At 41.2% G+C, this 142202-nt stretch overlaps 14 protein-coding genes and 1 long non-coding RNA gene across 25 annotated transcripts; all 15 read left to right on the top strand.

Annotated features, from left to right (window-relative positions):
• Nucleotides 1-11339: 11339 nt before the first annotated feature.
• Nucleotides 11340-13086, top strand: LOC147307788 (tripartite motif-containing protein 16-like). The gene has a single exon (XM_086272988.1). It carries the CDS (start codon nucleotides 11410-11412, stop codon nucleotides 13084-13086), a length of 1677 nt encoding a protein of 558 aa, XP_086129114.1. The 5' UTR covers nucleotides 11340-11409.
• Nucleotides 13087-18181: 5095 nt separating this feature from the next.
• Nucleotides 18182-22786, top strand: LOC147307789 (uncharacterized). Its single transcript, XM_086273176.1, has 2 exons — nucleotides 18182-18523; nucleotides 19010-22786. The coding sequence occupies exons 1-2, from the start codon at nucleotides 18277-18279 to the stop codon at nucleotides 19552-19554; spliced, it is 792 nt and encodes a 263-aa protein (XP_086129302.1). The 5' UTR covers nucleotides 18182-18276; the 3' UTR covers nucleotides 19555-22786.
• A 2676-nt stretch (nucleotides 22787-25462) lies between these two features.
• Nucleotides 25463-27181, top strand: LOC147307790 (tripartite motif-containing protein 16-like). 2 transcript variants are annotated; one of them, XM_086273049.1, is made up of 2 exons: nucleotides 25502-25611; nucleotides 25675-27181. In XM_086273049.1, exons 1-2 carry the CDS (start codon nucleotides 25502-25504, stop codon nucleotides 27173-27175), a joined length of 1611 nt encoding a protein of 536 aa, XP_086129175.1. In that variant the 3' UTR covers nucleotides 27176-27181. The 2 variants fall into 2 exon arrangements, with proteins under 2 accessions (XP_086129176.1, XP_086129175.1); XM_086273050.1 differs by having other exon boundaries at nucleotides 25463-27181.
• A 3054-nt stretch (nucleotides 27182-30235) lies between these two features.
• On the top strand, nucleotides 30236-38170 carry LOC147307791 (uncharacterized). The gene is made up of 2 exons (XM_086273134.1): nucleotides 30236-31383; nucleotides 36664-38170. Exon 2 carries the CDS (start codon nucleotides 36840-36842, stop codon nucleotides 37590-37592), a length of 753 nt encoding a protein of 250 aa, XP_086129260.1. The 5' UTR covers nucleotides 30236-31383; nucleotides 36664-36839; the 3' UTR covers nucleotides 37593-38170.
• Nucleotides 38171-43432: 5262 nt separating this feature from the next.
• LOC147307792 (tripartite motif-containing protein 16-like) lies at nucleotides 43433-45259 on the top strand. 4 transcript variants are annotated; one of them, XM_086272995.1, is made up of 2 exons: nucleotides 43433-43904; nucleotides 44175-45259. In XM_086272995.1, the coding sequence occupies exons 1-2, from the start codon at nucleotides 43572-43574 to the stop codon at nucleotides 45243-45245; spliced, it is 1404 nt and encodes a 467-aa protein (XP_086129121.1). In that variant the 5' UTR covers nucleotides 43433-43571; the 3' UTR covers nucleotides 45246-45259. The 4 variants fall into 4 exon arrangements, with proteins under 4 accessions (XP_086129121.1, XP_086129120.1, XP_086129119.1 ...); XM_086272994.1 differs by having other exon boundaries at nucleotides 43433-43868; nucleotides 43947-45259; XM_086272993.1 differs by having other exon boundaries at nucleotides 43433-43681; nucleotides 43745-45259.
• A 6468-nt stretch (nucleotides 45260-51727) lies between these two features.
• Nucleotides 51728-54557, top strand: LOC147307793 (uncharacterized). The gene is made up of 2 exons (XM_086273175.1): nucleotides 51728-51996; nucleotides 52483-54557. The coding sequence occupies exons 1-2, from the start codon at nucleotides 51750-51752 to the stop codon at nucleotides 53025-53027; spliced, it is 792 nt and encodes a 263-aa protein (XP_086129301.1). The 5' UTR covers nucleotides 51728-51749; the 3' UTR covers nucleotides 53028-54557.
• An 8909-nt stretch (nucleotides 54558-63466) lies between these two features.
• On the top strand, nucleotides 63467-65181 carry LOC147307794 (tripartite motif-containing protein 16-like). 4 transcript variants are annotated; one of them, XM_086273056.1, is made up of 2 exons: nucleotides 63506-63846; nucleotides 64018-65181. In XM_086273056.1, exons 1-2 carry the CDS (start codon nucleotides 63506-63508, stop codon nucleotides 65174-65176), a joined length of 1500 nt encoding a protein of 499 aa, XP_086129182.1. In that variant the 3' UTR covers nucleotides 65177-65181. The 4 variants fall into 4 exon arrangements, with proteins under 4 accessions (XP_086129184.1, XP_086129182.1, XP_086129183.1 ...); XM_086273057.1 differs by having other exon boundaries at nucleotides 63506-63802; nucleotides 64016-65181; XM_086273055.1 differs by having other exon boundaries at nucleotides 63506-63615; nucleotides 63679-65181.
• A 2790-nt stretch (nucleotides 65182-67971) lies between these two features.
• LOC147307795 (uncharacterized) lies at nucleotides 67972-70347 on the top strand. The gene is made up of 2 exons (XM_086273122.1): nucleotides 67972-68221; nucleotides 68924-70347. Exons 1-2 carry the CDS (start codon nucleotides 67972-67974, stop codon nucleotides 69766-69768), a joined length of 1095 nt encoding a protein of 364 aa, XP_086129248.1. The 3' UTR covers nucleotides 69769-70347.
• An 11718-nt stretch (nucleotides 70348-82065) lies between these two features.
• Nucleotides 82066-83812, top strand: LOC147307796 (tripartite motif-containing protein 16-like). Its single transcript, XM_086272987.1, has one exon. The coding sequence runs from the start codon at nucleotides 82136-82138 to the stop codon at nucleotides 83810-83812; it is 1677 nt and encodes a 558-aa protein (XP_086129113.1). The 5' UTR covers nucleotides 82066-82135.
• A 2781-nt stretch (nucleotides 83813-86593) lies between these two features.
• Nucleotides 86594-88884, top strand: LOC147307797 (uncharacterized). The gene is made up of 2 exons (XM_086273156.1): nucleotides 86594-86858; nucleotides 87561-88884. The coding sequence occupies exons 1-2, from the start codon at nucleotides 86609-86611 to the stop codon at nucleotides 88403-88405; spliced, it is 1095 nt and encodes a 364-aa protein (XP_086129282.1). The 5' UTR covers nucleotides 86594-86608; the 3' UTR covers nucleotides 88406-88884.
• An 8585-nt stretch (nucleotides 88885-97469) lies between these two features.
• On the top strand, nucleotides 97470-99158 carry LOC147307798 (tripartite motif-containing protein 16-like). Its single transcript, XM_086272969.1, has one exon. It carries the CDS (start codon nucleotides 97485-97487, stop codon nucleotides 99150-99152), a length of 1668 nt encoding a protein of 555 aa, XP_086129095.1. The 5' UTR covers nucleotides 97470-97484; the 3' UTR covers nucleotides 99153-99158.
• A 6065-nt stretch (nucleotides 99159-105223) lies between these two features.
• Nucleotides 105224-108105, top strand: LOC147307799 (uncharacterized). The gene is made up of 2 exons (XM_086273184.1): nucleotides 105224-105544; nucleotides 106031-108105. Exons 1-2 carry the CDS (start codon nucleotides 105298-105300, stop codon nucleotides 106573-106575), a joined length of 792 nt encoding a protein of 263 aa, XP_086129310.1. The 5' UTR covers nucleotides 105224-105297; the 3' UTR covers nucleotides 106576-108105.
• An 8741-nt stretch (nucleotides 108106-116846) lies between these two features.
• LOC147307800 (uncharacterized) lies at nucleotides 116847-117705 on the top strand. Its single transcript, XR_015126211.1, has 3 exons — nucleotides 116847-117246; nucleotides 117332-117443; nucleotides 117524-117705. It is a non-coding gene; the product is annotated as an uncharacterized LOC147307800 (long non-coding RNA).
• A 9948-nt stretch (nucleotides 117706-127653) lies between these two features.
• LOC147307801 (tripartite motif-containing protein 16-like) lies at nucleotides 127654-129345 on the top strand. Of its 4 annotated transcripts, none has more exons than XM_086273047.1 (2): nucleotides 127669-128009; nucleotides 128181-129345. In XM_086273047.1, exons 1-2 carry the CDS (start codon nucleotides 127669-127671, stop codon nucleotides 129343-129345), a joined length of 1506 nt encoding a protein of 501 aa, XP_086129173.1. The 4 variants fall into 4 exon arrangements, with proteins under 4 accessions (XP_086129174.1, XP_086129173.1, XP_086129171.1 ...); XM_086273045.1 differs by having other exon boundaries at nucleotides 127669-127907; nucleotides 128043-129345; XM_086273044.1 differs by having other exon boundaries at nucleotides 127669-127778; nucleotides 127842-129345.
• Nucleotides 129346-133701: 4356 nt separating this feature from the next.
• Nucleotides 133702-135084, top strand: LOC147307802 (uncharacterized). Its single transcript, XM_086273160.1, has one exon. It carries the CDS (start codon nucleotides 133882-133884, stop codon nucleotides 134632-134634), a length of 753 nt encoding a protein of 250 aa, XP_086129286.1. The 5' UTR covers nucleotides 133702-133881; the 3' UTR covers nucleotides 134635-135084.
• Nucleotides 135085-142202: the final 7118 nt, after the last annotated feature.

A 142202-nucleotide genomic window follows, 5' to 3' on the forward strand; every position in this document is an offset into this window, starting at 1 on the left:
ACCTGCTGGACATGAACCAGCTGACTGACACTTGTTTTCATTTTCTCATTCATAAAGTTGCTACCAGTTCAATTCATTTATATTTATATATAGTGCCAAAAAAACAACAGTTGCCTCAAGGTGCTTTATATTGTAAGGTAAAGAATGTAAAAACCTCCACAATTGAACAAGCTGAAAAGAGCAAATGCTTGGCAGCAGTGGCAGAAACAGGCTTTCTGTCGTAATCACTGTAAAACACTAATCACTGGTCAGTCATTTGTTGTGTTGCAATCGGTTACACTGAGGGAAAAAATTTCACAACTGGATCTCGGAGATAATGTGAATATTTGTGAAAATATGTGAAGATGAGGCTGAAATAACTCTGAGACTCTAAAACATGATGAAATGCTTACATATTGAAATGTGTGTAGTAACATGACCTACAGCTTGTTTAAGAACTCGTGATTTTTTTCCCCTGTTGGCATAAGGTGAAATCCTGCATAAAGGAGGTGACCTTTGCTCCCTGACTCAGACGTGATAAACATGACCCAAATCATTCACGTTGGTGCCAAATAATGTTTTGTTAAAGTTTAACAAGCTTTCCCAGCCTGAAACTGCCAGACAAACAAATCACCTGTTGGAGATGCTGGTTTAGCTCCCTGGGTAAAGTGGGTGACCCAGATGCTAAAGCCCAGCTATGACTCCTGCCTGAGGACTTTTAGTCTTGGTTTGCATCCAACTTTTCTGCCACAATAGTTCAATTTTCTTAATAAAACACCAAATTACAACAAGTTACCTCGAGGCAGTTTATATTGAAGGCACTTTATTTGAAGGTAAAGATCCGACAATAATACAGAGAAACAACAGGTAGAAGCAATGGAAGATTGAAAATAACGGTTGTCATTACTTTTCATTCAGTCATATATTAAGATACAGAAACACCATCTGTTGTGTGTAAAGATGAACAGTAGGGGTAGGGTGATTTTCACCAGATCAAAGCCATGGATTCACAATTATGGTTTGGTGCTGTTGAGTACCTGGATAGAAAATGCACATGTGGAATGGTAGAAAGTGTTCAGCATGCTTTGATGATCTGCTTCAACTATGCTGGGGTGAGCATTACAGACTGCTTCTTAAATTTAATAACCAAATTGCATCAATGGGGAACTATAAATTCTACATTTGGATTTCTGATTATTATTTCTGGCTGATTTTCATTAGATCGACCTGAGTAGGGCAGCGACAGATGTGTGCGGTCCAGAAGTAGAAGAAGAAGAAAGAGGAGAGCAGAAATGATGACATTCTAGGCTCGCTTTTCACCTTTGATGTACTCTTAGCTGGAAGACTTTGGTTTGGTGATGTGTTAGAGATAATTTAGTGGTTGAAGCTACTGTGGACTGACCAGATCTGCCATCAGCTCAGAGTGCTGGATATCACCGCAAACCTGAGACAAAGTCATACAGAACAGGTGTGTAAAACTGTGATGGTCACTGTGATGGGTGCATGCAACCACACAACTGAGACACTTAGTAATATTCATTTGGTCTTTTGTCTTATGTTTACGTTATGCTTTAAAGTTTCTGTGATCATAAGTTAACTAATTTGACGTTTTGAGGTTACCTGTAGTGATGTGACGTTCTGTATCGAGGCTTCGGAGCGTGTGTCGGGTAATTGAGGGGGCGTTTCCGCGATGCGCGTATCGAGGCTTGCTTCATTTATGGGAGGAGCTGAAAATGATGACGTCCGAAGCCTCGCTGCCCGGCTGTACCACGTGACTGGTTCATGAAGTGGTTCGAACTTTGCCGCGAGATATGACAGCGATATAAACCCCTCAGACTTCATTCAAAATGTGGGTGTTTGATGGAGAGTTGCGGTTAGTGAGAGTTTGGAGACAGTTTGGAGGTTTATGAGAGTGAGGAGAGAAAGTCAGGAGAGAATGGAGCCAGCTAAGAAGAGGAGGATGTCCTCCCCTGTGTGGGAACATTGTGATTTTATTCCTCCCAACAAGGTATGTAAATTTCTACAGAAGATGTATTTTCATAATCCTGATGGTGCAATACAATTTATGTTGAGCTGTCTTGACTTTTGTACAAGGTGAAGTGTTTGCTATGTGCCAGGGAGCTGGGCTATAACAACAACACCTCATCCATGCTTAGGCACTACAGAGCTTTGCATGACAATAAGGGGAACACCGATTGTGGAGCAAGACCAGGTGAGCCATCAAATGCAATGATAATATAGCATGCAGTAATGTTACTAAATGATATAACAATATTATACAATTGTAATAAGTTACGTGTGTGATATTTATATTTGTGCTTTGTCTTTATTGTCTTTCCTCAGGAGAACAATCTCAAATAGATGAAGACCTGGTCAGCATGGTGATTGAGGACTCCCAGCCATTTAGCATTGTGGAGGACAAAGGATTCAAAAGATGTGTTAAATCATTAAATCCTAGCTATGTTCTCCCCACTAAAAAGGTCATAAAAGCAGTGAAAATTTAGTTTTTACAGAATAAAATGTGAACAGGCAGGACTGTGTAGCTGTCCATACCTCAACGTTACAACCGCACAACCACTGTCCACACCCCAACCACACCTCACCTCACAGTAAATGATCATTTGCATTTTAAGCATTTCCAAATAATCATTTTCCATACTGCCAGTATAAATATACACAGTATACTGCCATCACTACAATATACATGTTTTACACACTCCTTTTGTTGTTGACATTTACAGGCTGTGTGCAAAAGGCCACACTCTTCAAATTCATGCCAGCTATTATTTTTACGTCCAGTAGGTGTCCTACTAGAGCAAATGAAGCTTCAAGAAGCTTTGCGCTGGGGTGAACCAATTGGATGAAAAGCTTCAGTGCTTCACGAAGCTTCATCTGCCCATCACTAGCATAGACTTTGCTTTGCATTGTTTGTTATTTTATATAGGTATGTTATATTGATTATATTTCTGCTCTTTCTCAGTTACCTGACCTCCGCTCCAGTCCTTCCTGGTTTGGCTGAAAGAGGAGGCTGAGGGTGGAGCTGGTTTAAATGCAGAAGCCAATAAAGTGGACTGGACCATCTATTGTGATCATGCAGGGGGAATGGGGTTCTTCTTGAATGATGGTTATCTGTTATCCCTTTAGTTTTCACCTTTGGTTTATATAATGGTTTATTCATTTGCTATATAACTGGAGCTGTTTCTCATTTGGGCAGGTCAGTTTGAGTTATGTTTTTGTTAAGTGATTTTTGAGTAGCGGTCTGTTAAGGTAACCTCTTTTATGGGCCCACTTGGTTCTTACAAACTTTATTTTTTGTTATTTTGAATTTTTGTAATCATTTTGTCCTTTTTGGGGTATAATAAAACCCATTTTTTTGAAGATTACATTTGTGCCTGTGTGTTCCTGGCGGCTTGGATCATGACAATTGGTGGCAGCAGTGGGATTCAGCCAGTGTAAAAGAAAAAATACACACACAAAAAAGGCACAGGTTTTTTTTGTTTTTTTTTCTCTTTCCCCCCCACTCCTTATCAAACCATGCAGAGGAGCACGGAGTGCGAGAGCAGTCCGAGGAGATGTACCAAGCCAGCAAATGGGCTCAGAAGGACAAGTCGATGGAGAACAGGAGGAGAATGGAACTTCTGGAGGGGTAGACAGCACTGAGGGCCGAGGTAGGGAACCAACGATATCGGATCTGATCTCTCTTCTCCGTTCACATATGGGGCAGCAGGAGGCCAGAGAGGTTAAACAGAAGGAGGAAAGTGCAAAGCAAGAAGAACATTTTAAAGCACTTCAACACCAGTTTCAGTTGTTACAGGTAGAAGTACAAGCCCGCACTTCTCCAGTGCCTGAAGGTCAGGCAGCTGAATCACCTGATCCAGAATCTCTAGATGACGACATTGTTCCTCAAGCTGGTCCTAGTATATCAGCTACTGGTTTATCAGGTCAGTCCCATTTTCTGGAGCCTAAGTTGCAAAAACTTACCAACGAGGATGATATTGAACATTTTTTGATTACCTTCGAACGCATTGCACTGGCCTGTCGGTGGCGGAGACATGATTGGGTTTTTCACCTTGTACCGCTGCTTACGGGCAAAGCAAGAGGTGCATATGTACATATGGATGTTGATGATTCTTTGGATTATGATAAGGTTAAGGCAGCTATTCTTTATAAACATGATATCAATCCTGAGACCTATAGGCAGAGATTTCGATCTCTTGATGTAAACCCTGCAGAAAGCCCTAAAGAGTTGTATGCACGGCTGAAGGAGCTTTATGTAAAATGGGTCCACCCTGAAGATAAAACCGTTCAGGACATTGGGGAAATCATCATTCTTGAGCAATATTTACGAATGCTATCTCCTGAGTTGCAGGTGTGGATAAAAGAGCATAATCCACCCTCTGCTGCAGAGGCTGCAAAGCTGGCTGATGTTTTTGTGGCGGCACGGAAAAAGGGACAGCCTTGGAGCTTTATGACTTGGAAAACGAAGGACAGCCGGAAATCACTCCCGCAGAGACGAGCTGCCAATGTGAGTAGGGCTTCATATAGCCATTCACCCGATGGGTCTTTGAAGTCCCCGGCCAAAACCTTGGTATGCTATCTTTGTGGTATGGAAGGTCATACAAAGCCCATGTGCCCTGAAAACTCAGCTAAATTAACCCAAATGTGCTTTGTGCCCCGAAGCCATGATAACTCTGAGATAAAATTAGACAGAGGGTTAAAGATGACATCAGTTGAGATTAATGGTGATACATTAAAGGCACTAATTGATACAGGTAGTACACAGACTCTTGTACACAGACAGTTTGTCCCCTTAAATAGTATTAATATGACTGAAACGATTCCTGTTTGTTGTGTTCATGGAGATGAAAAGCCTTATCCAACAGCGGATCTATACATCAAGGTGCAAGGACAGGTTTATCTCCTGAATATTGGGGTTGCGGATAATTTGCCATTCCCTGTTATATTAGGCCGAGATCTACCTGTGCTGTTTGACCTTTTGGATTATAGCCACACATGCAATGTTGCAGTAACTAGGGCTCAAGCTAGGAAGCCAGCAGATGCCACTCAGACCCTTAGTGCTCTGCCATTTTATGAGGCAGAATTAGAGACGGCACCCGGGAAATTGCGCAAGTCCCGCAGGGAGAGGAGGCGAGAGAAGTTTCATCATACTATTGTGAAAGCATCTCCCGTCTGTGAACCTGAGATGCCTTTGGACTTTAAAGTCCCAGCTAATATCACTGAGATGCAACACAATGATCCAGTATTAGCACCCTTTTTTCAGAAAGCCAAAAAACAAGGACATGAGATGGAACCAGATATTAACAGCAGTGAGGAATTTTTTCTGAAAGATGGCATTCTTTATCGCCGGCAAAGATCACAGGTACAGCTGATGGTTCCTAGTGGAGTCAGGGAGGTGGTACTGAATTTGGGGCACTCTGTGCCGTGGGCAGGACATTTAGGGAAGCATAAAACCATGGCTCACATTAGGAAGTATTTCCACTGGCCGGGCCTGTGTGCTGACGTGGCCCAATTTTGTAAAAGCTGCCCTCAGTGCCAAAAGACTTCCATCAAAACCCCCTCCAGGGCTCCACTTCAGCCTTTGCAAGTTATTAGCACCCCATTTGAACGGTTGGGGATGGATGTTGTCGGACCTGTTGAGAAAAGCAGGGCAGGGAACCGTTACATGCTGGTAATAACTGATTATGCCACAAAGTACCCTGAAGTTTTTCCTCTGAAATCTGTAAAGGCCAAGTCTGTGGCTTTTTGTCTGGTGCAATTTTTCTCAAGGGTGGGATTCCCTCGTGAGATCCTGACAGACCGTGGGACTAATTTTATGTCAACTTTATTAAAGCAGGTCCACCAGCTTCTTGGCATCAAAGGGCTAAGGACTACTCCATACCATCCTCAAACGGATGGCCTGACGGAGCGCTTTAACCAGACCCTGAAGCAGATGTTGCGCAAGTTTGTGAATGACACTGGTACTGACTGGGATCAGTGGCTGCCTTATCTGCTCTTTGCGTATAGAGAAGTACCCCAAGCTTCTACTGGCTTCTCACCTTTTGAACTGTTATATGGTCACGAAGTAAGGGGGCCCCTCTCTTTGCTGAAAGAAATGTGGGAGGGTGACCGAAGTGGGGCAGGGGCTACTAATGTCATCTCATATGTTATACAGATGAGGGAGCGACTTGAGAAGATGACTGAGCTAGCCCAAGCTCATATGGGAGCTGCCCAGCAACATCAGAAGGTCTGGTATGATCGGTCAGCTCGGGAGAGGTCATTTGAACCTGGACAAAAGGTACTTGTACTCCTTCCGAGTGATGACCGTAAGCTGTTAGCTAAATGGCAGGGACCTTTTCAGATTCAGCAGAAACCACCTATCGGCTGGCAACTCCGGGTCACTCTCGCTCCAGTAGAGTTTTGCATGTAAATCTCCTGAAGGAGTGGGTGGAGAGGCCAAAGAGAGCAGAAGTTCTTTTGATAAGGGAGATTCATGAGGAGGAAGAGGTAGAGGAGCAGTATCTTCCTTCAGGGGTGCTCCAGCAGGTGGACCTTAATCACCTTTCAGAAGAAAAACAGCTTCAGGTGAAAGAGTTATGCAGCTCTGGGGTGTTTCAGGAGAATCCTGGGGGGACGGATGTTATTGAACATGACATTATATTAAAGGATGGAGCGTCTGTGAGACGTATGAGTTATAGGATTCCAGAGCGGCTGTTAACATCTTTGAGGAAGGAGGTGGATTTAATGTTGTCTCTAGGGATCATTGAACCATCTAAGAGCGAGTGGTGCAACCCAGTGGTTTTGGTCCCAAAGAAGGATAGTAGCCTGCGGTTTTGTATTGATTTCAAGTACTTGAATGCCATCTCAAAGTTCGATTCATACCCTACACCTAGGGTTGATGATCTGATTGAGCGACTTGGGAAAGCCCAGTACCTGACGACTCTAGATCTCTGCAAAGGCTATTGGCAGGTGCCACTTACTCAGCGCTCAAGGGAACTGACTGCCTTCCGGACACCATGGGGGCTATTCCAATTCACAGTCCTGCCTTTTGGTTTGCATGGAGCCCCTGCAACCTTTCAGAGGCTGATGGATCGGGTACTGTGTGGTTTGTCAGAGTTCGCGGCAGCATATCTGGACGATATTGTGATTTACAGCCAAACCTGGGAGGAGCACCTCAAACATCTAGAAAAGGTACTAGAGCGTCTCAGAGAAGCTGGGCTGACTGCTAATTCGGCAAAATGTGTTTTTGCCAAGGCTGAAACTGAATACCTGGGATTTGTCATAGGTAATGGGGTGATAAAACCACAAGTGAGCAAAATCAGCGCCATTGAATCCTGCAGTTTGCCACAGACAAGGAAACAACTTAGATCATTTCTTGGCATGGCAGGGTTCTACCACAGATTTATCCCTCATTTCTCTGCCAGGGCGTCTCCCCTCACTGATCTAACAGGTTCTAGGTGCCCTAACCAGATTCAGTGGACGGAGGAGGCTGAGGCAGCTTTCCAGGACATCAGGCAATCCCTCAGTAAGACTCCAGTCTTGTATACCCCAGATTTTGAGAAACCTTTTATTCTTCAAACTGATGCTTCTGACAGGGGTCTGGGGGCTGTTCTTCTACAGGGACCACCCAATGAGCGACACCCAGTGGCTTTCATTAGCCGTAAAATGTTCCCAAGAGAGACGAGATACTCGACGGTGGAAAAGGAGGCTTTAGCAATCAAGTGGGCACTTGATTCCCTCAAGTATTACCTCCTAGGCCGGGAATTTACACTGGAAACTGACCACAAGGCGCTCCAGTGGTTGGAGAAAATGAAGGATACGAATGGACGAATTACCAGATGGTACCTTGCGATGCAGCCATTCCGTTTTACCATTCAGCATATCGCAGGCAGGAACAACTGCACAGCGGACTATCTCTCTCGCTGTTCCAGCTCACTGCTGAAGGGGGGGAGTGTGTGATGGGTGCATGCAACCACACAACTGAGACACTTAGGTAATATTCATTTGGTCTTTTGTCTTATGTTTACGTTATGCTTTAAAGTTTCTGTGATCATAAGTTAACTAATTTGATATTTTGAGGTTACCTGTAATGCATGACAGCACTAAACTATAGCCCAAATGGTGGCATAGACTTTGCTTTGCATTGTTTGTTATTTTATATAGTTATGTTATATTGATTATATTTCTGCTCTTTCTCAGTTACCTGACCTCCGCTCCAGTCCTTCCTGGTTTGGCTGAAAGAGGAGGCTGAGGGTGGAGCTGGTTTAAATGCAGAAGCCAATAAAGTGGACTGGACCATCTATTGTGATCATGCAGGGGGAATGGGGTTCTTCTTGAATGATGGTTATCTGTTATCCCTTTAGTTTTCACCTTTGGTTTATATAATGGTTTATTCATTTGCTATATAACTGGAGCTGTTTCTCATTTGGGCAGGTCAGTTTGAGTTATGTTTTTGTTAAGTGATTTTTGAGTAGCGGTCTGTTAAGGTAACCTCTTTTATGGGCCCACTTGGTTCTTACAAACTTTATTTTTTGTTATTTTGAATTTTTGTAATCATTTTGTCCTTTTTGGGGTATAATAAAACCCTTTTTTTTTGAAGATTACATTTGTGCCTGTGTGTTCCTGGCGGCTTGGATCATGACAGTCTCAGTGAAATAACACTGACTCATGCAGGACTCTGATAAAAACTCAGCTTGTGGGCTAACAGACTAAAATCAAAGAATGCTTCTCTTTTTCTCTTTTGTTAAAAACTTTGAACATCCAGTGAGACACAGAGTAAAGTGACTTTCCAAGATTGTTTCTTCTTCTACAGATTCAGATAAATGATGTCATTTTGAGCCAGAAAGAACATTTCCATCATAAAGTAGAAGACTTTTATATTCTTTATTTATTTATCTGGTAAAAAGTCTCATTGACTTTAAAATGTCTTTTTCAAAAGAGATCTGGCCAAGACCAGAAGCTCCAGTTTTTTCCGTTTGCAGCAGAGCAAAAAGGACAGAGAGCAAGGGACGAGAGAAGACATGAGACAAAGACATGAACGGGACCAAATACTAACCAAGACAACCTAAACAACAAATACTGAATAAATTCAAGAGCGTAAGCCCTTGAATTCTGATTTAATAAAGTAAATCAGAATACTTTATTAATCCTGAAGGATTAATAAAGTATTCTGATTCTGATAACTAGGAAACATAAGATACACAGAGAACAGAATAATGATTAAACAAGACTCAAAAAACCAAACACAAAACACTGGGTCAACGGCCCAGGTACCCTAACAGCCGAGGGAAAAGATGACCTCCTATTCACATCAGTATGGTATATTTTACTCCCATATCACTACTCAAAGATCATATTTTATTGTTGTAGGTTGTGGAGGTGACACACACACAAGCTGTAGTTCAACAATGACTTCATTCCTCTATTGACCTATAAAGAGGTCTTGTTACACAAGATTAAAGCTGGAAACTGACACACATAAGCCCAAACACATTGTGTTATTGTGGACGTTGAAGTCACTGCATGTGTTTTTCATGAAGATTAAACTTTCCTGTGCTGTTGGTTCTTTGTTTAATTCTGTTGATTCTTACTTTTTTGTTCCTAAAGTTTAAACTAAACTCTTGTTGGATACCAGGTGTTCATTTAATAAAGCTGCAGGTTCAAACTTCTAACTGCATGAAAATGTAATGTGTAATGTCATGTGTTTCTAAGTACCATCATTGATTTTGGTCATCAAATCAGCCATTACTCATTTAATTTGATGTAAATTTCCCCTAATTTGCATATTCAGATTCAGTATTCAGTACCACATGTGAAAGTGACCCAGATCAGATTTGAAAATATTGGATTTGTGCCGTTCACACTGTCATAGCATGATCGGATATAGGGTCGCATAGGGTCAAAAAAATCGGATTTAATGCGCTTTCGCCTGCAGTGTGAATGTAGCCTTAGTTAGTTCTTAGAGTTTGGTTTCTGTGTTCCCCTCTATTTAGTGTCTGTACCGTGTCTCTGTGCATTTCCTGTTTTATTGTGAAGGTCCATGTCTTATGTTAGTGTGTTCTGTTCACATTTCCCCTGTCTCGTGTAGTCAATTAGGATCAGCTGTGTCTTTGCCATTCCATGTCTCCCCCTGTGTGTATTTATACTATGTGTCCTCGTGTGCTCCTCGCCGGTTCATCTGTGTTTTTTCCTGCATCATTCTGTGTCGTCTCCCTGCATCTCCATTTTAGGTTTCAGTTCTGTGTTGTGTTAGTTTTTTCCAGTTTAGGTTTCACCTCCTGCTGGCCTCCGTTGCCCGTTCCTAGATGCCCCTGGTCTCATATCGCACTGGACTTCATCACTGGTCTCCCACCATCCTCAGGTAACAGTTATTCTGACCATCATCGATCGGTTCTCCAAAGCTGTGCATTTCATTGCTCTGCCTAAGGGGATTAGGTGCAAGAGTTGTTAAAATGTATAATTAAATAATAGATGGATTCAATAGCAAACTGTGCCTCGTTCTCAGATGGACAGCAAGTGGAATGTGATAGATGAGATGAGGAGATGGAAGGAAGAAGAGAGGCAAAGAGTGATTCACAGGCAGAGCTTAGTTTATTTCCCAGTTTTGTTCCCTTATGGTTCCAAGCGCCGTGACCAATCTTTGCGTTTTATTATTATCTCATAACACTTGTTTAATCAGCTACCCTCTCTCCTGTGGACTGTTTAATCTCTACAGTCTCAGATCAACACAGCCCTGCCCTCCAGCACTATCAGCAGCAAGAGCAGAAGCAACCCCCCAAACAGCAACATTGTACCCCATCAGGTAAAAAATGGACTACGTTTGCTTTGCATTGTGCCCACCTGATGACAGTGATGTAGTGTGATGTGATTCCATATTAGATTCTTGATGAATGTGGGTTGTTGTTCTTCAGCCTGCTTCTATGTGCCCTTTTTAACTGTGAGCACCCGCCCCTTTAAACATCTCTGCACTGCCCTGACTAAATGTGTATATATAAACTGTCTCTATGGTTTACAGTCTGAGTCTGACAAGCTGTCAGCTGTTCATTTCTGCTATTTGAATTGTTAAAAGAAACAAACTATTCATTTAGCAGATTAACAAAAAGAATAGAGAGGCATCCAGTTATTGACATTTATATTATTTAGTTAAAGGTTTGAACAGAAAACAATTAAACACAGAGCCTCTTCCTGCTTTCTGGAATGAATCACAGCATGAAAACCCTTCCTCTTCTTCCTGCTCTCTAGCTCAGCACCTCCTGTCTGTCCATATCTTTCTGTGTTCCCTCCCCTTTAGATCTACATTATGAAGATGGGTGTAACCAACGTGTGTTAGAGCTGGCAGGCCCCATTCACAGCAGCAACACTTGTTGTTCAGATCAGACCAGTTTCTATATTAAGGAAGTGAAACTTACACAGTCACTGACACTGAGAGGAGAAATGGCGCAGAAAGGAGTTCAGCTAGACCGAGAAACCTTCTCTTGTTCGATCTGTTTGGATCTACTGAAGGATCCGGTGACTATTCCCTGTGGACACAGCTACTGCATGAAGTGTATTGAAAGCTTCTGGGATGAAGAGGAAAAGAAGAAAATCTACAGCTGCCCTCAGTGCAGACAGACTTTCACAGCGAGGCCTGTCCTGGTGAAAAACACCATGTTAGCAGTTTTAGTGGAGCAGCTGAAGAAGACTGGACTCCAAGCTGCTCCTGCTGATCACTGCTATGCTGGACCTGAAGATGTGGCCTGTGATGTCTGCACTGGAAGAAAAATGAAAGCCTTCAAGTCCTGTTTATTCTGTCTGGCATCTTACTGTGAGAAACACCTTCAGACTCATTATGATTCACCTACATTCAAGAAACACAAGCTGGTGGAGCCCTCCAAGAAGCTCCAGGAGAACATCTGCTCTCGTCATGATGAGGTGATGAAGATGTTCTGCCGTACTGATCAGCAGAGTATCTGTTATCTCTGCTCTGTGGATGAACATAAAGGCCACGACACAGTCTCAGCTGCAGCAGAAAGGACTGAGAGGCAGAGAGAGCTGGAGGTGAGTCGACAAAACATCCAGCAGAGAATCCAGGACAGAGAGAAAGATGTGAAGCTGCTTCAACAGGAGGTGGAGGCCATCAATCAGTCTGCTGATCAAACAGTGGAGCACAGTGGGAAGATCTTCACTGAGCTGATCCATCTCATCCAGAAAAGAAGCTCTGATGTGAAGCAGCAGATCAGATCCCAGCAGGAAACTGAAGTGAGTCGAGTCAAAGAGCTTGAGGAGAAGCTGGAGCAGGAGATCACTGAGCTGAAGAGGAAAGATGCTGAGCTGAAGCAGCTCTCACACACAGAGGATCACATCCAGTTTCTACACAACTACCCCTCACTGTCAGCACTCAGTGAGTCTACAGACTCATCCAGCATCAATATCCGTCCTCTGAGCTACTTTGAGGATGTGACAGCAGCTGTGTCAGAGGTCAGAGATAAACTACAGGACATTCTGAGAGAGGAATGGACAAACATCTCACTGACAGTCACTGAAGTGGATGTTTCACTGTCACAACCAGAGCCAAAGACCAGAGCTGGATTCTTAAAATATTCATGTGAAATCACACTGGATCCAAACACAGCGTACAAAAAGCTGTTATTATCAGAGGGGAACAGAAAAGCAACATTTACGTATCAACAACAGTCTTATTCTCATCATCCAGACAGATTCACTAACAGGCGTCAGGTCCTGAGTAGAGAGAGTCTGACTGGACGTTGTTACTGGGAGGTGGAGTGGAGAGGGGGAGGAGTTTATGTAGCAGTCGCATACAAGAATATCAGCAGAAAAGGATATGGTAATGAATGCTGGTTTGGACATAATGACAAATCTTGGTCATTAGATTGTGACAACAACAGTTTTACATTTCGGTACAACAACATCCAAACTCCTGTCTCAGGTCCTCGTTCCTCCAGAGTAGGAGTGTACCTGGATCACAGAGCAGGTATTTTGTCCTTCTACAGCGTCTCTGAAACCATGACTCTCCTCCACAGAGTCCAGACCACATTCACTCAGCCGCTCTATGCTGGACTCTGGTTTTACTATGATTATGGAGCCACTGCTGAGTTGATTAAAGTGAAATAGACTGAAGTCTTTCATATTGTTGTAAGTTTAAATCTGTATTTTAGTTCCCTTTTAGTTTCTCTCCATCATTATTGTGGTATTTATGTGCTGCACATAAATCAGATGTCAGTCAAACATTATGGGCAGTACCTCGACATCTTCAACATGTTGTCTTGATGTTTTTACGTTTTATAGGTGGAGCTCTTTCCTGTGTCTGTTCAGCCATGGAGACTATCAATGCTTATGGATATTTTTATTTGAAAAATTTCTCCACATGACAACATAAACTTCTCTATCTTCTAAATGTTTACTGAATATTTTTCTTAGGTATTTGTATGTTGTTGTTTCTCTTCACTGATCTTAACAGAGAAGTCTACAGACCTTCCTTTATCACACAGATTTTATTCTCATTTGTACATTTATAAAGAAAACAATTAATTACAGAGCAATAAGAAATTTTAAGAAAGTGCACTATATCATAATTTATAGTAAAGTGTATTAAAGCATCGTTAGTTAGTCACTTATTTAGTTTGGAGCTGTATCATCTGACACTGTAGAAACATTTCCTCCAGCTTCAGCACAGAATGTTAAAAACAGAACTATTAATGAGAACAAACAGTAGGAACACAGTATCAGCAAACATCATGGCTTAAAATGGAGAGTAAAAATCTAAAAAGAAATAAACAAATTAGTAAAAAGGATTTCCTGTTGACATGTTATTGGTCCTATCTTGTCTGCAGCACCTCCAGGATGCTTCTTATATGTTTCTGGTTATTTTTGCACCAATTTTAGTTTTTGTCAGTAGGAAGTTCAAGTTCAACTCAGTGTGTTTGTTTGTTTTTTTCAAACTGATGCCTGACCTTGAACACCAAACATCTGTCAATAAAGCAATGATATAAAATGCTTATATTAGTACTGAAAAACTGCATATCCACTTTACAAATATAAATAATGATATAAATCCACAGCTGAACTGGAGGAGCAGCTGATCTAGTTCACTCATGTGTTTCTGGACTAAGAGTTGGAGCAAATACCTTATGATTCAGTGATGTTTGTTTTTGTTAAATATTTTGTAGATCCAAGAGTGAGTTTGACTCATGATGATGATGTTCCGAATTAAACAAAGTTGGTCACAAATTCTTCAAAGCTGTTTATTAAGAATATATTCACTTGGACTCATGAGACAGGCTTGTGATCCAAGGGAGCCATCAACTGGACAATTACTGACATGACAACAAAAAAGCTAAGTACAGAGGGGGGAACAGAGGTGAAAATACTTGCTTTAAAGGATTGTAATGTTTCCTTTTAAAATAAGTCTCTAAGGTCAGACAAAGGGACAGAAACTCATAGCTTTCTACCAGCCCAATGACAAAACTATAAGTTGTTTTTTAACATCTACTTTTTCATCTATTTGGCAGTCACAGTGAAAAGTATAAACATTGGCACGCTTTGTCTTGTGATTCTGCTGTTCGTAAAAAATGACCATGCGCAAAGTACCAGACTTTAAGGCTTTGACTTGATGCCAATGGCCTGAGGAGGACAGTATTACCCTTGGACATGTGTAGTCTGCCGTCTACTCAATAGAAGAAGAAGAAGCGCGGAAATGGCACAACTGTCTTCAGTTTCTGGGAGAGTTTAACAATGAGAGACTGATGATGCAGAAGAAATCTCCGTGGTTAAAAACATTAAAAACAGTCGTCCAGGATGATGAGATCCGCCACTGGCTCAGACTGCTGTATATCAGCCGGAGACCCGAGATGAAGTCACGCAGCAGGTATGTAAAACTGTGATGTTCTCAATGAACTAACACAGGAACGATCTGAGCTCAGTCTGTAAGCTAACAGGCTAAAATCAGAGAGCAGCTAATCAAACAAGTGCGTCCGTTTTTTTTAAAGGTCAACTTTTAACAATAGACTTTCATGAGACACATCAAAACCAAACAGGGAGGGAAAGCTTCGGTTTTCTGCACTGTGCCACAGTTCGCTGTCTGCTTCGGTTCACGACGCCTCACTCCGGGGCTACAGACAGTTCTCTGCCGCCTGTGGTGCTCCTCACCTCCGTCTGCACCCACAGACTTCCCGAGGTGGAGGCAGGCCGGCAGGGACTTTGAGAGATGGGCTTTACTTTTAAAAATAGCCCTTAATCAGGGTCTAACTCACTAAAAGATGGCCACATGTCTCTCTCCAACTTAATCTCTTTCTTTTAAGTAATTGTTTTTCATTGAAATGAAATTAATTGTTCAATAAAATGATTACATTTATAATTGAATTAAAGTTAAATGAATCAAGGTGATTTTGACTTTGCTAGTTAACAGGAAGAGAAACAAACTTACACAGGATAAAATGAAATTTGGACCCAGCAGAAAAAGTCAGATCACAGACAAACAGAAACATTCCTCTTTGGCTAAAATAAAATGCAGATTATTGCTCATCTGCAGTTTTAATCATGGTGAATAATTTATGATTCAGCCAAGTAAGATTCTTCTGTGTGGAGGTTTTTCCCCTGTCAAAAGGCATTGACCATTACCTTCATCTAAACATGGAATTTAAGTCATGTAGTTGCCGTTGTTTGTTTTTAAAGAGGTCATAATATTTTTGTGATGGTAGAAATTTATCTTCAAAGTAATAGTTATAAAGTGAATTAATAAGACTTTCCAACAAAGAGAGGGAGTCACATGGTGCTTCTGAAACATTTGTACAAACCTCTCTCACATATGTGAGCAACATGCTCACAGTGTACAGCCCTGCTGACTGAGGCTGCACCTTTACCTGTCTAATCTTTTTCTTTTTACTTTGTTCCTCAAGTCCCACATCAACATGAAGTGTAAGGAGGAGGAAGATCTGGCTGGCCAGCAGGTCTGGAAGCAGGAGAGGAACTTCAATCTGGACCAGGAGGACACAGATCCCCCACAGATCAAAGAGGAACAGGAGGAACTCTGCATCAGTCAAGAGGGAGAACAGCTTGTAGTGAAACACGAGGATGAAGGCATCGTCGTCTGGAGCGGGGAAGAGCGGCTCAGACAGCTGCGTAACATCTGGAAACCTGAGAAAGATTTACAGACCAGCGGTAAAACTGTAATCGCTTTTCTGAAGTGTTAACATTAATATTAAACCTACAGTTTGTATCAGTCAGATCTATTTAATGTGTATTCGTGAAAACATGACAGGGAGTTTTAAATGGACTGGTTCTTATATAGCGCTTTTCTACTCAATCTTGAGCACTCAAAGCGCTTTACAAAACTTGTGCATTCACCCACTCACTCCCATTCGCACAAGCACATTTTTCTTAGTGCTTTCTACCAACATTCAGACACACATTCCACAGATCAAAGAGCAACTTGAGGCAACTTGGAGTTAGTATCTTGCCCAAGGATATTTGAAATGCAGACTAGGTGAAGCCGGGAATCGAACCGATCAGTAGATGATCTGCTCTACCGCCTGAGCTACAGCCACCCCCAATAGTGAAGATTATTTTGAAAAATATCAAGATGTAGATCAGTTTCGAGATCAACTCCAAAATAGATCATCAGTCAGTCAGTAATAAGTGAGTTCTTTTTTGTTTGAAAGGTTTTTTTTACTCTTAATGTTGCTGAAAAATGTCAGAACTCAAGTTCTCATTTGCATCAGAGTGCACAAATAACTTCATTTTTACACACTTTTAATTTCACCTGCAAATGTGAGCAACATGCCCTCATTACAGACTTTAACTAAAACTTTATCTTCTCAGAAGTGTTTTTCTATAATTACATTTTTTTTATTGTTCGTTTAGAAGCAATAGTGGAGAGACCGGCTGACTGCTGCAGAAGAAATCTGCTCTGAGGTTAACAGAACGTCTGATCGTCCAGTATGAGATCAACCTTCAGCAGAGACTGCTGGATATCAGCCGGAAACCCGAGATAAAGTTACGCATAACAGGTAAAACTGCGATGGTCTCAGTGGACTAACACAAGAATACAACTCATGTAGGACCTGATCAGAGCTCAGCTTGTAGGCTAACATACTGAAATCAGGGAGCGGCTAATCACACAAGTGCGTCTCTTTTTTACGGTCAACTTTTAGCATTAAACAAACCTTGAGACCGAGAGAAAGTGCCTTTATAGAAGATTTATTTAGAAGATTAAGATAAAGGAGGCAGGGAGGGAAAGCTTCTGTTTTCTGCACTGTGCCACAGTTCGCTGTCTGCTTCGGCTCTCTGACCCTCACTCCGGGGCTACAGACAGTCCTCTGCCGCCTGTGGTGCTCCTCACCTCCGTCTGCACCCACAGACTTCCCGAGGTGGAGGCAGGCCGGCAGGGACTTTGAGAGATGGGCTTTACTTTCAAAAATACCCCTTAATCAGGGTCTAACCCTACAAGACCATCGTGCCTCCCCCACCATCCTCACCTCATTTTAAAATGTATATTTTTCAACTGAATTATATTTGGGTTCAAGAAAATGATGAAGTTTTTAAAATAACTTTGTAATGTTCTAATAAACAGTCTTAACTCGAACTAAATCAGCTCAAATCTCACAGATGTCAGTGTTATTCACAAAGCATGGAAACATAGTTGTTAGTTTTGAATGCAGCCACAGCAGGCAAACTATGGCTGCATGCTCCAAAGAACAGGAGCACAGTAACTGAACACACTCTTAGCACACTTACATCTGATTTTGGGAACAGTTAACAGATCTGAACCTGATGACCTGAGAGGTTTAACTGGGTCAAAGGTCGAGAGCCAATTGAGAACTGTCCAGTTAAACCAACTAAATGATGAAACCTTTGATTTAAAATGTCATGATCAACAGTATCAAAGGCAGCAATGAGATCAAATAGAACTAAGACTGAAACTCTGAGTCCCTAATAATCTTCAGATCACTGATGACTTTAGTTGGGTTGATTCTGTGCAATGACTGGCTGTGAAACCTGACTGGTACTTATCTGCTATGGCACTGTGAGATTTTCAGTTTAATCTACAACAATGACAAACATTTACTTGCAGCGTGAAGCTGGCAGCAGCTACCTGAATGATTTGTACTCTGAACTTTCCTAATAAGAGTATCAGAGCTCGAGAGTAACTTACACTTTCATTTTTCACATTTGTACAGTTTAAATTTCACTCCCATATGAGGACATGCTCAGAGTGGACTATATTTGCTCAGATGTGTTTTCCTGTCATCACATTATTAACCTTTTTCCTCAGTGACCCTTTGTTCCTCAAGATCTCCCCCTAACATGAAGTGTGAGGAAGAGGAGGGCCTGTATGACCAGCAGGTCTCCAACCAGGAGAGGAACTCCAGTCTGGACCAGGAGGGCCCAGATCCTCCACAGATCAAAGAGGAAGAGGAGGAACTCTGCATCAGCGATGACGTAGAAAAGATTGTACTCAAACAGGAGGATGAAGGCCTCATCTGGACTGAAGAAGAGCAGCTCAGACAGCTGGATAACATCTGGAAACCTGAAATGAACTTACACAGCAGGGGTATGTAAAACCGTAATGGTCTTACCTAAAAATTAATATGACTTTAATTCATTCAATAAAGATATTTTGGAAACACATCAGAGTTCTTCAAGGCCAGTGTTTAAATAAACTCAGCTGATTGTTAGTCGAGGTTTTCTGAGAGCTTCGCTGCTTTTTATCCCCATATTTTAATCCTACTTTTAAATTTCCCCTTCTGTCTGATGTTTGTCTTATCATTTACATAAACATCTTTCCAACAGTAATTGGTGGACAAACTGTGATTGGTGCATAGAAATTTACTAACGTGTTAGAAGTGAGTGCATGAAATCTTATTTTAACAGTTTCCAGGTCTGGGTAAATGATATGATGATATTTCTGATGATATTTTGATTAAACTCTGTTGTAGAGTTGGAAATGGACAGCTGTAGACACCACTGCCGAGTAGTCATTCTTGTTATACTTCTATATTTATCTAAGACAAGTAATTTTGTCCATTTGTCACCTCAGCTTTCCCACAACAGCATGAATGTGAGGAGGAACTGGTTTTTGGGGACCAGGAGAGAAACTTCAGCCTCGACCAGGAGGATCCGGAGCTTCCACACATAAAAGAGGAAGAGGAGGAACCTTGCACCAGTCAGGACGTAGATCAGCTTGTAGTGAAGCAGGAGACTGAAGGCATTATTATCTTCATGGTGGCTCCTACTTATGAGGAAAGTGAGCCAGAGCTGGACAGTGAACATCTCCTTTCTTCCAGCTCTCCTGAACCAGAGAGCAGAGATCAGCAAGACAACTTTCCTGTGTCAGAGAGTCAGCGTAAAACTGACACAAGTAAAAAGTTTGTGAAATGTGAGATTTGTGGAAAAACCTTTGAGTACAGATCCAAACTAACGAGACATATGAGGGTTCACACAGGTGAGAAGCCACATTCTTGCAGCACCTGCGGAAAAAGATTCAGCCTGATGATAAACTTGAAAACTCACATGAGAATCCACACAGGTGAGAAGCTTCATTCAGAGGATACAGTTACAAAGACACATGAGGATTCACACTAGTTAAAAGTGGGAGAACTGTCAGATGAAGCAGTCCACTGAGAAGCCAGATCAGAGCAGATCAGATGACCTCCTTCCTTAAAAAACTCTGTATTGTTTATTGTATGTAGGGGTGGGAGATATAGCCTCAAAATAATATTTCAAGAAACTTACATTTAAAAAAAATAATGTACATTTTATCAGCTCGGCAGGCAGCAGCATTTATATGTGTAAGTAAATGATGGATTTTCCATCTTTCTCTTCCAGTGAGCTGCTGTCACTGATGACAGCTTAGCTAATTCAAAGTGTGAAAATGTGGCCACCTCAAGGTGCTTGATATTGTAAGGTAAAGACCCAACAATAATACAATGAAAACAGAGAAAACCCAAACAGTCATATGACCCCCTATTAGCAAGCGTTTTGGCGACAGTGGGAAGGAAAAACTCCTTTTTAACAGGAAGAAACCTCCAGCAGAACCAGGCTCAGGGAGGGACCCCCATCTGCAACAAGGAAAGTTTTAAGTCTAATCTTAAAAGCTGAAGGCTCTGCCTCCCATTCTACCTTTAAATACTCTATGAACAACATTATAGTGCAATGTTAGTGACACGGCATACATGAAATATGAGCACATAAGTATCCTCAGGGGTGTTTTTCCTGGAAGTTTTAAGAAAAGTGTATTACAAGTGCTTACACTCTAGCTTAATATCCAAAATAACCTTGTAATGCGGAGCCTGCACAATTCTGTCATATAAGCAGAGGTGGAAAGTAACGAATTACATTTACTTGCGTTACTGTAATTGAGTAGTTTTTTTGTGTATTTGTACTTTTTAAAGTCATTTTTCAAGTCTGTAATTTTACTTTTACTTAAGTATATTTTTTAAAAAGTATTGTAGTTCGCTACGTTTTCAATCACACCCGTTACTGAGTAAATTAAAAAAACCATTGCACTTCGGAAATACTGCAGGGAATGATGGGTAGTAGAACAAATTGGCGCTAAGGTCACGTTAAAGATGGAGTCTGACATCGGTGTTATGGATCCAGTGAAAAAAGAAGCCCCGTCGAATTCTGCTGACCCTGAACTCGAAGAAACGGATGTGAACCCCTGGCCGTATTTAAGGGACCATTTCGGCTTCAAGTGCAAGAAAGGCAACAGCTTTATTATGCAGTGTAAGCTGTGTTTGCCCAGAGAGACCGAGTTAGCAGCTTTTAAAAATTCCACATCAAACCTGCGCAAGCATGTGGAGGTAAGTTAAATACAACTCGTACCGTTATGGTAGCAAAAAGGCTGTGTTCAAATTAATCACATTAAGTTAAGACATCTGTGAAGAACACAGATAACGTTGGTTGGTACTAGCAACTTGCTGTAATCGGGCACGTTGTTGTCCACGCAACTTACATTTTTTTTACTGGGTTGGTAAATTGCCAAAAGAAAATGTGTTTACCTACGTTTTTCCTGTTTGTTAATAATAAGAATTTATTTAAAAAAATAGTTAAATTAAAGACAGAAGCGGCTACTTTCTTACTTAACCCACATATGTTCACACTGCAGGCAAAAGAATAACAGAGCGCTCACTTACCTTAGATTAGTCAAAGACAGCTGACTTCTGTTACTTGTTAATTAGCACTTGCAACCTCCCGTTAACTAGCCTGTTACTGTCCAATAAAAAAACCCCACGAGGTATATTGGTATAATTTACCAGCGGTAGCTATGTAATGCATTGATGTCTTATTAGGGACATCAAAAAACTTTCTCTCAAACTTAACACTGGCCTGCCTGCCTCAGCTGCCTTCGAGCGTCTCTTTAGCTGTGCTGGACTACTGTTCACTGCAAAGTGAGCAAGGATGAACTCTACTAACTCTGAAAATCAACTGCTCCTCAAAATTAACAGGAAGTTCAGAGAGTAACACTCTAGGATGGATACAAAGGAACTTTAATCTAGAGGTACAGTAGGGCAGGGCCAAGTTTAAAAAATTCAAAAACATTTTTAAAGCAGCTGCCGTTCAGTTCAGTACTTGTTCTCTTATTTGACAGTTTAGAACACATTCTCATGTGAAAGAATGATATGGTTTTGTATTGAAAACACTGTGATACCTGACGGTTTGGTTTGGTTGATTGGTTTGGTGACCATTATCCATTTTCATGTATAGACTTGCAGTTTAACTGCCACTGCACTTTAATTTGTAAAGTTTTTCTTTTCACTAAAAAAGAACTACTTTGAGATTTATATCCCACTGTCCTTTTTTGCACTACTCAGAAGCGGCTGTCCTCCTGCTGACAGAAAAGTAACTATGTAACTTTTACTCTGAGTACATTTTAAATGAGCTACTTTTTACTTTTACTTGAGTACATTTTTAGACAGGTAATTTTACTTGTACTTGAGTAAAATTTCAGCAAAGTAATAGTACTTTTACTTGAGTAAAATATTTTAGTACTCTTTCCACCTCTGCATATAAGGAAAAGAAATTCTACCTGGTTTGTTTCATCTTGGGTCGAGCTTTTTAACCTCCTGCTTTTCCACCGTGTAGCACATCAGTAATTTCCATCCACTGACTGCTCTTGCTGTTATATGAAATGTAACTCGCGAGTGCTCCAGTGATGCATGGTTGAATCATTTGTTTACCTTTGGGTCGCACATCACTGCTGCTAGTATCTCCTGCTCACGTGCCTTCACAGCCCGGTTGTACTCAAGTGTGTTTTTGCTTAAAGTGTTGTAACAGGTTTGCTTTTTTCACTTTCAGTGGGAAAAGTTTTCTTGCATATTTTGCGAACATTCAGCTACCAAACTGTGACTGGAGCCCGACATATGGCTCTGGCTGTGAGACATGACTGGGGTTGACTCATTGGGGTGAATGCAAACACATGATGTTCCTCTAAACACACTTTTTTGTAAACATTTATACCAGTATTATTGCAGATCATATGATATGTCACAGCCCTAATTCTGTTTGTTGCATATTCCATTAAAACCTGTAATGAAGATGAAACACGTATTTACATTCATTTGATGTGATATTTGTATCGTGTTGAGCTGTGGAGGTGACAAAAAAGTTGCTGAGATGTTTTATTTTTTTGTTTAGTGGAGAGGTTTTACTCCACAGAGTCAAAGCTGGAAAGAAACACACATGAGACCAAACATTTTGTGATTTAATCTTGATTTTCATGAAGACTGAATTTCAGCATGTGCTCATCCTGTTGATTCGTATGTTGGTGTTGGTTATGTGTCTTAAAAGTGAAATAAAGATTTCTTTAAAACTTCTTGTGGCTATTTTTTTAAGGCACAATCTTTACAACATGAAACAACGTCTGTGAAGCACATTTTGTACAGTGGGCAGGGAGACTTGCCCATCACTGTGGTGGTGGGGTGGATGAGATTTGCCTGCGGTCACTTAAGGCTCTGTATGTTGTGGGTCTGTCCTGGTTGTCCTGCTCAAACATTGTATGGAAGTTGAGGTCAGTGCCTTCAGACCGGCCAACTATGGTGGTAATCATGGTCCCCTGTTTTATGAAGGGAGTGTAGAGGGTATGTTTGCACTTCAGGCCTCCCTAGGAAGGTCTATATCTGTAGTCACTTTCACTGTTTTCTTATTGCTGTTTCAAATTGTTGTTTCTGTTTGTAGCCTTTTTATTGAAGGATTTTGGTTTATATTATTAATATGTGCATTTGTTGTTATTAATAATATTTGCTTCACTCTCCATTTGATGTGTTTTTGGTATGTTTTACTTTTAATTGTTCTATGATTATGTTTATGTGGGGTTTATAATTATATTTAAGTTCTGGGTTTTTTTATGAATAAAAGTGACTTAACTTGTCAGAGATATGAGACTTTGGGCATTTCCCCTTCTGTCTTATTCTCAGTGTCTTGTCTCCATGTTTATTTACCTCTGTGTTGCTATCTTTGTGTCTCTGTCTCTTTCTCTTCCCCTGTTCAGTGGGATTTAAGACTTCCAACAAATAATTTCAAAGGGTCAATTAAATTTTAATAAAACCATTTTACTCAACACTGCACTCGAATTTTAGCATTTTTTTTTACTCAGTCATAAAAAGATTCATCTTAAAATATGTTTTAGAGACATTTTTATTACTTTTTTCTTTCTTTCTTTTCTTGTTGTTGTCCCGTTTCGTTTTTTAGCCATCAGAATTATTGTCTGAAGGCCAAAAAAGATGCCCAACTAACTTAATTTACCAAATGGACCATCACGGCCTTGCCATATTGGTCCATTTGATCAACCTTTGTTATTATTTATTTATTTTAATTTATTTTCAGTTGTTACAGATAGGACAGACATGACTGGGGGATAGGAAGGAAGGAAGGAAGGAAGGAAGGAAGGAAGAAAAGGGGAAGAGGGACAGTGAGAAAGGGCACCTGTTGAGAGAAGAAAATAAGAGAAAACAAGCAAAAAAGAGAGCAACATAATAACACAACACCATTGCAATAATCTAGCTAAGTGTAAATAACAGTAAATATTAAATACTGAATGTGATTGTGCAGCACGCAAGATTGACATCGCATAATGTGGTTTGAGGTAGCAGCCAAGAAAGGTGTAGCTTGTGTGTGTGAACACCTGTGTGGATGAGTGCTCGTCTATTCAAAAGGCTTCTCCATGTAACGATCTGCTAGAAGGTGTGGGGAGCCACAGCCCCGTCCCCCAGGGCATGAAGCAGGCATGGAGGAGATCCAGGCCCCAGACATCCAGAGGCCCCCAGAGTGCGAGCGCCCAAAGAGGACCACCGGAGGTGCAACCGTGCCACCTTCCTGGGAAGAGCTGAGGAGAACCCCAGATGAGGGGTCACCCAACAGCCACAGAGCAGAAGCCAGAGGGGGCGGCAGTGACGTACACGCGGGCTCTGCCGGCAGTCAGCTGTGCCAGAGTGAATCGAGCCCCCGCAAGGGGCCCGACCGAGCCACAGGCACCAGGCCCCACCAAGCAGCCGTACCGGGGAGTAAGCTGGTACAGACCTGAGCGTCCAGCCCTGGACACCAAGAACGCACCGATGTCTGAGGGCATCAGCCACCAGCAGGGAGTGTGGTGAGGGGAAATAAGCCTCCATACCTTGGAGGGCCTGAGATGTTCCAAGGGGGTGGAGTGTAAGACCCGAGCTGACATATAGACACAGACGAATAGGCGCACACAGACCTAAACATGCATTCCCACCCTCATGCACACATATACAAATACTCGGCGCTCATCCAACCTGGATACAGACACAAATGGACACTGTACATGTACTGTACAGCACGGCCCCTCCTGAGAACCCTCAATGTCTACATGCATTTAAAACTGAGAGGTGGGCACCGGCGCCAGAGGTGAGGTTGAATACAAAGACTGTCCTCTGGACACCGTATAACATGCCCGATCCCAAGGCCCTATATGTATGTGTTATGAGAGTGTGAGTAATGTGGATGTCTAGGTTGTGGAATAAAATCAGTCTGCTGATAAAACAGTGAGCACAGTGAGAAGATCTTCACTGAGCTGATCCAGCTCATCTCATAAAATTGAGGCACAGGTGACCAGGAGGGGACAGAGGGGGAACGACCTTTTATTGCTTTTTTCTACAACAATTTCTTAGTTCAGCTGCAGTATTTGATATCCTGTAATGACTAAAATGATAATTTAAACTAATTTACATAAAAAGATTGTCTTTTAAATGTTAAGTTTATTTAACAACTTTAAAGGCTGAGCAGTGCTATTTTTAAATGAAAAACTCACAGGCTCACATGTTCCAGGATTGAATTAGTGTCTGATAACCCTCCCTCTTCCTGCTCTCTAACTCAGCACCTCCTCTCTGTCCACATGTTCCCTTGTTCCCTCCCCTTCTGATCTGCAGTTTGAAGATGGGTGCAACCAACATGTGGTGACGTATAAGAGCTGACAGATCCCATTCGCTACAGAAACCTATGTTGTTTAGATCAGAGCAGTTTCAGTTCTGAGGAAGTGAAACTCACACAGTCACTGACACTGTTGGGTGAAATGGCGCAGAAAAGTGTTCAGCTGGACCGAGAAACCTTCTCTTGTTCGATCTGTTTGGATCTACTGAAGAATCCGGTGACTATTCCCTGTGGACACAGCTACTGCATGAAGTGTATTGAAAGCTTCTGGGATGAAGAGGAAAAGAAGAAAATCTACAGCTGCCCTCAGTGCAGACAGACTTTCACAGCGAGGCCTGTCCTGGAGAAAAACACCATGTTAGCAGTTTTAGTGGAGGAGCTGAAGAAGACTGGACTCCAAGCTGCTCCTGCTGATCACTGCTATGCTGGACCTGAAGATGTGGCCTGTGATGTCTGCACTGGAAGAAAAATAAAAGCCTTCAAGTCCTGTTTAGTCTGTCTGGCATCTTACTGTGAGAAACACCTTCAGCCTCATTATGATGTGGTTCCATTAAAGAAACACAAGCTGGTGGAGCCCTCCAAGAAGCTCCAGGAGAACATCTGCTCTCGTCATGATGAGGTGATGAAGATGTTCTGCCGTACTGATCAGCAGAGTATCTGTTATCTCTGCTCTGTGGATGAACATAAAGGCCACGACACAGTCTCAGCTGCAGCAGAAAGGACTGAGAGGCAGAGAGAGCTGGAGGTGAGTCGACAAAACATCCAGCAGAGAATCCAGGACAGAGAGAAAGATGTGAAGCTGCTTCAACAGGAGGTGGAGGCCATCAATCAGTCTGCTGATCAAACAGTGGAGCACAGTGAGAAGATCTTCACTGAGCTGATCCATCTCATCCAGAAAAGAAGCTCTGATGTGAAGCAGCAGATCAGATCCCAGCAGGAAACTGAAGTGAGTCGAGTCAAAGAGCTTCAGGAGAAGCTGGAGCAGGAGATCACTGAGCTGAAGAGGAAAGATGCTGAGCTGAAGCAGCTCTCACACACAGAGGATCACATCCAGTTTCTACACAACTACCCCTCACTGTCAGCACTCAGTGAGTCTACAGACTCATCCAGCATCAATATCCGTCCTCTGAGCTACTTTGAGGATGTGACAGCAGCTGTGTCAGAGGTCAGAGATAAACTACAGGACATTCTGAGAGAGGAACGGACAAACATCTCACTGACAGTCACTGAAGTGGATGTTTTACTGTCAGATCCACCAGAGCCAAAGACCAGAGCTGGATTCTTAAAATATTCATGTGAAATCACACTGGATCCAAACACAGCAAACAAACAGCTGTTATTATCAGAGGGGAACAGAAAAGTAACATTTATGAAACAAGAACAGTCTTATTCTGATCATCCAGACAGATTCATTTGGTTGTCTCAGGTCCTGAGTAGAGAGAGTCTGACTGGACGTTGTTACTGGGAGGTGGAGTGGAGAGGGGGAGTTGATGTAGCAGTCGCATACAAGAATATCAGCAGAAAAGGATTGGGTAATGAATGTGTTTTTGGATGGAATGACAAATCTTGGTCATTAGATTGTAACAACAACAGATATATATTTCGGTACAACAACATCCAAACTCGTGTCTCAGGTCCTCGTTCCTCCAGAGTAGGAGTGTACCTGGATCACAGAGCAGGTATTTTGTCCTTCTACAGCGTCTCTGAAACCATGACTCTCCTCCACAGAGTCCAGACCACATTCACTCAGCCGCTCTATGCTGGACTGAGGCTTTACTGTTATGGAGACACTGCTGAGTTGATTAAAGTGAAATAGACTGAAGTCTTTCATATTGTTGTAAGTTTAAATCTGTATTTTAGTTCCCTTTTAGTTTCTCTCCATCATTATTGTGGTATTTATGTGCTGCACATAAATCAGATGTCAGTCAAACATTATGGGCAGTACCTCGACATCTTCAACATGTTGTCTTGATGTTTTTACGTTTTATAGGTGGAGCTCTTTCCTGTGTCTGTTCAGCCATGGAGACTATCAATGCTTATGGATATTTTTATTTGAAAAATTTCTCCACATGACAACATAAACTTCTCTATCTTCTAAATGTTTACTGAATATTTTTCTTAGGTATTTGTATGTTGTTGTTTCTCTTCACTGATCTTAACAGAGAAGTCTACAGACCTTCCTTTATCACACAGATTTTATTCTCATTTGTACATTTATAAAGAAAACAATTAATTACAGAGCAATAAGAAATTTTAAGAAAGTGCACTATATCATAATTTATAGTAAAGTGTATTAAAGCATCGTTAGTTAGTCACTTATTTAGTTTGGAGCTGTATCATCTGACACTGTAGAAACATTTCCTCCAGCTTCAGCACAGAATGTTAAAAACAGAACTATTAATGAGAACAAACAGTAGGAACACAGTATCAGCAAACATCATGGCTTAAAATGGAGAGTAAAAATCTAAAAAGAAATAAACAAATTAGTAAAAAGGATTTCCTGTTGACATGTTATTGGTCCTATCTTGTCTGCAGCACCTCCAGGATGCTTCTTATATGTTTCTGGTTATTTTTGCACCAATTTTAGTTTTTGTCAGTAGGAAGTTCAAGTTCAACTCAGTGTGTTTGTTTGTTTTTTTCAAACTGATGCCTGACCTTGAACACCAAACATCTGTCAATAAAGCAATGATATAAAATGCTTATATTAGTACTGAAAAACTGCATATCCACTTTACAAATATAAATAATGATATAAATCCACAGCTGAACTGGAGGAGCAGCTGATCTAGTTCACTCATGTGTTTCTGGACTAAGAGTTGGAGCAAATACCTTATGATTCAGTGATGTTTGTTTTTGTTAAATATTTTGTAGATCCAAGAGTGAGTTTGACTCATGATGATGATGTTCCGAATTAAACAAAGTTGGTCACAAATTCTTCAAAGCTGTTTATTAAGAATATATTCACTTGGACTCATGAGACAGGCTTGTGATCCAAGGGAGCCATCAACTGGACAATTACTGACATGACAACAAAAAAGCTAAGTACAGAGGGGGGAACAGAGGTGAAAATACTTGCTTTAAAGGATTGTAATGTTTCCTTTTAAAATAAGTCTCTAAGGTCAGACAAAGGGACAGAAACTCATAGCTTTCTACCAGCCCAATGACAAAACTATAAGTTGTTTTTTAACATCTACTTTTTCATCTATTTGGCAGTCACAGTGAAAAGTATAAACATTGGCACGCTTTGTCTTGTGATTCTGCTGTTCGTAAAAAATGACCATGCGCAAAGTACCAGACTTTAAGGCTTTGACTTGATGCCAATGGCCTGAGGAGGACAGTATTACCCTTGGACATGTGTAGTCTGCCGTCTACTCAATAGAAGAAGAAGAAGCGCGGAAATGGCACAACTGTCTTCAGTTTCTGGGAGAGTTTAACAATGAGAGACTGATGATGCAGAAGAAATCTCCGTGGTTAAAAACATTAAAAACAGTCGTCCAGGATGATGAGATCCGCCACTGGCTCAGACTGCTGTATATCAGCCGGAGACCCGAGATGAAGTCACGCAGCAGGTATGTAAAACTGTGATGTTCTCAATGAACTAACACAGGAACGATCTGAGCTCAGTCTGTAAGCTAACAGGCTAAAATCAGAGAGCAGCTAATCAAACAAGTGCGTCCGTTTTTTTTAAAGGTCAACTTTTAACAATAGACTTTCATGAGACACATCAAAACCAAACAGGGAGGGAAAGCTTCGGTTTTCTGCACTGTGCCACAGTTCGCTGTCTGCTTCGGTTCACGACGCCTCACTCCGGGGCTACAGACAGTTCTCTGCCGCCTGTGGTGCTCCTCACCTCCGTCTGCACCCACAGACTTCCCGAGGTGGAGGCAGGCCGGCAGGGACTTTGAGAGATGGGCTTTACTTTTAAAAATACCCCTTAATCAGGGTCTAACTCACTAAAAGATGGCCACATGTCTCTCTCCAACTTAATCTCTTTCTTTTAAGTAATTGTTTTTCATTGAAATGAAATTAATTGTTCAATAAAATGATTACATTTATAATTTAATTAAAGTTAAATTAATCAAGGTGATTTTGACTTTGCTAGTTAACAGGAAGAGAAACAAACTTACACAGGATAAAATGAAATTTGGACCCAGCAGAAAAAGTCAGATCACAGACAAACAGAAACATTCCTCTTTGGCTAAAATAAAATGCAGATTATTGCTCATCTGCAGTTTTAATCATGGTGAATAATTTATGATTCAGCCAAGTAAGATTCTTCTGTGTGGAGGTTTTTCCCCTGTCAAAAGGCATTGACCATTACCTTCATCTAAACATGGAATTTAAGTCATGTAGTTGCCGTTGTTTGTTTTTAAAGAGGTCATAATATTTTTGTGATGGTAGAAATTGATCTTCAAAGTAATAGTTATAAAGTGAATTAATAAGACTTTCCAACAAAGAGAGGGAGTCACATGGTGCTTCTGAAACATTTGTACAAACCTCTCTCACATATGTGAGCAACATGCTCACAGTGTACAGCCCTGCTGACTGAGGCTGCACCTTTACCTGTCTAATCTTTTTCTTTTTACTTTGTTCCTCAAGTCCCACATCAACATGAAGTGTAAGGAGGAGGAAGATCTGGCTGGCCAGCAGGTCTGGAAGCAGGAGAGGAACTTCAATCTGGACCAGGAGGACACAGATCCCCCACAGATCAAAGAGGAACAGGAGGAACTCTGCATCAGTCAAGAGGGAGAACAGCTTGTAGTGAAACACGAGGATGAAGGCATCGTCGTCTGGAGCGGGGAAGAGCGGCTCAGACAGCTGCGTAACATCTGGAAACCTGAGAAAGATTTACAGACCAGCGGTAAAACTGTAATGGCTTTTCTGAAGTGTTAACATTAATATTAAACCTACAGTTTGTATCAGTCAGATCTATTTAAGGGAGATTGGTTATGGCGTCCACCTGAGTGGCAGTGAGACTTCGAGCTCCGACCTCAACGTCCTTTGCCTACGCCCAACAGCGGTTAAAATCCAATCTTTTAGCGGCTGCCTCACCGACTTAAGCTTCTGTTCTGATCTAAACAACCAAGATGCCGACCAAACATAGGTCCAAGCCTAAAACAGCCGGAAAGGATGGATCAGACGATGACCCTAACAACGAACCTGAAACCGAGAAAATGGAAGGCGCTAGTGCTAGTGCTCAACAGACCGAGGCGAGTGTTTTGGCCGCAATTCAGTCGTTGAAAGTACATTTCACTGCTCAACTGCAAGAAGTTAAAATATCAAACCAAGAAATAAAAGAGGCGATTGGAGTGTTTTCGGAGAGGCTCACCTCCGCAGAAACTCGCATCAGTAAAGTTGAAGACGACGTCTCTTCCCTCGTAAGTAAAGAGACTTCCCTTCATAAGAAAATTCAGGAACTACAGTTAAAGGTGGACGACCTCGAAAATAGAAGCCGGAGATCTAATCTGAGACTCGTCGGATTGACTGAGAATACTGAACAAGGAGAAATTACAATATTCTTGCAAACTTTCTTAATTGATGTTTTGGGACGAGACGCGCTCCCATCCCCACCTATCATTGAACGAGCACACAGACTACAAGGGCGAAATACTCCAAATGGCCCACCCCGTGTGATCATCATGTAATTTTTGAATTATCAAGACAAGATGAGGGTGATGAGAGCGGCACGTCTGAAGGGAAAAATAACGCACAACGGACATCACATTGTTTTTTCCTGATCTGTCAACGGAAGTCCAGAAACAACGGAAACAATACAACCAGGTAAAACAACAACTCCGTGAAATGCATATAAACTTCGGACTGATCTTTCCAGCAAAAATGAGGATTCTCCACCATGACAACAGGCTCCTCTTCCACACACCAGCGGAGGTGGAAGATTTCATGCGAAAAGTCCGGCAACAAAACGAGGGATAAACTTCACGCCCACTCAGAAACGCTACATCAAATATATGCAACTCTGATGAACAACTCCAAACCGGACATATAACGGCTGCTGGTGTACAGGTATGATATAGATGGCCTTAGGTATGCTATGTCTAAATCTTTTCATTCAGTTACATTTGTATGGCCACTTCTTTAGTTAATACGGTCGGACCTAAGTTTGTAACTTCAATCATGAGGACGCTCTATCAGCTCCTTCACACGGATCTGATGCATAACCAATCCGCTATGACTTTGGGGGGGAAGGTTTTGAGATCTACACCGATGGAAGATCTCTGGGTTGTTTCTTTTTTTGTTGTTTTTTTCTTTTGTTTTCTGGTTTATAAGAGATTGTTTTTAAAGTGCAGTGCTCTTGAAATAACAACTTGTGAGTCTCGACAGGAGAGACGAGATGTAGTCAAACCCAGATTACTAAAGGTACAAACTGTATGAGTAGTTATTCAAATATTGATCTAATTTCCTGGAATGTAAGAGGCCTTAGAAAATATATTAAACTGAAAAGAGTAATGGATAGAATAAAACAATATCACCCAAAGATAGTCTTCATTCAAGAAACACACTTACTCGTGAATGAAACTGACCGGATAAGGAGGAGATGGCCAGGTCAGGTTTTCTTTAGCCACTTCTCAACACATGCTAGAGGAGTGGCAACACTCATTCATAAATCAGTACCCATGTGTATTAAAAAAAACCATATTGGACCCCGCAGGGAGATTCATTATTCTACAATGCTCCGTGCTGAATCAAGATTTAATATTAGTTAATGTATATGGCCCCAATATTGACGACTCCAACTTTTATAATAATCTATTTCTCTCTATTACAGACCTTCACGGTGAGATAATTGTTGGGGGGGACTTTAATTGTACCCTAGAGCCCAGGCTTGATAGATCATCAGGCTTAGACTCTTCCCATCCAAAATCTAGACAAGTCATACAACACTTTATGTTTGAATTGAATCTTAAAGATATATGGAGATTAAAAAATCCAACAGGGAGAGAATATTCTTGCTACTCAGCCAGTCATAATAGCCGCAGTCGCATAGATTATTTTCTTATCTCAAACTTTCTTATCTCCAGAATTAACAGCTGCTCATATAAAAGTGTGCTTATATCTGACCACTCAATAACCACGCTTAACTTCTCAGTCACAGCAGCTTTTAGACGTAACCCTATTTGGCGTTTAAGACCACACTGGCTGCACAATCAAAATATTTTGGAATATGTAGGCAAAAATATTGATGACTATTTCTACTTCAACAAATCCGAAACTACAGCCTCAGTAAGATGGGAAGCTTTTAAGGTCTTTATTCGTGGACAGATGATAGGCTACACCAAAAACAAAGCAAATAAAAACTATACTGAGATGTTGGACCTCGAAGGTCAAATAAAAGAAGTGGAACTTGAGATAAACCTGAATGACTCTAAAGAAAACCAACAAAAACTTTTAAGATTAAGAGCAAAATACGATAAATTAACTACTGAGAAAGCCTCAGCCGGACTATTTAGACTGAGACAGACCTACTATGACCAAGGGGAAAAGGCAGGAAAACTTTTGGCATGGCGTATAAAAACGCTACTGAACGAACAAACAATAAATGAAATTAGAACTGCAGACGAAAATATCACAGATCCTCATAGAATAAGTGAACTCTTTGAACACTACTATTCACAACTATATACTTCAACAGGAGATACGACTCGAGAATCACTAGAATCCTTCTTTGACTCAATAAGTACCCCTTTACTTTCTGAAGAAGCCCGATGCGAATTAGACTCTCAGTTATCGATGAATGAACTCTCCAATGCAATCGATAAATTAAAAATGGGAAAAACTCCCGGCCCAGATGGAATTCCACTAGACCTTTTCAAAATATTTAAAGATAAATTAATATTCCCTCTGTACGACATGCTGGTGGAAAGCTATGATTCAAAAGAGCTTCCCCCCTCCTTGCGAAATGCACTTATAACGGTATTCCCTAAGCCTGGGAAACCGCCTACAAAATGTGAATCTTATAGACCAATTTCACTAATAAACTCTGATGCCAAGATAATAAGCAAAGTACTGGCAAACAGACTTGAACGGTACCTTCATCTTCTTGTTGATAATGACCAAAATGGGTTTGTAAAAGGCCGACAAACGCAGCATGGGATTCGCAGAGTACTGAATGTACTTTACACAAACTCAGAACAACTAGACATGGCTCTGCTTTCCTTAGACGCAGAAAAAGCTTTCGATAGGGTCGAACATAATTATCTCTATAAGGTACTATCTCAATTCGGCTTTGGCAATTACTTCATGACCTGGGTTAAAATATTATATAATAAACCTATAGCCTCAGTTAGAACCAACAATATTATATCTAGACCATTCTATCTAGGTAGAGGTACACGTCAAGGCTGTCCCCTCTCACCTCTTCTTTTCGTCCTAGCAATAGAACCACTGGCTATTGCGATAAGGAACAACCAAAACATCTCTGGCATTAGAACAAATAATATTGAGTCTAAAATTGGATTATTTGCAGATGATATTATTTTAATGCTGTCTAAATTAAAGAGTTCAATTCCTCAGCTACTTAAAACAATTAACTTCTTTGGCAATATCTCCGGTTATAAAATTAATGAATCCAAATCGGCCATCCTCTTTTTTAATCATTCTGAAAGAACTAAACCACCTATTCAAACAACGTTTCAAATTGCCAGAGACAGTCTCACTTATCTAGGTATAAAAATCACTCCAAAAATTAACGCAAATTATTCTCCTACTATCAACTCTGTTGTTGGCTTAATCAATAGATGGTCTATGCTACCAATCTCGATGATTGGACGTGTAAATATTCTCAAAATGAACATCCTTCCAAAATTTCTATATCTCTTCCGAGTCATTCCTCTCAACCCTCCAGATGACTTCTTCACAAAGACAAAAACAATATTCAGTAAATTCATTTGGAATAACAGACGAGCTAGACTGCGTCTTTCGCTACTATATCTTCCGTATGACAGAGGAGGTCTCTGTGTTCCAAACCTCAAATGGTACTACTGGGCTGCCCAACTCTCTGCGGCCTCATGCTGGTTCTCAACAACTACCCTACCCTGGGTAAATTTAGAAAGGTCAAGTACTACCCCCTTACCACTCAGCACTTATCTGTACTCTGCAAAATATAAAGATCTGATGAAAGATACATCAAACCTCTTTGTTAAAAATACTATTCGTGTGCGGTTCGAGGCACTCGAGTTTAAAAATGAAATGCCAGCACTATCCCAATTCTCACCTATCTGGGGCAATAAGGCCTTTAAACCCGGTTGGAAAGATTTGGGCTTTAAAATATGGGCCGACAGAGGCCTGTGCAAAGTTGCAGATCTATTTGACAAGGACACCTTAATATGTTTCAATGGCTTGACTCAGAAATTTGACATTCCAACCAAACATTTCTTTAAATTTCTTCAAATCAGAAGCTTCATTTCAAAAACTCAAAAATCTCTAACACCGCCCACCCTAAACTCATTAGAGGATATAGCAATAAACCATCAGCTGAAGAAGGGTTTAATTTCTCGCTTCTACAATAACCTTAGAGACGGCTCTCAAATATCCTCAGAAAAAGAAAGACGCGCATGGTGTCAAGACTTAGAGTGTAGTATAACTACAGAGGAATGGCAAAAAGCTTGCTTGAAAGCTCAAACACAATCTATAAACACTCAATTTAAACTAATCCAGTACAAATGGTTAATGAGAACATATATTACCCCAACATTATTAAATAAATTTGACCCCAAAACTCCGGACATATGTGTTAAATGTGGGGAAAAGGGCACACTGATGCACTGCCTATGGGAATGCTCAGAAATTCAAAAGTTTTGGAAGGAAGTTTTAGAAATAATTGCACATATTACAAGTGTCAAATTGGATCCATGTCCTAAATTATGCATCCTAGGAATTTTCCCCGCTGAAATCCAGCTGAGCAAAGCTAACCAAAAAACCACAACCTTCTGCCTGCTACAGGCGAAATACAGTATAGCCAAATCATGGAGATCCACTAGTAGACCACACGTGAGAATTTGGTTATCGACATTGTCAAAAACCCTTGCTCTGGAGAAACTTACGTCTATGATAAAGGGTAAACATGCTTCCTTCAAAAAAATGTGGGGAAATTTTTTGTTATTTTTGGAAGGTGAGGAAATGATCGATAATGTACAGAAATGATTCTATCTATTTAACCTGTATGGAGAAGTAACGTCACAGCTGCTAAAGAAAACCTGGGGAACCTGCGATTGCTGGTCTGCTAAATAGAAGGACAGGAGAAGGGACGTGAAATTAAATGGATTGGAAACGGAAGAGGACGCAGCTTATCATTGCAACCACTAATCTGGATGCCTCTCTAACATGATATCCTTGGATTAAACTTCAGCCCGAAACCCTGGAATGTTATACTTGCTTGATTTTTTTTTTTCTCTCTGGAGCACTATCTGTAAACCTTTGCTTCAGGGTCTTTTTTTTTTTCTTTTGTTGTTGGGGGGTTATTTTGGGTTGCATATATTTTTCTGAAATAATATATGAATGATTTTCATGGGAGAGTATATATAATATATCTCTGTGTCCTCCTAACATTAATCATTTACGATGTACATAAATCATTATTATATACTCAGTTTTTTGTTTTTTTTTGGTTGATGGAAAAGTAATAAAGAATACAATTTTAAAAAAAGTCAGATCTATTTAATGTGTATTCGTGAAAACATGACAGGGAGTTTTAAATGGACTGGTTCTTATATAGCGCTTTTCTACTCAATCTTGAGCACTCAAAGCGCTTTACAAAACTTGTGCATTCACCCACTCACTCCCATTCGCACAAGCACATTTTTCTTAGTGCTTTCTACCAACATTCAGACACACATTCCACAGATCAAAGAGCAACTTGAGGCAACTTGGAGTTAGTATCTTGCCCAAGGATATTTGAAATGCAGACTAGGTGAAGCCGGGAATCGAACCGATCAGTAGATGATCTGCTCTACCGCCTGAGCTACAGCCACCCCCAATAGTGAAGATTATTTTGAAAAATATCAAGATGTAGATAAGTTTCGAGATCAACTCCAAAATAGATCATCAGTCAGTCAGTAATAAGTGAGTTCTTTTTTGTTTGAAAGGTTTTTTTTACTCTTAATGTTGCTGAAAAATGTCAGAACTCAAGTTCTCATTTGCATCAGAGTGCACAAATAACTTCATTTTTACACACTTTTAATTTCACCTGCAAATGTGAGCAACATGCCCTCATTACAGACTTTAACTAAAACTTTATCTTCTCAGAAGTGTTTTTCTATAATTACATTTTTTTTATTGTTCGTTTAGACCTCCACCAGCAAACTGCCTGTAAGGAGGAGGAGTTTGTCGCCAATCAGCAGGAGAGGAACTCAAGTCTGGACCAGGAGGACCCAGATCCTCCACAGATTAAAGAGGAACAGGAGGAACTCTGCACCAGTCAGGAGCTGGAGGAGATTGTACTGAAGCAGGAGATCAATAGTTTTATGGTGACTTCTAGTTTTGAGGAAAGTGACCTCAGTGAATCAGAACCAAACGATGACCAGCTCCTTGCTCTTAACTTTCCTGAACCAGAGCTTGAGGAACAGGAAGAAAACCAGCATGTGGACTCGGGATCAACTAGAAATGCGGAGCTGAAGAAAAGGAGACGTCACAAAAACCGAACAGATAAGTCTCGGAGTGAAACTGATACAAGTAAAAAATCTGTAAGCTGTGACACTTGTGGAAAAACTTTTCAGTGTAAATCCAACCTGACGAGACACATGAGAGTTCACACAAGTGAGAAGCCACATTCTTGTAGCACCTGTGGGAAAAGATTCATTTGGAAATCAGGATTGGAAACTCACGTAAGGATCCACACAGGCGAGAAGCCATATTTTTGCATCACCTGTGGGAAAAGATTTAATAAGAAATCCGGATTTGAAAGTCACGTGAGAATCCACACAGGCGAGAAGCCGTATTTCTGTAGCACATGTGGGAAAAGATTTGGTAAGAAATCAGGACTAGAAACTCATTTGAGAATCCACACCGGTGAGAAAGCGTATTCTTGCAACGTCTGTAGGAAAGAGTTTAGAGACTTGTCGACTATGAAAAGTCACAGAAGGATCCACACAGGTGAGAAACCATATATTTGTAGCTCCTGTGGGGAAAGATTCAGTTGGAAATCAGGACTGAATTTTCATCTAAGGATCCACCTGAGTGACAAACCAAATCACTGCAGCACCCGAGGTAGAAAATGACCTCATGCTCCAAGTCACGGTACATTTCCTGTCCACAGCAGTGAAGGGCACTCTATGTTGTTTGTTCCAGCCCTGACTTTATGTTTCTCTAAGCTTGATATTTTTTTTATTGGTCTTTAAAGGTGACACAAATATTTATTGAACATGGATGCTCTTTTAATATTTACCACAGAAACTTGTATTTCTTCTTCAGTATAGAAGAAAACAAACATGAAAATGAGTTTTTCATCACTTGTTCCTTGTAACAACCATGATGTGATTCCTTTTTATCAGCCAATAAATAAGTTTTGATACACAGGACTAAAGATTTAAAAAAGTTCAAGACAAGTATACAATTTTTATTTAAATATGTTTTCTTTGTGATTTATGTTAATGAAGGTTATACTTCAGCATGGCTTTGACCTGGTTGTCCTGGTTCTTCTTAGCAACATGTTGCAAGATTTGATTAAAAATGTTTGTGACTTATTTTGTGTATTGTGTAATCCCTGCTAAATAAAAGCAGTTAAATGTGCTATATTGGCTCATGATAAGTGTTTATATCATTTTGCCTAAATGCAAGTAAACTCAATGTTTGCCAACTCTGTGTGTGCAGTTTGCTTCATAAGTACAGTAACAGAACTTAAACTACATGGAGCCTATTTTGATTACATCATTACAGATGTAGATATTATTCATAGTTCATATTTCACAGTGTGCTGCAATCTTCTCCACAGACCTGCATTGCTCTCTGTTCAGACCCGTCATCTTCAAGATGTCCACTAGATGTCGTCAGAGTTCCCCCACTTTCCTCATCTATTGTGTTGCCATTACCTGAGCCTGCTTAAAACCTACAGTCCTTTACATATGGGTTCATTCAGGGTCATGTTTAGTGGGCAGGTTTAGTGCGATGAAGGAAACTCGTTTTCTTTAACTTTACCTCTCAGTAAGTAACTGGAGTAACAGACTCACTGATTCCTCCCCACCTGCTGGACATGAACCAGCTGACTGACACTTGTTTTCATTTTCTCATTCATAAAGTTGCTACCAGTTCAATTCATTTATATTTATATATAGTGCCAAAAAACAACAGTTGCCTCAAGGTGCTTTATATTGTAAGGTAAAGAATGTAAAAACCTCCACAATTGAACAAGCTGAAAAGAGCAAATGCTTGGCAGCAGTGGCAGAAACAGGCTGTCTGTCGTAATCACTGTAAAACACTAATCACTGGTCAGTCATTTGTTGTGTTGCAATCGGTTACACTGAGGGAAAAAATTTCACAACTGGATCTCGGAGATAATGTGAATATTTGTGAAAATATGTGAAGATGAGGCTGAAATAACTCTGAGACTCTAAAACATGATGAAATGCTTACATATTGAAATGTGTGTAGTAACATGACCTACAGCTTGTTTAAGAACTCGTGATTTTTTCCCCTGTTGGCATAAGGTGAAATCCTGCATAAAGGAGGTGACCTTTGCTCCCTGACTCAGACGTGATAAACATGACCCAAATCATTCACGTTGGTGCCAAATAATGTTTTGTTAAAGTTTAACAAGCTTTCCCAGCCTGAAACTGCCAGACAAACAAATCACCTGTTGGAGATGCTGGTTTAGCTCCCTGGGTAAAGTGGGTGACCCAGATGCTAAAGCCCAGCTATGACTCCTGCCTGAGGACTTTTAGTCTTGGTTTGCATCCAACTTTTCTGCCACAATAGTTCAATTTTCTTAATAAAACACCAAATTACAACAAGTTACCTCGAGGCAGTTTATATTGAAGGCACTTTATTCGAAGGTAAAGATCCGACAATAATACAGAGAAACAACAGGTAGAAGCAATGGAAGATTGAAAATAACGGTTGTCATTACTTTTCATTCAGTCATAAGATACAGAAACACCATCTGTTGTGTGTAAAGATGAACAGTAGGGGTAGGGTGATTTTCACCAGATCAAAGCCATGGATTCACAATTATGGTTTGGTGCTGTTGAGTACCTGGATAGAAAATGCACATGTGGAATGGTAGAAAGTGTTCAGCATGCTTTGATGATCTGCTTCAACTATGCTGGGGTGAGCATTACAGACTGCTTCTTAAATTTAATAACCAAATTGCATCAATGGGGAACTATAAATTCTACATTTGGATTTCTGATTATTATTTCTGGCTGATTTTCATTAGATCGACCTGAGTAGGGCAGCGACAGATGTGTGCGGTCCAGAAGTAGAAGAAGAAGAAAGAGGAGAGCAGAAATGATGACATTCTAGGCTCGCTTTTCACCTTTGATGTACTCTTAGCAGGAAGACTTTGGTTTGGTGATGTGTTAGAGATAATTTAGTGGTTGAAGCTACTGTGGACTGACCAGATCTGCCATCAGCTCAGAGTGCTGGATATCACCGCAAACCTGAGACAAAGTCATACAGAACAGGTGTGTAAAACTGTGATGGTGTCAGTGAAATAACACTGACTCATGCAGGACTCTGATAAAAACTCAGCTTGTGGGCTAACAGACTAAAATCAAAGAATGCTTCTCTTTTTCTCCATCCATCCATCCATCTTCAACCGCTTATCCGAGGCCGGGTCGCGGGGGCAGCAGCCTAAGCAAAGAGGCCCAGACCTCCCTCTCCCCAGCCACCTCCTCCAGCTTATCCGGGGGAATACCAAGGCGTTCCCAGGCCAGCCGAGAGATATAATCTCTCCAGCGTGTCCTGGGTCTGCCCCGGGGCCTCCTCCCGGTGGGACATGCCTGGAACACCTCACCCAGGAGGCGCCCAGGGGGCATCCTTGTCAGATGCTAGAACCACCTCAGCTGGCTCCTTTCGATGTGGAGCAGCAGCGGCTCTACTCTGAGCCCCTCCCGGATGGCCGAACTTCTCACCCTATCTCTAAGGGAGAGGCCAGCCACCCTTCGGAGGAAGCTCATTTCCGCCGCTTGTATCCGCGATCTCGTTCTTTCGGTCACTACCCACAGCTCGTGGCCATAGGTGAGGGTAGGGACGTAGATCGACCGGTAAATTGAGAGCTTCGCTTTTACACTCAGCTCCCTCTTCACCACGACGGACCGGTGCAGCGTCCGCATTACTGCAGCTGCAGCCCCAATCCGTCTGTCGATCTCCGGCTCCCTTCTCCCATCACTCGCGAACAAGACCCCGAGATACTTGAACTCCTCCACTTGGGGCAGGAACTCATCCCCGACCCGGAGTGGGCACTCCACCCTTTTCCGGCTGAGAACCATGGCCTCAGATTTGGAGGTGCTGATCCTCATTCCCGCTGCTTCACACTCGGCTGCGAACCGTTCCGTTTTCTCTTTTGTTAAAAACTTTGAACATCCAGTGAGACACAGAGTAAAGTGACTTTCCGAGATTGTTTCTTCTTCTACAGATTCAGATAAATGATGTCATTTTGAGCCAGGAAGAACATTTCCATCATAAAGTAGAAGACTTTTATATTCTTTATTTATTTATCTGGTAAAAAGTCTCATTGACTTTAAAATGTCTTTTTCAAAAGAGATCTGGCCAAGACCAGAAGCTCCAGTTTTCTCTGCTTCTGTTTGCAGCAGAGCAAAAAGGACAGAGAGCAAGGGACGAGAGAAGACACGAGACAAAGACATGAACGGGACCAAATACTAACCAAGACAACCTAAACAACAAATACTGAATAAATTCAAGAGCGTAAGCCCTTGAATTCTGATTTAATAAAGTAAATCAGAATACTTTATTAATCCTGAAGGATTAATAAAGTATTCTGATTCTGATAACTAGGAAACATAAGATACACAGAGAACAGAATAATGATTAAACAAGACTCAAAAAACCACAAACACAAAACACTGGGTCAACGACCCAGGTACCCTAACAGCCGAGGGAAAAGATGACCTCCTATTCACATCAGTATGGTATATTTTACTCCCATATCACTACTCAAAGATCATATTTTATTGTTGTAGGTTGTGGAGGTGACACACACACAAGCTGTAGTTCAACAATGACTTCATTCCTCTATTGACCTATAAAGAGGTCTTGTTACATAAGATTAAAGCTGGAAACTGACACACATAAGCCCAAACACATTGTGTTATTGTGGACGTTGAAGTCACTGCATGTGTTTTTCATGAAGATTAAACTTTCCTGTGCTGTTGGTTCTTTGTTTAATTCTGTTGGTTCTTACTTTTTTGTTCCTAAAGTTTAAACTAAACTCTTGTTGGATACCAGGTGTTCATTTAATAAAGCTGCAGGTTCAAACTTCTAACTGCATGAAAATGTAATGTGTAATGTCATGTGTTTCTAAGTACCATCATTGATTTTGGTCATCAAATCAGCCATTACTCATTTAATTTGATGTAAATTTCCCCTAATTTGCATATTCAGATTCAGTATTCAGTACCACATGTGAAAGTGACCCAGATCAGATTTGAAAATATTGGATTTGTGCCGTTCACACTGTCGTAGCATGATCGGATATAGGGTCGCATAGGGTCAAAAAAATCGGATTTAATGCGCTTTCGCCTGCAGTGTGAATGTAGCCTTAGTTAGTTCTTAGACTTTGGTTTCTGTGTTCCCCTCTATTTAGTGTCTGTACCGTGTCTCTGTGCATTTCCTGTTTTATTGTGAAGGTCCATGTCTTATGTTAGTGTGTTCTGTTCACATTTCCCCTGTCTCGTGTAGTCAATTAGGATCAGCTGTGTCTTTGCCATTCCATGTCTCCCCCTGTGTGTATTTATACTATGTGTCCTCGTGTGCTCCTCGCCGGTTCATCTGTGTTTTTTCCTGCATCATTCTGTGTCGTCTCCCTGCATCTCCATTTTAGGTTTCAGTTCTGTGTTGTGTTAGTTTTTTCCAGTTTAGGTTTCACCTCCTGCTGGCCTCCTTCGCCCGTTCCTAGATGCCCCTGGTCTCATATCGCACTGGACTTCATCACTGGTCTCCCACCATCCTCAGGTAACAGTTATTCTGACCATCATCGATCGGTTCTCCAAAGCTGTGCATTTCATTGCTCTGCCTAAGGGGATTAGGTGCAAGAGTTGTTAAAATGTATAATTAAATAATAGATGAATTCAATAGCAAACTGTGCCTCGTTCTCAGATGGACAGCAAGTGGAATGTGATAGATGAGATGAGGAGATGGAAGGAAGAAGAGAGGCAAAGAGTGATTCACAGGCAGAGCTTAGTTTATTTCCCAGTTTTGTTGCCTTATGGTTCCAAGCGCCGTGACCAATCTTTGCGTTTTATTATTATCTCATAACACTTGTTTAATCAGCTACCCTCTCTCCTGTGGACTGTTTAATCTCTACAGTCTCAGATCAACACAGCCCTGCCCTCCAGCACTATCAGCAGCAAGAGCAGAAGCAACCCCCCAAACAGCAACATTGTACCCATCAGGTAAAAAATGGGCTACGTTTGCTTTGCATTGTGCCCACCTGATGACAGTGATGTAGTGTGATGTGATTCCATATTAGATTCTTGATGAATGTGGGTTGTTGTTCTTCAGCCTGCTTCTATGTGCCCTTTTTAACTGTGAGCACCCGCCCCTTTAAACATCTCTGCACTGCCCTGACTAAATGTATATATAAACTGTCTCTATGGTTTACAGTCTGAGTCTGACAAGCTGTCAGCTGTTCATTTCTGCTATTTGAATTGTTAAAAGAAACAAACTATTCATTTAGCAGATTAACAAAAAGAATAGAGAGGCATCCAGTTATTGACATTTATATTATTTAGTTAAAGGTTTGAACAGAGAACAATTAAACACAGAGCCTCTTCCTGCTTTCTGGAATGAATCACAGCATGAAAACCCTTCCTCTTCTTCCTGCTCTCTAGCTCAGCACCTCCTGTCTGTCCATATCGTTCTGTGTTCCCTCCCCTTTAGATCTACATTATGAAGATGGGTGTAACCAACATGTGTTAGAGCTGGCAGGCCCCATTCACAGCAGCAACACTTGTTGTTCAGATCAGACCAGTTTCTATATTAAGGAAGTGAAACTTACACAGTCACTGACACTGAGAGGAGAAATGGCGCAGAAAGGAGTTCAGCTAGACCGAGAAACCTTCTCTTGTTCGATCTGTTTGGATCTACTGAAGGATCCGGTGACTATTCCCTGTGGACACAGCTACTGCATGAAGTGTATTGAAAGCTTCTGGGATGAAGAGGAAAAGAAGAAAATCTACAGCTGCCCTCAGTGCAGACAGACTTTCACAGCGAGGCCTGTCCTGGTGAAAAGCACCATGTTAGCAGTTTTAGTGGAGCAGCTGAAGAAGACTGGACTCCAAGCTGCTCCTGCTGATCACTGCTATGCTGGACCTGAAGATGTGGCCTGTGATGTCTGCACTGGAAGAAAAATGAAAGCCTTCAAGTCCTGTTTAGTCTGTCTGGCATCTTACTGTGAGAAACACCTTCAGCCTCATTATGATGTGGCTCCATTAAAGAAACACAAGCTGGTGGAGCCCTCCAAGAAGCTCCAGGAGAACATCTGCTCTCGTCATGATGAGGTGATGAAGATGTTCTGCCGTACTGATCAGCAGAGTATCTGTTATCTCTGCTCTGTGGATGAACATAAAGGCCACGACACAGTCTCAGCTGCAGCAGAAAGGACTGAGAGGCAGAGAGAGCTGGAGGTGAGTCGACAAAACATCCAGCAGAGAATCCAGGACAGAGAGAAAGATGTGAAGCTGCTTCAACAGGAGGTGGAGGCCATCAATCAGTCTGCTGATCAAACAGTGGAGCACAGTGAGAAGATCTTCACTGAGCTGATCCATCTCATCCAGAAAAGAAGCTCTGATGTGAAGCAGCAGATCAGATCCCAGCAGGAAACTGAAGTGAGTCGAGTCAAAGAGCTTCAGGAGAAGCTGGAGCAGGAGATCACTGAGCTGAAGAGGAAAGATGCTGAGCTGAAGCAGCTCTCACACACAGAGGATCACATCCAGTTTCTACACAACTACCCCTCACTGTCAGCACTCAGTGAGTCTACAGACTCATCCAGCATCAATATCCGTCCTCTGAGCTACTTTGAGGATGTGACAGCAGCTGTGTCAGAGGTCAGAGATAAACTACAGGACATTCTGAGAGAGGAATGGACAAACATCTCACTGACAGTCACTGAAGTGGATGTTTTACTGTCACAACCAGAGCCAAAGACCAGAGCTGGATTCTTAAAATATTCATGTGAAATCACACTGGATCCAAACACAGCAAACAAACAGCTGTTATTATCAGAGGGGAACAGAAAAGCAACATTTATGGAACAACACCAGTCTTATTCTGATCATCCAGACAGATTTACTTCGTATAAACAGGTCCTGAGTAGAGAGAGTCTGACTGGACGTTGTTACTGGGAGGTGGAGTGGAGAGGGGGAGGAGTTGATGTAGCAGTCGCATACAAGAATATCAGCAGAGAAGGAGATAGTGAATGTTTATTTGGATGGAATGACAAATCTTGGTCATTATATTGTAACAACAACAGTTTTACATTTTCGTACAACAACATCCAAACTCGTGTCTCAGGTCCTCGTTCCTCCAGAGTAGGAGTGTACCTGGATCACAGAGCAGGTATTTTGTCCTTCTACAGCGTCTCTGAAACCATGACTCTCCTCCACAGAGTCCAGACCACATTCACTCAGCCGCTCTATGCTGGACTGTTGGTTTACTGTAATTATGGAGACACTGCTGAGTTGATTAAAGTGAAATAGACTGAAGTCTTTCATATTGTTGTAAGTTTAAATCTGTATTTTAGTTCCCTTTTAGTTTCTCTCCATCATTATTGTGGTATTTATGTGCTGCACATAAATCAGATGTCAGTCAAACATTATGGGCAGTACCTCGACATCTTCAACATGTTGTCTTGATGTTTTTACGTTTTATAGGTGGAGCTCTTTCCTGTGTCTGTTCAGCCATGGAGACTATCAATGCTTATGGATATTTTTATTTGAAAAATTTCTCCACATGACAACATAAACTTCTCTATCTTCTAAATGTTTACTGAATAGTTTTCTTAGGTATTTGTATGTTGTTGTTTCTCTTCACTGATCTTAACAGAGAAGTCTACAGACCTTCCTTTATCACACAGATTTTATTCTCATTTGTACATTTATAAAGAAAACAATTAATTACAGAGCAATAAGAAATTTTAAGAAAGTGCACTATATCATAATTTATAGTAAAGTGTATTAAAGCATCGTTAGTTAGTCACTTATTTAGTTTGGAGCTGTATCATCTGACACTGTAGAAACATTTCCTCCAGCTTCAGCACAGAATGTTAAAAACAGAACTATTAATGAGAACAAACAGTAGGAACACAGTATCAGCAAACATCATGGCTTAAAATGGAGAGTAAAAATCTAAAAAGAAATAAACAAATTAGTAAAAAGGATTTCCTGTTGACATGTTATTGGTCCTATCTTGTCTGCAGCACCTCCAGGATGCTTCTTATATGTTTCTGGTTATTTTTGCACCAATTTTAGTTTTTGTCAGTAGGAAGTTCAAGTTCAACTCAGTGTGTTTGTTTGTTTTTTTCAAACTGATGCCTGACCTTGAACACCAAACATCTGTCAATAAAGCAATGATATAAAATGCTTATATTAGTACTGAAAAACTGCATATCCACTTTACAAATATAAATAATGATATAAATCCACAGCTGAACTGGAGGAGCAGCTGATCTAGTTCACTCATGTGTTTCTGGACTAAGAGTTGGAGCAAATACCTTATGATTCAGTGATGTTTGTTTTTGTTAAATATTTTGTAGATCCAAGAGTGAGTTTGACTCATGATGATGATGTTCCGAATTAAACAAAGTTGGTCACAAATTCTTCAAAGCTGTTTATTAAGAATATATTCACTTGGACTCATGAGACAGGCTTGTGATCCAAGGGAGCCATCAACTGGACAATTACTGACATGACAACAAAAAAGCTAAGTACAGAGGGGGGAACAGAGGTGAAAATACTTGCTTTAAAGGATTGTAATGTTTCCTTTTAAAATAAGTCTCTAAGGTCAGACAAAGGGACAGAAACTCATAGCTTTCTACCAGCCCAATGACAAAACTATAAGTTGTTTTTTAACATCTACTTTTTCATCTATTTGGCAGTCACAGTGAAAAGTATAAACATTGGCACGCTTTGTCTTGTGATTCTGCTGTTCGTAAAAAATGACCATGCGCAAAGTACCAGACTTTAAGGCTTTGACTTGATGCCAATGGCCTGAGGAGGACAGTATTACCCTTGGACATGTGTAGTCTGCCGTCTACTCAATAGAAGAACAAGAAGCGCGGAAATGGCACAACTGTCTTCAGTTTCTGGGAGAGTTTAACAATGAGAGACTGATGATGCAGAAGAAATCTCCGTGGTTAAAAACATTAAAAACAGTCGTCCAGGATGATGAGATCCGCCACTGGCTCAGACTGCTGTATATCAGCCGGAGACCCGAGATGAAGTCACGCAGCAGGTATGTAAAACTGTGATGTTCTCAATGAACTAACACAGGAACGATCTGAGCTCAGTCTGTAAGCTAACAGGCTAAAATCAGAGAGCAGCTAATCAAACAAGTGCGTCCGTTTTTTTTAAAGGTCAACTTTTAACAATAGACTTTCATGAGACACATCAAAACCAAACAGGGAGGGAAAGCTTCGGTTTTCTGCACTGTGCCACAGTTCGCTGTCTGCTTCGGTTCACGACGCCTCACTCCGGGGCTACAGACAGTTCTCTGCCGCCTGTGGTGCTCCTCACCTCCGTCTGCACCCACAGACTTCCCGAGGTGGAGGCAGGCCGGCAGGGACTTTGAGAGATGGGCTTTACTTTTAAAAATAGCCCTTAATCAGGGTCTAACTCACTAAAAGATGGCCACATGTCTCTCTCCAACTTAATCTCTTTCTTTTAAGTAATTGTTTTTCATTGAAATGAAATGAATTGTTCAATAAAATGATTACATTTATAATTGAATTAAAGTTAAATGAATCAAGGTGATTTTGACTTTGCTAGTTAACAGGAAGAGAAACAAACTTACACAGGATAAAATGAAATTTGGAGCCAGCAGAAAAAGTCAGATCACAGACAAACAGAAACATTCCTCTTTGGCTAAAATAAAATGCAGATTATTGCTCATCTGCAGTTTTAATCATGGTGAATAATTTATGATTCAGCCAAGTAAGATTCTTCTGTGTGGAGGTTTTTCCCCTGTCAAAAGGCATTGACCATTACCTTCATCTAAACATGGAATTTAAGTCATGTAGTTGCCGTTGTTTGTTTTTAAAGAGGTCATAATATTTTTGTGATGGTAGAAATTTATCTTCAAAGTAATAGTTATAAAGTGAATTAATAAGACTTTCCAACAAAGAGAGGGAGTCACATGGTGCTTCTGAAACATTTGTACAAACCTCTCTCACATATGTGAGCAACATGCTCACAGTGTACAGCCCTGCTGACTGAGGCTGCACCTTTACCTGTCTAATCTTTTTCTTTTTACTTTGTTCCTCAAGTCCCACATCAACATGAAGTGTAAGGAGGAGGAAGATCTGGCTGGTCAGCAGGTCTGGAAGCAGGAGAGGAACTTCAATCTGGACCAGGAGGACACAGATCCCCCACAGATCAAAGAGGAACAGGAGGAACTCTGCATCAGTCAAGAGGGAGAACAGCTTGTAGTGAAACACGAGGATGAAGGCATCGTCGTCTGGAGCGGGGAAGAGCGGCTCAGACAGCTGCATAACATCTGGAAACCTGAGAAAGATTTACAGACCAGCGGTAAAACTGTAATGGCTTTTCTGAAGTGTTAACATTAATATTAAACCTACAGTTTGTATCAGTCAGATCTATTTAATGTGTATTCGTGAAAACATGACAGGGAGTTTTAAATGGACTGGTTCTTATATAGCGCTTTTCAGAATCAGAATCAGAATCAGAATGGGTTTATTGCCAGATGTTGAGGTTTACAACATTAGGAATTTGCTGCGGTGCTTCAGTGCAAACAATAAGAATTAAAGTGCTATGTAGAAAGAAAGATATGTGCATGAGATATACATGAGATATATACATGAGAATAAGAATTAAGAGTGCTACGTAGAAAGATATATACATGAGTGCAGGTGGTGATCAGTGCCAAACATGGAATGATGCAGTGACACAGCATAGGGTCATGTGTTAGTGGTGGGAACAGTCATACGGTTATTGTTCATGTGTCCAACAGCAGAGGGGAAGAAACTGTTCTTATGGCGAGAGGTTCTGGTGCGAATGGACCGGAGCCTCCTGCCTGAGGGGAGCAGGTCAAACAGACTGTGTCCAGGGTGAGAAGGGTCAGCTGAGATCCGGGCTGCACGCCCCAGTGTCCTGGAGGTGTACAGGTCCTGCAGAGATGGGAGTCTGCAGCCAATCACCTTCTCAGCAGAGCGCACAACACGCTGCAGTCTCTGTTTGTCCCTGATAGTGGCTCCAGCGTACCACACAGTGATGGAGGAGGTGAGGATGGACTCGATGATTGCAGTGTAGGATTGCATCATCGTCCGTGTTGGCAGGTTGAATTTCTTCAGCTGCCTCAGGAAGTACATCCTCTGCTGGGCTTTCTTGATGACGGAGGTGATGGTGGGCTCCCACTTCAGGTCCTGGGTGATGGTGGTACCCAGGAAGCGGAATGAGTCCACAGAGGTGATGGGGGTGTCAGTCAGGATGATGGGGGGGAATGTGGAGCTGTGTGCTTCCTGAAGTCCACAATAATCTCCACTGTCTTCTGGGCATTCAGCACCAGGTTGTTGTGGCTGCACCAGGACACCAGACGTTCAACCTCCCTCCTGTAGGCAGACTCATTCCCGTCAGAGATGAGCCCAATGACGGTGGTGTCATCTGCGAACTTGATTAGCTTGACAGACTGGTGGGTGGAGGTGCAGCAGTTGGTGTACAGGGAGAAGAGCAGAGGAGAAAGAACACAGCCCTGAGGGGAGCCGGTGCTGATGGTCCGGGAGTCCGAGACATTCTTTCCCAGCCTCACGTGCTGCTTCCTGTCCGTCAGGAAGTCAGTGATCCACCGGCAGATGGGATCAGGCACATTCATCTGGGAAAGCTTGCCTCGGAGATGGTCTGGAAGGATGGTGTTGAAGGCAGAGCTGAAGTCCACAAACAGGATCCTGGCGCAGGTTCCTGGGGAGTCCAGATGCTGCAGGATGAAGTGTAGGGCCATGTTGATGGCGTCGTCTACATTATTTCTACTCAATCTTGAGCACTCAAAGTGCTTTACAAAACTTGTGCATTCACCCACTCACTCCCATTCGCACAAGCACATTTTTCTTAGTGCTTTCTACCAACATTCAGACACACATTCCACAGATCAAAGAGCAACTTGAGGCAACTTGGAGTTAGTATCTTGCCCAAGGATATTTGAAATGCAGACTAGGTGAAGCCGGGAATCGAACCGATCAGTAGATGATCTGCTCTACCGCCTGAGCTACAGCCACCCCCAATAGTGAAGATTATTTTGAAAAATATCAAGATGTAGATCAGTTTCGAGATCAACTCCAAAATAGATCATCAGTCAGTCAGTAATAAGTGAGTTCTTTTTTGTTTGAAAGGTTTTTTTTACTCTTAATGTTGCTGAAAAATGTCAGAACTCAAGTTCTCATTTGCATCAGAGTGCACAAATAACTTCATTTTTACACACTTTTAATTTCACCTGCAAATGTGAGCAACATGCCCTCATTACAGACTTTAACTAAAACTTTATCTTCTCAGAAGTGTTTTTCTATAATTACATTTTTTTTATTGTTCGTTTAGAAGCAATAGTGGAGAGACCGGCTGACTGCTGCAGAAGAAATCTGCTCTGAGGTTAACAGAACGTCTGATCGTCCAGTATGAGATCAACCTTCAGCAGAGACTGCTGGATATCAGCCGGAAACCCGAGATAAAGTTACGCATAACAGGTAAAACTGCGATGGTCTCAGTGGACTAACACAAGAATACAACTCATGTAGGACCTGATCAGAGCTCAGCTTGTAGGCTAACATACTGAAATCAGGGAGCGGCTAATCACACAAGTGCGTCTCTTTTTTACGGTAAACTTTTAGCATTAAACAAACCTTGAGACCGAGAGAAAGTGCCTTTATAGAAGATTTATTTAGAAGATTAAGATAAAGGAGGCAGGGAGGGAAAGCTTCTGTTTTCTGCACTGTGCCACAGTTCGCTGTCTGCTTCGGCTCTCTGACCCTCACTCCGGGGCTACAGACAGTCCTCTGCCGCCTGTGGTGCTCCTCACCTCCGTCTGCACCCACAGACTTCCCGAGGTGGAGGCAGGCCGGCAGGGACTTTGAGAGATGGGCTTTACTTTCAAAACTACCCTTTAATCAGGGTCTAACCCTACAAGACCATCGTGCCTCCCCCACCATCCTCACCTCATTTTAAAATGTATATTTTTCAACTGAATTATATTTGGGTTCAAGAAAATGATGAAGTTTTTAAAATAACTTTGTAATGTTCTAATAAACAGTCTTAACTCGAACTAAATCAGCTCAAATCTCACAGATGTCAGTGTTATTCACAAAGCATGGAAACATAGTTGTTAGTTTTGAATGCAGCCACAGCAGGCAAACTATGGCTGCATGCTCCAAAGAACAGGAGCACAGTAACTGAACACACTCTTAGCACACTTACATCTGATTTTGGGAACAGTTAACAGATCTGAACCTGATGACCTGAGAGGTTTAACTGGGTCAAAGGTCGAGAGCCAATTGAGAACTGTCCAGTTAAACCAACTAAATGATGAAACCTTTGATTTAAAATGTCATGATCAACAGTATCAAAGGCAGCAATGAGATCAAATAGAACTAAGACTGAAACTCTGAGTCCCTAATAATCTTCAGATCACTGATGACTTTAGTTGGGTTGATTCTGTGCAATGACTGGCTGTGAAACCTGACTGGTACTTATCTGCTATGGCACTGTGAGATTTTCAGTTTAATCTACAACAATGACAAACATTTACTTGCAGCGTGAAGCTGGCAGCAGCTACCTGAATGATTTGTACTCTGAACTTTCCTAATAAGAGTATCAGAGCTCGAGAGTAACTTACACTTTCATTTTTCACATTTGTACAGTTTAAATTTCACTCCCATATGAGGACATGCTCAGAGTGGACTATATTTGCTCAGATGTGTTTTCCTGTCATCACATTATTAACCTTTTTCCTCAGTGACCTTTTGTTCCTCAAGATCTCCCCCTAACATGAAGTGTGAGGAAGAGGAGGGCCTGTATGACCAGCAGGTCTCCAACCAGGAGAGGAACTCCAGTCTGGACCAGGAGGGCCCAGATCCTCCACAGATCAAAGAGGAAGAGGAGGAACTCTGCATCAGCGATGACGTAGAAAAGATTGTACTCAAACAGGAGGATGAAGGCCTCATCTGGACTGAAGAAGAGCAGCTCAGACAGCTGGATAACATCTGGAAACCTGAAATGAACTTACACAGCAGGGGTATGTAAAACCGTAATGGTCTTACCTAAAAATTAATATGACTTTAATTCATTCAATAAAGATATTTTGGAAACACATCAGAGTTCTTCAAGGCCAGTGTTTAAATAAACTCAGCTGATTGTTAGTCGAGGTTTTCTGAGAGCTTCGCTGCTTTTTATCCCCATATTTTAATCCTACTTTTAAATTTCCCCTTCTGTCTGATGTTTGTCTTATCATTTACATAAACATCTTTCCAACAGTAATTGGTGGACAAACTGTGATTGGTGCATAGAAATTTACTAACGTGTTAGAAGTGAGTGCATGAAATCTTATTTTAACAGTTTCCAGGTCTGGGTAAATGATATGATGATATTTCGGATGATATTTTGATTAAACTCTGTTGTAGAGTTGGAAATGGACAGCTGTAGACACCACTGCCGAGTAGTCATTCTTGTTATACTTCTATATTTATCTAAGACAAGTAATTTTGTCCATTTGTCACCTCAGCTTTCCCACAACAGCATGAATGTGAGGAGGAACTGGTTTTTGGGGACCAGGAGAGAAACTTCAGCCTCGACCAGGAGGATCCGGAGCTTCCACAGATAAAAGAGGAAGAGGAGGAACCTTGCACCAGTCAGGACGTAGATCAGCTTGTAGTGAAGCAGGAGACTGAAGGCATTATTATCTTCATGGTGGCTCCTACTTATGAGGAAAGTGAGCCAGAGCTGGACAGTGAACATCTCCTTTCTTCCAGCTCTCCTGAACCAGAGAGCAGAGATCAGCAAGACAACTTTCCTGTGTCAGAGAGTCAGCGTAAAACTGACACAAGTAAAAAGTTTGTGAAATGTGAGATTTGTGGAAAAACCTTTGAGTACAGATCCAAACTAACGAGACATATGAGGGTTCACACAGGTGAGAAGCCACATTCTTGCAGCACCTGCGGAAAAAGATTCAGCCTGATGATAAACTTGAAAACTCACATGAGAATCCACACAGGTGAGAAGCTTCATTCAGAGGATACAGTTACAAAGACACATGAGGATTCACACTAGTTAAAAGTGGGAGAACTGTCAGATGAAGCAGTCCACTGAGAAGCCAGATCAGAGCAGATCAGATGACCTCCTTCCTTAAAAAACTCTGTATTGTTTATTGTATGTAGGGGTGGGAGATATAGCCTCAAAATAATATTTCAAGAAACTTACATTTAAAAAAAATAATGTACATTTTATCAGCTCGGCAGGCAGCAGCATTTATATGTGTAAGTAAATGATGGATTTTCCATCTTTCTCTTCCAGTGAGCTGCTGTCACTGATGACAGCTTAGCTAATTCAAAGTGTGAAAATGTGGCCACCTCAAGGTGCTTGATATTGTAAGGTAAAGACCCAACAATAATACAATGAAAACAGAGAAAACCCAAACAGTCATATGACCCCCTATTAGCAAGCGTTTTGGCGACAGTGGGAAGGAAAAACTCCTTTTTAACAGGAAGAAACCTCCAGCAGAACCAGGCTCAGGGAGGGACCCCCATCTGCAACAAGGAAAGTTTTAAGTCTAATCTTAAAAGCTGAAGGCTCTGCCTCCCATTCTACCTTTAAATACTCTATGAACAACATTATAGTGCAATGTTAGTGACACGGCATACATGAAATATGAGCACATAAGTATCCTCAGGGGTGTTTTTCCTGGAAGTTTTAAGAAAAGTGTATTACAAGTGCTTACACTCTAGCTTAATATCCAAAATAACCTTGTAATGCGGAGCCTGCACAATTCTGTCATATAAGGAAAAGAAATTCTACCTGGTTTGTTTCATCTTGGGTCGAGCTTTTTAACCTCCTGCTTTTCCACCGTGTAGCACATCAGTAATTTCCATCCACTGACTGCTCTTGCTGTTATATGAAATGTAACTCGCGAGTGCTCCAGTGATGCATGGTTGAATCATTTGTTTACCTTTGGGTCGCACATCACTGCTGCTAGTATCTCCTGCTCACGTGCCTTCACAGCCCGGTTGTACTCAAGTGTGTTTTTGCTTAAAGTGTTGTAACAGGTTTGCTTTTTTCACTTTCAGTGGGAAAAGTTTTCTTGCATATTTTGCGAACATTCAGCTACCAAACTGTGACTGGAGCCCGACATATGGCTCTGGCTGTGAGACATGACTGGGGTTGACTCATTGGGGTGAATGCAAACACATGATGTTCCTCTAAACACACTTTTTTGTAAACATTTATACCAGTATTATTGCAGATCATATGATATGTCACAGCCCTAATTCTGTTTGTTGCATATTCCATTAAAACCTGTAATGAAGATGAAACACGTATTTACATTCATTTGATGTGATATTTGTATCGTGTTGAGCTGTGGAGGTGACAAAAAAGTTGCTGAGATGTTTTATTTTTTTGTTTAGTGGAGAGGTTTTACTCCACAGAGTCAAAGCTGGAAAGAAACACACATGAGACCAAACATTTTGTGATTTAATCTTGATTTTCATGAAGACTGAATTTCAGCATGTGCTCATCCTGTTGATTCGTATGTTGGTGTTGGTTATGTGTCTTAAAAGTGAAATAAAGATTTCTTTAAAACTTCTTGTGGCTATTTTTTTAAGGCACAATCTTTACAACATGAAACAACGTCTGTGAAGCACATTTTGTACAGTGGGCAGGGAGACTTGCCCATCACTGTGGTGGTGGGGTGGATGAGATTTGCCTGCGGTCACTTAAGGCTCTGTATGTTGTGGGTCTGTCCTGGTTGTCCTGCTCAAACATTGTATGGAAGTTGAGGTCAGTGCCTTCAGACCGGCCAACTATGGTGGTAATCATGGTCCCCTGTTTTATGAAGGGAGTGTAGAGGGTATGTTTGCACTTCAGGCCTCCCTAGGAAGGTCTATATCTGTAGTCACTTTCACTGTTTTCTTATTGCTGTTTCAAATTGTTGTTTCTGTTTGTAGCCTTTTTATTGAAGGATTTTGGTTTATATTATTAATATGTGCATTTGTTGTTATTAATAATATTTGCTTCACTCTCCATTTGATGTGTTTTTGGTATGTTTTACTTTTAATTGTTCTATGATTATGTTTATGTGGGGTTTATAATTATATTTAAGTTCTGGGTTTTTTTATGAATAAAAGTGACTTAACTTGTCAGAGATATGAGACTTTGGGCATTTCCCCTTCTGTCTTATTCTCAGTGTCTTGTCTCCATGTTTATTTACCTCTGTGTTGCTATCTTTGTGTCTCTGTCTCTTTCTCTTCCCCTGTTCAGTGGGATTTAAGACTTCCAACAAATAATTTCAAAGGGTCAATTAAATTTTAATAAAACCATTTTACTCAACACTGCACTCGAATTTTAGCATTTTTTTTTACTCAGTCATAAAAAGATTCATCTTAAAATATGTTTTAGATACATTTTTATTACTTTTTTCTTTCTTTCTTTTCTTGTTGTTGTCCCGTTTCGTTTTTTAGCCATCAGAATTATTGTCTGAAGGCCAAAAAAGATGCCCAACTAACTTAATTTACCAAATGGACCATCACGGCCTTGCCATATTGGTCCATTTGATCAACCTTTGTTATTATTTATTTATTTTAATTTATTTTCAGTTGTTACAGATAGGACAGACATGACTGGGGGAAAGAAAGAAAGAAAGAAAAGGGGAAGAGGGACAGTGAGAAAGGGCACTTAAAAAATATCTCCCAGGTCACCTGTTGAGAGAAGAAAATAAGAGAAAACAAGCAAAAAAGAGAGCAACATAATAACACAACACCATTGCAATAATCTAGCTAAGTGTAAATAACAGTAAATATTAAATACTGAATGTGATTGTGCAGCACGCAAGATTGACATCGCATAATGTGGTTTGAGGTAGCAGCCAAGAAAGGTGTAGCTTGTGTGTGTGAACACCTGTGTGGATGAGTGCTCGTCTATTCAAAAGGCTTCTCCATGTAACGATCTGCTAGAAGGTGTGGGGAGCCACAGCCCCGTCCCCCAGGGCATGAAGCAGGCATGGAGGAGATCCAGGCCCCAGACATCCAGAGGCCCCCAGAGTGCGAGCGCCCAAAGAGGACCACCGGAGGGGCAACCGTGCCACCTTCCTGGGAAGAGCTGAGGAGAACCCCAGATGAGGGGTCACCCAACAGCCACAGAGCAGAAGCCAGAGGGGGCTGCAGTGACGTACACGCGGGCTCTGCCGGCAGTCAGCTGTGCCAGAGTGAATCGAGCCCCCGCAAGGGGCCCGACCGAGCCACGGGCACCAGGCCCCACCAAGCAGCCGTACCGGGGAGTAAGCTGGTACAAACCTGAGCGTCCAGCCCTGGACACCAAGAACGCACCGATGTCTGAGGGCATCAGCCACCAGCAGGGAGTGTGGTGAGGGGAAATAAGCCTCCATACCTTGGAGGGCCTGAGATGTTCCAAGGGGGTGGAGTGTAAGACCCGAGCTGACATATAGACACAGACGAATAGGCGCACACAGACCTAAACATGCATTCCCACCCTCATGCACACTGTAAGGAAGAGGACTCCCTTACTGCATTTATTTATATTATATGTATAGCACTTTAGAGCACACCTTTCACTTTATTAAAAGCACCTTATCAAGCACTTTATGAGCATTGCACTTTAAGCATGGATTTGCACACAAGCAGTTTAAATATTTATTGTCTATTTATTGGGAATTTTAAAATCAGTTGGTAGCCTTATTTCAGATCCTGCACAGCTGCTCCTCGTCAAGGAATGTGGTGGTTGTCTGTCAGGAGAGAAGAATGGTGATTGAGATTGTGATTAAGGTTTACCAAGAAGGAAAACTAAGGCAAATGTGTGTGTGAAATCTAGGGATAAAAGTGGTGCAAATAAGTGTTTGTAAGTTAATGATTACTCACCTTTCTTGCCTGTGTCCTCTTCAAGGTGTTTGGGCAAATGTTTCCCCAGGGGTCCAGACACCATTTAAAGGTTCCGGGAGAGACCATTGGTAAAGAGAGTGTGGTGAATCTTTTTGTGCTTGGGTTTCTGGGTTTTTATAATATTGGGTTTGGTGTAACATTAAAGTGTGAAATATTTATTAATATGTAAATGTGAAGATGTATTTATTTATTCTTATTGATATATTGTATACTGTGGTGGAAGGTTGGGATTTAAGAATTTACCTGAGAGTGGAATAATGGTTAAGTCTGTGACAGCTGAACATATTTAAGGCTGCCAGTTGTCATTAGAGGATGGATTTTTTGTGCTGTGAAGAAGCTCGACAAGTTAATTGTTGTAAGGAGAGCCATAGAGCAAATAAATACTTTGTTCCACTACACTTGCCTTGGTCTGTCTCACTGTGTTTCCAGCCGCTAAGGGCTGCCCTGTTACAAGTGGTGTCAGAAGTGTGTCACTCATGCCACAGTGAGAAGATGATGACAAGAGGTGGAAGAAAGCCAGGCCAAGAGGAGCAGCCTGATGAAGGAGTTGGAGCTTCATCTGAGCTAGAGGCCATGGCAGCAACAAGCCCTGAGGACAAATTGGAGGAGTTGACAGGGTTGGTGAAATCTCTTATGCGGTCTCAAGCAGCCAGAGACCAAAAGTGGGAGAAGGATTTGTCACGTCAGGAGCAAAGGTGGAAAGGCATGCAGCATCAATTTCAGCAAATCCAGCTACAAGTTAACGCTGTAACTGATAAGCCTGACCCACCAGAGGCGCCAGCGCCCCCTACAACATCTGAAGAACAAGAACTTGGATTCAATGGTGAAGACATTCCAGTGGCCAGTGGGTCCAGGTCTTTAATTGAACCAAAACTTTTCCCTCTGTCACCAGAAGATGACATTGAACATTTTCTGACTACGTTTGAAAGAATGGCAAACGTGTGTCGATGGCCCAGAGATGAGTGGGCTATTCGTCTGGTTCCCCTGTTGACAGGTAGAGCCCGCACAGCCTACATTCTTATGGATTTAACAGACTCTGAGAATTATGATAAGGTGAAAGAGGCAATTCTGGCAAAATATGAGATCACTGCTGACACCTACAGACGCCGCTTCAGATCTCTGAAAGTTGAGCCAGGTGAGACGCCACGTGAACTTTATGTAAGATTGAAAGACCTGTTTTCAAGATGGATTAAACCTGAAAAATCAACTGTAGAAGAAATATCTGAGCAGATAATTCTGGAGCAGTTTTTGAGAATGGTTAATCCAGAGCTGGAGATTTGGATACGTGAGCATGACCCGAAGACTGCAAAGGAAGCAGCTAGCCTCGCAGAGGTTTTCACTTCAGCCAGAAAAGGAAGCAAGAGCACCTACTTCAGCCGGGAGACCCACTACGCCCAACCAAGTAAGTCCATTGGGGGTGAACAGGGTTCTGGTCAAGTTCAGGCTAGAAATCTTTCTAGTTCTAGGCAGCTCCCTTCCCATAGACCTCACAATGTGAAGAAATCCTTTAAGTCTTCAGTTCAGGATATTAAATGTTATCACTGTCATAACTTTGGCCATACACAACAATTTTGCCCTGCACTTAAGTCAAAACCATCTCTTTTGTGTGCAGTTCCAAGACCAGCCACAGAGCCAGTAGGAAAGAAAGCTTGTACTGTCCCTGTTTTAATTAATGGGCGTAAAGAGGAAGCTTTGCTTGACTCTGGGTGCTTTCAGACTCTTGTACACTCTAGCATAATTTCAGGAGAAAAGCTAAGTGGGGTTGGGGCTACAATAAGTTGTGTGCATGGAGACGAACACAGGTACCCCACTGCTGAGGTTTACCTGACAGTAGGAGGTCAAACCTACTTGTTAGTGGTAGCTGTTGTTCCCAGTTTGCCATATTCAGTGATACTTGGTAATGACATCCCCACTCTTTTTGATCTAATACACCAGTCAGATTATGACCCTCAAGTGAGTGCTGAGAAAGACATTCAAGGCTTAGGTGATGAATCTGGAAGCTCACTTCCTCTAGATATGACAGTTGAACCATTTAAACCCTGTCATGTAGTCACAAGAGCACAAAGTGCAAAGGAAAGGATGCAAGAACTGCCCTTTTTTGAGGAGTCTCTCGAAACGGAGCCAGGGAAGATTAGGAAGTCTAGGGCTCAGAAAAGAAGAGAAAAGTTCAAAGGCTCAGGGGAAAAAGGTACAGCATTGTTCCCTAAGCCAAATAACCAACTTGAGTTTGATGTTCCCTCAGATTTAGGTGCACTCCAAAGAAGCGACCCTACTCTAAAACCCTGGTTTGAGAAGGTAACAGAGGTAGAGGGGGCTAGTCAAGGTCAGGTAAGCTGTCTTGCAGACACTGTTTACTTGATTAAAGGAGGCATCTTGTACCAGAGAAAGGGGAAGTGCGAAGCTGTGGCACTCCCACAACAGTTCAGAGACAAAGTTATGGATTTGGGTCATTCAATTCCATGGGCAGGTCATATGGCTTTTCACAAAACACTGAATAGGATCAGCAGCCGTTTTGTTTGGCCAGGGATGTATGTCCACGTTTCTGAGTTTTGCCGTTCCTGTGAAAAATGTCAGTTGACCTCAGGCAAAGGAGTAGCGCGAGCCCAGTTGCAACCACTGCCAATTATTGAAACACCATTTGAGAGGCTAGGCATGGATATTGTGGGCCCTTTAGAGAGGAGCTCCACAGGTCATCGCTACATATTAGTCATATGTGACTATGCAACACGGTTTCCTGAGGCCTTCCCACTCAGATCAATTAAAGCTCGTCACATTGCTAATTGTCTTCTGCAGCTTTTCTCTAGGGTAGGCATACCAAGAGAAATTCTGACGGACTGTGGAACGAACTTTCTATCCAAGTTGTTGCAGCAGGTTTATAAGCTGTTAGGGATAAAGGGACTTAAGACCACCCCGTATCACCCCCAAACGGACGGGCTAGTGGAGAGATACAACCAGACTCTCAAAAGTATGCTGCGAAAGTTTGTCTCTGACACAGGTGCTGACTGGGATCAATGGCTGCCATACCTTCTGTTCGCCTACCGGGAGGTCCCGCAGGTTTCCACTGGCTTCTCGCCTTTTGAACTTTTATACGGTCACCAAGTGAGAGGCCCCCTGGATCTGCTTAAGGACTGCTGGGAGGAATCCAAAGCAGAGGGCGAAAACATCGCAGCCTACGTCATCACCATGAGAGAGAGGTTGGAGAAAATGGCATCATTGATGCAAGACAACATGAAAGCTGCACAAAAACATCACAAGACTTGGTATGATCAGAAGGCCAGGGATAGGGTCTTCCTTCCAGGTCAGAAAGTACTGTTATTGCTTCCCACCAGCGATAACAAGTTGCTGACAAAATGGCATGGACCATACGAGATCGTCAGACAAGTGAGTAAAGTCACTTATGAGCTGAATATGCCAGAAAGAGTTAAAAAATATCAGACATTTCACGTGAACTTGTTGAAGGAATTCCACAGCCGACAAGAGCCGGTCTATCAGTTACTGGTGCGTTCAGTTAAGGATGAGGAGGTGACTGAGAAGTTCTTTCCAACTAACATTCAAGTTTGTGCTTCAGTTGACCTTTCTCATTTGTCTCCTACTGAGCAGGCTGATATAAAACCACTCGTGGACCCACAGCTCTTTCGAGAAACACCAGGCTTCACATCACTGGTTCAGCATAAGATACGGGTGAAGGAGGATGCACCCGTTCGACAAAAGAGTTACAGAATTCCTGAACGGTTGGTGCCAGTGCTGCAGAAAGAAATAAAACTGATGTTGGACCTGGGAATCATTGAGGTGTCAAGTAGTGAGTGGTGCAGCCCGATTGTTTTGGTACCAAAGAAAGATGACACCCTGAGATTCTGTATTGATTTCAGATATTTGAATGCAGTATCCAAGTTTGATCCCTACCCAATGCCCAGGGTGGATGACCTGCTGGAGAGAGTTGGATCAGCAACGTACATTACAACACTTGATTTGTGTAAAGGATACTGGCAAGTGGCTTTGGCACCAGAAGCGAGAGAGCTGACAGCCTTCAAAACTCCTTTTGGTATGTACCAATTTAAAGTCATGCCATTTGGGCTTCAAGGTGCACCAGCGACATTCCAGCGATTAATGGACCATGTACTGAGAGATGTGTCAGCATTCTCTGCAGCATATCTGGATGACGTGGTGGTGTACAGCCAGTCCTGGGAAGAGCATGTCATTCACCTACAGAAGGTGCTACACTCCATCAGAATGGCTGGACTGACTATCAATCCCAAGAAGTGCTCCATAGCCAAGAGAGAAGTGGAGTACTTGGGCTTTGTAGTTGGCTCTGGGAAGATAAAGCCGCAGGTTGGAAAGATTGAAGCAATTCAGTCCTTCCCAGTTCCGACAACAAAAAGGAAGGTGAGAGGTTTTCTGGGTCTAGTAGGCTGGTACCGGAAATTCATACCTTCTTTTGCAGAGCGATCCACTGTACTTAATAACCTCACAAAAGGCTCAGCCCCTAACAAAGTGCGTTGGACGGAAGACTGTGAGCGAGCATTCAGAGACCTCAAGGAAGCAGTTTGCACACATCCAGTTCTACACAGTCCAGACTTCAACAAGCCATTCATCTTGCAAACTGATGCTTCGGGAGTTGGCCTTGGTGCTGTCCTTCAGCAAGAGGTGGATGGTGAAAGAAGGCCTGTGGTGTTTCTGAGTCGGAAACTACTCGACAGGGAGACGAGGTACTCGACGGTGGAGAAAGAGTGCTTGGCCATGAAATGGGCTATTGAGGCCTTGAGGTATTATCTTCTGGGACGTCACTTCACTCTGGAGACTGATCATCGTGCCCTCCAGTGGTTGAACCGCATGAGGGATGCGAATGCCCGCATGTCTCTGCAGCCTTATGACTTTACGGTCCAGTATAGGCCGGGCAAGTCAAATGTGGTTGCTGATTGTTTATCTAGGATGACAGAGGACTGAAGCACTTCGCGCTTAAGAGAGGGAGGAGGAAATGTAAGGAAGAGGACTCCCTTACTGCATTTATTTATATTATATGTATAGCACTTTAGAGCACACCTTTCACTTTATTAAAAGCACCTTATCAAGCACTTTATGAGCATTGCACTTTAAGCATGGATTTGCACACAAGCAGTTTAAATATTTATTGTCTATTTATTGGGAATTTTAAAATCAGTTGGTAGCCTTATTTCAGATCCTGCACAGCTGCTCCTCGTCAAGGAATGTGGTGGTTGTCTGTCAGGAGAGAAGAATGGTGATTGAGATTGTGATTAAGGTTTACCAAGAAGGAAAACTAAGGCAAATGTGTGTGTGAAATCTAGGGATAAAAGTGGTGCAAATAAGTGTTTGTAAGTTAATGATTACTCACCTTTCTTGCCTGTGTCCTCTTCAAGGTGTTTGGGCAAATGTTTCCCCGGGGGTCCAGACACCATTTAAAGGTTCCGGGAGAGACCATTGGTAAAGAGAGTGTGGTGAATCTTTTTGTGCTTGGGTTTCTGGGTTTTTATAATATTGGGTTTGGTGTAACATTAAAGTGTGAAATATTTATTAATATGTAAATGTGAAGATGTATTTATGTATTTATTTATTCTTATTGATATATTGTATACTGTGGTGGAAGGTTGGGATTTAAGAATTTACCTGAGAGTGGAATAATGGTTAAGTCTGTGACAGCTGAACATATTTAAGGCTGCCAGTTGTCATTAGAGGTGGATTTTTTGTGCTGTGAAGAAGCTCGACAAGTTAATTGTTGTAAGGAGAGCCATAGAGTAAATAAATACTTTGTTCCACTACACTTGCCTTGGTCTGTCTCACTGTGTTTCCAGCCGCTAAGGGCTGCCCTGTTACACACACATATACAAATACTCGGCGCTCATCCAACCTGGATACAGACACAAATGGACACTGTACATGTACTGTACAGCACGGCCCCTCCTGAGAACCCTCAATGTCTACATGCATTTAAAACTGAGAGGTGGGCACCGGCGCCAGAGGTGAGGTTGAATACAAAGACTGTCCTCTGGACACCGTATAACATGCCCGATCCCAAGGCCCTATATGTATGTGTTATGAGAGTGTGAGTAATGTGGATGTCTAGGTTGTGGAATAAAATCAGTCTGCTGATAAAACAGTGAGCACAGTGAGAAGATCTTCACTGAGCTGATCCATCTCATCTCATAAAATTGAGGCACAGGTGACCAGGAGGGGACAGAGGGGGAACGACCTTTTATTGCTTTTTTCTACAACAATTTCTTAGTTCAGCTGCAGTATTTGATATCCTGTAATGACTAAAATGATAATTTAAACTAATTTACATAAAAAGATTGTCTTTTAAATGTTAAGGTTATTTAACAACTTTAAAGGCTGAGCAGTGCTATTTTTAAATGAAAAACTCACAGGCTCACATGTTCCAGGATTGAATTAGTGTCTGATAACCCTCCCTCTTCCTGCTCTCTAACTCAGCACCTCCTCTCTGTCCACATGTTCCCTTGTTCCCTCCCCTTCTGATCTGCAGTTTGAAGATGGGTGCAACCAACATGTGGTGACGTATAAGAGCTGACAGATCCCATTCGCTACAGAAACCTATGTTGTTTAGATCAGAGCAGTTTCAGTTCTGAGGAAGTGAAACTCACACAGTCACTGACACTGTTGGGTGAAATGGCGCAGAAAAGTGTTCAGCTGGACCGAGAAACCTTCTCTTGTTCGATCTGTTTGGATCTACTGAAGAATCCGGTGGCTATTCCCTGTGGACACAGCTACTGCATGAAGTGTATTGAAAGCTTCTGGGATGAAGAGGAAAAGAAGAAAATCTACAGCTGCCCTCAGTGCAGACAGACTTTCACAGCGAGGCCTGTCCTGGTGAAAAACACCATGTTAGCAGTTTTAGTGGAGGAGCTGAAGAAGACTGGACTCCAAGCTGCTCCTGCTGATCACTGCTATGCTGGACCTGAAGATGTGACCTGTGATGTCTGCACTGGAAGAAAAATCAAAGCAATGAAGTCCTGTTTGATGTGTTTGGTCTCTTACTGTGAGAAACACCTTCAGCCTCATTATGATGTGGTTCAATTAAAGAAACACAAGCTGGTGGAGCCCTCCAAGAAGCTCCAGGAGAACATCTGCTCTCGTCATGATGAGGTGATGAAGATGTTCTGCCGTACTGATCAGCAGAGTATCTGTTATCTCTGCTCTGTGGATGAACATAAAGGCCACGACACAGTCTCAGCTGCAGCAGAAAGGACTGAGAGGCAGAGAGAGCTGGAGGTGAGTCGACAAAACATCCAGCAGAGAATCCAGGACAGAGAGAAAGATGTGAAGCTGCTTCAACAGGAGGTGGAGGCCATCAATCAGTCTGCTGATCAAACAGTGGAGCACAGTGAGAAGATCTTCACTGAGCTGATCCATCTCATCCAGAAAAGAAGCTCTGATGTGAAGCAGCAGATCAGATCCCAGCAGGAAACTGAAGTGAGTCGAGTCAAAGAGCTTCAGGAGAAGCTGGAGCAGGAGATCACTGAGCTGAAGAGGAAAGATGCTGAGCTGAAGCAGCTCTCACACACAGAGGATCACATCCAGTTTCTACACAACTACCCCTCACTGTCAGCACTCAGTGAGTCTACAGACTCATCCAGCATCAATATCCGTCCTCTGAGCTACTTTGAGGATGTGACAGCAGCTGTGTCAGAGGTCAGAGATAAACTACAGGACATTCTGAGAGAGGAACGGACAAACATCTCACTGACAGTCACTGAAGTGGATGTTTCACTGTCAGATCCACCAGAGCCAAAGACCAGAGCTGGATTCTTAAAATATTCATGTGAAATCACACTGGATCCAAACACAGCAAACACATGGCTGTTATTATCAGAGGGGAACAGAAAAGTAACATTTATGAAACAACAACAGTCTTATTCTGATCATCCAGACAGATTCACTAACAGGTGTCAGGTCCTGAGTAGAGAGAGTCTGACTGGACGTTGTTACTGGGAGGTGGAGTGGAGAGGGGGAGGAGTTCGAGTAGCAGTCGCATACAAGAATATCAGCAGAAAAGGATATGGTAATGAATGTGTTTTTGGACATAATGACAAATCTTGGTCATTATATTGTGACAACAACAGTTTTACATTTTCGTACAACAACATCCACACTCGTGTCTCAGGTCCTCGTTCCTCCAGAGTAGGAGTGTACCTGGATCACAGAGCAGGTATTTTGTCCTTCTACAGCGTCTCTGAAACCATGACTCTCCTCCACAGAGTCCAGACCACATTCACTCAGCCGCTCTATGCTGGTCTTTACTGTTATGGAACCACTGCTGAGTTGATTAAAGTGAAATAGACTGAAGTCTTTCATATTGTTGTAAGTTTAAATCTGTATTTTAGTTCCCTTTTAGTTTCTCTCCATCATTATTGTGGTATTTATGTGCTGCACATAAATCAGATGTCAGTCAAACATTATGGGCAGTACCTCGACATCTTCAACATGTTGTCTTGATGTTTTTACGTTTTATAGGTGGAGCTCTTTCCTGTGTCTGTTCAGCCATGGAGACTATCAATGCTTATGGATATTTTTATTTGAAAAATTTCTCCACATGACAACATAAACTTCTCTATCTTCTAAATGTTTACTGAATATTTTTCTTAGGTATTTGTATGTTGTTGTTTCTCTTCACTGATCTTAACAGAGAAGTCTACAGACCTTCCTTTATCACACAGATTTTATTCTCATTTGTACATTTATAAAGAAAACAATTAATTACAGAGCAATAAGAAATTTTAAGAAAGTGCACTATATCATAATTTATAGTAAAGTGTATTAAAGCATCGTTAGTTAGTCACTTATTTAGTTTGGAGCTGTATCATCTGACACTGTAGAAACATTTCCTCCAGCTTCAGCACAGAATGTTAAAAACAGAACTATTAATGAGAACAAACAGTAGGAACACAGTATCAGCAAACATCATGGCTTAAAATGGAGAGTAAAAATCTAAAAAGAAATAAACAAATTAGTAAAAAGGATTTCCTGTTGACATGTTATTGGTCCTATCTTGTCTGCAGCACCTCCAGGATGCTTCTTATATGTTTCTGGTTATTTTTGCACCAATTTTAGTTTTTGTCAGTAGGAAGTTCAAGTTCAACTCAGTGTGTTTGTTTGTTTTTTTCAAACTGATGCCTGACCTTGAACACCAAACATCTGTCAATAAAGCAATGATATAAAATGCTTATATTAGTACTGAAAAACTGCATATCCACTTTACAAATATAAATAATGATATAAATCCACAGCTGAACTGGAGGAGCAGCTGATCTAGTTCACTCATGTGTTTCTGGACTAAGAGTTGGAGCAAATACCTTATGATTCAGTGATGTTTGTTTTTGTTCAATATTTTGTAGATCCAAGAGTGAGTTTGACTCATGATGATGATGTTCCGAATTAAACAAAGTTGGTCACAAATTCTTCAAAGCTGTTTATTAAGAATATATTCACTTGGACTCATGAGACAGGCTTGTGATCCAAGGGAGCCATCAACTGGACAATTACTGACATGACAACAAAAAAGCTAAGTACAGAGGGGGGGACAGAGGTGAAAATACTTGCTTTAAAGGATTGTAATGTTTCCTTTTAAAATAAGTCTCTAAGGTCAGACAAAGGGACAGAAACTCATAGCTTTCTACCAGCCCAATGACAAAACTATAAGTTGTTTTTTAACATCTACTTTTTCATCTATTTGGCAGTCACAGTGAAAAGTATAAACATTGGCACGCTTTGTCTTGTGATTCTGCTGTTCGTAAAAAATGACCATGCGCAAAGTACCAGACTTTAAGGCTTTGACTTGATGCCAATGGCCTGAGGAGGACAGTATTACCCTTGGACATGTGTAGTCTGCCGTCTACTCAATAGAAGAAGAAGAAGCGCGGAAATGGCACAACTGTCTTCAGTTTCTGGGAGAGTTTAACAATGAGAGACTGATGATGCAGAAGAAATCTCCGTGGTTAAAAACATTAAAAACAGTCGTCCAGGATGATGAGATCCGCCACTGGCTCAGACTGCTGTATATCAGCCGGAGACCCGAGATGAAGTCACGCAGCAGGTATGTAAAACTGTGATGTTCTCAATGAACTAACACAGGAACGATCTGAGCTCAGTCTGTAAGCTAACAGGCTAAAATCAGAGAGCAGCTAATCAAACAAGTGCGTCCGTTTTTTTTAAAGGTAAACTTTTAACAATAGACTTTCATGAGACACATCAAAACCAAACAGGGAGGGAAAGCTTCGGTTTTCTGCACTGTGCCACAGTTCGCTGTCTGCTTCGGTTCACGACGCCTCACTCCGGGGCTACAGACAGTTCTCTGCCGCCTGTGGTGCTCCTCACCTCCGTCTGCACCCACAGACTTCCCGAGGTGGAGGCAGGCCGGCAGGGACTTTGAGAGATGGGCTTTACTTTTAAAAATACCCCTTAATCAGGGTCTAACTCACTAAAAGATGGCCACATGTCTCTCTCCAACTTAATCTCTTTCTTTTAAGTAATTGTTTTTCATTGAAATGAAATTAATTGTTCAATAAAATGATTACATTTATAATTGAATTAAAGTTAAATGAATCAAGGTGATTTTGACTTTGCTAGTTAACAGGAAGAGAAACAAACTTACACAGGATAAAATGAAATTTGGAGCCAGCAGAAAAAGTCAGATCACAGACAAACAGAAACATTCCTCTTTGGCTAAAATAAAATGCAGATTATTGCTCATCTGCAGTTTTAATCATGGTGAATAATTTATGATTCAGCCAAGTAAGATTCTTCTGTGTGGAGGTTTTTCCCCTGTCAAAAGGCATTGACCATTACCTTCATCTAAACATGGAATTTAAGTCATGTAGTTGCCGTTGTTTGTTTTTAAAGAGGTCATAATATTTTTGTGATGGTAGAAATTTATCTTCAAAGTAATAGTTATAAAGTGAATTAATAAGACTTTCCAACAAAGAGAGGGAGTCACATGGTGCTTCTGAAACATTTGTACAAACCTCTCTCACATATGTGAGCAACATGCTCACAGTGTACAGCCCTGCTGACTGAGGCTGCACCTTTACCTGTCTAATCTTTTTCTTTTTACTTTGTTCCTCAAGTCCCACATCAACATGAAGTGTAAGGAGGAGGAAGATCTGGCTGGCCAGCAGGTCTGGAAGCAGGAGAGGAACTTCAATCTGGACCAGGAGGACACAGATCCCCCACAGATCAAAGAGGAACAGGAGGAACTCTGCATCAGTCAAGAGGGAGAACAGCTTGTAGTGAAACACGAGGATGAAGGCATCGTCGTCTGGAGCGGGGAAGAGCGGCTCAGACAGCTGCATAACATCTGGAAACCTGAGAAAGATTTACAGACCAGCGGTAAAACTGTAATCGCTTTTCTGAAGTGTTAACATTAATATTAAACCTACAGTTTGTATCAGTCAGATCTATTTAATGTGTATTCGTGAAAACATGACAGGGAGTTTTAAATGGACTGGTTCTTATATAGCGCTTTTCTACTCAATCTTGAGCACTCAAAGCGCTTTACAAAACTTGTGCATTCACCCACTCACTCCCATTCGCACAAGCACATTTTTCTTAGTGCTTTCTACCAACATTCAGACACACATTCCACAGATCAAAGAGCAACTTGAGGCAACTTGGAGTTAGTATCTTGCCCAAGGATATTTGAAATGCAGACTAGGTGAAGCCGGGAATCGAACCGATCAGTAGATGATCTGCTCTACCGCCTGAGCTACAGCCACCCCCAATAGTGAAGATTATTTTGAAAAATATCAAGATGTAGATCAGTTTCGAGATCAACTCCAAAATAGATCATCAGTCAGTCAGTAATAAGTGAGTTCTTTTTTGTTTGAAAGGTTTTTTTTACTCTTAATGTTGCTGAAAAATGTCAGAACTCAAGTTCTCATTTGCATCAGAGTGCACAAATAACTTCATTTTTACACACTTTTAATTTCACCTGCAAATGTGAGCAACATGCCCTCATTACAGACTTTAACTAAAACTTTATCTTCTCAGAAGTGTTTTTCTATAATTACATTTTTTTTATTGTTCGTTTAGACCTCCACCAGCAAACTGCCTGTAAGGAGGAGGAGTTTGTCGCCAATCAGCAGGAGAGGAACTCAAGTCTGGACCAGGAGGACCCAGATCCTCCACAGATTAAAGAGGAACAGGAGGAACTCTGCACCAGTCAGGAGCTGGAGGAGATTGTACTGAAGCAGGAGATCAATAGTTTTATGGTGACTTCTAGTTTTGAGGAAAGTGACCTCAGTGAATCAGAACCAAACGATGACCAGCTCCTTGCTCTTAACTTTCCTGAACCAGAGCTTGAGGAACAGGAAGAAAACCAGCATGTGGACTCGGGATCAACTAGAAATGCGGAGCTGAAGAAAAGGAGACGTCACAAAAACCGAACAGATAAGTCTCGGAGTGAAACTGATACAAGTAAAAAATCTGTAAGCTGTGACACTTGTGGAAAAACTTTTCAGTGTAAATCCAACCTGACGAGACACATGAGAGTTCACACAAGTGAGAAGCCACATTCTTGTAGCACCTGTGGGAAAAGATTCATTTGGAAATCAGGATTTGAAAGTCACGTGAGAATCCACACAGGCGAGAAGCCGTATTTCTGTAGCACATGTGGGAAAAGATTTGGTAAGAAATCAGGACTAGAAACTCATTTGAGAATCCACACCGGTGAGAAAGCGTATTCTTGCAACGTCTGTAGGAAAGAGTTTAGAGACTTGTCGACTATGAAAAGTCACAGAAGGATCCACACAGGTGAGAAACCATATATTTGTAGCTCCTGTGGGGAAAGATTCAGTTGGAAATCAGGACTGAATTTTCATCTAAGGATCCACCTGAGTGACAAACCAAATCACTGCAGCACCCGAGGTAGAAAATGACCTCATGCTCCAAGTCACGGTACATTTCCTGTCCACAGCAGTGAAGGGCACTCTATGTTGTTTGTTCCAGCCCTGACTTTATGTTTCTCTAAGTTTGATATTTTTTTTATTGGTCTTTAAAGGTGACACAAATATTTATTGAACATGGATGCTCTTTTAATATTTACCACAGAAACTTGTATTTCTTCTTCAGTATAGAAGAAAACAAACATGAAAATGAGTTTTTCATCACTTGTTCCTTGTAACAACCATGATGTGATTCCTTTTTATCAGCCAATAAATAAGTTTTGATACACAGGACTAAAGATTTAAAAAAAGTTCAAGACAAGTATACAATTTTTATTTAAATATGTTTTCTTTGTGATTTATGTTAATGAAGGTTATACTTCAGCATGGCTTTGACCTGGTTGTCCTGGTTCTTCTTAGCAACATGTTGCAAGATTTGATTAAAAATGTTTGTGACTTATTTTGTGTATTGTGTAATCCCTGCTAAATAAAAGCAGTTAAATGTGCTATATTGGCTCATGATAAGTGTTTATATCATTTTGCCTAAATGCAAGTAAACTCAATGTTTGCCAACTCTGTGTGTGCAGTTTGCTTCATAAGTACAGTAACAGAACTTAAACTACATGGAGCCTATTTTGATTACATCATTACAGATGTAGATATTATTCATAGTTCATATTTCACAGTGTGCTGCAATCTTCTCCACAGACCTGCATTGCTCTCTGTTCAGACCCGTCATCTTCAAGATGTCCACTAGATGTCGTCAGAGTTCCCCCACTTTCCTCATCTATTGTGTTGCCATTACCTGAGCCTGCTTAAAACCTACAGTCCTTTACATATGGGTTCATTCAGGGTCATGTTTAGTGGGCAGGTTTAGTGCGATGAAGGAAACTCGTTTTCTTTAACTTTACCTCTGAGTAAGTAACTGGAGTAACAGACTCACTGATTCCTCCCCACCTGCTGGACATGAACCAGCTGACTGACACTTGTTTTCATTTTCTCATTCATAAAGTTGCTACCAGTTCAATTCATTTATATTTATATATAGTGCCAAAAAACAACAGTTGCCTCAAGGTGCTTTATATTGTAAGGTAAAGAATGTAAAAACCTCCACAATTGAACAAGCTGAAAAGAGCAAATGCTTGGCAGCAGTGGCAGAAACAGGCTGTCTGTCGTAATCACTGTAAAACACTAATCACTGGTCAGTCATTTGTTGTGTTGCAATCGGTTACACTGAGGGAAAAAATTTCACAACTGGATCTCGGAGATAATGTGAATATTTGTGAAAATATGTGAAGATGAGGCTGAAATAACTCTGAGACTCTAAAACATGATGAAATGCTTACATATTGAAATGTGTGTAGTAACATGACCTACAGCTTGTTTAAGAACTCGTGATTTTTTTCCCCTGTTGGCATAAGGTGAAATCCTGCATAAAGGAGGTGACCTTTGCTCCCTGACTCAGACGTGATAAACATGACCCAAATCATTCACGTTGGTGCCAAATAATGTTTTGTTAAAGTTTAACAAGCTTTCCCAGCCTGAAACTGCCAGACAAACAAATCACCTGTTGGAGATGCTGGTTTAGCTCCCTGGGTAAAGTGGGTGACCCAGATGCTAAAGCCCAGCTATGACTCCTGCCTGAGGACTTTTAGTCTTGGTTTGCATCCAACTTTTCTGCCACAATAGTTCAATTTTCTTAATAAAACACCAAATTACAACAAGTTACCTCGAGGCAGTTTATATTGAAGGCACTTTATTTGAAGGTAAAGATCCGACAATAATACAGAGAAACAACAGGTAGAAGCAATGGAAGATTGAAAATAACGGTTGTCATTACTTTTCATTCAGTCATATATTAAGATACAGAAACACCATCTGTTGTGTGTAAAGATGAACAGTAGGGGTAGGGTGATTTTCACCAGATCAAAGCCATGGATTCACAATTATGGTTTGGTGCTGTTGAGTACCTGGATAGAAAATGCACATGTGGAATGGTAGAAAGTGTTCAGCATGCTTTGATGATCTGCTTCAACTATGCTGGGGTGAGCATTACAGACTGCTTCTTAAATTTAATAACCAAATTGCATCAATGGGGAACTATAAATTCTACATTTGGATTTCTGATTATTATTTCTGGCTGATTTTCATTAGATCGACCTGAGTAGGGCAGCGACAGATGTGTGCGGTCCAGAAGTAGAAGAAGAAGAAAGAGGAGAGCAGAAATGATGACATTCTAGGCTCGCTTTTCACCTTTGATGTACTCTTAGCTGGAAGACTTTGGTTTGGTGATGTGTTAGAGATAATTTAGTGGTTGAAGCTACTGTGGACTGACCAGATCTGCCATCAGCTCAGAGTGCTGGATATCACCGCAAACCTGAGACAAAGTCATACAGAACAGGTGTGTAAAACTGTGATGGTCACTGTGATGGGTGCATGCAACCACACAACTGAGACACTTAGTAATATTCATTTGGTCTTTTGTCTTATGTTTACGTTATGCTTTAAAGTTTCTGTGATCATAAGTTAACTAATTTGACGTTTTGAGGTTACCTGTAGTGATGTGACGTTCTGTATCGAGGCTTCGGAGCGTGTGTCGGGTAATTGAGGGGGCGTTTCCGCGATGCGCGTATCGAGGCTTGCTTCATTTATGGGAGGAGCTGAAAATGATGACGTCCGAAGCCTCGCTGCCCGGCTGTACCACGTGACTGGTTCATGAAGTGGTTCGAACTTTGCCGCGAGATATGACAGCGATATAAAGCCCTCAGACTTCATTCAAAATGTGGGTGTTTGATGGAGAGTTGCGGTTAGTGAGAGTTTGGAGACAGTTTGGAGGTTTATGAGAGTGAGGAGAGAAAGTCAGGAGAGAATGGAGCCAGCTAAGAAGAGGAGGATGTCCTCCCCTGTGTGGGAACATTGTGATTTTATTCCTCCCAACAAGGTATGTAAATTTCTACAGAAGATGTATTTTCATAATCCTGATGGTGCAATACAATTTATGTTGAGCTGTCTTGACTTTTGTACAAGGTGAAGTGTTTGCTATGTGCCAGGGAGCTGGGCTATAACAACAACACCTCATCCATGCTTAGGCACTACAGAGCTTTGCATGACAATAAGGGGAACACCGATTGTGGAGCAAGACCAGGTGAGCCATCAAATGCAATGATAATATAGCATGCAGTAATGTTACTAAATGATATAACAATATTATACAATTGTAATAAGTTACGTGTGTGATATTTATATTTGTGCTTTGTCTTTATTGTCTTTCCTCAGGAGAACAATCTCAAATAGATGAAGACCTGGTCAGCATGGTGATTGAGGACTCCCAGCCATTTAGCATTGTGGAGGACAAAGGATTCAAAAGATGTGTTAAATCATTAAATCCTAGCTATGTTCTCCCCACTAAAAAGGTCATAAAAGCAGTGAAAATTTAGTTTTTACAGAATAAAATGTGAACAGGCAGGACTGTGTAGCTGTCCATACCTCAACGTTACAACCGCACAACCACTGTCCACACCCCAACCACACCTCACCTCACAGTAAATGATCATTTGCATTTTAAGCATTTCCAAATAATCATTTTCCATACTGCCAGTATAAATATACACAGTATACTGCCATCACTACAATATACATGTTTTACACACTCCTTTTGTTGTTGACATTTACAGGCTGTGTGCAAAAGGCCACACTCTTCAAATTCATGCCAGCTATTATTTTTACGTCCAGTAGGTGTCCTACTAGAGCAAATGAAGCTTCAAGAAGCTTTGCGCTGGGGTGAACCAATTGGATGAAAAGCTTCAGTGCTTCACGAAGCTTCATCTGCCCATCACTAGCATAGACTTTGCTTTGCATTGTTTGTTATTTTATATAGGTATGTTATATTGATTATATTTCTGCTCTTTCTCAGTTACCTGACCTCCGCTCCAGTCCTTCCTGGTTTGGCTGAAAGAGGAGGCTGAGGGTGGAGCTGGTTTAAATGCAGAAGCCAATAAAGTGGACTGGACCATCTATTGTGATCATGCAGGGGGAATGGGGTTCTTCTTGAATGATGGTTATCTGTTATCCCTTTAGTTTTCACCTTTGGTTTATATAATGGTTTATTCATTTGCTATATAACTGGAGCTGTTTCTCATTTGGGCAGGTCAGTTTGAGTTATGTTTTTGTTAAGTGATTTTTGAGTAGCGGTCTGTTAAGGTAACCTCTTTTATGGGCCCACTTGGTTCTTACAAACTTTATTTTTTGTTATTTTGAATTTTTGTAATCATTTTGTCCTTTTTGGGGTATAATAAAACCCATTTTTTTGAAGATTACATTTGTGCCTGTGTGTTCCTGGCGGCTTGGATCATGACAATTGGTGGCAGCAGTGGGATTCAGCCAGTGTAAAAGAAAAAATACACACACAAAAAAGGCACAGGTTTTTTTTGTTTTTTTTTCTCTTTCCCCCCCACTCCTTATCAAACCATGCAGAGGAGCACGGAGTGCGAGAGCAGTCCGAGGAGATGTACCAAGCCAGCAAATGGGCTCAGAAGGACAAGTCGATGGAGAACAGGAGGAGAATGGAACTTCTGGAGGGGTAGACAGCACTGAGGGCCGAGGTAGGGAACCAACGATATCGGATCTGATCTCTCTTCTCCGTTCACATATGGGGCAGCAGGAGGCCAGAGAGGTTAAACAGAAGGAGGAAAGTGCAAAGCAAGAAGAACATTTTAAAGCACTTCAACACCAGTTTCAGTTGTTACAGGTAGAAGTACAAGCCCGCACTTCTCCAGTGCCTGAAGGTCAGGCAGCTGAATCACCTGATCCAGAATCTCTAGATGACGACATTGTTCCTCAAGCTGGTCCTAGTATATCAGCTACTGGTTTATCAGGTCAGTCCCATTTTCTGGAGCCTAAGTTGCAAAAACTTACCAACGAGGATGATATTGAACATTTTTTGATTACCTTCGAACGCATTGCACTGGCCTGTCGGTGGCGGAGACATGATTGGGTTTTTCACCTTGTACCGCTGCTTACGGGCAAAGCAAGAGGTGCATATGTACATATGGATGTTGATGATTCTTTGGATTATGATAAGGTTAAGGCAGCTATTCTTTATAAACATGATATCAATCCTGAGACCTATAGGCAGAGATTTCGATCTCTTGATGTAAACCCTGCAGAAAGCCCTAAAGAGTTGTATGCACGGCTGAAGGAGCTTTATGTAAAATGGGTCCACCCTGAAGATAAAACCGTTCAGGACATTGGGGAAATCATCATTCTTGAGCAATATTTACGAATGCTATCTCCTGAGTTGCAGGTGTGGATAAAAGAGCATAATCCACCCTCTGCTGCAGAGGCTGCAAAGCTGGCTGATGTTTTTGTGGCGGCACGGAAAAAGGGACAGCCTTGGAGCTTTATGACTTGGAAAACGAAGGACAGCCGGAAATCACTCCCGCAGAGACGAGCTGCCAATGTGAGTAGGGCTTCATATAGCCATTCACCCGATGGGTCTTTGAAGTCCCCGGCCAAAACCTTGGTATGCTATCTTTGTGGTATGGAAGGTCATACAAAGCCCATGTGCCCTGAAAACTCAGCTAAATTAACCCAAATGTGCTTTGTGCCCCGAAGCCATGATAACTCTGAGATAAAATTAGACAGAGGGTTAAAGATGACATCAGTTGAGATTAATGGTGATACATTAAAGGCACTAATTGATACAGGTAGTACACAGACTCTTGTACACAGACAGTTTGTCCCCTTAAATAGTATTAATATGACTGAAACGATTCCTGTTTGTTGTGTTCATGGAGATGAAAAGCCTTATCCAACAGCGGATCTATACATCAAGGTGCAAGGACAGGTTTATCTCCTGAATATTGGGGTTGCGGATAATTTGCCATTCCCTGTTATATTAGGCCGAGATCTACCTGTGCTGTTTGACCTTTTGGATTATAGCCACACATGCAATGTTGCAGTAACTAGGGCTCAAGCTAGGAAGCCAGCAGATGCCACTCAGACCCTTAGTGCTCTGCCATTTTATGAGGCAGAATTAGAGACGGCACCCGGGAAATTGCGCAAGTCCCGCAGGGAGAGGAGGCGAGAGAAGTTTCATCATACTATTGTGAAAGCATCTCCCGTCTGTGAACCTGAGATGCCTTTGGACTTTAAAGTCCCAGCTAATATCACTGAGATGCAACACAATGATCCAGTATTAGCACCCTTTTTTCAGAAAGCCAAAAAACAAGGACATGAGATGGAACCAGATATTAACAGCAGTGAGGAATTTTTTCTGAAAGATGGCATTCTTTATCGCCGGCAAAGATCACAGGTACAGCTGATGGTTCCTAGTGGAGTCAGGGAGGTGGTACTGAATTTGGGGCACTCTGTGCCGTGGGCAGGACATTTAGGGAAGCATAAAACCATGGCTCACATTAGGAAGTATTTCCACTGGCCGGGCCTGTGTGCTGACGTGGCCCAATTTTGTAAAAGCTGCCCTCAGTGCCAAAAGACTTCCATCAAAACCCCCTCCAGGGCTCCACTTCAGCCTTTGCAAGTTATTAGCACCCCATTTGAACGGTTGGGGATGGATGTTGTCGGACCTGTTGAGAAAAGCAGGGCAGGGAACCGTTACATGCTGGTAATAACTGATTATGCCACAAAGTACCCTGAAGTTTTTCCTCTGAAATCTGTAAAGGCCAAGTCTGTGGCTTTTTGTCTGGTGCAATTTTTCTCAAGGGTGGGATTCCCTCGTGAGATCCTGACAGACCGTGGGACTAATTTTATGTCAACTTTATTAAAGCAGGTCCACCAGCTTCTTGGCATCAAAGGGCTAAGGACTACTCCATACCATCCTCAAACGGATGGCCTGACGGAGCGCTTTAACCAGACCCTGAAGCAGATGTTGCGCAAGTTTGTGAATGACACTGGTACTGACTGGGATCAGTGGCTGCCTTATCTGCTCTTTGCGTATAGAGAAGTACCCCAAGCTTCTACTGGCTTCTCACCTTTTGAACTGTTATATGGTCACGAAGTAAGGGGGCCCCTCTCTTTGCTGAAAGAAATGTGGGAGGGTGACCGAAGTGGGGCAGGGGCTACTAATGTCATCTCATATGTTATACAGATGAGGGAGCGACTTGAGAAGATGACTGAGCTAGCCCAAGCTCATATGGGAGCTGCCCAGCAACATCAGAAGGTCTGGTATGATCGGTCAGCTCGGGAGAGGTCATTTGAACCTGGACAAAAGGTACTTGTACTCCTTCCGAGTGATGACCGTAAGCTGTTAGCTAAATGGCAGGGACCTTTTCAGATTCAGCAGAAACCACCTATCGGCTGGCAACTCCGGGTCACTCTCGCTCCAGTAGAGTTTTGCATGTAAATCTCCTGAAGGAGTGGGTGGAGAGGCCAAAGAGAGCAGAAGTTCTTTTGATAAGGGAGATTCATGAGGAGGAAGAGGTAGAGGAGCAGTATCTTCCTTCAGGGGTGCTCCAGCAGGTGGACCTTAATCACCTTTCAGAAGAAAAACAGCTTCAGGTGAAAGAGTTATGCAGCTCTGGGGTGTTTCAGGAGAATCCTGGGGGGACGGATGTTATTGAACATGACATTATATTAAAGGATGGAGCGTCTGTGAGACGTATGAGTTATAGGATTCCAGAGCGGCTGTTAACATCTTTGAGGAAGGAGGTGGATTTAATGTTGTCTCTAGGGATCATTGAACCATCTAAGAGCGAGTGGTGCAACCCAGTGGTTTTGGTCCCAAAGAAGGATAGTAGCCTGCGGTTTTGTATTGATTTCAAGTACTTGAATGCCATCTCAAAGTTCGATTCATACCCTACACCTAGGGTTGATGATCTGATTGAGCGACTTGGGAAAGCCCAGTACCTGACGACTCTAGATCTCTGCAAAGGCTATTGGCAGGTGCCACTTACTCAGCGCTCAAGGGAACTGACTGCCTTCCGGACACCATGGGGGCTATTCCAATTCACAGTCCTGCCTTTTGGTTTGCATGGAGCCCCTGCAACCTTTCAGAGGCTGATGGATCGGGTACTGTGTGGTTTGTCAGAGTTCGCGGCAGCATATCTGGACGATATTGTGATTTACAGCCAAACCTGGGAGGAGCACCTCAAACATCTAGAAAAGGTACTAGAGCGTCTCAGAGAAGCTGGGCTGACTGCTAATTCGGCAAAATGTGTTTTTGCCAAGGCTGAAACTGAATACCTGGGATTTGTCATAGGTAATGGGGTGATAAAACCACAAGTGAGCAAAATCAGCGCCATTGAATCCTGCAGTTTGCCACAGACAAGGAAACAACTTAGATCATTTCTTGGCATGGCAGGGTTCTACCACAGATTTATCCCTCATTTCTCTGCCAGGGAGTCTCCCCTCACTGATCTAACAGGTTCTAGGTGCCCTAACCAGATTCAGTGGACGGAGGAGGCTGAGGCAGCTTTCCAGGACATCAGGCAATCCCTCAGTAAGACTCCAGTCTTGTATACCCCAGATTTTGAGAAACCTTTTATTCTTCAAACTGATGCTTCTGACAGGGGTCTGGGGGCTGTTCTTCTACAGGGACCACCCAATGAGCGACACCCAGTGGCTTTCATTAGCCGTAAAATGTTCCCAAGAGAGACGAGATACTCGACGGTGGAAAAGGAGGCTTTAGCAATCAAGTGGGCACTTGATTCCCTCAAGTATTACCTCCTAGGCCGGGAATTTACACTGGAAACTGACCACAAGGCGCTCCAGTGGTTGGAGAAAATGAAGGATACGAATGGACGAATTACCAGATGGTACCTTGCGATGCAGCCATTCCGTTTTACCATTCAGCATATCGCAGGCAGGAACAACTGCACAGCGGACTATCTCTCTCGCTGTTCCAGCTCACTGCTGAAGGGGGGGAGTGTGTGATGGGTGCATGCAACCACACAACTGAGACACTTAGGTAATATTCATTTGGTCTTTTGTCTTATGTTTACGTTATGCTTTAAAGTTTCTGTGATCATAAGTTAACTAATTTGATATTTTGAGGTTACCTGTAATGCATGACAGCACTAAACTATAGCCCAAATGGTGGCATAGACTTTGCTTTGCATTGTTTGTTATTTTATATAGGTATGTTATATTGATTATATTTCTGCTCTTTCTCAGTTACCTGACCTCCGCTCCAGTCCTTCCTGGTTTGGCTGAAAGAGGAGGCTGAGGGTGGAGCTGGTTTAAATGCAGAAGCCAATAAAGTGGACTGGACCATCTATTGTGATCATGCAGGGGGAATGGGGTTCTTCTTGAATGATGGTTATCTGTTATCCCTTTAGTTTTCACCTTTGGTTTATATAATGGTTTATTCATTTGCTATATAACTGGAGCTGTTTCTCATTTGGGCAGGTCAGTTTGAGTTATGTTTTTGTTAAGTGATTTTTGAGTAGCGGTCTGTTAAGGTAACCTCTTTTATGGGCCCACTTGGTTCTTACAAACTTTATTTTTTGTTATTTTGAATTTTTGTAATCATTTTGTCCTTTTTGGGGTATAATAAAACCCTTTTTTTTTGAAGATTACATTTGTGCCTGTGTGTTCCTGGCGGCTTGGATCATGACAGTCTCAGTGAAATAACACTGACTCATGCAGGACTGATAAAAACTCAGCTTGTGGGCTAACAGACTAAAATCAAAGAATGCTTCTCTTTTTCTCTTTTGTTAAAAACTTTGAACATCCAGTGAGACACAGAGTAAAGTGACTTTCCAAGATTGTTTCTTCTTCTACAGATTCAGATAAATGATGTCATTTTGAGCCAGAAAGAACATTTCCATCATAAAGTAGAAGACTTTTATATTCTTTATTTATTTATCTGGTAAAAAGTCTCATTGACTTTAAAATGTCTTTTTCAAAAGAGATCTGGCCAAGACCAGAAGCTCCAGTTTTTTCCGTTTGCAGCAGAGCAAAAAGGACAGAGAGCAAGGGACGAGAGAAGACATGAGACAAAGACATGAACGGGACCAAATACTAACCAAGACAACCTAAACAACAAATACTGAATAAATTCAAGAGCGTAAGCCCTTGAATTCTGATTTAATAAAGTAAATCAGAATACTTTATTAATCCTGAAGGATTAATAAAGTATTCTGATTCTGATAACTAGGAAACATAAGATACACAGAGAACAGAATAATGATTAAACAAGACTCAAAAAACCAAACACAAAACACTGGGTCAACGGCCCAGGTACCCTAACAGCCGAGGGAAAAGATGACCTCCTATTCACATCAGTATGGTATATTTTACTCCCATATCACTACTCAAAGATCATATTTTATTGTTGTAGGTTGTGGAGGTGACACACACACAAGCTGTAGTTCAACAATGACTTCATTCCTCTATTGACCTATAAAGAGGTCTTGTTACACAAGATTAAAGCTGGAAACTGACACACATAAGCCCAAACACATTGTGTTATTGTGGACGTTGAAGTCACTGCATGTGTTTTTCATGAAGATTAAACTTTCCTGTGCTGTTGGTTCTTTGTTTAATTCTGTTGGTTCTTACTTTTTTGTTCCTAAAGTTTAAACTAAACTCTTGTTGGATACCAGGTGTTCATTTAATAAAGCTGCAGGTTCAAACTTCTAACTGCATGAAAATGTAATGTGTAATGTCATGTGTTTCTAAGTACCATCATTGATTTTGGTCATCAAATCAGCCATTACTCATTTAATTTGATGTAAATTTCCCCTAATTTGCATATTCAGATTCAGTATTCAGTACCACATGTGAAAGTGACCCAGATCAGATTTGAAAATATTGGATTTGTGCCGTTCACACTGTCATAGCATGATCGGATATAGGGTCGCATAGGGTCAAAAAAATCGGATTTAATGCGCTTTCGCCTGCAGTGTGAATGTAGCCTTAGTTAGTTCTTAGAGTTTGGTTTCTGTGTTCCCCTCTATTTAGTGTCTGTACCGTGTCTCTGTGCATTTCCTGTTTTATTGTGAAGGTCCATGTCTTATGTTAGTGTGTTCTGTTCACATTTCCCCTGTCTCGTGTAGTCAATTAGGATCAGCTGTGTCTTTGCCATTCCATGTCTCCCCCTGTGTGTATTTATACTATGTGTCCTCGTGTGCTCCTCGCCGGTTCATCTGTGTTTTTTCCTGCATCATTCTGTGTCGTCTCCCTGCATCTCCATTTTAGGTTTCAGTTCTGTGTTGTGTTAGTTTTTTCCAGTTTAGGTTTCACCTCCTGCTGGCCTCCGTTGCCCGTTCCTAGATGCCCCTGGTCTCATATCGCACTGGACTTCATCACTGGTCTCCCACCATCCTCAGGTAACAGTTATTCTGACCATCATCGATCGGTTCTCCAAAGCTGTGCATTTCATTGCTCTGCCTAAGGGGATTAGGTGCAAGAGTTGTTAAAATGTATAATTAAATAATAGATGGATTCAATAGCAAACTGTGCCTCGTTCTCAGATGGACAGCAAGTGGAATGTGATAGATGAGATGAGGAGATGGAAGGAAGAAGAGAGGCAAAGAGTGATTCACAGGCAGAGCTTAGTTTATTTCCCACAGTTTTGGTCACCGCGCTTGGAACCATAAGGGAACAATCTTTGCGTTTTATTATTATCTCATAACACTTGTTTAATCAGCTACCCTCTCTCCTGTGGACTGTTTAATCTCTACAGTCTCAGATCAACACAGCCCTGCCCTCCAGCACTATCAGCAGCAAGAGCAGAAGCAACCCCCCAAACAGCAACATTGTACCCCATCAGGTAAAAAATGGACTACGTTTGCTTTGCATTGTGCCCACCTGATGACAGTGATGTAGTGTGATGTGATTCCATATTAGATTCTTGATGAATGTGGGTTGTTGTTCTTCAGCCTGCTTCTATGTGCCCTTTTTAACTGTGAGCACCCGCCCCTTTAAACATCTCTGCACTGCCCTGACTAAATGTATATATAAACTGTCTCTATGGTTTACAGTCTGAGTCTGACAAGCTGTCAGCTGTTCATTTCTGCTATTTGAATTGTTAAAAGAAACAAACTATTCATTTAGCAGATTAACAAAAAGAATAGAGAGGCATCCAGTTATTGACATTTATATTATTTAGTTAAAGGTTTGAACAGAAAACAATTAAACACAGAGCCTCTTCCTGCTTTCTGGAATGAATCACAGCATGAAAACCCTTCCTCTTCTTCCTGCTCTCTAGCTCAGCACCTCCTGTCTGTCCATATCTTTCTGTGTTCCCTCCCCTTTAGATCTACATTATGAAGATGGGTGTAACCAACGTGTGTTAGAGCTGGCAGGCCCCATTCACAGCAGCAACACTTGTTGTTCAGATCAGACCAGTTTCTATATTAAGGAAGTGAAACTTACACAGTCACTGACACTGAGAGGAGAAATGGCGCAGAAAGGAGTTCAGCTAGACCGAGAAACCTTCTCTTGTTCGATCTGTTTGGATCTACTGAAGGATCCGGTGACTATTCCCTGTGGACACAGCTACTGCATGAAGTGTATTGAAAGCTTCTGGGATGAAGAGGAAAAGAAGAAAATCTACAGCTGCCCTCAGTGCAGACAGACTTTCACAGCGAGGCCTGTCCTGGTGAAAAGCACCATGTTAGCAGTTTTAGTGGAGCAGCTGAAGAAGACTGGACTCCAAGCTGCTCCTGCTGATCACTGCTATGCTGGACCTGAAGATGTGGCCTGTGATGTCTGCACTGGAAGAAAAATGAAAGCCTTCAAGTCCTGTTTATTCTGTCTGGCATCTTACTGTGAGAAACACCTTCAGACTCATTATGATTCACCTACATTCAAGAAACACAAGCTGGTGGAGCCCTCCAAGAAGCTCCAGGAGAACATCTGCTCTCGTCATGATGAGGTGATGAAGATGTTCTGCCGTACTGATCAGCAGAGTATCTGTTATCTCTGCTCTGTGGATGAACATAAAGGCCACGACACAGTCTCAGCTGCAGCAGAAAGGACTGAGAGGCAGAGAGAGCTGGAGGTGAGTCGACAAAACATCCAGCAGAGAATCCAGGACAGAGAGAAAGATGTGAAGCTGCTTCAACAGGAGGTGGAGGCCATCAATCAGTCTGCTGATCAAACAGTGGAGCACAGTGGGAAGATCTTCACTGAGCTGATCCATCTCATCCAGAAAAGAAGCTCTGATGTGAAGCAGCAGATCAGATCCCAGCAGGAAACTGAAGTGAGTCGAGTCAAAGAGCTTGAGGAGAAGCTGGAGCAGGAGATCACTGAGCTGAAGAGGAAAGATGCTGAGCTGAAGCAGCTCTCACACACAGAGGATCACATCCAGTTTCTACACAACTACCCCTCACTGTCAGCACTCAGTGAGTCTACAGACTCATCCAGCATCAATATCCGTCCTCTGAGCTACTTTGAGGATGTGACAGCAGCTGTGTCAGAGGTCAGAGATAAACTACAGGACATTCTGAGAGAGGAATGGACAAACATCTCACTGACAGTCACTGAAGTGGATGTTTCACTGTCACAACCAGAGCCAAAGACCAGAGCTGGATTCTTAAAATATTCATGTGAAATCACACTGGATCCAAACACAGCGTACAAAAAGCTGTTATTATCAGAGGGGAACAGAAAAGCAACATTTACGTATCAACAACAGTCTTATTCTCATCATCCAGACAGATTCACTAACAGGCGTCAGGTCCTGAGTAGAGAGAGTCTGACTGGACGTTGTTACTGGGAGGTGGAGTGGAGAGGGGGAGGAGTTATTGTAGCAGTCGCATACAAGAATATCAGCAGAAAAGGATATGGTAATGAATGCTGGTTTGGACATAATGACAAATCTTGGTCATTAGATTGTGACAACAACAGTTTTACATTTCGGTACAACAACATCCACACTCCTGTCTCAGGTCCTCGTTCCTCCAGAGTAGGAGTGTACCTGGATCACAGAGCAGGTATTTTGTCCTTCTACAGCGTCTCTGAAACCATGACTCTCCTCCACAGAGTCCAGACCACATTCACTCAGCCGCTCTATGCTGGACTCTGGTTTTACTATGATTATGGAGCCACTGCTGAGTTGATTAAAGTGAAATAGACTGAAGTCTTTCATATTGTTGTAAGTTTAAATCTGTATTTTAGTTCCCTTTTAGTTTCTCTCCATCATTATTGTGGTATTTATGTGCTGCACATAAATCAGATGTCAGTCAAACATTATGGGCAGTACCTCGACATCTTCAACATGTTGTCTTGATGTTTTTACGTTTTATAGGTGGAGCTCTTTCCTGTGTCTGTTCAGCCATGGAGACTATCAATGCTTATGGATATTTTTATTTGAAAAATTTCTCCACATGACAACATAAACTTCTCTATCTTCTAAATGTTTACTGAATATTTTTCTTAGGTATTTGTATGTTGTTGTTTCTCTTCACTGATCTTAACAGAGAAGTCTACAGACCTTCCTTTATCACACAGATTTTATTCTCATTTGTACATTTATAAAGAAAACAATTAATTACAGAGCAATAAGAAATTTTAAGAAAGTGCACTATATCATAATTTATAGTAAAGTGTATTAAAGCATCGTTAGTTAGTCACTTATTTAGTTTGGAGCTGTATCATCTGACACTGTAGAAACATTTCCTCCAGCTTCAGCACAGAATGTTAAAAACAGAACTATTAATGAGAACAAACAGTAGGAACACAGTATCAGCAAACATCATGGCTTAAAATGGAGAGTAAAAATCTAAAAAGAAATAAACAAATTAGTAAAAAGGATTTCCTGTTGACATGTTATTGGTCCTATCTTGTCTGCAGCACCTCCAGGATGCTTCTTATATGTTTCTGGTTATTTTTGCACCAATTTTAGTTTTTGTCAGTAGGAAGTTCAAGTTCAACTCAGTGTGTTTGTTTGTTTTTTTTCAAACTGATGCCTGACCTTGAACACCAAACATCTGTCAATAAAGCAATGATATAAAATGCTTATATTAGTACTGAAAAACTGCATATCCACTTTACAAATATAAATAATGATATAAATCCACAGCTGAACTGGAGGAGCAGCTGATCTAGTTCACTCATGTGTTTCTGGACTAAGAGTTGGAGCAAATACCTTATGATTCAGTGATGTTTGTTTTTGTTAAATATTTTGTAGATCCAAGAGTGAGTTTGACTCATGATGATGATGTTCCGAATTAAACAAAGTTGGTCACAAATTCTTCAAAGCTGTTTATTAAGAATATATTCACTTGGACTCATGAGACAGGCTTGTGATCCAAGGGAGCCATCAACTGGACAATTACTGACATGACAACAAAAAAGCTAAGTACAGAGGGGGGAACAGAGGTGAAAATACTTGCTTTAAAGGATTGTAATGTTTCCTTTTAAAATAAGTCTCTAAGGTCAGACAAAGGGACAGAAACTCATAGCTTTCTACCAGCCCAATGACAAAACTATAAGTTGTTTTTTAACATCTACTTTTTCATCTATTTGGCAGTCACAGTGAAAAGTATAAACATTGGCACGCTTTGTCTTGTGATTCTGCTGTTCGTAAAAAATGACCATGCGCAAAGTACCAGACTTTAAGGCTTTGACTTGATGCCAATGGCCTGAGGAGGACAGTATTACCCTTGGACATGTGTAGTCTGCCGTCTACTCAATAGAAGAAGAAGAAGCGCGGAAATGGCACAACTGTCTTCAGTTTCTGGGAGAGTTTAACAATGAGAGACTGATGATGCAGAAGAAATCTCCGTGGTTAAAAACATTAAAAACAGTCGTCCAGGATGATGAGATCCGCCACTGGCTCAGACTGCTGTATATCAGCCGGAGACCCGAGATGAAGTCACGCAGCAGGTATGTAAAACTGTGATGTTCTCAATGAACTAACACAGGAACGATCTGAGCTCAGTCTGTAAGCTAACAGGCTAAAATCAGAGAGCAGCTAATCAAACAAGTGCGTCCGTTTTTTTTAAAGGTCAACTTTTAACAATAGACTTTCATGAGACACATCAAAACCAAACAGGGAGGGAAAGCTTCGGTTTTCTGCACTGTGCCACAGTTCGCTGTCTGCTTCGGTTCACGACGCCTCACTCCGGGGCTACAGACAGTTCTCTGCCGCCTGTGGTGCTCCTCACCTCCGTCTGCACCCACAGACTTCCCGAGGTGGAGGCAGGCCGGCAGGGACTTTGAGAGATGGGCTTTACTTTTAAAAATACCCCTTAATCAGGGTCTAACTCACTAAAAGATGGCCACATGTCTCTCTCCAACTTAATCTCTTTCTTTTAAGTAATTGTTTTTCATTGAAATGAAATGAATTGTTCAATAAAATGATTACATTTATAATTGAATTAAAGTTAAATGAATCAAGGTGATTTTGACTTTGCTAGTTAACAGGAAGAGAAACAAACTTACACAGGATAAAATGAAATTTGGAGCCAGCAGAAAAAGTCAGATCACAGACAAACAGAAACATTCCTCTTTGGCTAAAATAAAATGCAGATTATTGCTCATCTGCAGTTTTAATCATGGTGAATAATTTATGATTCAGCCAAGTAAGATTCTTCTGTGTGGAGGTTTTTCCCCTGTCAAAAGGCATTGACCATTACCTTCATCTAAACATGGAATTTAAGTCATGTAGTTGCCGTTGTTTGTTTTTAAAGAGGTCATAATATTTTTGTGATGGTAGAAATTTATCTTCAAAGTAATAGTTATAAAGTGAATTAATAAGACTTTCCAACAAAGAGAGGGAGTCACATGGTGCTTCTGAAACATTTGTACAAACCTCTCTCACATATGTGAGCAACATGCTCACAGTGTACAGCCCTGCTGACTGAGGCTGCACCTTTACCTGTCTAATCTTTTTCTTTTTACTTTGTTCCTCAAGTCCCACATCAACATGAAGTGTAAGGAGGAGGAAGATCTGGCTGGCCAGCAGGTCTGGAAGCAGGAGAGGAACTTCAATCTGGACCAGGAGGACACAGATCCCCCACAGATCAAAGAGGAACAGGAGGAACTCTGCATCAGTCAAGAGGGAGAACAGCTTGTAGTGAAACACGAGGATGAAGGCATCGTCGTCTGGAGCGGGGAAGAGCGGCTCAGACAGCTGCATAACATCTGGAAACCTGAGAAAGATTTACAGACCAGCGGTAAAACTGTAATCGCTTTTCTGAAGTGTTAACATTAATATTAAACCTACAGTTTGTATCAGTCAGATCTATTTAATGTGTATTCGTGAAAACATGACAGGGAGTTTTAAATGGACTGGTTCTTATATAGCGCTTTTCTACTCAATCTTGAGCACTCAAAGCGCTTTACAAAACTTGTGCATTCACCCACTCACTCCCATTCGCACAAGCACATTTTTCTTAGTGCTTTCTACCAACATTCAGACACACATTCCACAGATCAAAGAGCAACTTGAGGCAACTTGGAGTTAGTATCTTGCCCAAGGATATTTGAAATGCAGACTAGGTGAAGCCGGGAATCGAACCGATCAGTAGATGATCTGCTCTACCGCCTGAGCTACAGCCACCCCCAATAGTGAAGATTATTTTGAAAAATATCAAGATGTAGATCAGTTTCGAGATCAACTCCAAAATAGATCATCAGTCAGTCAGTAATAAGTGAGTTCTTTTTTGTTTGAAAGGTTTTTTTTACTCTTAATGTTGCTGAAAAATGTCAGAACTCAAGTTCTCATTTGCATCAGAGTGCACAAATAACTTCATTTTTACACACTTTTAATTTCACCTGCAAATGTGAGCAACATGCCCTCATTACAGACTTTAACTAAAACTTTATCTTCTCAGAAGTGTTTTTCTATAATTACATTTTTTTTATTGTTCGTTTAGACCTCCACCAGCAAACTGCCTGTAAGGAGGAGGAGTTTGTCGCCAATCAGCAGGAGAGGAACTCAAGTCTGGACCAGGAGGACCCAGATCCTCCACAGATTAAAGAGGAACAGGAGGAACTCTGCACCAGTCAGGAGCTGGAGGAGATTGTACTGAAGCAGGAGATCAATAGTTTTATGGTGACTTCTAGTTTTGAGGAAAGTGACCTCAGTGAATCAGAACCAAACGATGACCAGCTCCTTGCTCTTAACTTTCCTGAACCAGAGCTTGAGGAACAGGAAGAAAACCAGCATGTGGACTCGGGATCAACTAGAAATGCGGAGCTGAAGAAAAGGAGACGTCACAAAAACCGAACAGATAAGTCTCGGAGTGAAACTGATACAAGTAAAAAATCTGTAAGCTGTGACACTTGTGGAAAAACTTTTCAGTGTAAATCCAACCTGACGAGACACATGAGAGTTCACACAAGTGAGAAGCCACATTCTTGTAGCACCTGTGGGAAAAGATTCATTTGGAAATCAGGATTGGAAACTCACGTAAGGATCCACACAGGCGAGAAGCCATATTTTTGCATCACCTGTGGGAAAAGATTTGGTAAGAAATCAGGACTAGAAACTCATTTGAGAATCCACACCGGTGAGAAAGCGTATTCTTGCAACGTCTGCAGGAAAGAGTTTAGAGACTTGTCGACTATGAAAAGTCACAGAAGGATCCACACAGGTGAGAAACCATATATTTGTAGCTCCTGTGGGGAAAGATTCAGTTGGAAATCAGGACTGAATTTTCATCTAAGGATCCACCTGAGTGACAAACCAAATCACTGCAGCACCCGAGGTAGAAAATGACCTCATGCTCCAAGTCACGGTACATTTCCTGTCCACAGCAGTGAAGGGCACTCTATGTTGTTTGTTCCAGCCCTGACTTTATGTTTCTCTAAGTTTGATATTTTTTTTATTGGTCTTTAAAGGTGACACAAATATTTATTGAACATGGATGCTCTTTTAATATTTACCACAGAAACTTGTATTTCTTCTTCAGTATAGAAGAAAACAAACATGAAAATGAGTTTTTCATCACTTGTTCCTTGTAACAACCATGATGTGATTCCTTTTTATCAGCCAATAAATAAGTTTTAATACACAGGACTAAAGATTTAAAAAAGTTCAAGACAAGTATACAATTTTTATTTAAATATGTTTTCTTTGTGATTTATGTTAATGAAGGTTATACTTCAGTATGGCTTTGACCTGGTTGTCCTGGTTCTTCTTAGCAACATGTTGCAAGATTTGATTAAATTTTTTGTGACTAATTTTGTGTATTGTGTAATCCCTGCTAAATAAAAGCAGTTAAATGTGCTATATTGGCTCATGATAAGTGTTTATATCATTTTGCCTAAATGCAAGTAAACTCAATGTTTGCCAACTCTGTGTGCAGTTTGCTTCATAAGTACAGTAACAGAACTTAAACTACATGGAGCCTATTTTGATTACATCATTACAGATGTAGATATTATTCATAGTTCATATTTCACAGTGTGCTGCAATCTTCTCCACAGACCTGCATTGCTCTCTGTTCAGACCCGTCATCTTCAAGATGTCCACTAGATGTCGTCAGAGTTCCCCCACTTTCCTCATCTATTGTGTTGCCATTACGTGAGCCTGCTTAAAACCTACAGTCCTTTACATATGGGTTCATTCAGGGTCTTGTTTAGTGGGCAGGTTTAGTGCGATGAAGGAAACTCGTTTTCTTTAACTTTACCTCTGAGTAAGTAACTGGAGTAACAGACTCACTGATTCCTCCCCACCTGCTGGACATGAACCAGCTGACTGACACTTGTTTTCATTTTCTCATTCATAAAGTTGCTACCAGTTCAATTCATTTATATTTATATATAGTGCCAAAAAAACAACAGTTGCCTCAAGGTGCTTTATATTGTAAGGTAAAGAATGTAAAAACCTCCACAATTGAACAAGCTGAAAAGAGCAAATGCTTGGCAGCAGTGGCAGAAACAGGCTGTCTGTCGTAATCACTGTAAAACACTAATCACTGGTCAGTCATTTGTTGTGTTGCAATCGGTTACACTGAGGGAAAAAATTTCACAACTGGATCTCGGAGATAATGTGAATATTTGTGAAAATATGTGAAGATGAGGCTGAAATAACTCTGAGACTCTAAAACATGATGAAATGCTTACATATTGAAATGTGTGTAGTAACATGACCTACAGCTTGTTTAAGAACTCGTGATTTTTTTCCCCTGTTGGCATAAGGTGAAATCCTGCATAAAGGAGGTGACCTTTGCTCCCTGACTCAGACGTGATAAACATGACCCAAATCATTCACGTTGGTGCCAAATAATGTTTTGTTAAAGTTTAACAAGCTTTCCCAGCCTGAAACTGCCAGACAAACAAATCACCTGTTGGAGATGCTGGTTTAGCTCCCTGGGTAAAGTGGGTGACCCAGATGCTAAAGCCCAGCTATGACTCCTGCCTGAGGACTTTTAGTCTTGGTTTGCATCCAACTTTTCTGCCACAATAGTTCAATTTTCTTAATAAAACACCAAATTACAACAAGTTACCTCAAGGCAGTTTATATTGAAGGCACTTTATTTGAAGGTAAAGATCCGACAATAATACAGAGAAACAACAGGTAGAAGCAATGGAAGATTGAAAATAATGGTTGTCATTACTTTTCATTCAGTCATAAGATACAGAAACACCATCTGTTGTGTGTAAAGATGAACAGTAGGGGTAGGGTGATTTTCACCAGATCAAAGCCATGGATTCACAATTATGGTTTGGTGCTGTTGAGTACCTGGATAGAAAATGCACATGTGGAATGGTAGAAAGTGTTCAGCATGCTTTGATGATCTGCTTCAACTATGCTGGGGTGAGCATTACAGACTGCTTCTTAAATTTAATAACCAAATTGCATCAATGGGGAACTATAAATTCTACATTTGGATTTCTGATTATTATTTCTGGCTGATTTTCATTAGATCGACCTGAGTAGGGCAGCGACAGATGTGTGCGGTCCAGAAGTAGAAGAAGAAGAAAGAGGAGAGCAGAAATGATGACATTCTAGGCTCGCTTTTCACCTTTGATGTACTCTTAGCAGGAAGACTTTGGTTTGGTGATGTGTTAGAGATAATTTAGTGGTTGAAGCTACTGTGGACTGACCAGATCTGCCATCAGCTCAGAGTGCTGGATATCACCGCAAACCTGAGACAAAGTCATACAGAACAGGTGTGTAAAACTGTGATGGTCACTGTGATGGGTGCATGCAACCACACAACTGAGACACTTAGTAATATTCATTTGGTCTTTTGTCTTATGTTTACGTTATGCTTTAAAGTTTCTGTGATCATAAGTTAACTAATTTGACGTTTTGAGGTTACCTGTAGTGATGGGACGTTCTGTATCGAGGCTTCGGAGCGTGTGTCGAGTAATGGAGGGGGCGTTTCCGCGATGCGCGTATCGAGGCTTGCTTCATTTATGGGAGGAGCTGAAAATGATGACGTCCGAAGCCTCGCTGCCCGGCTGTACCACGTGACTGGTTCATGAAGTGGTTCGAACTTTGCCGCGAGATATGACAGCGATATAAACCCTCAGACTTCATTCAAAATGTGGGTGTTTGATGGAGAGTTGCGGTTAGTGAGAGTTTGGAGACAGTTTGGAGGTTTATGAGAGTGAGGAGAGAAAGTCAGGAGAGAATGGAGCCAGCTAAGAAGAGGAGGATGTCCTCCCCTGTGTGGGAACATTGTGATTTTATTCCTCCCAACAAGCTATGTAAATTTCTACAGAAGATGTATTTTCATGATACTGATGGTGCAATACAATTTATGTTAAGCTGTCTTGACTTTTGTACAAGGTGAAGTGTTTGCTATGTGCCAGGGAGCTGGGATATAACAACAACACCTCATCCATGCTTAGGCACTACAGAGCTTTGCATGAGAATAAGGGGAACACCGATTGTGGAGCAAGACCAGGTGAGCCATCAAATGCCATGATAATACAGCATGCAGTAATGTTACTAAATGATATAACAATATTATACAACTGTAATAAGTTACATGTGTGATATTTATATTTGTGCTTTGTCTTTATTGTCTTTCCTCAGGAGAACAATCTCAAATAGATGAAGACCTGGTCAGCATGGTGATTGAGGACTCCCAGCCATTTAGCATTGTGGAGGACAAAGGATTCAAAAGATTTGTTAAATCATTAAATCCTAGCTATGTTCTCCCCACTAAAAAGGCCATAAAAGCAGTGAAAATTTAGTTTTTACAGAATAAAATGTGAACAGGCAGGACTGTGTAGCTGTCCATACCTCAACGTTACAACCGCACAACCACTGTCCACACCCCAACCACACCTCACCTCACAGTAAATGATCATTTGCATTTTAAGCATTTCCAAATAATCATTTTCCATACTGCCAGTATAAATATACACAGTATACTGCCATCACTACAATATACATGTTTTACACACTCCTTTTGTTGTTGACATTTACAGGCTGTGTGCAAAAGGCCACACTCTTCAAATTCATGCCAGCTATTATTTTTACGTCCAGTAGGTGTCCTGCTAGAGCAAATGAAGCTTCAAGAAGCTTTGCGCTGGGGTGAACCAATTGGATGAAAAGCTTCAGTGCTTCACGAAGCTTCATCTGCCCATCACTAGCATAGACTTTGCTTTGCATTGTTTGTTATTTTATATAGGTATGTTATATTGATTATATTTCTGCTCTTTCTCAGTTACCTGACCTCCGCTCCAGTCCTTCCTGGTTTGGCTGAAAGAGGAGGCTGAGGGTGGAGCTGGTTTAAATGCAGAAGCCAATAAAGTGGACTGGACCATCTATTGTGATCATGCAGGGGGAATGGGGTTCTTCTTGAATGATGGTTATCTGTTATCCCTTTAGTTTTCACCTTTGGTTTATATAATGGTTTATTCATTTGCTATATAACTGGAGCTGTTTCTCATTTGGGCAGGTCAGTTTGAGTTATGTTTTTGTTAAGTGATTTTTGAGTAGCGGTCTGTTAAGGTAACCTCTTTTATGGGCCCACTTGGTTCTTACAAACTTTATTTTTTGTTATTTTGAATTTTTGTAATCATTTTGTCCTTTTTGGGGTATAATAAAACCCATTTTTTTGAAGATTACATTTGTGCCTGTGTGTTCCTGGCGGCTTGGATCATGACAATTGGTGGCAGCAGTGGGATTCAGCCAGTGTAAAAGAAAAAATACACACACAAAAAAGGCACAGGTTTTTTTTGTTTTTTTTTCTCTTTCCCCCCCACTCCTTATCAAACCATGCAGAGGAGCACGGAGTGCGAGAGCAGTCCGAGGAGATGTACCAAGCCAGCAAATGGGCTCAGAAGGACAAGTCGATGGAGAACAGGAGGAGAATGGAACTTCTGGAGGGGTAGACAGCACTGAGGGCCGAGGTAGGGAACCAACGATATCGGATCTGATCTCTCTTCTCCGTTCACATATGGGGCAGCAGGAGGCCAGAGAGGTTAAACAGAAGGAGGAAAGTGCAAAGCAAGAAGAACATTTTAAAGCACTTCAACACCAGTTTCAGTTGTTACAGGTAGAAGTACAAGCCCGCACTTCTCCAGTGCCTGAAGGTCAGGCAGCTGAATCACCTGATCCAGAATCTCTAGATGACGACATTGTTCCTCAAGCTGGTCCTAGTATATCAGCTACTGGTTTATCAGGTCAGTCCCATTTTCTGGAGCCTAAGTTGCAAAAACTTACCAACGAGGATGATATTGAACATTTTTTGATTACCTTCGAACGCATTGCACTGGCCTGTCGGTGGCGGAGACATGATTGGGTTTTTCACCTTGTACCGCTGCTTACGGGCAAAGCAAGAGGTGCATATGTACATATGGATGTTGATGATTCTTTGGATTATGATAAGGTTAAGGCAGCTATTCTTTATAAACATGATATCAATCCTGAGACCTATAGGCAGAGATTTCGATCTCTTGATGTAAACCCTGCAGAAAGCCCTAAAGAGTTGTATGCACGGCTGAAGGAGCTTTATGTAAAATGGGTCCACCCTGAAGATAAAACCGTTCAGGACATTGGGGAAATCATCATTCTTGAGCAATATTTACGAATGCTATCTCCTGAGTTGCAGGTGTGGATAAAAGAGCATAATCCACCCTCTGCTGCAGAGGCTGCAAAGCTGGCTGATGTTTTTGTGGCGGCACGGAAAAAGGGACAGCCTTGGAGCTTTATGACTTGGAAAACGAAGGACAGCCGGAAATCACTCCCGCAGAGACGAGCTGCCAATGTGAGTAGGGCTTCATATAGCCATTCACCCGATGGGTCTTTGAAGTCCCCGGCCAAAACCTTGGTATGCTATCTTTGTGGTATGGAAGGTCATACAAAGCCCATGTGCCCTGAAAACTCAGCTAAATTAACCCAAATGTGCTTTGTGCCCCGAAGCCATGATAACTGAGATAAAATTAGACAGAGGGTTAAAGATGACATCAGTTGAGATTAATGGTGATACATTAAAGGCACTAATTGATACAGGTAGTACACAGACTCTTGTACACAGACAGTTTGTCCCCTTAAATAGTATTAATATGACTGAAACGATTCCTGTTTGTTGTGTTCATGGAGATGAAAAGCCTTATCCAACAGCGGATCTATACATCAAGGTGCAAGGACAGGTTTATCTCCTGAATATTGGGGTTGCGGATAATTTGCCATTCCCTGTTATATTAGGCCGAGATCTACCTGTGCTGTTTGACCTTTTGGATTATAGCCACACATGCAATGTTGCAGTAACTAGGGCTCAAGCTAGGAAGCCAGCAGATGCCACTCAGACCCTTAGTGCTCTGCCATTTTATGAGGCAGAATTAGAGACGGCACCCGGGAAATTGCGCAAGTCCCGCAGGGAGAGGAGGCGAGAGAAGTTTCATCATACTATTGTGAAAGCATCTCCCGTCTGTGAACCTGAGATGCCTTTGGACTTTAAAGTCCCAGCTAATATCACTGAGATGCAACACAATGATCCAGTATTAGCACCCTTTTTTCAGAAAGCCAAAAAACAAGGACATGAGATGGAACCAGATATTAACAGCAGTGAGGAATTTTTTCTGAAAGATGGCATTCTTTATCGCCGGCAAAGATCACAGGTACAGCTGATGGTTCCTAGTGGAGTCAGGGAGGTGGTACTGAATTTGGGGCACTCTGTGCCGTGGGAAGCATAAAACCATGGCTCGCATTAGGAAGTATTTCCACTGGCCGGGCCTGCGTGCTGACGTGGCCCAATTTTGTAAAAGCTGCCCTCAGTGCCAAAAGACTTCCATCAAAACCCCCTCCAGGGCTCCACTTCAGCCTTTGCCAGTTATTAGCACCCCATTTGAACGGTTGGGGATGGATGTTGTCGGACCTGTTGAGAAAAGCAGGGCAGGGAACCGTTACATGCTGGTAATAACTGATTATGCCACAAAGTACCCTGAAGTTTTTCCTCTGAAATCTGTAAAGGCCAAGTCTGTGGCTTTTTGTCTGGTGCAATTTTTCTCAAGGGTGGGATTCCCTCGTGAGATCCTGACAGACCGTGGGACTAATTTTATGTCAACTTTATTAAAGCAGGTCCACCAGCTTCTTGGCATCAAAGGGCTAAGGACTACTCCATACCATCCTCAAACGGATGGCCTGACGGAGCGCTTTAACCAGACCCTGAAGCAGATGTTGCGCAAGTTTGTGAATGACACTGGTACTGACTGGGATCAGTGGCTGCCTTATCTGCTCTTTGCGTATAGAGAAGTACCCCAAGCTTCTACTGGCTTCTCACCTTTTGAACTGTTATATGGTCACGAAGTAAGGGGGCCCCTCTCTTTGCTGAAAGAAATGTGGGAGGGTGACCGAAGTGGGGCAGGGGCTACTAATGTCATCTCATATGTTATACAGATGAGGGAGCGACTTGAGAAGATGACTGAGCTAGCCCAAGCTCATATGGGAGCTGCCCAGCAACATCAGAAGGTCTGGTATGATCGGTCAGCTCGGGAGAGGTCATTTGAACCTGGACAAAAGGTACTTGTACTCCTTCCGAGTGATGACCGTAAGCTGTTAGCTAAATGGCAGGGACCTTTTCAGATTCAGCAGAAACCACCTATCGGCTGGCAACTCCGGGTCACTCTCGCTCCAGTAGAGTTTTGCATGTAAATCTCCTGAAGGAGTGGGTGGAGAGGCCAAAGAGAGCAGAAGTTCTTTTGATAAGGGAGATTCATGAGGAGGAAGAGGTAGAGGAGCAGTATCTTCCTTCAGGGGTGCTCCAGCAGGTGGACCTTAATCACCTTTCAGAAGAAAAACAGCTTCAGGTGAAAGAGTTATGCAGCTCTGGGGTGTTTCAGGAGAATCCTGGGGGGACGGATGTTATTGAACATGACATTATATTAAAGGATGGAGCGTCTGTGAGACGTATGAGTTATAGGATTCCAGAGCGGCTGTTAACATCTTTGAGGAAGGAGGTGGATTTAATGTTGTCTCTAGGGATCATTGAACCATCTAAGAGCGAGTGGTGCAACCCAGTGGTTTTGGTCCCAAAGAAGGATAGTAGCCTGCGGTTTTGTATTGATTTCAAGTACTTGAATGCCATCTCAAAGTTCGATTCATACCCTACACCTAGGGTTGATGATCTGATTGAGCAACTTGGGAAAGCCCAGTACCTGACGACTCTAGATCTCTGCAAAGGCTATTGGCAGGTGCCACTTACTCAGCGCTCAAGGGAACTGACTGCCTTCCGGACACCATGGGGGCTATTCCAATTCACAGTCCTGCCTTTTGGTTTGCATGGAGCCCCTGCAACCTTTCAGAGGCTGATGGATCGGGTACTGTGTGGTTTGTCAGAGTTCACGGCAGCATATCTGGACGATATTGTGATTTACAGCCAAACCTGGGAGGAGCACCTCAAACATCTAGAAAAGGTACTAGAGCGTCTCAGAGAAGCTGGGCTGACTGCTAATTCGGCAAAATGTGTTTTTGCCAAGGCTGAAACTGAATACCTGGGATTTGTCATAGGTAATGGGGTGATAAAACCACAAGTGAGCAAAATCAGCGCCATTGAATCCTGCAGTTTGCCACAGACAAGGAAACAACTTAGATCATTTCTTGGCATGGCAGGGTTCTACCACAGATTTATCCCTCATTTCTCTGCCAGGGCGTCTCCCCTCACTGATCTAACAGGTTCTAGGTGCCCTAACCCTCAGCACTATCAGCAGCAAGAGCAGAAGCAACCCCCCAAACAGCAACATTGTACCCCATCAGGTAAAAAATGGGCTACGTTTGCTTTGCATTGTGCCCACCTGATGACAGTGATATAGTGTGATGCGATTCCATATTAGATTCTTGATGAATGTGGGTTGTTGTTCTTCAGCCTGCTTCTATGTGCCCTTTTTAACTGTGAGCACCCGCCCCTTTAAACATCTCTGCACTGCCCTGACTAAATGTATATATAAACTGTCTCTATGGTTTACAGTCTGAGTCTGACAAGCTGTCAGCTGTTCATTTCTGCTATTTGAATTGTTAAAAGAAACAAACTATTCATTTAGCAGATTAACAAAAAGAATAGAGAGGCATCCAGTTATTGACATTTATATTATTTAGTTAAAGGTTTGAACAAAAAACAATTAAACACAGAGCCTCTTCCTGCTTTCTGGAATGAATCACAGCATGAAAACCCTTCCTCTTCTTCCTGCTCTCTAGCTCAGCACCTCCTGTCTGTCCATATCTTTCTGTGTTCCCTCCCCTTTAGATCTACATTATGAAGATGGGTGTAACCAACATGTGTTAGAGCTGGCAGGCCCCATTCACAGCAGCAACACATGTTGTTCAGATCAGAGGTCAGACCAGTTTCTATAATAAGGAAGTGAAACTCACACAGTCACTGACACTGAGAGGAGAAATGGCGCAGAAAGGAGTTCAGCTAGACCGAGAAACCTTCTCTTGTTCGATCTGTTTGGATCTACTGAAGGATCCAGTGACTCTTCCCTGTGGACACAGCTACTGCATGAAGTGTATTGAAAGCTTCTGGGATGAAGAGGAAAAGAAGAAAATCTACAGCTGCCCTCAGTGCAGACAGACTTTCACAGCGAGGCCTGTCCTGGTGAAAAGCACCATGTTAGCAGTTTTAGTGGAGGAGCTGAAGAAGACTGGACTCCAAGCTGCTCCTGCTGATCACTGCTATGCTGGACCTGAAGATGTGGCCTGTGATGTCTGCACTGGAAGAAAAATAAAAGCCTTCAAGTCCTGTTTAGTCTGTCTGGCATCTTACTGTGAGAAACACCTTCAGCCTCATTATGATGTGGCTCCATTAAAGAAACACAAGCTGGTGGAGCCCTCCAAGAAGCTCCAGGAGAACATCTGCTCTCGTCATGATGAGGTGATGAAGATGTTCTGCCGTACTGATCAGCAGAGTATCTGTTATCTCTGCCCTGTGGATGAACATAAAGGCCACGACACAGTCTCAGCTGCAGCAGAAAGGACTGAGAGGCAGAGAGAGCTGGAGGTGAGTCGACAAAACATCCAGCAGAGAATCCAGGACAGAGAGAAAGATGTGAAGCTGCTTCAACAGGAGGTGGAGGCCATCAATCAGTCTGCTGATCAAACAGTGGAGCACAGTGAGAAGATCTTCACTGAGCTGATCCATCTCATCCAGAAAAGAAGCTCTGATGTGAAGCAGCAGATCAGATCCCAGCAGGAAACTGAAGTGAGTCGAGTCAAAGAGCTTCAGGAGAAGCTGGAGCAGGAGATCACTGAGCTGAAGAGGAAAGATGCTGAGCTGAAGCAGCTCTCACACACAGAGGATCACATCCAGTTTCTACACAACTACCCCTCACTGTCAGCACTCAGTGAGTCTACAGACTCATCCAGCATCAATATCCGTCCTCTGAGCTACTTTGAGGATGTGACAGCAGCTGTGTCAGAGGTCAGAGATAAACTACAGGACATTCTGAGAGAGGAACGGACAAACATCTCACTGACAGTCACTGAAGTGGATGTTTTACTGTCACAACCAGAGCCAAAGACCAGAGCTGGATTCTTAAAATATTCATGTGAAATCACACTGGATCCAAACACAGCAAACACATGGCTGTTATTATCAGAGGGGAACAGAAAAGCAACATTAATGAATCAACAACAGTCTTATTCTGATCATCCAGACAGATTCACTAACAGGCGTCAGGTCCTGAGTAGAGAGAGTCTGACTGGACGTTGTTACTGGGAGGTGGAGTGGAGAGGGGGAGGAGTTGATGTAGCAGTCGCATACAAGAATATCAGCAGAAAAGGAGATGAATGTGTTTTTGGATATAATGACAAATCTTGGTCATTAGATTGTTACAACAACAGATATATATTTTGGTACAACAACATCCAAACTCCTGTCTCAGGTCCTCGTTCCTCCAGAGTAGGAGTGTACCTGGATCACAGAGCAGGTATTTTGTCCTTCTACAGCGTCTCTGAAACCATGACTCTCCTCCACAGAGTCCAGACCACATTCACTCAGCCGCTCTATGCTGGACTGAGGCTTAACTATTATGGAGCCACTGCTGAGTTGATTAAAGTGAAATAGACTGAAGTCTTTCATATTGTTGTAAGTTTAAATCTGTATTTTAGTTCCCTTTTAGTTTCTCTCCATCATTATTGTGGTATTTATGTGCTGCACATAAATCAGATGTCAGTCAAACATTATGGGCAGTACCTCGACATCTTCAACATGTTGTCTTGATGTTTTTACGTTTTATAGGTGGAGCTCTTTCCTGTGTCTGTTCAGCCATGGAGACTATCAATGCTTATGGATATTTTTATTTGAAAAATTTCTCCACATGACAACATAAACTTCTCTATCTTCTAAATGTTTACTGAATATTTTTCTTAGGTATTTGTATGTTGTTGTTTCTCTTCACTGATCTTAACAGAGAAGTCTACAGACCTTCCTTTATCACACAGATTTTATTCTCATTTGTACATTTATAAAGAAAACAATTAATTACAGAGCAATTATTTTAAGTCTGTGGAAAGATGTCATGGTTGGTTTGCAAGCTGTTTTGTAATTTCTTTATTTAGAATGACATCTTTCCACAGACTTAAAATATAAATGTACTATCAATTACAACCTAGTGGCAATTTCAGCTTCCTTTTACATCATCTTTATGATTCAATTCTGTCATAATCAATTGAGTCTGATTTTGCTTTTCAAAATGAAAACCCAATATGTGTTGAAACAGCAATTTTCATTTTTAAAACATTCTGAAATAATTGAAAGAGTATATCACATATGGACAAATTCGACGGGCCATTAATTTGAAAGGCGAAATCAGACCAACATGAAATTTACATGGTTTTACTGTCGGGTTGGATACTGTTGATCTAAAGTGGAATTATCCTGTGGAAACAGCATCTTTCAATTTAAGAGCATTTTGAAATTGTTAAACGAGTAGGTCGTCTACGGGCAATTTGAAAATACTTTTATTTTGGAAGGCAAAATCAGAGTGACTTGATCTTAACATCGTATCTCTGTGGGGTTGTATACTGTTGATTTAAAGTGAAATTATTCTGTGGAAACAGAAAATTTCCTTTTTAGAGCATTCCGAAATCACTGAAAGTTAGGTAAGTTATTGGCATTTTCAACAGGCCATTATTTTGGAAGGCAAAATCAGAATGACTTGAAATTGAAGTAGTACCATGGTGTGGATGTACACTTTTGATCTAACATGGATTCATCCTGTGGAAAGAGCAAGTTTCATTTTTAGAGCGTTCTGAATTCTTTAAAAGAGTAGGTCGTATATCGGCAATTTGAAAAGTCTTTTATTTTGGAAGGCAACATCAGACTGACTTGATATTGATATGGTATCACTGTGGGGTTGGATACTATTGATCTAAAGTGGAATTATGCTGTGGAAACAGCAATTTTCCATCTTAGAGCATTTTGAATTCGCTCCAAGAGTAAGTCATATATGGGCATTTTGAAAATGCTTTTATTTTTGAAAGCAAAATCAGACTGACTTGAAATTGACATGGTAACATCGTGAGGTTGTATACTGTTGATCTAAAGTGGAATTACCCTGTGGAAACAGGAAATTTCACTTTTAGAGCATTTTGAAATCACTGAAAGTTAGGTCAATTGTGGACAATTTGAAAAGGCTTTTACTTTGGAAGGCAAAATCAGAATGACTTGATATTGATATGGTATCACTGTGGGGCTGTATACTGTTGATCTAAAGTGGAATTACCCTGTGGAAACAGGAATGTGCCATTTTAGAGCATTTTGAAATTGTTCCAGGAGCAACTCAGATATGGGCAGTTTGAAAATGCTTTTATTTTTTAAAGCAATATCAGAATGTCTTGATATTGATATGGTAACATCGTGAGGTTGTATACTGTTGATCTGGAGTGGAATTACCCTGTGGAAACAGGAAATTTCCATTTTAAAACATTTTGAAATCACTGAAAGTTAGGTCAATTATGGACAATTTAAAAAGGCTTTTATTTTGGAAGGCATAATCAGAATGACTTGATATTGATATGGTATCACTGTGGGGCTGTATACTGTTGATCTAAGGTGGAATTACCCTGTGGAAACAAGAATTTTTCATTTTAGAGCATTTTGAATCGTTAGAAGATTAAGTCAATTATGGACAATTTCAAAGGGCCATTACTATGAAAGGCAAAATCAGACTGACTTGATATTGATATGGTATCACTGTAAAAAGACTGTGGTTGGAAAGTGTTGATATAAAGTTCAAATAGTATTTGGAAATACGACTTTTGCTTTTAAGAGCATTATTAAGTCATTGAAAGAGTAGTTCAAAAATGAAGATTCACAGGGCTTTTACTTTGAAATCCAAAATAAGATGGCCTTGATAGTGACAGGGCACAATTAGGGTACAAGGCTGTGTCATATAGATCTAACATTAGAGTTTGTAAAAAAAAAAAAAAAAAAGCCTAAATTATATGTTATTATGTTCTTAACATATCTGTTAATTCACTCGAAGTTGGCTTTTATTTTGAAATCCGGTTTCCACATCCATTCCCGTAATACTTTGAATACACAGGGAACGTAAAACAAACTGGAGGCTGGCTTGACTGCAAGTCTCGAATTGGAGGCTGGCTTGACACAAGTCTTCAGTTTCTGGGAGAGTTTAACAATGAGAGACTGATGATGCAGAAGAAATCTCCGTGGTTAAAAACATTAAAAACAGTCGTCCAGGATGATGAGATCCGCCACTGGCTCAGACTGCTGTATATCAGCCGGAGACCCGAGATGAAGTCACGCAGCAGGTATGTAAAACTGTGATGTTCTCAATGAACTAACACAGGAACGATCTGAGCTCAGTCTGTAAGCTAACAGGCTAAAATCAGAGAGCAGCTAATCAAACAAGTGCGTCCGTTTTTTTTAAAGGTAAACTTTTAACAATAGACTTTCATGAGACACATCAAAACCAAACAGGGAGGGAAAGCTTCGGTTTTCTGCACTGTGCCACAGTTCGCTGTCTGCTTCGGTTCACGACGCCTCACTCCGGGGCTACAGACAGTTCTCTGCCGCCTGTGGTGCTCCTCACCTCCGTCTGCACCCACAGACTTCCCGAGGTGGAGGCAGGCCGGCAGGGACTTTGAGAGATGGGCTTTACTTTTAAAAATAGCCCTTAATCAGGGTCTAACTCACTAAAAGATGGCCACATGTCTCTCTCCAACTTAATCTCTTTCTTTTAAGTAATTGTTTTTCATTGAAATGAAATTAATTGTTCAATAAAATGATTACATTTATAATTGAATTAAAGTTAAATGAATCAAGGTGATTTTGACTTTGCTAGTTAACAGGAAGAGAAACAAACTTACACAGGATAAAATGAAATTTGGACCCAGCAGAAAAAGTCAGATCACAGACAAACAGAAACATTCCTCTTTGGCTAAAATAAAATGCAGATTATTGCTCATCTGCAGTTTTAATCATGGTGAATAATTTATGATTCAGCCAAGTAAGATTCTTCTGTGTGGAGGTTTTTCCCCTGTCAAAAGGCATTGACCATTACCTTCATCTAAACATGGAATTTAAGTCATGTAGTTGCCGTTGTTTGTTTTTAAAGAGGTCATAATATTTTTGTGATGGTAGAAATTGATCTTCAAAGTAATAGTTATAAAGTGAATTAATAAGACTTTCCAACAAAGAGAGGGAGTCACATGGTGCTTCTGAAACATTTGTACAAACCTCTCTCACATATGTGAGCAACATGCTCACAGTGTACAGCCCTGCTGACTGAGGCTGCACCTTTACCTGTCTAATCTTTTTCTTTTTACTTTGTTCCTCAAGTCCCACATCAACATGAAGTGTAAGGAGGAGGAAGATCTGGCTGGCCAGCAGGTCTGGAAGCAGGAGAGGAACTTCAATCTGGACCAGGAGGACACAGATCCCCCACAGATCAAAGAGGAACAGGAGGAACTCTGCATCAGTCAAGAGGGAGAACAGCTTGTAGTGAAACACGAGGATGAAGGCATCGTCGTCTGGAGCGGGGAAGAGCGGCTCAGACAGCTGCATAACATCTGGAAACCTGAGAAAGATTTACAGACCAGCGGTAAAACTGTAATCGCTTTTCTGAAGTGTTAACATTAATATTAAACCTACAGTTTGTATCAGTCAGATCTATTTAATGTGTATTCGTGAAAACATGACAGGGAGTTTTAAATGGACTGGTTCTTATATAGCGCTTTTCTACTCAATCTTGAGCACTCAAAGCGCTTTACAAAACTTGTGCATTCACCCACTCACTCCCATTCGCACAAGCACATTTTTCTTAGTGCTTTCTACCAACATTCAGACACACATTCCACAGATCAAAGAGCAACTTGAGGCAACTTGGAGTTAGTATCTTGCCCAAGGATATTTGAAATGCAGACTAGGTGAAGCCGGGAATCGAACCGATCAGTAGATGATCTGCTCTACCGCCTGAGCTACAGCCACCCCCAATAGTGAAGATTATTTTGAAAAATATCAAGATGTAGATCAGTTTCGAGATCAACTCCAAAATAGATCATCAGTCAGTCAGTAATAAGTGAGTTCTTTTTTGTTTGAAAGGTTTTTTTTACTCTTAATGTTGCTGAAAAATGTCAGAACTCAAGTTCTCATTTGCATCAGAGTGCACAAATAACTTCATTTTTACACACTTTTAATTTCACCTGCAAATGTGAGCAACATGCCCTCATTACAGACTTTAACTAAAACTTTATCTTCTCAGAAGTGTTTTTCTATAATTACATTTTTTTTATTGTTCGTTTAGAAGCAATAGTGGAGAGACCGGCTGACTGCTGCAGAAGAAATCTGCTCTGAGGTTAACAGAACGTCTGATCGTCCAGTATGAGATCAACCTTCAGCAGAGACTGCTGGATATCAGCCGGAAACCCGAGATAAAGTTACGCATAACAGGTAAAACTGCGATGGTCTCAGTGGACTAACACAAGAATACAACTCATGTAGGACCTGATCAGAGCTCAGCTTGTAGGCTAACATACTGAAATCAGGGAGCGGCTAATCACACAAGTGCGTCTCTTTTTTACGGTAAACTTTTAGCATTAAACAAACCTTGAGACCGAGAGAAAGTGCCTTTATAGAAGATTTATTTAGAAGATTAAGATAAAGGAGGCAGGGAGGGAAAGCTTCTGTTTTCTGCACTGTGCCACAGTTCGCTGTCTGCTTCGGCTCTCTGACCCTCACTCCGGGGCTACAGACAGTCCTCTGCCGCCTGTGGTGCTCCTCACGTCCGTCTGCACCCACAGACTTCCCGAGGTGGAGGCAGGCCGGCAGGGACTTTGAGAGATGGGCTTTACTTTCAAAAATACCCCTTAATCAGGGTCTAACCCTACAAGACCATCGTGCCTCCCCCACCATCCTCACCTCATGTTAAAATGTATATTTTTCAACTGAATTATATTTGGGTTCAAGAAAATGATGAAGTTTTTAAAATAACTTTGTAATGTTCTAATAAACAGTCTTAACTCGAACTAAATCAGCTCAAATCTCACAGATGTCAGTGTTATTCACAAAGCATGGAAACATAGTTGTTAGTTTTGAATGCAGCCACAGCAGGCAAACTATGGCTGCATGCTCCAAAGAACAGGAGCACAGTAACTGAACACACTCTTAGCACACTTACATCTGATTTTGGGAACAGTTAACAGATCTGAACCTGATGACCTGAGAGGTTTAACTGGGTCAAAGGTCGAGAGCCAATTGAGAACTGTCCAGTTAAACCAACTAAATGATGAAACCTTTGATTTAAAATGTCATGATCAACAGTATCAAAGGCAGCAATGAGATCAAATAGAACTAAGACTGAAACTCTGAGTCCCTAATAATCTTCAGATCACTGATGACTTTAGTTGGGTTGATTCTGTGCAATGACTGGCTGTGAAACCTGACTGGTACTTATCTGCTATGGCACTGTGAGATTTTCAGTTTAATCTACAACAATGACAAACATTTACTTGCAGCGTGAAGCTGGCAGCAGCTACCTGAATGATTTGTACTCTGAACTTTCCTAATAAGAGTATCAGAGCTCGAGAGTAACTTACACTTTCATTTTTCACATTTGTACAGTTTAAATTTCACTCACATATGAGGACATGCTCAGAGTGGACTATATTTGCTCAGATGTGTTTTCCTGTCATCACATTATTAACCTTTTTCCTCAGTGACCCTTTGTTCCTCAAGATCTCCCCCTAACATGAAGTGTGAGGAAGAGGAGGGCCTGTATGACCAGCAGGTCTCCAACCAGGAGAGGAACTCCAGTCTGGACCAGGAGGGCCCAGATCCTCCACAGATCAAAGAGGAAGAGGAGGAACTCTGCATCAGCGATGACGTAGAAAAGATTGTACTCAAACAGGAGGATGAAGGCCTCATCTGGACTGAAGAAGAGCAGCTCAGACAGCTGGATAACATCTGGAAACCTGAAATGAACTTACACAGCAGGGGTATGTAAAACCGTAATGGTCTTACCTAAAAATTAATATGACTTTAATTCATTCAATAAAGATATTTTGGAAACACATCAGAGTTCTTCAAGGCCAGTGTTTAAATAAACTCAGCTGATTGTTAGTCGAGGTTTTCTGAGAGCTTCGCTGCTTTTTATCCCCATATTTTAATCCTACTTTTAAATTTCCCCTTCTGTCTGATGTTTGTCTTATCATTTACATAAACATGTTTCCAACAGTAATTGGTGGACAAACTGTGATTGGTGCATAGAAATTTACTAACGTGTTAGAAGTGAGTGCATGAAATCTTATTTTAACAGTTTCCAGGTCTGGGTAAATGATATGATGATATTTCGGATGATATTTTGATTAAACTCTGTTGTAGAGTTGGAAATGGACAGCTGTAGACACCACTGCCGAGTAGTCATTCTTGTTATACTTCTATATTTATCTAAGACAAGTAATTTTGTCCATTTGTCACCTCAGCTTTCCCACAACAGCATGAATGTGAGGAGGAACTGGTTTTTGGGGACCAGGAGAGAAACTTCAGCCTCGACCAGGAGGATCCGGAGCTTCCACAGATAAAAGAGGAAGAGGAAGAACCTTGCACCAGTCAGGACGTAGATCAGCTTGTAGTGAAGCAGGAGACTGAAGGCATTATTATCTTCATGGTGGCTCCTACTTATGAGGAAAGTGAGCCAGAGCTGGACAGTGAACATCTCCTTTCTTCCAGCTCTCCTGAACCAGAGAGCAGAGATCAGCAAGACAACTTTCCTGTGTCAGAGAGTCAGCGTAAAACTGACACAAGTAAAAAGTTTGTGAAATGTGAGATTTGTGGAAAAACCTTTGAGTACAGATCCAAACTAACGAGACATATGAGGGTTCACACAGGTGAGAAGCCACATTCTTGCAGCACCTGCGGAAAAAGATTCAGCCTGATGATAAACTTGAAAACTCACATGAGAATCCACACAGGTGAGAAGCTTCATTCAGAGGATACAGTTACAAAGACACATGAGGATTCACACTAGTTAAAAGTGGGAGAACTGTCAGATGAAGCAGTCCACTGAGAAGCCAGATCAGAGCAGATCAGATGACCTCCTTCCTTAAAAAACTCTGTATTGTTTATTGTATGTAGGGGTGGGAGATATAGCCTCAAAATAATATTTCAAGAAACTTACATTTAAAAAAAATAATGTACATTTTATCAGCTCGGCAGGCAGCAGCATTTATATGTGTAAGTAAATGATGGATTTTCCATCTTTCTCTTCCAGTGAGCTGCTGTCACTGATGACAGCTTAGCTAATTCAAAGTGTGAAAATGTGGCCACCTCAAGGTGCTTGATATTGTAAGGTAAAGACCCAACAATAATACAATGAAAACAGAGAAAACCCAAACAGTCATATGACCCCCTATTAGCAAGCGTTTTGGCGACAGTGGGAAGGAAAAACTCCTTTTTAACAGGAAGAAACCTCCAGCAGAACCAGGCTCAGGGAGGGACCCCCATCTGCAACAAGGAAAGTTTTAAGTCTAATCTTAAAAGCTGAAGGCTCTGCCTCCCATTCTACCTTTAAATACTCTATGAACAACATTATAGTGCAATGTTAGTGACACGGCATACATGAAATATGAGCACATAAGTATCCTCAGGGGTGTTTTTCCTGGAAGTTTTAAGAAAAGTGTATTACAAGTGCTTACACTCTAGCTTAATATCCAAAATAACCTTGTAATGCGGAGCCTGCACAATTCTGTCATATAAGGAAAAGAAATTCTACCTGGTTTGTTTCATCTTGGGTCGAGCTTTTTAACCTCCTGCTTTTCCACCGTGTAGCACATCAGTAATTTCCATCCACTGACTGCTCTTGCTGTTATATGAAATGTAACTCGCGAGTGCTCCAGTGATGCATGGTTGAATCATTTGTTTACCTTTGGGTCGCACATCACTGCTGCTAGTATCTCCTGCTCACGTGCCTTCACAGCCCGGTTGTACTCAAGTGTGTTTTTGCTTAAAGTGTTGTAACAGGTTTGCTTTTTTCACTTTCAGTGGGAAAAGTTTTCTTGCATATTTTGCGAACATTCAGCTACCAAACTGTGACTGGAGCCCGACATATGGCTCTGGCTGTGAGACATGACTGGGGTTGACTCATTGGGGTGAATGCAAACACATGATGTTCCTCTAAACACACTTTTTTGTAAACATTTATACCAGTATTATTGCAGATCATATGATATGTCACAGCCCTAATTCTGTTTGTTGCATATTCCATTAAAACCTGTAATGAAGATGAAACACGTATTTACATTCATTTGATGTGATATTTGTATCGTGTTGAGCTGTGGAGGTGACAAAAAAGTTGCTGAGATGTTTTATTTTTTTGTTTAGTGGAGAGGTTTTACTCCACAGAGTCAAAGCTGGAAAGAAACACACATGAGACCAAACATTTTGTGATTTAATCTTGATTTTCATGAAGACTGAATTTCAGCATGTGCTCATCCTGTTGATTCGTATGTTGGTGTTGGTTATGTGTCTTAAAAGTGAAATAAAGATTTCTTTAAAACTTCTTGTGGCTATTTTTTTAAGGCACAATCTTTACAACATGAAACAACGTCTGTGAAGCACATTTTGTACAGTGGGCAGGGAGACTTGCCCATCACTGTGGTGGTGGGGTGGATGAGATTTGCCTGCGGTCACTTAAGGCTCTGTATGTTGTGGGTCTGTCCTGGTTGTCCTGCTCAAACATTGTATGGAAGTTGAGGTCAGTGCCTTCAGACCGGCCAACTATGGTGGTAATCATGGTCCCCTGTTTTATGAAGGGAGTGTAGAGGGTATGTTTGCACTTCAGGCCTCCCTAGGAAGGTCTATATCTGTAGTCACTTTCACTGTTTTCTTATTGCTGTTTCAAATTGTTGTTTCTGTTTGTAGCCTTTTTATTGAAGGATTTTGGTTTATATTATTAATATGTGCATTTGTTGTTATTAATAATATTTGCTTCACTCTCCATTTGATGTGTTTTTGGTATGTTATACTTTTAATTGTTCTATGATTATGTTTATGTGGGGTTTATAATTATATTTAAGTTCTGGGGTTTTTTTATGAATAAAAGTGACTTAACTTGTCAGAGATATGAGACTTTGGGCATTTCCCCTTCTGTCTTATTCTCAGTGTCTTGTCTCCATGTTTATTTACCTCTGTGTTGCTATCTTTGTGTCTCTGTCTCTTTCTCTTCCCCTGTTCAGTGGGATTTAAGACTTCCAACAAATAATTTCAAAGGGTCAATTAAATTTTAATAAAACCATTTTACTCAACACTGCACTCGAATTTTAGCATTTTTTTTTACTCAGTCATAAAAAGATTCATCTTAAAATATGTTTTAGATACATTTTTATTACTTTTTTCTTTCTTTCTTTCTTTTCTTGTTGTTGTCCCGTTTCGTTTTTTAGCCATCAGAATTATTGTCTGAAGGCCAAAAAAGATGCCCAACTAACTTAATTTACCAAATGGACCATCACGGCCTTGCCATATTGGTCCATTTGATCAACCTTTGTTATTATTTATTTATTTTAATTTATTTTCAGTTGTTACAGATAGGACAGACATGACTGGGGGATAGGAAGGAAGGAAGGAAGGAAGGAAGAAAAGGGGAAGAGGGACAGTGAGAAAGGGCACTTAAAAAATATCTCCCAGGTCACCTGTTGAGAGAAGAAAATAAGAGAAAACAAGCAAAAAAGAGAGCAACATAATAACACAACACCATTGCAATAATCTAGCTAAGTGTAAATAACAGTAAATATTAAATACTGAATGTGATTGTGCAGCATGCAAGATTGACATCGCACAATGTGGTTTGAGGTAGCAGCCAAGAAAGGTGTAGCTTGTGTGTGTGAACACCTGTGTGGATGAGTGCTCGTCTATTCAAAAGGCTTCTCCATGTAACGATCTGCTGGTGTGGGGAGCCACAGCCCCGTCCCCCAGGGCATGAAGCAGGCATGGAGGAGATCCAGGCCCCAGACATCCAGAGGCCCCCAGAGTGCGAGCGCCCAAAGAGGACCACCGGAGGGGCAACCGTGCCACCTTCCTGGGAAGAGCTGAGGAGAACCCCAGATGAGGGGTCACCCAACAGCCACAGAGCAGAAGCCAGAGGGGGCGGCAGTGACGTACACGCGGGCTCTGCCGGCAGTCAGCTGTGCCAGAGTGAATCGAGCCCCCGCAAGGGGCCCGACCGAGCCACGGGCACCAGGCCCCACCAAGCAGCCGTACCGGGGAGTGAGCTGGTACAGACCTGAGCGTCCAGCCCTGGACACCAAGAACGCACCGATGTCTGAGGGCATCAGCCACCAGCAGGGAGTGTGGTGAGGGGAAATAAGCCTCCATACCTTGGAGGGCCTGAGATGTTCCAAGGGGGTGGAGTGTAAGACCCGAGCTGACATATAGACACAGACGAATAGGCGCACACAGACCTAAACATGCATTCCCACCCTCATGCACACATATACAAATACTCGGCGCTCATCCAACCTGGATACAGACACAAAGAGTATTTTAAACTATTCTGTAAATTCTTGGAAAGTGGTCTTTTTTGGGGGGGACCTCTGCTACTACCAGAGGTTGTCTGCACCACACCAGGGCCTGTGCTGCTAGCATAAACCAACTGAGCCTCAACCAGGGCCTGTGCTGTTTTCTGAGGCCATCTCACTGCACCAGGGCCTGTGCTGCCAGCTGGATCCATAGGCACCATCCCAGGACCTGTGCTGCTGGCTGAGGCCATCTGCACCGCACCAGGGCCTAGCTGGACCCATAGGCACCACACCAGGGCCTGTGCTGCTAGCATAAACCAACTGAGCCTCACCAGGGCCTGTACTGCCGGCTGGACCCATCTGCACCACCCCAGGGCCTGTACTGCTGGCTGGGGCCATCTGCAGCACACCAGGGCCTGTTCTGCCGTCTGGACCCATAGGCAACACCCCAGGGCCTGTGCTGCTGGCTGGGGCCGTCTGCAGCACACCAGGGCCTTTGCTGCCGGCTGAACAAACTGCATCTGTGTTGCTAGTGCAAGACATCAGCACCACACCAAGGCCTGTGCTGCTCGAAAAGCTTATCTGCAATACATCGGGCGCTGTGCTGTTGATTGAAGCCTTCTACACCACATTGGTGAATGTGCTAGCAGAAGCCCTCTGCTAGCAAGCCACCAGGACCCGAACTTTTGGCTGGAGCCTTACTTGCCATCCTAGGTTTGTGCAGCCTATTTAATTCAGCATCAACAATCATTGTGTTTTGGATAATGGCTTTTTTAATAACTTTACTTTGCTTATTGGCCGTGGGGGACTTTTGGACTCTCAATTTTTCTAAGATGAGAACATTTAACAGTGACCCCATTCTGCGAGACATGGTTCCCAGATCTACATGCGTCACTGCTGCTATACATCCTGTACAATTTCCAATGTATTTGGAACAGGACATTAATCATTTTGAACTACAGAAAGATTTACCTCATCTTCAAAACCTTCTTGCTTTGTACAATTACAAAATTAGTTACGAAAAATCCTGCTTTGTGTCAACATTTCACACGTCAAAATCAATAAGTACAAAGCAGAGACTTCTGATCGTCTTACTACTGCTCTTATCTGGTAATGTGCAACCTAACCCAGGCCCTGAGCTGCAATGTAGCCAGACACCATCTGAATTTAAATCCTCACCTGGGCTGAAGATAGTTCATCTTAATGTGCGCAGTTTGTTACCCAAGATGGATATGATCAAGATCTGGGTTCAATCAACAGATGCAGATATTGTCCTCATTTCTGAAACTTGGTTGTCTAAATATATATCTGATGAACATGTTAGCATGGCTGGCTACAATATCTATCGCACCGATAGGTTTAAGAAAGGTGGTGGTGTTGCTGCTTATGTTAAGTCAAAATTTGATGCTACAATAGTTCTATCAGAATCAATTTGCAAACAATTGGAATTTTTGGCTCTGAATGTGAATGTTGCAAAGGGTCTTTGCATAACAGTTGCTTGTTGCTATCGACCCCCTTCTGCCTCCACAGAAGCTCTGCGTTCTTTAAACCTTTTGCTGTCCAGACTAAATTATGGGGAGCTTGTTCTAGCTGGTGACTTTAACTGGGATTGGCTCAAAACTGTTTCAGATGATTTTAAATCTTTCTGTGATTCTATCAGTCTTACCCAGCTGGTCAATTTACCCACTCGGCCGAATCTCAAAAGCCCCGAAAAGTCTACCTTGATTGACTTGATTTTGACAAATGTTCCTCATAAATTTTCATCTTTGGGTGTCTTTTGTAACGACTTAAGTGACCACTGTGTTGTTGCTGCTATTAGAAATACTAAAGTGGCCAAGTCACAACATGGTATTATTTTTAAAAGAACTCTTAAACATTTTAATGAGCAAGCATTTTATCATGATTTGTCAAATTATGACTGGAAGAAAATAGGATTGATCCCTGATGTAGAATTAGCGTGGGCATTCTTTAAGGATGGGTTTATGCAAATTGTGAATAAACATGCTCCATTAAGAAGATATAGGATAAAAGGTCGTGAAAACCCCTGGTTCTCCCAAGAGCTGGCAGATATCATTCATGAGCGTAATCTGGCTTGGGCCAAAGCGAGGAAAACAGGCTACCCCAGTGATTGGCTTCTTTTCAGACAACTAAGAAACAGATGTACTTCCTCTATTAAGAAAGCTAAAACAGAATATTATCTGTCTGTCACCACTGAGAACCTAAATAATCCACAGAAGTTCTGGAAAATCATTAAGTCTCTTTCAGTGAGTAAAAGCTCCCACGCTCTACCCACCTATGTTTTTAAGGATTCTGTTCCTGTTTATGATAGGAAGGAGATTATGAATTGTTTTAACAAGCACTTTATATCTTCTGGCTCTTTGTTTGACTCTCTGAACCCAGTCTCTGTAAAATCTGGCACAAACCTTCCGGTGTACACTGGTCAGCCATTTAACTTTGTTCCTTTCTCTGTGCAGGAGGTCTGTAAAGCTCTTAAACTGTTAGATCCTAGAAAATCTCCAGGGCCAGACTTACTAGATCCTTACTTCTTGAAACTGGCAGCTGATTTTGTAGCAGAGCCTCTCACAACACTTTTCAACCTCACACTGGATACGAATAAAATTCCCTCAGTATGGAAATCAGCTTTTGTTGTTCCTCTATTAAAAGGGGGCGACCCAGCAGTGTTAACTAATTACAGACCAATATCTAATCTATCTGTGCTGGCTAAAGTTCTTGAAGCTCTTGTGTGTGAGCAGTTAAAGGAGTTTTTGCACATCAATGCCATTTTATCTGAATATCAATCAGGCTTTAGGAAGAATCACAGTACTATCACAGCTGCAATTAGAGTGGTAAATGATATTACTATTGCACTTGATAAAAAACAACACTGTGCATCCCTTTTTATTGATTTGTCAAAAGCATTTGACACTGTTGATCATTGTATTTTAAAACTTAGACTCTTCCAGTCAGGACTCTCTGAGAGAGCAGTGGCATGGTTCTCAAACTACCTCAGTAACAGGACTCAGTGCATTAAATCTGACGGTCTATGTTCTGACTTTGTTACAGTGCACAACGGAGTGCCACAGGGTTCTGTATTAGGTCCCCTTCTATTTATCATTTACGTAAACAATCTTAGTCTACATGTGCCAGATGCAAACTTGCACTTCTATGCTGATGATACAGTTATTTACAGCTGTGGTTCAACTCTTGTCCAAGCCATCGACTCCTTGCAGAAAGCCTTTTCTGCTGTCCAGCACTCATTACATCAGCTTAAACTTGTTCTCAACGCAGACAAAACAAAGCTCATGTTGTTTTCTAAATCAAGGAGACGAGCCCAAACAATCCCATCAGTAACCACTCTTGAAGGTAATAAAATAGAGTTGGTTCACACCTATAAATATCTGGGAATCTTAATTGATGACTCGCTTACCTTCAAACCACATGTAGAGAATCTTGTGAAAAACCTGAAGTTAAAACTGAGATTTTATTTTCAAAATAAGTTGTGTTTCTCTTTTAATACAAAGAAGCGGCTTGTTGCTGCAACATTCTTGCCTGTGCTGGATTATGGTGATATTCTATATATGAATGCTTCTGCTCAATGTCTTCGAATGGTTGATTCTGTGTATCGTGCTTCTCTGAGGTTCATCACTAACCGTAAATTTCAGACTCACCACTGTGAGTTATACTCTCAGGTAGGATGGCCTGCTTTGGTAAGTCGGAGGAACTCTCATTTATACAGTTTTATATATAAGGCGATACTTGGGTTGCTGCCTTCTTATATATGTTCCCTGCTTGTAATGAAACATGCTGGTCGGTATTCTCTTCGTCCGCATGGTTACTTGTTGCTTTCTGTTCCATTTGCCCGAACTGAACTTGGTAAAAGAGCTTTTGTCCATTTAGCACCCTTGGCCTGGAACAAACTGCAGAAGGAATGGAAAATGACTGAATTCATTTCATTAAGTGATTTTAAATCTAAACTACCAATCCTTGAGGCCAAGTCCATAACATGCAACTGTTTCAATTAGATTGATTGTCATTTTAACTGACTTTTTATTTTATTTGAATTTTATTGAATTTTATTTTTTATTTTATTTGTATTCTTTCACTTATTGTTGCATGTGTGTTGTTGCTGCCTGTGTTTGAGTAATTTCTGTAACTGTGAGACATCTGCTGCTGCCTATCTTGGCCAGGTCTCCCTTGAAAAAGAGGTTTTTAATCTCAATGGGATCTTCCTGGTTAAATAAAGGTTAATAAATAAATAAATAAATAAAAAATGGACACTGTACATGTACTGTACAGCACGGCCCCTCCTGAGAACCCTCAATGTCTACATGCATTTAAAACTGGGTGGTGGGCACTATGGAACGCCAGGACTGCCATAATGAATTAATTAAATACATCATTAAATAATTAATTAAATGTGGCAATAATTAATTAAAATTGGAATTAATTAATTAAATAAATAGTTATGACACATGTAATTAATTAGTTATTGACACATTTAATTAATTATTTATGTATTTCACATTTTAATTAATTATTGACACATTTAATTAATTATTGACACATTTAATTAATTATTTAATGCTATATTTATTTATTTCATTTTGGCAGTCCTGGCGTCTGGCTCTCATCTTGAAATAATTTTATCTGTCAGCCTCACCCATCAAACTCAGGGGGCGGGGTTAACGCTGCCCATGCAGCTTCTCTAACATTTGATTGGTTGCCGTGCAAAGTAAGTCAAAACAGGTCGATCCTAGATAATCGATTGCTTGTGTAGACTTGGGGCAGCCAGGTATCCCAGAATGCATTTCAAATCACAGGCAGCAATGGTGGTGGTGTAGTTTTAAAATATCCCGTTTTTCTGTCACCAACTACACTTTTAACAGTGTTTTAGCTGCGAATGTCGCGCTGTAATCTTCACATGTCTGGTCAGGTTGTCAACATAGAACATGTTTGCAAAAGTGCTCAGATGTTTTCAGAGATTTCACTAGCTCTGCTAACAGTTAGCATGCAGAGTGCACCGAGGGGGTTACGTTAACCGGTTTGTTTACATATTCCACTCTCCGTGTTCCACATGTTGCATTCGCAGATTCTCATTTTCACCGAACGATCGTCTCTTTCCGCCTGGTCTTGTGTCTCTGTGCTTCTGTAACATAAAGAACGAGCTGACATTTTTCTCACGAAACCAGCGATCAGCTCAACAGACCCTCAGTTTACCTGCATGCAGACGGAGGTCAGACAACAATTTTACATGTATGATCTTAAAACAGGACACAGCCACTATACGTGCTGCACAGTAAAAAATGGAGTGTCAATATTTCAGTGTAAACCTATTTTAACCTAGAGAGAGTATATACAACTCTGTGAGGAGTAAACCAGCTCTAACGTCAGAGTTAAAAGTCAGTGTAAAGTTCTGTAGACACGGAGTGAAGACATAACTCCACACAGTGTTGATTAGTACCAGTCCGCAGGCGTGTGCGGTCTGAGAGCTACCACAGTCAGGTAAGTTAAGTTAACATTCCCATACTGGTAACATTGTTTAGTAAGTATTTTTAAACTAAATAGCTCTTTATAGTTACACTGATGTCGAGTTAGCAGCATTTACCCATAGGTTTAATGATATTGTAGAGTAGCTACATGCTAACCATTGCTAAAAGTTCAAATGTTCGTTATATTCTCACTGAGTTAAGATTAACCTAAAACATGTTAACTATGTATTTCTTCTAAGTGCAGCTTAGATAATATTATTGTCACATGTCTAATGGGATAGTTTTAGCAACTAAATTACCGTTTATTAGTAAGCTAATAATCGCTAATTAGCTTCGAAGGAACTATCAGAAAAAGTGGGTAACATTACAATAAAGTTTACTCTACTGATTTATATTCTTTTAAGCAAATGCCAAAGGCTTACACTAATTTAGAATTAATTCAGATTCTTTTATATAAATTAATTGACAGCAATGTTAATGATATGTTAATATACAGTAATTGTTCACAGAAATAAAGCGAATTGCAGTAAGAGCGACCAATACTTGATAAGTAGACTAAAGTTATTAAACAATATTAGATGTTAGTCACACTTGGTCCATTTGCAGTAACACTGGTTGATAAAGGATCTTTATTAGCAGTTAATCTGTTACTTATTTCTTCATGCTGTAACTGTTAAGTAATATTGACTTTTAACTGCTTCTATTTTGTATAAAAACTAAAGCTCTAAAGTACATCCACAGTTTTAAACTCTTTCCTTTATTATTTTTTTCTCTTTTGTTTTGTGAACAGAATATGTTGCTGCGTGTTTTGTTTGGTGGGGAGCAGAAGTATGTTAGGCTGTCTGACCTGGGCCCTATTTCAGAAAGCCGGTTTAGTGCAAACTCTGAGTAAGTATACCCTGAGTTAACGAAAACTCTGGGTTTTTGGTTTCACAAAGCGAGTTCAGATGAATCCTGAGTGAGTCACTATGACGACACACTCCGTGAAGCTAACCTGCCCCCTAGCAGGTTTACCACAACTAACCCTGACTGTCTCCGCCTCTTTGTCGGAAACCTGACAGTAGGAAGTGTCGGACATGGCGTGCCCCTACCTCGAAGAGCCAGTAGATGTTGAAGCCCAAATTCTCCGCAGAGCTCTCCGCCGGGAGAGAGTGATTAGAGCGCGTTTGGACATTTGATCATTTCCTGATGATTTTCTGTGTGAACGTTACCGTTTTTCAGCACAATCTATAATTCATTTGAATAACATCCTCAGGCCTAATATTACTCATGTGACACATCGCGGACATCCTCTCAGTTCTGTACATATTATTTGTATTGCACTTCGTTTTTTTGCAAACGGGAGCTTTCTGTATAATATTGGTGACGCTGAGCACGTTTCCAAGGCTACCGTCTGTCGGGCAGTCAGGAATGTTACAGTTGCACTGAAACGTCTCCTGCACTCGTCTGTGGTGTTCCCCGGTCATAGACCCACAAGATTTATCAAAGAGGGATTCCACAAAATTGCAGGTATCAGGATGAACAAAACTCAATTCATGATGTGGTGATACTTGAACTACTACTTAAATTTTACATTTATTTTCAGGGTTCCCAGGCGTGATTGGCTGTATAGATGGCACTCACATTCCAATCATTGCTCCTTCAGTAAATGAAGGAGACTATGTGAACAGGAAGTCTTTCCACAGCATTAATGTACAGGTACATAGTTCCCTGTAGCATTTCAAACTAACAAATTATTTCATTATAGTAATGGATGCTAATTTGTGTTCTCTGCACTGTGAAGATCATATGTGATGCTGCCAACATTATGACAAATGTGGAAGCCAAGTGGCCAGGCTCTGTTCATGACTCACAAATTTTTTGTGAATGTACACTGAGCACAAAATTTGGACATGGTGAGTTGAAAATACTTTAAAATATATAAAGACCAATTGCTACAGGGACATTTGAACTGAAGTGTATCCTTCTGTCTTAGGAGAGTTCACTGGCTACTTGCTTGGTGATAGGGGGTATCCATGTTTACCCTATTTGCTTACCCCTTACCCTGACCCTGAACCGGGCCCACAGCAGCGATATAATCTGGCTCATTGCAGGACAAGAGCCAGAGTTGAAATGACTATCGGAATGCTTAAGGCCCGGTTCCAGTGCCTTCAAAGACTCAGGGTCATCCCAGAAAGGGCATGTGACATTATTGTGGCATGTGTGATTCTTCACAACATTGCCACAATTAGAGGAGAACACTGTCCTTCTGAACCAAACATCAGCAGTGATCCAAACCATGAACATCCTGACCCTCCCACGGACATACAAGATGGAAGAGCAGTCAGAGACACCATATGTCACAATCATTTCCTTTGACCCATCATCTCAACATGTTGAAAGAAGAATAAACAGATTTTTTGTTCAACTGGCTTTATTGGTCGCCTGTATTTCCTGTACACAAAGTATTAATAAGTATATTATTATGTATAAGTATATAACACTGAAATAATTCGTCCATCTCTGACCACTTCACCCACCCTTAACTGATGTTCTAGCAGTAAAATCTCAATCTTGGTCTTTTGGATCTGCTGCTTGAAGTGTTCCATTTCCAAGTCACATTTTTTTATTTTCTTGATCAAATGGGTCTTGTACAGCTGCTTTACAGGGAGCTATTGAAACACAGAAAATAGCATTGACATTCATAGTACATGCCTACTTAGGTTGGTTGTAAATCAGTGCTGAACATCTTACTGAGGAAAGGTTTGTTGGAGACGTGGCTGGACCCTCTTCCTCTTCATTTCCATCATCACTCTGTTAGAGACATAGAAAGTCCATGGTTTTATTATAGTACCACATTTTATTCAATTGTTATATTTTCCATTGTAAGATGTAAACCTCATAAAGTGTCTCTGTTGCTTCCTCCTCTGTAACAGCTGTCAATGTTTCTTCATTATTTTCCTGTAGTAAAGAAATTAACAACATTGCTGTTCTACTGTAAACTCATATAATCTGTGGAGTATTAAGAGTACTCATAACTGCATGTTGGTCTGGCTCAACAGGAGGCTGCACCAGATGCAGTACACCATCACCATCAACTGATAGAATATGAGGTTTATACAGGTCACTTATAACTTACAAGGGACCAAATGGCAATTAACAAACATACCAATCACCTTACACTTCATTGTCATTATGCTCTCAAAGACAACCAAGACTGAGGGAAGGCAAAATCAGTAGGAAAATAACTTCACTACAAAATAATTCATTATGGTAAAGAGTTTATCAAATGAATGAGTAGCACTGCAAAGGTGACTGTGAAGAAAGGATGTATGCACATCATGTATTATTTTGAATTTACCTCTTATGTAGGCACTTGTGTCTTGCGGGGTTATTGACTCAGAGGATGTCCCCGCAGAGATGCCTTCAGCCACAGGGCGCCCACTGTTTTGGCTGAGGGCCAACTGCTCAGCCTCTGTGAGTGGTGGTGGTGGAGGACCCCCACCTGTTTTTCAGGCCTCTGCTTTTTTTCTGTTGGCTATAACGGGGTCACATTTGAGCATACAGAGTAAGCAAATATGTACTTGTAATGTGCTCAGATAATTTCAATAAGTGCTTACAGAAGGAAAATTAATGTAGCCTCTAACTGCAATTGATTTACATGGGACAAACAGACCAAGCACTATGGCTCATAATACAATTACACCTTACCTGTTTGGACTATATTTTTATATTTCATTTTTACTTGCTGCCAGGAACGCTTGGGGCCTGTTGGGTTGCACCTGCGCTCACATCACGTCACAAAATAAAATGTATAAAATAAAAAATAAAATAAAATAACGTGTTAAATGGGTGGAAATCCCTAGATCAATGTTTAAAGTAACACTCACGCATTGACTCTGTCGGCTATGTTTTGCCATGCATGCTCCCTTTGTTTTGCAGCTGAGGCTGTGTTACTTTTTTTCCGCAAAATTTGCATGTTATCGGCATATGCTGCCATCAGAATTTCGGCCTCAAGCGCTGTAAAATACATTGACCGCGCCTTCTTTCCCTCCGTCTCCATGGTGACTCGCTTAATCTGTGCTCCGCTTATCAGGGCTTTATGTATCCTCGTGCGCACGCTTGACTTGGGGTTAAAGCAACTCCGCGTTGATTGAACTAATTGTTATCAGCCTTTCTGAAACCGAATATTCCGAGTTGGACAGTTCGGGGTTACTCAACCCTGAGTATCGTTTTTCACTCTGAGTTTTCTAAACCGGCTTCCTGAAATAGGGCCCTGACATTTGATGCTTTCATGAAAGAAGGTTAGAATATCAGGATAAAACAAGATAACAACGTTTACCTGGTCAATAAACAAGCTTAATTATATTCTAAGTCAACTACCTAAGTTGATAATTGTTTCTACTTCAACAATGAATGAGAATTACCTATATTCTTAAGCTTCATCTCATCAATATTTTGTGAAGACATAGCCTTACTCTACCATTTGATAAGAAAATGCATGGCCTTTTTTTTTTTTAACAATTTCTGTAACATTTCTTTTCTCTTACCTTACTTCAGTGTGCCTAAAATTTAACATACCAGAAGGCAGACAGCTAGATATGAAGGTGTTTGACCAGTCTGACACAGAAGTAGACGCAGAGGTGTTTGAAGAAATAGTGAAGGGGTCACCTGTAACCTTCCGAGTCATGCTGAGCAATGAAGAACTTGGTAATCACTCACATACGTATATGTTTATATGAAATTTAAAGGTTGAGATTGAAGCATTAACAGTTAAATTTAATGCTTCTGCTTTGGTCATGTTCCTTAATGCACAGGTGTATCTCTGTCATCATCATCTTCTCCATCGGATGATACAATCATTCTAAACTTCACAATGTGTGAACCTCCTGAAGAAGCAGCAACCACTGAAGGAAGACAACCTAAAAGGCCATGCCATATAAACTATGAGGCAAAAGCTGTGGGTAGTGAACATTGTTAGTCTAATTTGCATGTTTGATGTGAAGTGTTTTTATGTAATCGTTTTCCAGTTTTTCTCAAGGTTTAAAAAATTTCTGACTTCATATTTTATGTCTATTTAAGTTGATTGAAAAAATCCTAACAACAAAGCCTGGTGGTGAACACATCATACAAGAGTATGCAAAAACCAAATCTCTGACAGATGCAACTAGAAGACAGATGATAAACATACTTGCTGCTGAGATGACAGAAGCACATGGGTAAGAATCATAAATGTAGTCTATAAAGAAACATTTTTAGTATTGTATTATTTTTAATTGTGATGTTCAATGCCAATTGAGTGACGGTCATCACTGAATTTATACATTAGGACATCTCCCCCTAAAAGTGTAAGAGTGATGTATGCGCAGGGGATTGTTGCTCTGTTTCCATATCTGGAAGACCCATATTCACAACATGGATATGTAAGTAAAGGGGACTTTGCAACATTAAACACATAGTTGCCCTCAGAAATGTTGATAACATTCTGCTTGTATTTAATTACATAAGAACATCACTATGATCCAGAGAGCAGTTCAGGATACCTTGCGTGGCGGTTGAAGACAATTCAAAGAAAAGCTGCAGAGGAAAGAAGTGTCTCACTTTCCAAATCTCCTAAAAGTAAGTTCACTTGTGATTTAAATGATTCTGATCTAATTTGTAGGCAGGAGTCAATCAAATTGTTTTTTCTTAAGTTGGCGGGCCAGGCCGTGGTCGATCCAGACCACTCACCACTGAGACAGTGTTATCAGATGAGGATGTAAAAGCAGCTATTGCTCTTTTGAGACACTCTGCTGATGAAGACACTATCCGTGAAAAGATGAAAGCTACCTTCATTTATCGGCATTCAATGGTCAGCGATGATAAGAATGCAGCAGATGTCTTCATAGTCTTCCCGCGGTTTCTGGACACACCAGGACTGGTAAGACATCTTCATTTGTTGAATCACTGAAATATTCCATGCAGCTTGCAATTTCACTCATTACACCTCTTATCTTCTATTTTTGCATTATAGATAGAACAAGATTTCAGACTCCTGTTTGATGAGGTCACTGCCAACAAATTCTTGGAGAGGTGGCCCATCGATCTCAAATCAAAGATTGTAAAGGAAAGTCATGGACTTGTACCCACCTCGGAGCTCTTGGAGTTGATGTGCAATGCTGAGTCAGCTACTGAAGTTGAGAATGGTATGACTGACTGTTTTTATTTGCCATTGTTGGTTATATAGGCAATTCTGTCTATCGAATGTATTTTTGGAGTAATTCTTTGTTTATTCGTCTGTAGGCTGGGACAGTGACATGTCTGCTATCTTGCTGCTGCTACATCTGCTACCGCCATCTGCACAAGGGTGAAAGAGACCAGGAAAGATGTCTGCATCTCAAGCTGTCGATAACCTCATCAAATTCCTAAAGGTATGTTATTTAAAATATATATTCCATCACCGCCATTGTAATGTACAGTAAGGTGATCTAATCTAATGGGATAGTCACTAAATACTGCTGTTTAATGTGTTGTTGTAGGCTGGAACCAGTGTACAGCAGCATCTAGACAACATCACCCGAAGCAGTCAGCCCTACCTTCTTGCTCAGGGACCCACAAGAAGCAGCATCCACACCTTCTTCATTGTGATTGACAAGCATGCACTTCCATGTAAAGCGACAGGTTCAGTAGGAGCCCTTGATGAACTCTTTAAGGCCCATTATGTCTTTGATACGTCATACAGTTCATCCCTGACCAACTTTTTCACTTTTCTGCAAACAACCATTTACAACATTGATGTTGGGGAAACAAAGGAAACTCCCAGAGTTGCGAGCAAGAATGGTGCGTTAGTATCCATTGAGATCAAAATAATGAAGTGCTTTCTTTGCAAAAGTGATCATGGTAGACCAAACAGCCTTGTAAAACACCTTAAGGTAATTCATGGTCTCTGTACTGGGAGGACACTATATCTCAAATGTGGCCAAGTGGGATGCTCACGTTCTTTTAGTAGTTTTTCTGGCTTTAGAAAGCACCTGAACAAATGCCACGTAAGCAGTTCATTTGATTCTGCAGAACTAGATTTTTCACCAGTTCAAAGTGTTACGGACACAAGTACTACTGCTAATGTTGATGTGGTGCCTGAACATTTAGAGCATAGGTGTCAAACTCTGGCCCGCGGGCCAGATTTGGCCCGCAGCCTGATTACATTTGGCCCGCGAAGCCATACCAAATTACTATTAGAGCTGGCCTACTGGTATTATACAGTTAATATATATATATTGTTTAGTATTAAGCTTTGCTTGTTCCATATTCAGGTTTTCAGCAAAACTTGTTTGAGTCCATAAAAAAAGATTCATTCTTATATCTAGAGGAAGATTATTTTTTTTCAATAAATATTAATGTTAGCCCGCGACTTTGTTCCAGTTTTGAATTTTGGCCCACTGTGTATTTGAGTTTGACACCCCTGATTTAGAGGCTGAGTCGGAATTATCTTCAGCAGACCTTGTAAATAGTTGTGCAGCTGTTATTTCTGATCTAAAGGCAGCAGGTGTAGGCCAAAGTGTAGTGAATTCTGTAGTGAATTCCATGGAAGAGATTGTTCAAGATATCCAACAACATGCTAAAGAAACAGTCATTAAGCATGTATTTAGTAATGAAAGAGAAACAGAAATGTGCAAGAAAGTTGAAGCATGTTTTGATGAGTTAGAGAATCCTTTCTCAGTTCTTAATTCTGAGTACAAGAGGTCAAAATATTTATCAGACAAGTGGGAAACTGTAGAACCAGTTGAATGTGTAATTGGCTCAAGATTTGACACAAGGCGAAATAAAAAGACTGGAACATATGATCAGGCAGTTGTTCAAGATAAATTCATGTATGTTCCAGTTTTATCAACATTGGAATCAATATTTAAGAGTCAGCATGTTGGAGAAATGTTGAAAAAATCAGACACTTGTGATTCAAGACGCAGAGATATTTGTGATGGATCTCTATTGAAGACACGCCCTCTTTTTTTCAACAGAAAAGCACACAGTTCAGATCCAAATGTTCTATGATGACTTTGAGGTTGCAAATCCTCTTGGTTCCAAGCGAGGTATTCACAAGTTGGGTGCAGTATATTTTACCTTAAGAAACTTCTCTCCCAAATGGAATTCTTTTTTGGCCAACATACACCTTTGTGCCTTATTTCATGCACAAGATCTGAAACGTTATGGTTTTAGTGAAATTCTTGTTCCTATTGTTCGAGACATTAAAGTGTTAGAGAGCGATGGTATTGAGATTCCACTATTCGGTGGTTATGTTCGTGGTAGTGTGGTACAGGTCACTGGTGATAATTTAGGCTTACATAGCTTGTTTGGTCTGGTGGAGTCTTTCAGTGCAAGGTACTGTTGCAGGTTTTGTTTAGCTGATAAAGATGACTTTCAAACAGAATTCTCTGAAGATTTCCCCCAAAATAGTGTTGCGCACCAAAGACAACCACACTGCTCACTGTCAGGAAATGTCTAATAATCCATTGCTTCCTTATGTTTTTGGTGTAAAGAGTTCATGCTTATTGAATTCACTGACATATTTTCACACAACTGAGAACTTCTCAGTTGATGTGATGCATGATGTTTTGGAAGGAGTGGCCCAGTACAAACTGAAGTTATTGTTTTTGTATTTAAAAGAACAACATCTTACATTGGGAGAAGTGAATTTGAGAATACAAAGTTTTGATTATGGATTCATGGAGAAAAACAATAGGCCAGTAGCTGTGAATTTACGTGGAGAGTCTAATGATCTGGGACTGAATGCTATTCAGACATGGTGCTTACTGAGGAATGTTCCCCTCATGTTTGGAGATTTGGTAACCTCTACTGACCAACATCGGGGCCTACTACTTTTATTACTACAGATAGTTAACATTGTATTTTCTCCTATGTTATCTCAAGGTATGTGTGTATATTTAAAACATTTGATTGTGGAACACCACAAACTGTTCAAGATGTTGTATCCCCAGAAAAAACTTTTACCAAAGCACCATTTTCTTATCCATTATCCTCGCTGCATCCAAAAAATAGGGCCTGTACTTCATAGTTGGTGCAGGCGCTATGAAGGTAAGCACAATTTTTTCAAGAAACTGCTCAAATCATTCAAAAATATCACCAAAACGCTGGCCAAAAAAACACCAGAATTATATGGCATACATTTGGCAATCTTCAACAACCTTTAGTCGGTTAGACATTGGTCCAGGAAAAATGGTGTCTTTAGATATGGTAAAAGGAGGTTCTGGAATTGCAATAGCAATGCAACTGCCCAATAGAGTTCAAGTTATGAAAGTGAACTGGGCTAAACAGAATGGTATTGTTTACCGCCCGCATTTGGTTATTTGTGGCAAAGTAGTGTCTGAAATGCCTGTGTTTTACCAGATTGAGTCAGTTCTGATAATACATGAGAAACTGGTACTTCTCATTTTGCCATTATGTACAGTAGCCTTTCAAGAACATTTCCATGCTTATGAGTTGACCAGGACAAAGCAAGATTTAGTTGTCTTTCATGTTGACAGCCTGCATTATCCCAGGCCTTTTGACATACAATTGTCGTATGGAGTGAATGACAACTGTCATTACTTACTGTCATTTGTAAGAGTTTGTTATGCTAATAAATGCTGTTACTGTAACCTGTATGTTTGTAGTTATTTTCATAATATAGGATAGATCACAGCCATTTAGAAATATAGCATCATATGATAAATATGAAAAAATAATGAAAATGAAATATTATTACACATTAGAGTGAACTTGGACTAAAAATAACTCTATAAAGTGAAATCATATTACTCTAAACAGTGTGAATAACCCTCAGTGTTAAATATTTTTACACATTTTGTTGTTAATTTTGACACTAAACTGAGTAGAATTAACACTAAAAAGTTAACACTGGCCATAGAGTAAATTTTACCCTAATTTTGAGTGGGACCAAATGTTATCTGAAACAGAGTTAAAATCAACTCTCTAAGTGTAAAATTGACAGTTTTTTACTGTGTGGCCTCATATCAAATGTGAAGGCAGAATGAGTCTACGTTTGACGTTTGTTTATATCTAATCTTCCTTTTCAAACATTTAAACAGCAGCGAGTCTGCAGCTGAGGGAACACAAACTCAAATTGTCGGAACAGGTTTGCTCGTTTCTTGGATTCATTTGGTGATTTATTAAATGTATAACTGTTATTCTAATCTGCTGCTGGGTCTCTTACACTTTTCTTTATGCTGTATATTTTCACGTCTCTGGAATAGTTGGCAGTTAGTCAGCTGGGAAACTCTGCATATCGTGGATATGCTGACCTCGCTCCGTGGTGTACAGGGCCGTTTACCCTCATGATTAATATTCACAATAAAAATATTAGCCGAACATCATGAAGTCTGTATGTGTTTCATAGTGTCGAACAACCTTTGTACAGTTAAAGCCAGCAGTTACTACATGACAGAAACACCAACGTTATCTCTTTTATGCGTTTATACACAGGTCACGCTGATTACTGAACAAAAACCCAAAGATCAGATGTTAAACAGATTTATTTGCTCTCTCTCCTCCTTAAACATGTTTTTAATGTTAGTTATAATTCAGAATTGGCGACTGAAACACGTAGGACACATAAGAACATCAGGAAATAAAACACCGATAAATATAACCTCAGTAAAAGAAGTCAGCGGGGGTTACTACAGCTGTGTACCGGGGCCTGCGCTTTGTCGGTGGGATTGCTTGCGAGGCGAGCGGGTCTATCCCACGCTTTGCCGTGAGACTGGGCAGACGTCTCCGAAATCATCGAAGCACTTTTGCAAAGAGGCTGTATCTTGACAAACCGACCAGACACATGAAGATTAAACCACTACATTCTCGGCTAAAAAAATATTAAAACGGTATTTGGTGACACACAAACAGGGTTTTTCAAAGTTCAGTTCTGTTAGCTTCCACATGCCGGTTGTTGTGTGCTAGAAACAATGGCCACCAGGCCTAAGCAATGGTTTTGACTTGATCAGCGTTAACCCCGCCCCCTGAGTTTGATGGGTGAGGCTGACAGATAAAATTATTTCAAGATGAGAGCCAGGCGCCAGGACTGCCAAAATGAAATAAATATATATATCATTAAATAATTAATTAAATGTGTCAATAATTAATTAATTAAATGTGTGTTGGCCCTGCGACAGACTGGCGACCTGTCCAGGGTGTACCCCGCCTCTCGCCCTATGACAGCTGGGATAGGCTCCAGCGCCCCCCGCGACCCTGAAAAGGATAAGCGGAAGCGAATGGATGGATGGATGGAATAATTAATTAAAATGTGAAATACATAAATAATTAATTAAACGTGTCAATAATTAATTAATTACATGTGTCATAACTATTTATTTAATTAATTAATTCCAATTTTAATTAATTATTGCCACATTTAATTCATTATTTAATGGTGTATTTAATTAATTCATTATGGCAGTCCTGGCGCTCCATAGGCACCAGCGCCAGAGGTGAGGTTGAATACAAAGACTGTCCTCTGGACACCGTATAACATGCCCGATCCCAAGGCCCTATATGTATGTGTTATGAGAGTGTGAGTAATGTGGATGTCTAGGTTGTGGAATAAAATCAGTCTGCTGATAAAACAGTGAGCACAGTGAGAAGATCTTCACTGAGCTGATCCATCTCATCTCATAAAATTGAGGCACAGGTGACCAGGAGGGGACAGAGGGGGAACGACCTTTTATTGCTTTTTTCTACAACAATTTCTTAGTTCAGCTGCAGTATTTGATATCCTGTAATGACTAAAATGATAATTTAAACAAATTTACATAAAAAGATTGTCTTTTAAATGTTAAGGTTATTTAACAACTTTAAAGGCTGAGCAGTGCCATTTTTAAATGAAAAACTCACAGGCTCACATGTTCCAGGATTGAATTAGTGTCTGATAACCCTCCCTCTTCCTGCTCTCTAACTCAGCACCTCCTCTCTGTCCACATGTTCCCTTGTTCCCTCCCCTTCTGATCTGCAGTTTGAAGATGGGTGCAACCAACATGTGGTGACGTATAAGAGCTGACAGATCCCATTCGCTACAGAAACCTATGTTGTTTAGATCAGAGCAGTTTCAGTTCTGAGGAAGTGAAACTCACACAGTCACTGACACTGTTGGGTGAAATGGCGCAGAAAAGTGTTCAGCTGGACCGAGAAACCTTCTCTTGTTCGATCTGTTTGGATCTACTGAAGAATCCGGTGACTCTTCCCTGTGGACACAGCTACTGCATGAAGTGTATTGAAAGCTTCTGGGATGAAGAGGAAAAGAAGAAAATCTACAGCTGCCCTCAGTGCAGACAGACTTTCACACCGAGGCCTGTCCTGGTGAAAAGCACCATGTTAGCAGTTTTAGTGGAGCAGCTGAAGAAGACTGGACTCCAAGCTGCTCCTGCTGATCACTGCTATGCTGGACCTGAAGATGTGGCCTGTGATGTCTGCACTGGAAGAAAAATGAAAGCCTTCAAGTCCTGTTTAGTCTGTCTGGCATCTTACTGTGAGAAACACCTTCAGACTCATTATGATTCACCTACATTTAAGAAACACAAGCTGGTGGAGCCCTCCAAGAAGCTCCAGGAGAACATCTGCTCTCGTCATGATGAGGTGATGAAGATGTTCTGCCGTACTGATCAGCAGAGTATCTGTTATCTCTGCTCTGTGGATGAACATAAAGGCCACGACACAGTCTCAGCTGCAGCAGAAAGGACTGAGAGGCAGAGAGAGCTGGAGGTGAGTCGACAAAACATCCAGCAGAGAATCCAGGACAGAGAGAAAGATGTGAAGCTGCTTCAACAGGAGGTGGAGGCCATCAATCAGTCTGCTGATCAAACAGTGGAGCACAGTGAGAAGATCTTCACTGAGCTGATCCATCTCATCCAGAAAAGAAGCTCTGATGTGAAGCAGCAGATCAGATCCCAGCAGGAAACTGAAGTGAGTCGAGTCAAAGAGCTTCAGGAGAAGCTGGAGCAGGAGATCACTGAGCTGAAGAGGAAAGATGCTGAGCTGAAGCAGCTCTCACACACAGAGGATCACATCCAGTTTCTACACAACTACCCCTCACTGTCAGCACTCAGTGAGTCTACAGACTCATCCAGCATCAATATCCGTCCTCTGAGCTACTTTGAGGATGTGACAGCAGCTGTGTCAGAGGTCAGAGATAAACTACAGGACATTCTGAGAGAGGAATGGACAAACATCTCACTGACAGTCACTGAAGTGGATGTTTCACTGTCACAACCAGAGCCAAAGACCAGAGCTGGATTCTTAAAATATTCATGTGAAATCACACTGGATCCAAACACAGCATACAAACAGCTGTTATTATCAGAGGGGAACAGAAAAGTAACATTAATGAATCAACAACAGTCTTATTCTCATCATCCAGACAGATTCACTAACAGGCGTCAGGTCCTGAGTAGAGAGAGTCTGACTGGACGTTGTTACTGGGAGGTGGAGTGGAGAGGGGCAGGAGTTTATGTAGCAGTCGCATACAAGAATATCAGCAGAAAAGGATATGAATGTAGATTTGGACATAATGACAAATCTTGGGCATTAGATTGTATCAACAACAGTTTTACATTTCGGTACAACAACATCCAAACTCGTGTCTCAGGTCCTCGTTCCTCCAGAGTAGGAGTGTACCTGGATCACAGAGCAGGTATTTTGTCCTTCTACAGCGTCTCTGAAACCATGACTCTCCTCCACAGAGTCCAGACCACATTCACTCAGCCGCTCTATGCTGGACTGTTGGTTTATTATAATTATGGTTATGGAGCCACTGCTGAGTTGATTAAAGTGAAATAGACTGAAGTCTTTCATATTGTTGTAAGTTTAAATCTGTATTTTAGTTCCCTTTTAGTTTCTCTCCATCATTATTGTGGTATTTATGTGCTGCACATAAATCAGATGTCAGTCAAACATTATGGGCAGTACCTCGACATCTTCAACATGTTGTCTTGATGTTTTTACGTTTTATAGGTGGAGCTCTTTCCTGTGTCTGTTCAGCCATGGAGACTATCAATGCTTATGGATATTTTTATTTGAAAAATTTCTCCACATGACAACATAAACTTCTCTATCTTCTAAATGTTTACTGAATATTTTTCTTAGGTATTTGTATGTTGTTGTTTCTCTTCACTGATCTTAACAGAGAAGTCTACAGACCTTCCTTTATCACACAGATTTTATTCTCATTTGTACATTTATAAAGAAAACAATTAATTACAGAGCAATAAGAAATTTTAAGAAAGTGCACTATATCATAATTTATAGTAAAGTGTATTAAAGCATCGTTAGTTAGTCACTTATTTAGTTTGGAGCTGTATCATCTGACACTGTAGAAACATTTCCTCCAGCTTCAGCACAGAATGTTAAAAACAGAACTATTAATGAGAACAAACAGTAGGAACACAGTATCAGCAAACATCATGGCTTAAAATGGAGAGTAAAAATCTAAAAAGAAATAAACAAATTAGTAAAAAGGATTTCCTGTTGACATGTTATTGGTCCTATCTTGTCTGCAGCACCTCCAGGATGCTTCTTATATGTTTCTGGTTATTTTTGCACCAATTTTAGTTTTTGTCAGTAGGAAGTTCAAGTTCAACTCAGTGTGTTTGTTTGTTTTTTTCAAACTGATGCCTGACCTTGAACACCAAACATCTGTCAATAAAGCAATGATATAAAATGCTTATATTAGTACTGAAAAACTGCATATCCACTTTACAAATATAAATAATGATATAAATCCACAGCTGAACTGGAGGAGCAGCTGATCTAGTTCACTCATGTGTTTCTGGACTAAGAGTTGGAGCAAATACCTTATGATTCAGTGATGTTTGTTTTTGTTCAATATTTTGTAGATCCAAGAGTGAGTTTGACTCATGATGATGATGTTCCGAATTAAACAAAGTTGGTCACAAATTCTTCAAAGCTGTTTATTAAGAATATATTCACTTTGTTAGGTTTGTAGCATAAACCTATTCGCTGGAACGTTAAGACAATATAATTACACTGCTAAGCAAGACACAAATAGGCAAAGTTCTTCATGTTACTCGTGCACGGGAGAGAACCGGACAACCGCTTGACTCCAGTTGGTCTCGTCCGTCCTCCTGTAACACTGCCCTTTTATTGAGGTTACATGAATATGCATAGGTTCATTAACATACGACGTCTACATACAAACAAAGAGTACCTTGCCTGTGTGTGTGTGTGTGTGTGTGTGTGTGTGTGTGTGTGTGTGTGTGTGTGTTGCTGATCAAAGGGTTAAACATCCTTGGTCAGGAAGAGGGTAGCCTCCCCCTCACCCTAGATGGTTCATCCTAGATAACACGGTGAGGAAGTCCTGCAGTTCATCTAAACAAAGAGCACTTAGACTAGAACAGACGTAGCTACGTTAATCCTACCATAAAACAATAAGACACGGTATGACCTCTCATGCTCCCAAAGTGCTGTCTAATACACACAAAGTTTGCAGACTACCAATCTACAACTAATTACAAAACTCTAAGCATATATAAGTAAATATTTCTAAGCATAAATGACAATCAACAATACAAATCTAACACACTTGGACTCATGAGACAGGCTTGTGATCCAAGGGAGCCATCAACTGGACAATTACTGACATGACAACAAAAAAGCTAAGTACAGAGGGGGGAACAGAGGTGAAAATACTTGCTTTAAAGGATTGTAATGTTTCCTTTTAAAATAAGTCTCTAAGGTCAGACAAAGGGACAGAAACTCATAGCTTTCTACCAGCCCAATGACAAAACTATAAGTTGTTTTTTAACATCTACTTTTTCATCTATTTGGCAGTCACAGTGAAAAGTATAAACATTGGCACGCTTTGTCTTGTGATTCTGCTGTTCGTAAAAAATGACCATGCGCAAAGTACCAGACTTTAAGGCTTTGACTTGATGCCAATGGCCTGAGGAGGACAGTATTACCCTTGGACATGTGTAGTCTGCCGTCTACTCAATAGAAGAAGAAGAAGCGCGGAAATGGCACAACTGTCTTCAGTTTCTGGGAGAGTTTAACAATGAGAGACTGATGATGCAGAAGAAATCTCCGTGGTTAAAAACATTAAAAACAGTCGTCCAGGATGATGAGATCCGCCACTGGCTCAGACTGCTGTATATCAGCCGGAGACCCGAGATGAAGTCACGCAGCAGGTATGTAAAACTGTGATGTTCTCAATGAACTAACACAGGAACGATCTGAGCTCAGTCTGTAAGCTAACAGGCTAAAATCAGAGAGCAGCTAATCAAACAAGTGCGTCCGTTTTTTTTAAAGGTAAACTTTTAACAATAGACTTTCATGAGACACATCAAAACCAAACAGGGAGGGAAAGCTTCGGTTTTCTGCACTGTGCCACAGTTCGCTGTCTGCTTCGGTTCACGACGCCTCACTCCGGGGCTACAGACAGTTCTCTGCCGCCTGTGGTGCTCCTCACCTCCGTCTGCACCCACAGACTTCCCGAGGTGGAGGCAGGCCGGCAGGGACTTTGAGAGATGGGCTTTACTTTTAAAAATACCCCTTAATCAGGGTCTAACTCACTAAAAGATGGCCACATGTCTCTCTCCAACTTAATCTCTTTCTTTTAAGTAATTGTTTTTCATTGAAATGAAATTAATTGTTCAATAAAATGATTACATTTATAATTAAATTAAAGTTAAATTAATCAAGGTGATTTTGACTTTGCTAGTTAACAGGAAGAGAAACAAACTTACACAGGATAAAATGAAATTTGGAGCCAGCAGAAAAAGTCAGATCACAGACAAACAGAAACATTCCTCTTTGGCTAAAATAAAATGCAGATTATTGCTCATCTGCAGTTTTAATCATGGTGAATAATTTATGATTCAGCCAAGTAAGATTCTTCTGTGTGGAGGTTTTTCCCCTGTCAAAAGGCATTGACCATTACCTTCATCTAAACATGGAATTTAAGTCATGTAGTTGCCGTTGTTTGTTTTTAAAGAGGTCATAATATTTTTGTGATGGTAGAAATTTATCTTCAAAGTAATAGTTATAAAGTGAATTAATAAGACTTTCCAACAAAGAGAGGGAGTCACATGGTGCTTCTGAAACATTTGTACAAACCTCTCTCACATATGTGAGCAACATGCTCACAGTGTACAGCCCTGCTGACTGAGGCTGCACCTTTACCTGTCTAATCTTTTTCTTTTTACTTTGTTCCTCAAGTCCCACATCAACATGAAGTGTAAGGAGGAGGAAGATCTGGCTGGCCAGCAGGTCTGGAAGCAGGAGAGGAACTTCAATCTGGACCAGGAGGACACAGATCCCCCACAGATCAAAGAGGAACAGGAGGAACTCTGCATCAGTCAAGAGGGAGAACAGCTTGTAGTGAAACACGAGGATGAAGGCATCGTCGTCTGGAGCGGGGAAGAGCGGCTCAGACAGCTGCATAACATCTGGAAACCTGAGAAAGATTTACAGACCAGCGGTAAAACTGTAATCGCTTTTCTGAAGTGTTAACATTAATATTAAACCTACAGTTTGTATCAGTCAGATCTATTTAATGTGTATTCGTGAAAACATGACAGGGAGTTTTAAATGGACTGGTTCTTATATAGCGCTTTTCTACTCAATCTTGAGCACTCAAAGCGCTTTACAAAACTTGTGCATTCACCCACTCACTCCCATTCGCACAAGCACATTTTTCTTAGTGCTTTCTACCAACATTCAGACACACATTCCACAGATCAAAGAGCAACTTGAGGCAACTTGGAGTTAGTATCTTGCCCAAGGATATTTGAAATGCAGACTAGGTGAAGCCGGGAATCGAACCGATCAGTAGATGATCTGCTCTACCGCCTGAGCTACAGCCACCCCCAATAGTGAAGATTATTTTGAAAAATATCAAGATGTAGATCAGTTTCGAGATCAACTCCAAAATAGATCATCAGTCAGTCAGTAATAAGTGAGTTCTTTTTTGTTTGAAAGGTTTTTTTTACTCTTAATGTTGCTGAAAAATGTCAGAACTCAAGTTCTCATTTGCATCAGAGTGCACAAATAACTTCATTTTTACACACTTTTAATTTCACCTGCAAATGTGAGCAACATGCCCTCATTACAGACTTTAACTAAAACTTTATCTTCTCAGAAGTGTTTTTCTATAATTACATTTTTTTTATTGTTCGTTTAGACCTCCACCAGCAAACTGCCTGTAAGGAGGAGGAGTTTGTCGCCAATCAGCAGGAGAGGAACTCAAGTCTGGACCAGGAGGACCCAGATCCTCCACAGATTAAAGAGGAACAGGAGGAACTCTGCACCAGTCAGGAGCTGGAGGAGATTGTACTGAAGCAGGAGATCAATAGTTTTATGGTGACTTCTAGTTTTGAGGAAAGTGACCTCAGTGAATCAGAACCAAACGATGACCAGCTCCTTGCTCTTAACTTTCCTGAACCAGAGCTTGAGGAACAGGAAGAAAACCAGCATGTGGACTCGGGATCAACTAGAAATGCGGAGCTGAAGAAAAGGAGACGTCACAAAAACCGAACAGATAAGTCTCGGAGTGAAACTGATACAAGTAAAAAATCTGTAAGCTGTGACACTTGTGGAAAAACTTTTCAGTGTAAATCCAACCTGACGAGACACATGAGAGTTCACACAAGTGAGAAGCCACATTCTTGTAGCACCTGTGGGAAAAGATTCATTTGGAAATCAGGATTGGAAACTCACGTAAGGATCCACACAGGCGAGAAGCCATATTTTTGCATCACCTGTGGGAAAAGATTTAATAAGAAATCCGGATTTGAAAGTCACGTGAGAATCCACACAGGCGAGAAGCCGTATTTCTGTAGCACATGTGGGAAAAGATTTGGTAAGAAATCAGGACTAGAAACTCATTTGAGAATCCACACCGGTGAGAAAGCGTATTCTTGCAACGTCTGTAGGAAAGAGTTTAGAGACTTGTCGACTATGAAAAGTCACAGAAGGATCCACACAGGTGAGAAACCATATATTTGTAGCTCCTGTGGGGAAAGATTCAGTTGGAAATCAGGACTGAATTTTCATCTAAGGATCCACCTGAGTGACAAACCAAATCACTGCAGCACCCGAGGTAGAAAATGACCTCATGCTCCAAGTCACGGTACATTTCCTGTCCACAGCAGTGAAGGGCACTCTATGTTGTTTGTTCCAGCCCTGACTTTATGTTTCTCTAAGTTTGATATTTTTTTTATTGGTCTTTAAAGGTGACACAAATATTTATTGAACATGGATGCTCTTTTAATATTTACCACAGAAACTTGTATTTCTTCTTCAGTATAGAAGAAAACAAACATGAAAATGAGTTTTTCATCACTTGTTCCTTGTAACAACCATGATGTGATTCCTTTTTATCAGCCAATAAATAAGTTTTGATACACAGGACTAAAGATTTAAAAAAGTTCAAGACAAGTATACAATTTTTATTTAAATATGTTTTCTTTGTGATTTATGTTAATGAAGGTTATACTTCAGTATGGCTTTGACCTGGTTGTCCTGGTTCTTCTTAGCAACATGTTGCAAGATTTGATTAAAATGTTTGTGACTAATTTTGTGTATTGTGTAATCCCTGCTAAATAAAAGCAGTTAAATGTGCTATATTGGCTCGTGATAAGTGTTTATATCATTTTGCCTAAATGCAAGTAAACTCAATGTTTGCCAACTCTGTGTGTGCAGTTTGCTTCATAAGTACAGTAACAGAACTTAAACTACATGGAGCCTATTTTGATTACATCATTACAGATGTAGATATTATTCATAGTTCATATTTCACAGTGTGCTGCAATCTTCTCCACAGACCTGCATTGCTCTCTGTTCAGACCCGTCATCTTCAAGATGTCCACTAGATGTCGTCAGAGTTCCCCCACTTTCCTCATCTATTGTGTTGCCATTACGTGAGCCTGCTTAAAACCTACAGTCCTTTACATATGGGTTCATTCAGGGTCATGTTTAGTGGGCAGGTTTAGTGCGATGAAGGAAACTCGTTTTCTTTAACTTTACCTCTCAGTAAGTAACTGGAGTAACAGACTCACTGATTCCTCCCCACCTGCTGGACATGAACCAGCTGACTGACACTTGTTTTCATTTTCTCATTCATAAAGTTGCTACCAGTTCAATTCATTTATATTTATATAGTGCCAAAAAACAACAGTTGCCTCAAGGTGCTTTATATTGTAAGGTAAAGAATGTAAAAACCTCCACAATTGAACAAGCTGAAAAGAGCAAATGCTTGGCAGCAGTGGCAGAAACAGGCTTTCTGTCGTAATCACTGTAAAACACTAATCACTGGTCAGTCATTTGTTGTGTTGCAATCGGTTACACTGAGGGAAAAAATTTCACAACTGGATCTCGGAGATAATGTGAATATTTGTGAAAATATGTGAAGATGAGGCTGAAATAACTCTGAGACTCTAAAACATGATGAAATGCTTACATATTGAAATGTGTGTAGTAACATGACCTACAGCTTGTTTAAGAACTCGTGATTTTTTCCCCCTGTTGGCATAAGGTGAAATCCTGCATAAAGGAGGTGACCTTTGCTCCCTGACTCAGACGTGATAAACATGACCCAAATCATTCACGTTGGTGCCAAATAATGTTTTGTTAAAGTTTAACAAGCTTTCCCAGCCTGAAACTGCCAGACAAACAAATCACCTGTTGGAGATGCTGGTTTAGCTCCCTGGGTAAAGTGGGTGACCCAGATGCTAAAGCCCAGCTATGACTCCTGCCTGAGGACTTTTAGTCTTGGTTTGCATCCAACTTTTCTGCCACAATAGTTCAATTTTCTTAATAAAACACCAAATTACAACAAGTTACCTCAAGGCAGTTTATATTGAAGGCACTTTATTCGAAGGTAAAGATCCGACAATAATACAGAGAAACAACAGGTAGAAGCAATGGAAGATTGAAAATAACGGTTGTCATTACTTTTCATTCAGTCATAAGATACAGAAACACCATCTGTTGTGTGTAAAGATGAACAGTAGGGGTAGGGTGATTTTCACCAGATCAAAGCCATGGATTCACAATTATGGTTTGGTGCTGTTGAGTACCTGGATAGAAAATGCACATGTGGAATGGTAGAAAGTGTTCAGCATGCTTTGATGATCTGCTTCAACTATGCTGGGGTGAGCATTACAGACTGCTTCTTAAATTTAATAACCAAATTGCATCAATGGGGAATTATAAATTCTACATTTGGATTTCTGATTATTATTTCTGGCTGATTTTCATTAGATCGACCTGAGTAGGGCAGCGACAGATGTGTGCGGTCCAGAAGTAGAAGAAGAAGAAAGAGGAGAGCAGAAATGATGACATTCTAGGCTCGCTTTTCACCTTTGATGTACTCTTAGCAGGAAGACTTTGGTTTGGTGATGTGTTAGAGATAATTTAGTGGTTGAAGCTACTGTGGACTGACCAGATCTGCCATCAGCTCAGAGTGCTGGATATCACCGCAAACCTGAGACAAAGTCATACAGAACAGGTGTGTAAAACTGTGATGGTCACTGTGATGGGTGCATGCAACCACACAACTGAGACACTTAGTAATATTCATTTGGTCTTTTGTCTTATGTTTACGTTATGCTTTAAAGTTTCTGTGATCATAAGTTAACTAATTTGACGTTTTGAGGTTACCTGTAGTGATGTGACGTTCTGTATCGAGGCTTCGGAGCGTGTGTCGGGTAATGGAGGGGGCGTTTCCGCGATGCGCGTATCGAGGCTTGCTTCATTTATGGGAGGAGCTGAAAATGATGACGTCCGAAGCCTCGCTGCCCGGCTGTACCACGTGACTGGTTCATGAAGTGGTTCGAACTTTGCCGCGAGATATGACAGCGATATAAACCCTCAGACTTCATTCAAAATGTGGGTGTTTGATGGAGAGTTGCGGTTAGTGAGAGTTTGGAGACAGTTTGGAGGTTTATGAGAGTGAGGAGAGAAAGTCAGGAGAGAATGGAGCCAGCTAAGAAGAGGAGGATGTCCTCCCCTGTGTGGGAACATTGTGATTTTATTCCTCCCAACAAGCTATGTAAATTTCTACAGAAGATGTATTTTCATAATACTGATGCTGCAATACAATTTATGTTAAGCTGTCTGTACTTTTGTACAAGGTGAAGTGTTTGCTATGTGCCAGGGAGCTGGGATATAACAACAACACCTCATCCATGCTTAGGCACTACAGAGCTTTGCATGAGAATAAGAGGAACACCGATTGTGGAGCAAGACCAGGTGAGCCATCAAATGCCATGATAATATAGCATGCAGTAATGTTACTAAATGATATAACAATATTATACAACTGTAATAAGTTACATGTGTGATATTTATATTTGTGCTTTATCTTTATTGTCTTTCCTCAGGAGAACAATCTCAAATAGATCAAGACCTGGTCAGCATGGTGATTGAGGACTCCCAGCCATTTAGCATTGTGGAGGACAAAGGATTCAAAAGATGTGTTAAATCATTAAATCCTAGCTATGTTCTCCCCACTAAAAAGGCCATAAAAGCAGTGAAAATTTAGTTTTTACAGAATAAAATGTGAACAGGCAGGACTGTGTAGCTGTCCACACCCCAACCACACCTCACCTCACAGTAAATGATCATTTGCATTTTAAGCATTTCCAAATGATCATTTTCCATACTGCCAGTATAAATATACACAGTATACTGCCATCACTACAATATACATGTTTTACACACTCCTTTTGTTGTTGACATTTACAGGCTGTGTGCAAAAGGCCACACTCTTCAAATTCATGCCAGCTATTATTTTTACGTCCAGTAGGTGTCCTGCTAGAGCAAATGAAGCTTCAAGAAGCTTTGCGCTGGGGTGAACCAATTGGATGAAAAGCTTCAATTAGTGATGGCCCGCTTGAAGCTGACGCTCCGGAGCGTGTGTCGAAAAAAACAACACACTGGTTCAGAAGCACTGTGTCGAGGCTTGCTTCGTTTGGCAAAAGTCACGTGACCAGTGACGTCCGAAGCTTCATTACGCACGTAACTGCTTCGGTACCTGATTCAAACGGATATAAGGAAGTGAATCATCCACGGGATTCGTGGAGTGTGTTGATGGTGACAGATAGCGACGAGGTGATCATTCCACTGACAGATATGGAGCCAGCGAGGAAGAGAGGACGTTCTGGCGTGTGGGAATATTTTGAGTTGATTTTGCTCAATTCATTTTATCTGCCGAAGTGAAAAACTTGAAATGTCCAAAATCATGTTTTCATAATGGAAATATCATTACAGCATATGACTTCAGGAACACTTCCATGTGAATTAAAGCTAATGAAGACTACAACAATGTATTTGACACTATACGTACATGACATTGCTACACAGTTTAGAAAATCATTTTGTTTATTGTTTTTAGGTGATAGTCTGCAGGACCCAGGAATACCTGCATATCTACCAGCTTGCAGTGTAGTTCCTGCACTCCACAGCCTCTTCTGTTCCATGCAAGTGGATTTTCTCCAGGGCAGGAGAAACTATTTCTAAGAAAAGAAACAGACTCAGCCAGCGCACAGTAACACTAATCCTCTTTTTAAATGTAAATAACAAAAGGGCTACCTTACATTGATCATGTTTTTACTTTGCAAGTTCTTGATTAGGGGTGGGTTTTGATTATCGCTTTTCTGATTACAATCCATGCTAATTGAATAAAGTGATATTGATTCATTAAAATCCCGTGTCGATTTGTAAATTAACGTTATTATGCCTGAAACGCCAGCATCTCAGGTTAAACCTCACAACATGTCGTCAAACACCATGCAGCTAAAACAGTAACTGGGAGCAGGTTTACGGATTCTGCATACAAACGTGAACACAGAGCGCGGACCCGACGCGTCAGAGTCAGATTTTGGTGCGTCGTCGGGTCCGCGCTGTGTTTGCCTCTTTTTTTTCGCTGGCTTCTGCAGCTGCAGGTTTCATAACTCTCTGTTTACATCTCTAATTAAGTCTCACATGTGTCAGCTTTCTTTTAATAGATACGAAATTATGGATATATACTGTTAAATGATCAGACTTGTAATATTTCTGACTGAGGCAAAACTTTCCAGATTCCAATCAAATTGAATCGGATCCTGTATCGAATCAAAATGATTCTACAAATCAGTGACGATGCAGCCATACTCAGCTTCCTAAGCATTTTCCCTTTCCAGTTCACAATCAATCCCACCCCTAGGTCAAAAATATGTATAGGACAATTGGCCTCATCTAATATTTTGTATGAACCTGTCCAGCTGTCCAGTGATTAAACGACAAGTAGATGGAGGCAGGACTTCACAGCAGGGGCATACTCCATAATGTGCTGTGCATTATCATATGTATATTATATATATTGCTCACTTATTGTATTTACCAACATCAAGGAGTTATGAGCAAAGAAAGGCCACCATAGTGCATGTTTAAATAGGGAAAGTTTATTGATCAAAATGTATTACGCAAATACGCATTACATTTTTTTCAGCCCCCCCAATCGAGAAAACAAAACCAATTACATGTTCAAAGCAACGGAACGGTGGCCCAATATCAGAGAGAACTCCACTCTTGAGTGAGCACTGATAATTGAGCAGTCCGTTTTATTTTGCAGATTCAAGCTGCTCTTCAAAATTTTCACCACCAGATGTCACCGGAGAGGACTGTGTTGAAAAGCTTCGAGTAATGAACCGTTTTTCAATACAAGCATCAGTGCTTCGGAAAGCTTCATTTGGCCATCACTACCAATAAGGAAAACTAAGGCAAATGTGTGTGTGAAATCTAGGGATAAAAGTGGTGCAAATAAGTGTTTGTAAGTTAATGATTACTCACCTTTCTTGCCTGTGTCCTCTTCAAGGTGTTTGGGCAAATGTTTCCCCGGGGGTCCAGACACCATTTAAAGGTTCCGGGAGAGACCATTGGTAAAGAGAGTGTGGTGAATCTTTTTGTGCTTGGGTTTCTGGGTTTTTATAATATTGGGTTTGGTGTAACATTAAAGTGTGAAATATTTATTAATATGTAAATGTGAAGATGTATTTATGTATTTATTTATTCTTATTGATATATTGTATACTGTGGTGGAAGGTTGGGATTTAAGAATTTACCTGAGAGTGGAATAATGGTTAAGTCTGTGACAGCTGAACATATTTAAGGCTGCCAGTTGTCATTAGAGGATGGATTTTTTTGTGCTGTGAAGAAGCTCGACAAGTTAATTGTTGTAAGGAGAGCCATAGAGTAGTGATGGGCAGATGAAGCCCCATGAAGCACTGAAGCTTTTCATCCAATTGGTTCACCCCAACGCGAAGCTTCATGAAGCTTCATTTGCTCTAGCAGGACACCTACTGGACGTAAAAATAATAGCTGGCATGAATTTGAAGAGTGTGGCATTTTGCACACAGCCTGTAAATGTCAACAACAAAAGGAGTGTGTAAAACATGTATATTGTAGTGATGGCAGTATACTGTGTATATTTATAGTGGCAGTATGGAAAATGATTATTTGGAAATGCTTGAAATGGAAATGATCATTTACTGTGAGGTGAGGTGTGGTTGGGGTGTGGACAGTAGTTGTGCTTTTGTAACGTTGAGGTATGGACAGCTACACACTGAGGCTTTGAGCCTCAGTCCTGCCTGTTCACATTTTATTCTGTAAAAACTAAATTTTCACTGCTTTTATGACCTTTTTAGTGGGGAGAACATAGCTAGGATTTAATGATTTAACAAATCTTTTGAATCCTTTGTCCTCCACAATGCTAAATGGCTGGGAGTCCTCAATCACCATGCTGACCAGGTCTTCATCTATTTGAGATTGTTCTCCTGAGGAAAGACAATAAAGATAAAGCACAAATATAAATATCACACACGTAACTTATTACAGTTGTATAATATTGTTATATCATTTAGTAACATTACTGCATGCTATATTATCACTGCATTTGATGGCTCACCTGGTCTTGCTCCACAATCAGTGTTCCCCTTATTCTCATGCAAAGCTCTGTAGTGCCTAAGCATGGATGAGGTGTTGCTGTTATATCCCAGCTCCCTGGCACATAGCAAACACTTCACCTTGTACAAAAGTCAAGACAGCTCAACATAAATTGTATTGCACCATCAGTATTATGAAAATACATCTTCTGTAGAAATTTACATACCTTGTTGGGAGGAATAAGATCAAAATGTTCCCACACAGGGGAGGACATCCTCCTCTTCTTAGCTGGCTCCATTCTCTCCTGACTTTCTCTCCTCACTCTCATAAACCTCCAAACGGTCTCCAAACTCTCACTAACCGCAACTCTCCATCAAACACCCACATTTTTGAATGAAGTCTGAGGGGTTTATATCGCTGTCATATCTCGCGGCAAAGTTCGAACCACTTCATGAACCAGTCACGTGGTACAGCCGGGCAGCGAGGCTTCGGACGTCATCATTTTCAGCTCCTCCCATAAATGAAGCAAGCCTCGATACGCGCATCGCGGAAACGCCCCCTCCATTACTCGACACACGCTCCGAAGCCTCGATACAGAACGTCCCATCACTACCATAGAGCAAATAAATACTTTGTTCCACTACACTTGCCTTGGTCTGTCTCACTGTGTTTCCAGCCGCTAAGGGCTGCCCTGTTACAAGTGGTGTCAGAAGTGTGTCACTCATGCCACAGTGAGAAGATGATGACAAGAGGTG

The sequence above is a fragment of the Aulonocara sp. 'chitande type north' Nkhata Bay genome, linkage group LG18, assembly GCF_057382095.1.
Source record: "Aulonocara sp. 'chitande type north' Nkhata Bay isolate Kocher_YH1m ecotype deep benthic linkage group LG18, A_spYH_male_GT1.1, whole genome shotgun sequence".
NCBI classification, from domain to species: domain Eukaryota; kingdom Metazoa; phylum Chordata; class Actinopteri; order Cichliformes; family Cichlidae; genus Aulonocara; species Aulonocara sp. 'chitande type north' Nkhata Bay.

Bases quoted from the DNA above. Each gene is read 5' to 3' on its own strand.
- LOC147307793 (XM_086273175.1), top strand. From the start codon at position 51,750: ATGAAGTGTGAGGAAGAGGAGGGCCTGTATGACCAGCAGGTCTCCAAC. The intron at 51,997-52,482 runs GTATGTAAAACC...TTGTCACCTCAG, and splicing joins AATGAACTTACACAGCAGGG to CTTTCCCACAACAGCATGAA.
- LOC147307797 (XM_086273156.1), top strand. From the start codon at position 86,609: ATGAAGTGTAAGGAGGAGGAAGATCTGGCTGGCCAGCAGGTCTGGAAG. The intron at 86,859-87,560 runs GTAAAACTGTAA...TTGTTCGTTTAG, and splicing joins GAAAGATTTACAGACCAGCG to ACCTCCACCAGCAAACTGCC.
- LOC147307791 (XM_086273134.1), top strand. From the start codon at position 36,840: ATGGTGACTTCTAGTTTTGAGGAAAGTGACCTCAGTGAATCAGAACCA.
- LOC147307801 (XM_086273048.1), top strand. From the start codon at position 127,669: ATGGCGCAGAAAAGTGTTCAGCTGGACCGAGAAACCTTCTCTTGTTCG.
- LOC147307789 (XM_086273176.1), top strand. From the start codon at position 18,277: ATGAAGTGTGAGGAAGAGGAGGGCCTGTATGACCAGCAGGTCTCCAAC. The intron at 18,524-19,009 runs GTATGTAAAACC...TTGTCACCTCAG, and splicing joins AATGAACTTACACAGCAGGG to CTTTCCCACAACAGCATGAA.
- LOC147307796 (XM_086272987.1), top strand. From the start codon at position 82,136: ATGGCGCAGAAAGGAGTTCAGCTAGACCGAGAAACCTTCTCTTGTTCG.
- LOC147307799 (XM_086273184.1), top strand. From the start codon at position 105,298: ATGAAGTGTGAGGAAGAGGAGGGCCTGTATGACCAGCAGGTCTCCAAC. The intron at 105,545-106,030 runs GTATGTAAAACC...TTGTCACCTCAG, and splicing joins AATGAACTTACACAGCAGGG to CTTTCCCACAACAGCATGAA.
- LOC147307790 (XM_086273050.1), top strand. From the start codon at position 25,502: ATGGCGCAGAAAAGTGTTCAGCTGGACCGAGAAACCTTCTCTTGTTCG.
- LOC147307794 (XM_086273058.1), top strand. From the start codon at position 63,506: ATGGCGCAGAAAAGTGTTCAGCTGGACCGAGAAACCTTCTCTTGTTCG.
- LOC147307792 (XM_086272992.1), top strand. From the start codon at position 43,572: ATGGCGCAGAAAGGAGTTCAGCTAGACCGAGAAACCTTCTCTTGTTCG.
- LOC147307802 (XM_086273160.1), top strand. From the start codon at position 133,882: ATGGTGACTTCTAGTTTTGAGGAAAGTGACCTCAGTGAATCAGAACCA.
- LOC147307798 (XM_086272969.1), top strand. From the start codon at position 97,485: ATGGCGCAGAAAGGAGTTCAGCTAGACCGAGAAACCTTCTCTTGTTCG.
- LOC147307788 (XM_086272988.1), top strand. From the start codon at position 11,410: ATGGCGCAGAAAGGAGTTCAGCTAGACCGAGAAACCTTCTCTTGTTCG.
- LOC147307795 (XM_086273122.1), top strand. From the start codon at position 67,972: ATGAAGTGTAAGGAGGAGGAAGATCTGGCTGGCCAGCAGGTCTGGAAG. The intron at 68,222-68,923 runs GTAAAACTGTAA...TTGTTCGTTTAG, and splicing joins GAAAGATTTACAGACCAGCG to ACCTCCACCAGCAAACTGCC.